The sequence below is a fragment of the Schistocerca nitens genome, chromosome 6 (genome assembly GCF_023898315.1).
Source record: "Schistocerca nitens isolate TAMUIC-IGC-003100 chromosome 6, iqSchNite1.1, whole genome shotgun sequence".
Lineage (NCBI taxonomy): Eukaryota > Metazoa > Arthropoda > Insecta > Orthoptera > Acrididae > Schistocerca > Schistocerca nitens.
This window is the reverse complement of record NC_064619.1, coordinates 630,783,728-630,927,906: the sequence shown is the minus strand read 5'-3', so window position 1 is coordinate 630,927,906 and position 144,179 is coordinate 630,783,728. Positions and strand designations below refer to the sequence as shown.

The 144,179-nt window shown below is 43.0% G+C and overlaps 1 protein-coding gene across 1 annotated transcript; it reads left to right on the top strand.

Annotated features, from left to right (window-relative positions):
• The first annotated feature begins 92,797 nt into the window (after window positions 1-92,797).
• LOC126262250 (cytochrome P450 6k1-like) lies at window positions 92,798-143,512 on the top strand. The gene is made up of 8 exons (XM_049958736.1): window positions 92,798-92,905; window positions 106,700-106,926; window positions 109,290-109,528; window positions 115,850-116,112; window positions 122,930-123,129; window positions 129,149-129,370; window positions 132,211-132,462; window positions 143,095-143,512. Exons 2-8 carry the CDS (start codon window positions 106,707-106,709, stop codon window positions 143,259-143,261), a joined length of 1,563 nt encoding a protein of 520 aa, XP_049814693.1. The 5' UTR covers window positions 92,798-92,905; window positions 106,700-106,706; the 3' UTR covers window positions 143,262-143,512.
• The last annotated feature ends 667 nt before the right edge of the window (window positions 143,513-144,179 follow it).

The following is a 144,179-nucleotide window of genomic DNA, read 5'->3' as shown; positions in this document are numbered from 1 at the left end:
AACAATCAAATTTTAGTGGCACATTCACAGGGTTAAAGATAATAGAATCGTGAGAAAAATTTTCGATGTTCTCTATTCATGCTGGGGAATGGAAGACTGAATAACATTAGGCAAGCAGGCACGACAACAGATGATATGAAAAATGTTGCGAAATAGCACCTTTCCTAGTAACAGACCAATCGCGTTATTTAATGAACAAGTAAACTGTTGTCGTGTTGCTTCCGCGGCGGCGGCCGCTCTGGCCGAGCGGTTCTAGGCGCTTCAGTCCGGAACCGCGCTACTGCAACGGTCGCAGGTTCGAATCTTGCCTCGGGCATGGATGTGTGTGATGTCCTTAGGTTAGTTAGGTTTAAGTAGTTCTAAGTCTAGGGGACTGATGACCTCAGATGTTAAGTCCCATTGTGCTCAGAGCCATTTGAACCATTTGAACTTCCGCGGCTAAAATGGATACTGTGGTGTCACAGCCAGACACCACACGTGCTAGGTGGTAGCTTAAATCGGCCGCGGTCCTGTAGTACATGTCGGACCCGCGTGTCGCCACTGTGTGACCGCAAACCTAGCGCCACCACAAGGCAGGTCTCGAGAGACTGACTCGAACTCACCCCAGTTGTACGGACGACAGTGCTAGCGAGTAGACGTACGAAGCCTTTCTCTCTCATTAGCCGAGAGACAGAATAGCCTTCAGCTAAGTTAATGGCCACGAACTAGCAAGGCGCCATTAGCCTTACAGTGATTGTAATTAGAGTCTCACTTGTGTTCACCATAGAGATGTACAAGAAGACATTAAAGATAAGTATATGAGAAACTCCGTTCTTTTCTTCATAGCATTAATTACGCATCCTGTTCCAGTACTTCACGCCCGTCTGCGTTAGTCTAGCGTGCATTAAGCCACCTCTATCTACAAGGTGTTGGCCCAGCTGCCGACACATCAGATACCTTCCGGAAAGAGAGACGTCTTCAGTTGTAGCGATTACGCAAATTAATATAAAGAAAAGCGAAAGTCGGTTGTCTCTCTGTATTTAAACTTTGTAACCTGTTGAACTAAAGTACTGTCGACACGATGCGCAGGTCGCCGACGCCAAATAAACAGACTTGCACTCAGTGGCCCAATAGGTGATGTCTCCTTGTCAATAATGCCATACGATCATTTCGTTTCATTGTTTCGAACTTCAAGTGATGTGGTTTGCCATTTCTTGTAGTATCGCTTAGTTACTGAGTGGTGACGGTAGGAGTTTTCTAGGTGCCTCCCTGAATCCTCCCGCTGTCAGAAAAATGGTACCGAATCCTCCCAAGCCTGCAAGGGTCTGAAAAACGACGGGACCGAATCCTCTCGTTTGAAGCAGGTAGCAGTCCCAAACGTTATGAATACTCCAAGCAGGCAAAGGAAACCATATGAAGTTACAGTAGAAGATGTAAAAAAATTTCGCGTGTTTTGTATGTTTTAAACTTTTATCTTTTGTCTTATTGAGATAAAGTCGAGCCGACACAGTGCCAGAGACTAAGTCCCGCAAAACGTGCATAAGTGAATCAATATTTTTTGTTTAAAACATGGGAGGGGTAGGGGAAGGAGATAAGGGACATGGCAGAGATAATTATATTATTGTCTATAATACAACATACAATGTGTCAGTTTGGGAGGATTCAGTCCTGTTACCCGCTTACCTACCTGGTTTCGGGAGGATTCGGGGCTGCGCCCAGTTTTCTTGCAGGAGAATACTGAAATGTGAAAGTGAAATGAAACACAAAGATTAATATATTCTCTTCTTACTAAGACCGCTAAGTTCAAATGGTTCAAATGGCTCTGAGCACTATGGGATTTAACATCTGAGGTCATCAGTCCCCAAGAACTTAGAACTACTTAGACCTAACTAAGGACATCACACACATCCATGCCCGAGGCAGGATTCGAACCTGCGACCGTAGCAGTCACGCGGTTCCGGACTGAAGTTCCTAGAACCGCACGGCCACCGCGGCCGGCACCGCTAAGTGTAGGGTACGTTAAGTTTTATGTTATCCAAGCATTCCTAATACGCTGAATATGGTTGTGAATAAGTCGTTATCTACTAGATAAAAGTTATGAAGACGGCAATGGAACGAAAGACCCAGACTCTAACAGCTTCTGTCTACAACCGTTAACTAATTGACCTCGAGACGGAATAATACCGCTCAATTAGAGTCTAGTTTTGTAGAGGGTGAAGAGTAGAAGACGGACATCAGACAAATCATTGTGTCGCACACGGAGGGTGTTGTAAGACATTGCAGACAATGAGATAAGTGTTGTCAGCGTGACGTGACGGTTTTCGCGCAGCTTACTGTGTCCGGTTCACGGTTATCATTTGCTTCGTAACGCTGACTTTGTCCTGTCACTTAGTGAGTAATAAATTCCCAGCTAAATAAGTGGTGTGGCTGAAGCAGTGCTTAAACAGGCCGGACGCGTCTTTGGGACTAAACCGGTCAAATCACCGTCCGGTCGCCCAGACGTAGACTTTCATAAAACGCTTATGGTGAATGATAGGATGGTTCCTTTGAAAAAGCAAGGCTAAATTTTCCCCATCACTCCCCAGCGACACTTCGGGATCCATCTATAATAGCCCTCAAGTTTATTGACATTGTCAACCAGGGGAGATGCGTGTGTATTAAATTCTTTTATTTTTGTTGTGGACTGAAAATTCATAAAGTAAAGATCACATAAGAAATCCTCTTTATCAAGATGGATTAGTATTTTTTGCTGAAAATCTAGGCGTTCTTACGAATAAGATGTAATACAGATTTCTTCAGATGTTAGCAACATACAACAGCTTATAGAGGTGTACACCGTATTGTAGCAGGCTCAAGACTATATACACGAAGTAATTACACAATACATCTCATAAAACAGTCTTGATTAATGTTGGTCCCATTACGGTTTCACAAATCGTTAAAAATCTTTCTATCCACACATGACGCAATTAAAGACAGCTATTCATCGTTCGTGGCCAGTCTTACTGAACGATGTTCACCAAACTGAAAATATACTTCAATGTAGAGAAGAGACAGTGAAAATAAAGTAATATTTGCATCAGGAACTATCCACTAAAATTACTAAATGTAAAATTATCGTCTCATGCCATCAAAATTTAATAACTGACAAATGTATGTGTTCTAATATAATTTAACAATCAAGATGTAAATGTAATTAAAATTACGTAGTTGACGGCAATACAACTTACCTTATGGTTAGACCAACAGGAATTAAACAATAATATCTAGCATGTAAGGAATCTGCTGACGTTATTAAACCAAACGAACTAATTTATGTATTACTTATAATACTGGTACTTTACAATAGTTCTGTTCTAGTACATATCCACACATGAACGAAATTACGAGGAACATCGCCATCACTCAAACACTATTGAGCGCGAATGACGTCGGAATAATGATGAACAATTTCAGTTTTTCTGTTATTATAACAAAAAATGGCTCTGAGTCATCAGTCCCCTAGAACTTAGAACTAATTAAACCTAACCAGCGTAAGGACATCACACACATCCATGCCCGAGGCAGGATTCGAAACTGCGACGAAGAGGTCGCGCGGTTCCAGACTGTACGCCTTGAACCGCTCGGCCACTGCGGCCGGCGTTATTGTAAGGGTATGGGTAATAACAACAGATTATACAATTAGTAAACTGAAAACGATGCACAATGTGTGACAACATACATGTAGAAAGACTGCCGTTTTATAACCATCGTTCGATTACAATGGCCATAAGCGATGAAAAGCTATTTTTAATTATATCATATATGCATATTGTCATTTTAAGATGTGAAACCGTATTGGCACCAACACTAATCAAAAATATTTTATTGGTATGTATACTGTAATTAGTTCGAGTATATGCCCTTGAACCCTACTATAATATTATATGCAATTCTGTAATCTGTGGTATGTTGCTAACATAAAAACGAACTCTGTTTTATGTCTTAGACTGGAAGATAGTTAGATTTTTAGAGGAAACTAGTAATCCATCATAATAAAGAAGATTTCTTGTCCGATCTTGACTTCATGGGTTTTCAGTCCCTAACCTCTGCAATAAACTTGTCGTCGACGGAGCGTTAAACGCGAATAATACCTTGAAGACACAAATTTCAGCGCAGTGGCAGAATTTCTACAAACTCAGCTCACCGGACAATAGATAAATCATTACAAGCATCATTTAACACCAAGTAATTCCGCCTCTAGACGTGATAACCGCCTGGATTCGGTTAGAAAATGAGTCCACGAAGTTGTGCAGGTACGTCACATCCAAATAATGACTCACTGAGCATTTGATCACGCAGTTCAATCAAACTACGAGAATGGTGATGTCGGCATTTTATCTACTGTTCCAACATGTTCACAGATTTTCTATGGAATTAAAGTCAGGCGATTTTCCAGGCCAGTCGAGGGTGGGTGAGTGTTCAGAAAACCAGTCCCGTGTTCTTCCAGCCTGATGAGATCTACTGTTGTCGTCTTGAAAAATAGGGTATCAATAGCATACTCAGATGTTAAATGAAAAGTAACACCTGATCATTCAGAGTGTTCAAGTAAACATGCTGGTTCATGTTAGAGGTCACGTCAGTGACAGGACACATTTCATGGTGAGAGAAACACCACCAAAACAATACGGAGCCACCTACGGCTTGAACCTGACCTTGCACACATTCACCGTGAAATGCTTCACTTGGCCTTTGGCGCACTCGTTTGCAGGCAAAAACGTGATTCGCTTGACCAGTCAGCTACTGTCAACATTCTATGATTTCTAGTCCACTGAAGAAGCGCAGCTTTATGTGTCTATGTGAGCAATGGCCTCTTGCGAGGCGACAGACTCCAACTGTTCACTGCATGGAGTTCTCGTCACAATGTTCTCTCGCAGATAGGCAGGGATGGGCGTTCATTCACTGCCTACAGTGACTGTTGCCGGGTTTGGAAGTGATTTTGATTCACAAGCCGTAAACGAGTCCACGGTTCTTCTGGGTCAAGACTTTTTCCCAACGCAATTCGGACGTTTCGTAGCCACGAGTGTTACACCACTGATGGTGGACACTGTACAATGTTGTGCCACTTTGATCTATATACAGTGGCGTGGCAAAATATTAATCTATGTACTGACAATAGCCCTGCCCTCAAGACTAGACACACTTCACCCTAGTACCAATACAATTCGTTAAATTTTAATCCAAGATGTTTAACCCTGTGAATGTAATACGGGCCGTCCACTAACTACTCATCAGACTAAAAGGTTAGATGCCCCCGTTACATCGTACACATTCTCACGATACTACACTCGTCAATAGTATTGTAATGCGTTGAAGTGGTGAATGGTCAACACACTTTAGTATTGGTACTTCTCATTATAGTAAATAGGATTTGATTAAATCTTGTGCACACTGCACGTTATCTGAAATACAAATAAGCTCGGTCAGTAAGCCGTAACTTAGGTTTCTATTGATAGCAACAGTTCTACAATTCTCAATAAAATTGGGTACTTTATAACCCATAACTTGCGACGACTCAGGCGTTATTATTTACAATTTAAATGGTTATTATCTGTTAATTACAACAAAGAAACCTTATAACACTAAATAACTATAGCTATCACTGGTTACCATGACCAGCGTTTTGCTTACTTACGATATATTTCAGTTTCGTACACCCTTGTGTAGTTAAATTTGATAAACCGTCTCTTATTTATTCACACAAAACATTCTTAAATACAAAAGGTTATCAGAAAATTATTTGACATAGTAAACAATTTGCATAGTATTTTACAGTATTCACATACAATACAAAGAACTTCAACCTCCAGGTAATACACTTTACACATACAGAATATATAGTACCAATTTGCGAAAATTTTATAGCAAAAAAAATTATAAAAAATTCAAATATTGTTATATATGCCCTATTTTAATTATGTGTCCCTACAGATAATCATGATTGAAATACTCAAAATAACAGGTTTCATTGGTTCATTAACATTAAAGCATTGCCCTCCTGAAGAAACACAATACACTTAAGTCTGTTACAGGTTACGTCATAAAAACACACTTTACACGTACACATTTTACCATTAATTACAAAATTACTACACTTTCAGAGAACAATCTGCTGCCCCGAATATGGGTATTATGGCACTCCTTCTTGGCTCCTGTGAAGCAATAGCACACATTTTTCTTGTGGCTTCCTCTTTATAAGATCAAAAGCAGTCCATTTTACATTTTCTTTTATAAGATATATTATCTCTTCCTTTCTGTGGTTACTATATATATATATATATATATATATATATATATATATATATATATATATATAGTGGCCAAAGATAAATATTAAATTATGTTCCAAATGAACCAGGCTCCCTGCAAATTATTTCAAATGCTATCGGCGAAATGTAATGCACGCTAAGTTCACTGACCTAGAATAAATCGTATCTTTGGAAGTATGCATTTTTCGACGAAATAAAATTAGTGAAGCTTTGCACGTTAGCTAATTGAATAACTTGAAATGATTTTTTCTGCTCAGGCTGTGGTGATATGTTACACAAAAAAATCAATTTAAATACGCCGCATAATGGCGGCCAATTGTTGCCAGTCAAAGATCACCGCTGTTCGCTTCGCAGAGACTGAAAAAATGCTAAATAACTTCTTGCAGTTCTTAATTCGGGGAGAATTGTTTGCATTTGTTCTTTAACATAATGCACTCACTTTTTGTACATATATTTCCACTAAGAACAGAATACACACTTGAATTATTCGTTGCGTACGAGGACAAATAGAACAAAAGCTACCGCTTTACAATAGCAAGCGTACCTTACATACAGCGGAAGAAATTATCTGACTCGAAGTGATTTTAAATGTCTTTTTACTCTTATATATAATGACAAAGATAATAATGTTAGTTTCGAGAACGTTATGTACTACTATCCCATCTAATGTCTTTTTATTACATTGCAATCGATGTAGTCTTTCTTTGAAGCTAATTTAATACATTTTCATAATTAATTTGTCGTTTATGTCCATATAATATTATTCGGAGTCCTTTTATTATTTATTTCAAATATATCAGCTTGAATATTTCAAAAGGGACACTATACAGCCCCCTGGGCTACAAGGAGCACACTTCCCAAATGTTTGGTCCTTGTAGACCACAAGTGTCACTTCTATGTCGTTCGTTTATAGCCTTCGCTCACTTTACTCACAGTCTTGTACGTTTAGGTCTATTCATTTAGTATCTTTCATACGTCATAGTTGGAGATAAACACAATACAATAAGCCCTTCCATTTGGACGCAGGCCGCAGGGAAACCCCAGAAAAACCTCGGCAGAGCTAACAGATTTTACCCATTACATTAATTATACAAATGACCATACGTACTCTGTCGTTACAGGAACATAAATCATATCTGAACAGTCTTTTTGAAAAAGAACAAATACATAGGTATCACATAATAGTGTTCATTTTTATTGTGTTGTGTTCTTTTATTGTTAAAGGTTGTTGTAATTGGCGAATTTCTCTTCGCGTGGTAGTGTCGAAAGCGTTGTATCGCGCAATCATGATGTCTCGTGCCCGTCGCTATGGAGCGTCGGCTGGAAACCATTGTTTTCTTGTTTGCACTCTTGTCTGGAACCGGCGGTCAGGAATCATGTCATGGACCGACGTTGTTCTGTCCGTCTGGTGCGTCAGCATTGTTGGGTGGTTACGCACCTCTCGCTCGCGTTCTCAGCACGGAAGAGGATGTTGTCTCGCACAAAGCATGCAACAAATATACGTATGTTAGAGTAACTGTTTTCATTAGATGCAACAGCTGTGGATATGAACGAATTAATGTACAATATTTCGTTGTCGAGGCACAGGCTCTGTCACTTGTCATTTTTAGTTTTCTTGCTCGAATTGGTGCTGAATGTTGCAGGAGATATGATGCCTGATTACGCCCTTCACATCTCTGATGCAACTAATTCACATGGAGTCTCAGTTTCCGATGCTGTCCCACCGTAGTCGTCGTTGCATTAACGTCCCACTACGCTGTGCATAGCATCGTAATGTTGTTGGAGCACTGAAGGTAGCGTCCAAACTAAAATTATTGTCTACAAAACACACTGATCACAGTTTTGTGTCTGATTTCACTGCACACAAACGTTCGGGCAATGTTTGTACTTCGTACGGCTACCGTTGCACAGCACATAAGTGTACACCGTCCAAGTTTGTCACCAATACAGTTCTCAAAGTTCGCACTTCATTCGCAAATACCAACACACTGTTACAGTTCTTGTTATTATGGCTTATTGTTAACAAATTTGTCATATTATATATTCATGTTATGATCTTCTTGCTTCATAAACGCGTGTCCTACAATGACGTTTGAAATGGTATTTGAAAAGCTCTGAAATTGAGCTATGCTCTACTCTCAAATGTTCTGCTCCGATGATTCTACAATACAGCATCATAGATGTCACATGGTGTTTATATCATAATGATGCATACATCTATCATTTAATGGTCACTATTCCCGTGACAAATTGCAATATTCATTACATTCACTAATTAAAAATTCATCATGGCACATATCAAAATCTATACCTACAAATTCTACTAATGGTTGAAAGACAGATCGTATTTGTAGGTATTGTTTTAAGCTAATTTCATCATCTGACTTAAGGTCCTTTAACTTCTCTATATTCATTTAAATGTTGATGGGTTAATCATTCATTTACATATGCATCACACCTATTACATACTAAACACAAACATAAAACACAATTTTTATACTACATAAAATATGTACTGAAATGTTTCCAAAACTTACATACTAGACATAAAATACAATAAATTACTTATGATACGTTTCCAGGTTCAATAAATCTCTTTAGGTCTTTGTGAGGGTATAATCCTTTTATCCTCCAGTTATTCAAATTCGCTATCAGTTTGCTGCAATTGTGCGGTATTTGCACAATTTTGTACGCTCCTGTATATAGCATTTGCCATTTCTTATTTTCTTTTGTTGTTGGTGAAGACTTATGATGGTTTCTTATTAGAACTAAGTCGTTTACTTGATACTGGAATATTTTCTTTATCGTCTTGTCATACTTTATCTTTCGCTGATGAGCACATCTGGTCATGTTATTGATCTCGTCCTTTATCTTATCATCGTGACTTTTAACATTGTGTGGTATTTTTCGCAGTGCTGTTATCCATTAATTAGGCTCTGAAGTACTGAATAAGAATTCATGACGTGTGTAGCCTGTTGATGGGTGTGGCAAATCGTTGGGTATGATTCCGAATAAGGATACCAATTCTGGACATGTTGTGTGTTGTTGGTCGGTATACCTTCTGATAAACCTGTTGAGTTCACGGAAGATGCTCTCCACGGGGCTTGCTTCCGGGCGGAAATGAGCAACTAATATGTGCTTGATGTCCTGGTGGGGTAAAAACGCTCTCTACATGCGGCCAATGAAATGTTTAGCATTGTCCGTCAAGATATTTTCTGGTTTTCCTATTTTCGGTATGAAATCGTTTAACGTGCGTTGTAGCATATGCTTGGCGGTAGTGGTTTTCATCAGATACAATTTCACATGCTTCCCAAAGGTATCATAAATAGCCAATATATATTTCATTCTACCGCGAGCGGTCGGTAGTGGTCCCAAGACATCCACCAATACAATCTGAAGTGGCTGAATGGGAATGATTGAATGTAGTACGGTTTTGTTACTTCTATTGTTGTCTTTTCCTTTCTGGCAAATCTCACATGTTCTTACTGTTTTTTGAACCATACGTTTAACATTCGTAATATAACAGTATCTTTGTATTATGACTACACACTTTTGTATTCCTACGTGCCCCCAACTGCGTAGTGTGTGTACCAAACAAAATTTCTTATGCATTTGTTAGGAATACACACACAACCACATATTTCTGAGTCTGTGTCGTTTCGGTGATATAATATATTGTTCTTTATTTTATAACGTAAGGTTTCGTTACTGTCATGTTCTGTTATTATTGCGTGTTTTATTTTCTTCCAGATATGATCTTCGTCTTGCAGCTGTCCAATATTCCTGCACAGGTGCAAATATTCTTGACGGTGTGGTTGTGACGTCATCAATAAAACATTAAATTCGGACCCTCGCTCTACCATTTCTACTAGTTGTGACATTCCTACCAATAGAAGTGACAATGCGTCAGCAATTATATTATCCTTTCCTTTGATGTACAGTATTCTTAGATCGTATTCCCTGTAGTACTGGTGCCCAACGTGCTAGTCTGGCATGTAATAACTCGCACGTTAATAGGAAGTTTAAAGCCTGATGATCGCAGAACAAATTTATCTGTTTGCTGTAAACATAATAATGAAATTTTCGGAGTGCCCAACCGACACTTAGTGCCTCCAGTCCCGTTACTGAATAGACCATTTCACACTTGCTAAGCACCCTGCTAGCGAAAGCTATTACCCTTATTTCACAATCCCCTTTGGATTTTTCTAGTTGAAACAAACATGCTCCTAAACCATAGGATGAAGAATCAGTGGCTATACAAAAATCTTTGTTCATATCGGGATGATATAGCAATTGTGCATTTACTAAGGCTACTTTGATATCTTCGCAGGCTTGCTGACATTCTTCGGACCAGTTCCAGGTAACGTTTTTACGCAATAAGGTGAGCAATGCTTCATTGTTGAGCAGCTAATTCGGCACAAAACGTCGGAAAAGGAAGCCAGTCCCATGAATGATTTTAACTGTTTTTTGTTTATAGGTTGAGGGAATTCTTTAATCGCTTAAAGCTTTTTTTCGCCGGGCATTATTCCTAATGGTGAGATAATATGCCCAAGAAACTTAAGCTGTTTTCTCCCAAACTTGGAAGTTTTAATATTTGCAGTAATACCTGTCTCTGCTAGTTTATTTAACTTTCTCTCTAAAATTTCTACTTGCTCCTCCCATGTGGGTGTGGCCACTGAAAGTTCGTCCACGTAAAGAGTCACTTTTTCTAACAAGTCTGCGCCTAGCGCTTGATCCAGCGCGGTGATGAATTCTCCTGCGCTTACATTGAGTCCAAAGGGTAATGCTCTAAATTGGTAGCTCCTTCCGTTGAAAATGAAGGCGGTGTATTTCCTACATTCTTTCGTTAACGGGATTTTCCAATAAATGCTTCGCCAATCTCTCGTGGTCAGGTATTTTACACCATAAAACTTTGGTATTTGTTCCTCTATGCTCCCCGGTCTTGTCCTCACGAGTATGATAATTTTATTTATGTTCCTCACGTCTAGGACAAGTCTAATTTTTCCACCGGGCTTGGCTACAGCTACTAGAGGACTGCTATATGGTGATAGGGATGGTTCTATAATTCCCGATTGCATCATCTTTTGTGTTTCCTTGTTCACGGCTTCTTTTTTAGTCCACGGAACAGAATATGAAGCTTGGCAGTGTATTTCGTGGGAAGACACATCCATATTGTTCTCGTACCCCTTGATGATTCCAGGTCTGTCGGAAAATACTTCACTATAGTGGTTTAATAACTCTTTGAGTTGTTGCCGTTGTGGTCCGGTCAAATAATCCGATTCTTGTGCTTTGCCGTCAATGGTTTTCGTCCAGCTAAATGTTTCATCAGGAACTACATCCGCATAATACTCTTCTTGTGCCCTTAAGTCGCTGCTTACTTGTAATATTGGCAGCCCTCCGCTTTTAACTTGTATGCTTTGGCAATTTTTACCATGGATATTCCCTGTTCGCGCCAAATCCAGCACAATCTGTCTGTTTTCGTTCAGTAGGCAAATCTTTCTGCTTGAGAGGTCAATTTGTGCCTTTCTCGAGCTAAGAACGTCGCACTCCAGGATGCAGGCCACTCGCAGTCCTTTAACCACCACAAAGGCACATTTTATGTTTTCCTTTCCGAGGCATAAATCTACCCACACCTGGTATTGAATGTGTTGTTCCTGTGCACTAATGGCTCCAATAACACGACTGTTCTGTACTCGGTGCGTAGGCAACTTGCGGTTTTGACTTAGTGTTTTAAAAAGATCGAAGCTCATGACATTTGTAGTAGCACCTGTGTCGATATGTATTTCTATCGGAATTTAATTGATTCTTGCTTTTACAATGGTGTGCACTACATATACTTCTGTGTTAATACATTTGTTTGGTTCGGTTAACAAATCTTGTTGCATACTATTTCCGTCCTGGTACCTCAGCAGTCGCACATTGTCTTGTGCATTATTTCTAGATGTGCCCGCTATCTGTCCGTCGACCAACAATTGGGAGCTTATTGCGGTCGTTTCTCGTTTGACGATCGCGCTATGTTTTTGCTGCCTTCACCTGTCATCTCAACGATTCTTATGCTACTGTTATTGTCTGTCCATGGTTGCGGTATGGCACTTGCATTGTGTATGGAATTGTGGTTGTCACATTGATAGGTATTATTGTTGACGGGCGGTGATTGTGGCATTGAAGCTTGCATCCACTGCACCGGATAGTTATGGTTGTTCGCGTTATTACTTTTTGATTAGGCCATTGACCTTCGTTCGACCTGCGTTTATTATTCTAGTTGCTGTTGTTGTATCTGGGATGGTATCTTTCTTCCCATCTACGTTTTTTATTGTAAGGTGCTTGACCATTTCCGTTTTTGCTATTCTGATTTGCAAGTGGGTTTTCTTTGTCGTTGCTGCTGTTCCCAAAGTTGGGATTATTAGTATTATTATTTCTGTTCCCATATTTGCGTGGCGAAAAGTCCCCGTTTTCTCGGTCCCTATTCGTACTGCTTTTTTCTTCCGATAGATCGATTTCGTCTAATACAGATAAATATCTTTCCAAGTCATCTTCGGGCATATTGATCAGCTTGTCACGAATACGACCTGGCAATTGCAATTTTAATATGCTGATTACATCACGTGCTGATATGGGCTCATCACAATGTCTGGTTTTATCAATGTATTTCTCGAAATATTTTCGAAGCGTGGCTTGCTTTTGGTTGTATATCTGTGGCCTATAAACTTCGGTTCTAAGGCGTTCTTGAATCGCTTTAGACCAATATCTTTCCAAAAATGATCTTTCGAACTGTGCTACATTATGAAAATTGTCTATTACTTCGTTTGCCCATAGGGCAGCGTCACCTTGGATGTGTGTTGTAATAAACTGGATCTTTTGACGGTCATTCCATGCACTGAGTAACACATTTCTGAAACCTTTTATAAAGATCACAGGATGTACTGTTTTCTTTCCCGCATTGAACACTCGAAATTGCCTACGTTTGATTAAGTTTTCGTCAATGCTATTACTGGGGGAAGGAGAAGCTACCCCCACCTGATTAGGAAATAGGCACACTTCCGTGTACATGCATATTCCCTTTTTCTGACTTGCTTATTGATATGAACCGTACATGCCACTTCCATTACCGTACGTTCACCTACCGGCGTCTGCGCATCCACACGCCCGTGTACATGCATATTCCCCTTTTCTGACTTGCTTATTGATATGAACCGTACATGCCACTTCCATTACCGTACGTTCACCTACCGGCGTCTGCACATCCACACGCTCGAGTTTGGAAATCCGATAGGTGATATCTTAATGCCAAAGCGGTATTGGCAATTTAGACCTCGCTTCGATTTTTTCACCTGCGGGTTGTCGCGTTTCGCCTGTTGTTTGTTTACATATAGCTGCTCCGCTGGTTACTTGCTGCATCGCAGTCTGCACTTTACTCTCTATTTGTTCCGAGACCTGACTTTCTTTCTCAGTTAGCCAATCTTGGAATTCCTTTTCTACTTTCTGTGCTTGTTCGGTTAAATGCTCTGTATGATAGAAATGTGAATACTAGAGAATGAGAATTTTTAGTGTGAAAAGTTAGCGAAACTGGACAGTAAACAGGAAAAAGAAGTTAGTCAAGACGAAATAAAATCTGTAAATGACGAGACCTGTGAAGAAGTAGTAATGTCAGTATAGGATGCGGAAGACGTAACGGATCGTAAGAAAAAAGGACCACCGGAAGAAATGATAAGTAAACAGCACAATTAAGGATGGTGAAGGAGTTTGCGACCGGAAAGAAAAAAGAACCACCCGACTTAGAATGTAAAGAGATGAATGCCATTTCATGGGAAGATGGCAATGGTAGACCAAGACTTATTGTGGAAGGAACAAAACGATGAGGATGGAACCTTTAGAATGTTATTCTTAAAAGAGGTAGCTAGTAGTAAAAGAATAGCCAATATATGCAAAAAAAATTAGGAGGTTCCAAACGAAGATGGAGTGTGGAAGGTCAAATCTGGTTGTAATGATTGTCCACAGATACCAAAATTTACAAAATATTTCAATGGGTGTGGTTTATTAGAAAGGGGAGAAATAGTGAAGAATGGCAAGTCTTCTGGACACCACAGTTTGAAATAGAATTAAGTGATTGCTTTCATTTGACATGTAGACATTGGGGAGCAAATTTATTCCCAAATTTGAAGTAATGATGAATTCATTACAACATGAAACCACTGGTTTCACTCATGAAGAAAATATTCTAGGCCACAAAACTGAAAGTTTCTTAAAGAAGTGTTAGAATACCCACCCAGTAAAGAAATGGATTTGGTAGAGAAAATAGTGAGAGAATTAAGTAGAAGAAAAGCAGAAGCAAGAGCCAAATGTATGATGATAAGGTATAATTTTCAAAATTTAACATTAATGAACTGGTACTTGATAAAGCTCACGAAAAATCTAGTGAGGTAAATGACGAGATTTCAAAATTTGAATACGTTTACGATGGTCCTTTTGAAATTCAAGGAATACCACACCCTAATGCATACTTTCTGGTTTATCCTAAGTCCAGAAAACCATTAGCAAATAGAAACATTGTTGACCTAAAGACGTATATAGCCAGATATGTGTAAAAATTTGTAACTATTTTTATTATCCAATGTCTGCATTATGAATCAATTTCATTGCAACCATAGTAGTATTTGTGAAGTTTCAGGCTCTGAGATACTTTCGTATAAATGTGCAATGATGGAAAATTGAAACAAATGTGTCACTTAGAGGACAGTTAAGTGAAACACTGCAGCCTAAGGGGCATGAAAAACTCATGGTTTTTCACGAAAAAGAACTGCCAAAAGTTATGTCAAAATAATATGGCAGCCTACAAGGAAGAATACACAAAGTGTTTATAGTGTCCCTTCTGAAATATTCAAGCCGACATATTTGAAGTAAATAATAAAAGGACTCTGAATAATATTATATGGACATAAATATATTATATGGACATAAACGACAAATTAATTATGAAAATGTATTAAATTAGCTTCAAAGAAAGACTATATCGATGGCAATGTAATAAAAAGACATTAGATGAGATCGTAGTGCATAACGTTTTCGAATCTAACATTATTATTTTTGTCATTATATATAAGAAAAAAAAAGATATTTAAAATCGCTTCGAGTCAGATCATTTCTTCTGCTGTATGTATGGTACGCTTGCTATTGTAAAGTGGTAGCTTTTATTCTATTTGTTCTCGTACGTAGCGAGTAATTGAAGTGCGTATTCTGTGCTTAGTGGAAATATATTTACAAAAAGTGAGTACATTGTGTTACTTAAAGAACCCATGCAAAAAGTCTTCCTCAATTAATAATTGCAAGGAGTTATTTAGCATTTTTTCAGTCTCTGCGAAGCGAGCAGCGGTGATCTTTGACTGGCAACAATTGGCCGCCATTACGCGGCGTATTTAAATTTATTTTTTTGTGTAACATATCACCACAGCCGGAGCAGAAAAGATCATTTCAAGCTATTCAATTAACTAAAATGCGAAGCTTCACTAATTTTATTTCGTGAAAAAATGTATACTTCCAAAGATACGATTTATTCTAGGTCAGTGAACTTAGCCTGCATTACATTTCGGCGAAAGCATTTGAAATAATTTGTAGGGAGCCTGACGCTCATTTGAAATATAATTTAATATTTATCTTTGGCCACCTACAAATCAATATACACTCCTGGAAATGGAAAAAAGAACACATTGACACCGGTGTGTCAGACCCACCATACTTGCTCCGGACACTGCGAGAGGGCTGTACAAGCAATGATCACACGCACGGCACAGCGGACACACCAGGAACCGCGGTGTTGGCCGTCGAATGGCGCTAGCTGCGCAGCATTTGTGCACCGCCGCCGTCAGTGTCAGCCAGTTTGCCGTGGCATACGGAGCTCCATCGCAGTCTTTAACACTGGTAGCATGCCGCGACAGCGTGGACGTGAACCGTATGTGCAGTTGACGGACTTTGAGCGAGGGCGTATAGCGGGCATGCGGGAGGCCGGGTGGACGTACCGCCGAATTGCTCAACACGTGGGGCGTGATGTCTCCACAGTACATCGATGTTGTCGCCAGTGGTCGGCGGAAGGTGCACGTGCCCGTCGACCTGAGACCGGACCGCAGCGACGCACGGATGCACGCCAAGACCGTAGGATCCTACGCAGTGCCGTAGGGGACCGCACCGCCACTTCCCAGCAAATTAGGGACACTGTTGCTCCTGGGGTATCGGCGAGGACCATTCGCAACCGTCTCCATGAAGCTGGGCTACGGTCCCGCACACCGTTAGGCCGTCTTCCGCTCACGCCCCAACATCGTGCAGCCCGCCTCCAGTGGTGTCGCGACAGGCGTGAATGGAGGGACGAATGGAGACGTGTCGTCTTCAGCGATGAGAGTCGCTTCTGCCTTGGTGCCAATGATGGTCGTATGCGTGTTTGGCGCCGTGCAGGTGAGCGCCACAATCAGGACTGCATACGACCGAGGCACACAGGGCCAACACCCGGCATCATGGTGTGGGGAGCGATCTCCTACACTGGCCGTACACCACTGGTGATCGTCGAGGGGACACTGAATAGTGCACGGTACATCCAAACCGTCATCGAACCCATCGTTCTACCATTCCTAGACCGGCAAGGGAACTTGCTGTTCCAACAGGACAATGCACGTCCGCATGTATCCCGTGCCACCCAACGTGCTCTAGAAGGTGTAAGTCAACTACCCTGGCCAGCAAGATCTCCGGATCTGTCCCCCATTGAGCATGTTTGGGACTGGATGAAGCGTCGGCTCACACGGTCTGCACGTCCAGCACGAACGCTGGTCCAACTGAGGCGCCAGGTGGAAATGGCATGGCAAGCCGTTCCACAGGACTACATCTAGCATCTCTACGATCGTCTCCATGGGAGAATAGCAGCCTGCATTGCTGCGAAAGGTGGATATACACTGTACTAGTGCCGACATTGTGCATGCTCTGTTGCCTGTGTCTATGTGCCTGTGGTTCTGTCAGTGTGATCATGTGATGTATCTGACCCCAGGAATGTGTCAATAAAGTTTCCCCTTCCTGGGACAATGAATTCACGGTGTTCTTATTTCAATTTCCAGGAGTGTACATCAGCCCAACAACTAGCAGCTATGCCGTAAGCCGTTTGCAGTCTCCATCCAAGATATTTTGTGCGAATTGGCAGGCTAAACCTACCCTGCTCCACAAAGGTGTTGCCTCAATCACTGGTGGCTACAGACTGTGTGACCTACTTCCCGCGCTTGCCCTAGGTAGCGCGCCACCTTTTCCCCTCCCCAGAGCCACTTTCGTTTTAAACAAAAGCACACTGGCTCTTACATAAGACATATTTCTTATATTGTTGCTAAGCGTGACCATTTCTTAAATTTTCTAATTTACATCAACACGAACAATTTAACATACAAAATATTCTTAAATACGAACTGTCATCAGAATTTTATTTAACATAATAAACAATTTACATGGTATTTTACTTACATTATTCACATAAAATACAAAGAAATTCAACCCCCAGTATCATACACTTCACTTTACATATAAAGGAAATATAGTGCCAATATGCGAAAATTTAAAGCCAAAAAATAATTATAAAAAATTAAATGAACCATAAACAAATATTCTTATACAGCGTCATGTACTGAGTGCACTGTGTACCTGAAAAGCCAGTCAGCCGAGAAACCGCCGTCTTAAGCCTCCACTTCTAGTCGCTCCACTTCTGGTCACCCGACCGTGACACAATATGGTGAGAGTTGGACTATCTGCAGTACAACCACCCACATAAACCTCTCATTTGAAAATTCTGAAACGGGGGGTGTTATTTTGTCAATACACCTCGAATTTCCCACGCGAAAGTAGGTTCCCCCCCCCCCCCCCTATCTTCGAAGACTGAAAAAACGATAATACATGCGTTTTCACATGGCTAAAGTGTCGTTGCTTGTCGTGCAAATCCTGTCCAACACTGTGGCGTAGGCTATATTTCCTCAAAGTATCCTCTCATCAGGCAAAAAAATCTGTTCTTATCTGCCACGTCGTGCATCACAGGCCTAGAGTATTAAACTCATTTTTCAGTCATGACGGAGTCACTTCCTGTGATACTAAATTTGCTGTTACCCATCGTCAAATAGCAGAAGACATCCAACGCTAACTGCATTCTGTCTCTCACTTGTCTTGCCATGCTAGTGGAAGTAAGTCACTTAGAATTATCATATACTGCTTCTGAAGTAATCCGGGTGATACCAGTCGGTCTATGGGACAGAAGCATGTTTCCTCTCCATGCTCGCGACGTTTCCACTACTGGATCGCATTTGAACTGCTGCACCACCACCACTGGGTCACAGATCTCCGCTCACGCAACAGGGCTGTTAATGAGTGCAAACTCGCAAATGTTGTCCTAATCTTCTCAGAAGGACTAGGCGCTTAAAGGTCGCTGGGATAATATCAGGATGTTGGGCAATATACATCCCCTCATCCCTCCTGCAAAACAAAACGTTCTGAGAAGTGTTTTCCAAATATCCTGGAAAGGCTGGTGCAGTGAGCAATAACAAAATAATTATCTACTGACCGCCACGTACAAAACAAGTAAGAGTGTACAGATCTAGGTTTCCCTCAGAATACAGTCCTTTAGAAACCTTCCCATTGGCTCCCACCGAATTAGTGAGTAGATACTTCGAGAACTCAAATGGGAATCCCTGGAGGAAGATGATATTCTTTTCGAGGAACACTATTGAGAACCAGCATTTGAAGCGGATCACAGAATCTTTCTACTGCCGTCAACGTACATTTCGCACAAGGACAGCGAAGATAAAATACGAGAAGTTGAGGTTCATTGGGAGGCATATAGGTAGTTTTTTTTTTACCTCGCTCTATTTGCGAGTGAAATAGGAAAGACAATGACTTGTAGTGATACAGGGTACCCTCCGCCACACACCGTACAATGGCTTGCGATGTAGAAGTAAATTTAGTCTACCTCTTAAGATGTCAGTCCATCCATTTATAGTCACGTAAACCTCACGGAAGATATTGTCTCTTACTTATCGAGAAATCAAAAGATGGAACATCTCTTGCTGATTGTCTCTCTGTAGAAGCCATGGTATTAGCCCCTCATTTTCTCCTTGCAGTCGCCGGCCGCGGTGGTCTCGCGGTTCTAGGCGCTCAGTCCGGAACCGCGCGACTGCTACGGTCGCAGGTTCGAATCCTGCCTCGGGCAAGGATGTGTGTGATGTCCTTAGGTTAGTTCGGTTTAATTAGTTCTAAGTTCTAGGGGACTGGTGACCACAGATGTCAAGTCCCATAGTGCTCAGAGCCATTTGAACCATTTCGAACCACGTATCTTCCGGTCTTGAATATGTTGCATTTGAATCTACCGGATTTCGACGAGCAAGAGATGTACCCCGCCAAGTTACAGACCCTGCTAACTCTAGAAATCCCATCATGTTCCGTCAGCACTGTTCTATTAGTCACAAGGCTGACAGGAAGTGCGCTGTCACAATGAGAAAAATAGTACACTAACGAACAGGACGAAACTCACAATCATGCAGTGTATACTGGGACTGCCCAAAGAAATTCAGTGGCATAACACCTGCAATTCACTGATATTGAACGACTATTCATAAATATCACTCTGTACATGTCCTAATCTCCTTTATCGTGTTCCTATGATTACCACGCTAGAAATACGACAGCGTAATGGTGTTCCAGTCTTCGTTGATGGCAAAATCTCTGTCCCTCTCTCCTCGTTATTTTGTAACATCAAACTTCGCTAACGTTACGTGATACAGAACTCAATTAGATTTTACCATGACTCTCTTCCGATATATCGAGAAACAAATAACGTAAGCGTCTTCACATCGACCATTAATGGCGATCCCATGAAATATACATGTACTGGTCCACTGGGACAGTCGACCAGTGATCGAAGTCGTTTCCACAGACCTGTGTAAGGCTTTATCGTCTGTACTGGAGGGAGACCATATCGACGATCAGCCTAAGGAGTGGGTTCATGTATTGTTCTTTCGTAAGCAGTTTGATACGTTTGATCATAGAATGAAAATTTTAAGCAATTACGATGTGGAAACGTTTTTCATACCCACCACGAAAAGAATGTTTAAGATCCGCAAAAGATAAACGACATCCTCTAGCTACACCAGGCGTCTATAAAATTCCGTGCAGTTGTGGAAAGGTCTATATATAGGTACAACAAAAAGAAACGTCAACACTCGTCTGGGTGAACATAAAAGGAACTGCTGCCTCGGACATATTGATAAATCCGCTGTAGCGGATCATGTGTTTCAGGAAGGTGATCATGAAATAAAGTTTAGTGAGACGAACATCATAGCAAAGACGTCGCATTATTATGCGCGAATGTACAGAGAGGCCACTGAGATTGCCAAACACTGCAACAATTTTAATAGAAAAGATGAAGGCATTAAGCTGGATAAGATATAGATGTCAACATTGCAGCAACAGCGTGACAATCGATTAATTTCAATTGAGAAAGTTGACTATATCAGAGACTATAGCACAGCCGACGTCACGTGATTTACAGCGGCGCCCTCTGGATGACTCATATATACGGCGCTCACTCGCGCTCTCGTTACAGTTCGCCGCTTGTCCTCGGAGGATGCCTTCCGCAGTCGAAGGCGAAACGTCAGGGGAGAGTTTTATGGATGGACCACGGCATCTCAGCCCGGAAGTGTTAAGTGATGAGCTTCATACGCTGTTTTTTTGCTGTAAATCTTCGAAGCACTGTATGATTATTGCTGGGTACAAAGAAATAAATTTTGTTTTACTACCACGACTTCGATGTCTCAGGAGGTAAGCCGACATTTCGATCCATTGGCTGTCACCGAAAGCTGGACATCGCGTAGTGTAAACTATGCTCCTCCCACGACACACAGGATGGTTGAAATAAAAGACAGAGCGTTGTTTCGTATTGACAAAAATGTGAAGGACATGGCAACACACGGAAACTGAAAGCGTTTGCGGCCTTGTGGAGCGTTTCAGAACAATCGGCCGAAGGTGATCACTTCTACATTTAACATCTTCCACAGTGCCGGCGTAGCAGATGTCTCGGTTTTCCGTTTCGAAGTGACCAAGAGCATTGATCCATCATACTGCAACCATGTAGGCGATAACTAATTAGGTGTTGGCCATCCCCGGAAGGTGTTGCTCCTACCGAGACTCTCCCATCACAATTACTACGTGGAATCAACAGCGTACCAGTCGACGGATGGGATGGAAAACACACTGTCGACATGGGTACTACAAGAAATCCGATAAATTTTGGGTATACGATAAATCGCACAAATCTAAGGGCTATCAGTTCGACTAAATACCTACGAATTACAATTACAGGCAGCTTAAATTGGAGAGGTCACATAGAGAATATTGTGGGGAAGGCGAAACAAAGACTGCGGTTTGTTGGCAGAGCACTTAGAAGATGAGACAAACCCACTAAAGAGACAGCCTACATTACACTTGTCCGTCCTCTGCTGGAATAGTGCTGCGCGGTGTGGGATCCTTACCAGGTAGGATTGACGGAGGACATCGAAAAAGTGCAAAGAAGGGCAGCTCATTTCGTGTTATCGCCCAATAGGGGTGAGAGTGTCACTGATATGATACGCGTGTTGGAGTGGCAGTCACTGAAACAAAGGCGGTTTTCTTTGCGGCGAGATCTATTTACGAAATTTCAGTCACCAACTTTCTCTTCCGAATGCGTAAATATTTTTTTGACACCCACCTACGTAGGGAGTAATGATCATCATAATAAAATAACAGAAATCAGAGCGCGAAGGGAAAGATTTAGGTGTTCCTTTTTCCCACGCGCAATTCGAGAATGGAATGGTAGAGAAGTAGTATGAAAATGGTTCGATGAACCCTCTGCCACGCACATAAGTTTGAATTGCAGAGTAACCATGTAGATGTAGATGATCGTTATTTAAGGGAATAACTATTGACAAAAATATTCAGATGTTGCATTTCGTCTTCAATGAGTTGATCTTGAAGTCACTTCACAATTGGAAAACGAAGAGTTTTTTCGTATATAGGGTAATTCAGCTGCCCCTATCTTTGTGTTTTATGCAACCTGCAGCACCTTCAAACAACACGTGCATGAATTTCGTATCATCTTGCCCACTACGTGCAAACTATTAGTCCTACATAAAAATTTTATTCTGGGGTATATTTTTGCTACAGGCCATAGGTTTCAAATTGTTCAAGAACTACAAAAGTTCTATTCAAACGCAATTTATTGAATTACTTGAAAACTGTGGCCACCAGCGAAAAGGTATCCCAGTACAAAATATAATTATATAGAATTTTCTACAGAAAGGTCGCTTTAATTTTTTCTGTGGGACTGACAGTTTGTGCATAGTGAGTGAGAGAATATTAAAATATCATGCATGGTCTTTGAAGGTGTAGCAGGTTACATAAAACACATGGGTAGGGGCAACTGAGTCACCCTGTATGTTTGCACTGGCATTTTTCCTCCTTTGGGCTGAGTAGTATGTCGCTTGAGAGTAAAAAAATAGGTGAGAAATCTCATCTAGATGGCATCAGAGATGCATAAACATTTTTTCAAGTTTATATCCTGCCTATCCACTTTTGACTTCTAGACTTCTAGTAAATGTCACTTTATTAATCGTTATCTTTTTCGATGTCCATCGGGTTATCTCAGCCGTTCTAATGTTTTCCTATTCCACATTTCTAAGTGGCAGTCTAACAAGGTTGGTATTTAAATAAAACTAAGTTGTATGAAGATTTTTTACTTTTATTTTACAACGTATGTTTCATTGTCTTGGGCCGGCCGGATTGGCCGAGCGGTTCTAGGCGCTACAGTCTGGAACTGCGAGACCGCTACGGTCGCAGGTTCGAATCCTGCCTCGGGCATGGATGTGTGTGATGTCCTTAGGTTCGTTAGGTTTAAGTAGTTCTTAGTTCTCTGGGACTGATGACCTCAGAAGTTAAGTCCCATAGTGCTCAGAGCCATTTGAACCATTTTTTCATTGTCTTGGACGCTAGCTGGGTTTCATTTCAGATAATTCACAGGAAGTGACATCAATAATCGTATTAAAATTAGACAAAAGGTATCGATTAGCAGATTGTGCGCTGCTGACGGGTGTAGCTTTAGGTGTCACAGAAATATTCTGAATGAATAACTGTCAAAAAAAATTATAGAAAAACTAGCGAATAGAATAGAAAATTTCATCTGAAAAAGAAAAAATTCCTGGCAAGTATGAAAAATGCACAAGAAACATAGAAACACAAATAAGTTAAGTGGAGCGAGTTTGTAAATTTAAATATCTCGTACAAACTATACAGCACAATACACTAGATAAGTTAGTAACAGATGATTGAGTTAATAAAAGAGACAGAACATATATCTATAACAAAAAATACATATCTAGAAAAACAAAACTAAAACATTGCATCACAGCGGCAAGACCAGACTGTTTACATGCATGTGAATTCTTAACGAAGAACTATAGGCCGGACAGAAAAAGAGTTACTTGAAATATGGACTATTAGAAGAATAATGGCTGCCATACAAACGACAAGCGGTTGGCAAATGAGAGGTAACGAGGATATCTACGAAAATACACTCCTGGAAATGGAAAAAAGAACACATTGACACCGGTGTGTCAGACCCACCATACTTGCTCCGGACACTGCGAGAGGGCTGTACAAGCAATGATCACACGCACGGCACAGCGGACACACCAGGAACCGCGGTGTTGGCCGTCGAATGGCGCTAGCTGCGCAGCATTTGTGCACCGCCGCCGTCAGTGTCAGCCAGTTTGCCGTGGCATACGGAGCTCCATCGCAGTCTTTAACACTGGTAGCATGCCGCGACAGCGTGGACGTGAACCGTATGTGCAGTTGACGGACTTTGAGCGAGGGCGTATAGTGGGCATGCGGGAGGCCGGGTGGACGTACCGCCGAATTGCTCAACACGTGGGGCGTGAGGTCTCCACAGTACATCGATGTTGTCGCCAGTGGTCGGCGGAAGGTGCACGTGCCCGTCGACCTGGGACCGGACCGCAGCGACGCACGGATGCACGCCAAGACCGTAGGATCCTACGCAGTGCCGTAGGGGACCGCACCGCCACTTCCCAGCAAATTAGGGACACTGTTGCTCCTGGGGTATCGGCGAGGACCATTCGCAACCGTCTCCATGAAGCTGGGCTACGGTCCCGCACACCGTTAGGCCGTCTTCCGCTCACGCCCCAACATCGTGCAGCCCGCCTCCAGTGGTGTCGCGACAGGCGTGAATGGAGGGACGAATGGAGACGTGTCGTCTTCAGCGATGAGAGTCGCTTCTGCCTTGGTGCCAATGATGGTCGTATGCGTGTTTGGCGCCGTGCAGGTGAGCGCCACAATCAGGACTGCATACGACCGAGGCACACAGGGCCAACACCCGGCATCATGGTGTGGGGAGCGATCTCCTACACTGGCCGTACACCACTGGTGATCGTCGAGGGGACACTGAATAGTGCACGGTACATCCAAACCGTCATCGAACCCATCGTTCTACCATTCCTAGACCGGCAAGGGAACTTGCTGTTCCAACAGGACAATGCACGTCCGCATGTATCCCGTGCCACCCAACGTGCTCTAGAAGGTGTAAGTCAACTACCCTGGCCAGCAAGATCTCCGGATCTGTCCCCCATTGAGCATGTTTGGGACTGGATGAAGCGTCGTCTCACGCGGTCTGCACGTCCAGCACGAACGCTGGTCCAACTGAGGCGCCAGGTGGAAATGGCATGGCAAGCCATTCCACAGGACTACATCCAGCATCTCTAAGATCGTCTCCATGGGAGAATAGCAGCCTGCATTGCTGCGAAAGGTGGATATACACTGTACTAGTGCCGACATTGTGCATGCTCTGTTGCCTGTGTCTATGTGCCTGTGGTTCTGTCAGTGTGATCATGTGATGTATCTGACCCCAGGAATGTGTCAATAAAGTTTCCCCTTCCTGGGACAATGAATTCACGGTGTTCTTATTTCAATTTCCAGGAGTGTATAAAGGTAATTCAGAAGTAATGGCAAAGCAAAGATAAATCTTCTTTGCATACCTCTACCATATGAAGGAGAACAGCCTTATGATTCAAATATACCTATATTTCTAGGAAAAGTAGCACGAAATGTAGAAATATAAAAAAACTAGAAGTAAGAATCTGAAATAATGGGAAGAAACCTTTTCAAGAATGAAATACCAAATTTAGAAAGCTTTCAAGGTGGATGAAACAAGAAAAAAGTAAGAAAATAGCCAATAGGAAGAAGAAAGATAGGGGGGGGGGGATATGAAAGAGTACCGGTACCGGTAAAACAGAAGGACAAAGAAAGGCGCGGATCCCAATTGGTCAGTACGAAAAGAGGAAGAAAAGAGAAACACACAGAGAAGTGCTAGTAGGCCTAGCGCTCAGAGTTCAGTTTTTCACCTCACCTCTACCTTGTTCTTGTGAAAAAATGATCGTAACAGACGGCCGTACTTTTTGATTGTATTGGCTTAGAAGCTTAAAGGTTTTAAATCCTCAATGGACTGTAGACTTCAGTATTTGACATAAATTTCAACTTGATACCTCTTCCAAGTCCTCAAAGAAATGCTCTTAGCAGACAGACCAGGTGTTCATATAAGGGTTCCGTATTTACCGACTAAGGTACAGATCCCTGCATACCTATCAATCCTCTCTGTATAATGTACAATGGTATCCAACATTAAAGCAACAAACCGCTGTTTCCCCGTGTTGCGTCTAATTCATAGCATAATCATACAAAATGTCAACAGATGTCCGTACAGTTTTGTTCTGCACAGAATATAGCATTCCATGCAATGGACAAAAACGTCAACGATGACGTCAGGGCACCTATCAAACGGGGTAGTTTTTGCCGGATTGTCCAACATCTACAATCGCAGTGTATACAGTCACAGACGGTGCAGTATAGCACAAAGAAGACCTCTCTGCGGTGGAGGTCCTTAAGAAGAATGGAGGCAGGGCAGTTCCAAACTGATGTGACCGATCGCTTAATGTGAATTGTTCTGTTGTTTCTCGGAGATGAGGACAACTTTTAGAGGCCGAAACGGTATCCCGAAGACCAAGGCAGGGCCGAGCACGTGTGATACCAAAAAGAGAGGACCTTTATTAGGTCGTAAGGGCATGATAACGCTTTAGTACTGCACAGCAACTAGAATCTGACCTCGCAGAAGGCTTCGGAAGAGTAGCGTTTATTGTCGGATCCCTTCTGCTTGTGTATCTCTGATGTGTCTTCACAGAAGGGTAGAGTCGTCAATCTGCCAGCTGACGCTCGAATAGTGGGTCAATATTCTGTTCACAGCTGAGTCCAGATTTGGTCTCTAGAGTGATTCTCGACGCATTCGAATTTGGAACGAACGATGAACACGATTTCGGAATCCATACGTTGTGGGAAGAGACCGATATCGAGGAGGATCCTTAATGGTGTGGGCAAGGATTATGTTGACCATTCGAACACCACTTCATGAAATTGTATGGGTGAATCGGTTCAGGTATCTCGACGGTTTTTGCGAGTTGGTATAGGCTCAGACTTCGTATTGATGGACGATAATGCTAGACCTCATAGAGCACAGGTGGTTGATGTTTTGTGTGTGGTTTGGGGATGTTACGGGCGCCCAACGGCGAGGTTATCAGCGTGGTTGATGTTTTCTTGGAAACGGAAGATACTGCATGCACGGCGTGGTCTGGTCGCTCTCCCGATTTGAATCGCTCAGAGATGTCTGGGTCCGCTAGGAAGACAAGTTGCATCCAGCTTTGCAAAAAGAATGGGCTTCATTGCCTCAACGTGAGGCTGATGACATCATTCACACCATGCCCCATCGTTGTCACACCTGTATTGCTGCCAGAGGTAGTAACGCCCCACACTGAGCACTTTAACCAGTTGTCGGAATGTGTGTGCAAATCAGTTAAGTTGGAAAAAACGAAGAACATATTGGTCCAGCGTTATGAATGTTGCAGTCGTTTACGTTCTGTGTTCTTTACTTTGTTTCTACTTTACTATCACTGGTTTACACTATTTTGTGACAAAATGAAACAGGCTTACAAAATTTCCGTTTGTTGTTTTTATTTTGGCGAAAATGAGATCCTGAAACACAACATCAAAGTCACTGCCTCAGAGATGGACAAAGTTACTATTTTTTGTGTCTTCTGTCGCTGGAGGCTTCCAAATTCCCACCTTTCTTACTTTTCTTTTGACAGCCTTATCCACGTTGTTGACTCCACCACCGCTAGTGACAAACTGCCTGAATAGGTAACACACAGAGCAGATGCCGTCAGTGGGTTTTCGTTTGCGAGTCATCGTCAGTTTCACGACGGATTCGACAATTATCGAGCCACCAATGTCAATTCAACCGGGTGTTTACCTTGTCTCAAGTAGTGTGGGTGCATTGCTGTGTCAACAGCTGAAGTGCCCGGCGTCACCGATATCACATATGATCGAACAAGCAGCGCACCCGCTTTATCGAGGTACGGGTGTGGCCTTCGATGATAACTGACTACATTGTGCTAAGCAAGCCAGATGCCACAGCGGTTCAGCAAGTGGGCTCGCACTCGCTCGGCTCTCCGGTCAGAATCACGTTATCCGCGTTTATTTTTTTATTTTATTTTTTTCTATTTTTATGAGTCGCCTGAAAAAAATGCCGAATTGATACAAACAACTTTCTCGGGAGAGCAAGAATAGATAAGAGAAGAAGCTTGTCATTTTTCCTTTAATGTCAACACAGTGATTGTATTCTTGGTAAATGCAGATGAAGATGCAGATTATGTATACTGACGTGAAATCGGTAGTTGTGAATAAAGCACCTTCATGCAGCTGTGCATCTTTTGAAAACACCTCAAGATTCGTGACATTTTTGATTATTATAATTTTTGTGATAATTCGAAGCGTTATTACGTGTTTAATGTTTGTTTACTGTTGTTCAAAATGATGAATTAGTTGTTTTGAAAAGTTTATGGGCGATTTCCACTTTCAAATTTTTGCCCTACAATATTTCCCAAACTTTTCTCCTAATCTTCCTTCCCTCCTCCGTTCCTTCAAGAATGCTATTGGGACTTTTTAAATACACAATGCCACAGCAGTGCCTGTATTGTACTTTGCCTGCTTTAAAATAACGGTACCGTTTTCCACTGCTCAGAAGGATCGGAGGCTACGAACCCTGTGCTTAGCAAAAGGGGTAAAATGGTTATTTTTCATGATCTTCTATCAGCTGAGGTTTAGTGACGTCGGTTCTTGAATGATACATTATATGTGTTTGAAAGAGTCGCAAATGTACAGGTTATGTATGTGCAACTGGAAAGAACGAGGTGAAAGCGTTAATTGCGAGGCTGATAAATGTGATAAGATTTGTGTCATGCGAATGAAAATGCTAAAGCTGTTTTTTTCAGATGCAGAAGACATGCCTCCTAAATGTTATTAAATGTAGTTAACCACTCAAAAATTCCTTATATCTATAAAAACAATCCACGTCATCTCATCGTAATATTAGCTGTGAAACTCCTTTACTGCTAGCTGTTAAACTAAAGCAGATCTAAATAAAAAAAAAACAGTCACTACTAGAAAAGGAACTTTCAGCTCCATAAAGCGGTGGATGTATACATAAAAATTTAATATTGTGAGTGAGAGCAATATACAGTATTTGACATATGACTCATCTAGTTAGAAATGTATTAGTTATTAGAGAGAATGCTTAAATGTCTCGCCCATATTCGATTTTGTGCCGTGACAGATTATGCTAGAGGTAGAGATTAATATTAAAAAAGCTATTGACAACATGATTTCGTCAAGTTATGGTGGTAAGTGTACACCTAATTCTGTTATTCCCCCGCAAACAATTGCTACAATTAAATTGTCTCTGCTTGCTTAGTTATTGGCACTACAAGTATACTACAACAAGGATGAATTTACTGTGAAATGTACGATCACTGAAACGAGTTGAAATCCTGACGACACCACAAGTTGATATACGTATTCCTACCTTGTGCCCTGTATTTGAGAAATACGGTAACAGAAAAGCAACTGGCAGCGAAATGTTTATACACCAGTAGCTTTCCTTAACGACTAACACGCACCACGAATGAGATAAAATACTGAGCGTCATGCTGAGATGCATGGGTCAAAGGCCACCACGCCGCATCCATCCAGCTTGCCAAAGAGATGTGTGGTGGGCTGCCTCAAGTCTCCGTGGTTCCTTAGTGCGATATTCAGCCAGTACATCATCATCAGAATCGTCATCATCATCAACAACAACACCAAGACTAACTTTTTCAGGTGATATACCTACAAGAACAGAATCTCTGAAATAGCAACACAACAAATTAATGAACTGAAAGAAGTTGCAGATCAAACTGGTTTTTAAATTTTTTTGAAGAAAAATTGAGGTATTATCAAATATTAAGGATATAAGACCCAGATAGAAAACAGATACAGAATATTAACAGCTTTAAATACCTAGAATAACACATTACAGCCAATGAACCAGGTAAAGATGAAATAAATAGCCAGAAAAATGGAAATAGCTTTTCAAGCTACACGGAACTTTTACAGCAAAATGTGCTTTCCATTACACCAAAATGTACCATTAGAACAATATCATTGTGAACTAACTGTGGGTCTTAGATGGAAAACTGATGAAATAAATAAAAGTAAACTAACAGCTTTTGAAAAATGATATCATGACATGACACGAAGAAGCTATTTAAATCCAAAAAGACATAAAGAAGAAACAGATACAACGTGAACTTCGTGGCATTTGCTGACGATTTCGCGATCCTCGCGGGCAACGGAAAATAAAGCACAACTACAATATAAAAACTGCATAAAACGGCACTAGAAATTAGTTTACTAATTTCATACGAGAAAACACAGTACACGGAGAGACTGGCACAGGATAATCTGCCTGCAGTCACAGCATACGTGGAAGTCGTATACGTTCTCATTATAGAAACTTGAGAGAAATGACTCGACCATTGGCGATTAGCTTGCAAAATCAGAACACTCCAAAAAGTATTCATGCTTAGCTAGAATCACTGCAGCAAAAGATCCATATCCATCAATGCAAAATAAGATCACTTCAGCACAGTAGCCATACATCCTGAAGCAATGTATGCAGTAAGAATCTAAGGCGCTGCAGTTATAGACTGTGCGGCTGGTCCCGGCGGAGGTTCGAGTCCACCCTCGGGCATGGGTGTGTGTGTTTGTCGTTAGGATAATTTAGGTTAAGTAGTGAATAAGTTTAGGGACTGATGACCTTAGCAGTTAAGTCCCATAAGATTTCACACACATTTGAACATTTTTTTGCAGTAAGAATAATATATAGGGTCAGTCACTAACTATTACCGCCAAGAATAACTCCGAAAGTATGACAAGAGCTGAAAGGTTTATGGGACAAAAGTTGCATGGGACAACGGGGGCCATAATGTGATGTTGATTTTTTGTTGGTAGACGGGGTCGCATCAGAGACATTAAGGTCAACCGTGTTTTTTAAAATTGGATGCTATTGCCTGGTATTTATTTACTAATAGCGGCTATCGACTCGAATCCAGTGATGTAGAAGGTGTTCGAAGTTATGACCATTGGTATCAATGCAGTGCAGCAATATTCTTGCCATGGATGGAGTGGTATTCCTTATCACATCGGCACTTATCGAAGTACATGCTCTGACAGTTCTCGCTCGCATATCTTCAGATGTAGCTGGAATGTCTTTACAAACAATGTATTTTACGAATCCCCCCAAGAAAAAATCCAGAGGTGTCAAATCTGGCAAACGAGCCGGCCTCTACACATCTCTTCCGCGTCCAATCCAACGATCTGGGAATTGTCTCTGCAGCTCATTTCTAGTCATCGGCGAAAAATGTGTCTAACACCCATCCATACTGATACCACATTCTGTTCCTTAATCCTAAAGGTATTTCTTCCAATAACATACCTTATGTTTCTTGCAGGAATGTGGTGTACTTCCTACCATTAAGATTTCCTTCAATGAAATAGGGGCCTCAAATTGTCCTCCAGAATCCCACACCACACATTCACCGACCACAACATTTGGTGTGCAACTTGCCGCAGCCAACATAGATTTTCAGTTGCCCAATAATGCATGTTATGTAAATTAACATTTCCATGGTTCGTGAATGTAGCCTCGTCAGTAAATAAAATCAAATTAATAAATGTGTCATCCCTCTGAATCTGAAGTTGAGCCCATCGGAAGAACTCAATGGAACGCATACTATCCGTACCAGTTAATTCTTGGTGGAGACTGATATGGTAAGGATGATATTTATGGCGATGCAGAACACGAACAACACTACTCTGGCTCATGCCAAATTACATTGGCATTTGACGCGAACTAACACAAGGATCTCGAAGCACAGTGGCAAGAGTACCAGTTTCCGTATCCTCGTTAGTAACTTTCCTTTATAGGATATGTTCCCGATGCGTTGAATATCCAATTGTTCTCAATTTATCATCCACGTATTTAAATGTACGACGTGTATGGTGAGTACGCGTATAAGTGTCCAGCTACCACTGAATTTCTTTGGCAATCTCCGTAAATGAGAGGCATATCGACTCGTTCTTCGAAGGAATACATCATTCACATTCGCTTGACTGTAAGATACTACTCTTACCGTTTCTATTAGTGCTGTATTGCGAAATCGTCGAATGGTGTTTACATGTCAGTGGCACGTTAGATGGATACGCCGTATTCGGGGAATATTTACTGTTTGCACGATATACGAGAGAGAATTGTTAGAGCATGTGCTTCGATAAGTGCCGAAGTGATAAGGAATACCACTCAATCCATGATAAGGGGTTTGCAGCACTGCATTGATACCAATGGTCATAACTTCGAAAACCTTCTGTAAATGGACGTTCATGCCACATTTTTTACCTTCGTTGACCTTCAAAGACCGTACTGTTACACATCATTGGATTCGTCTGGATAGCCACTGTGAGAAGGTTAGTACCAAGCTATATCATCCCACTTAAAAAAGAAAACAAAGTTGAGCTTCATATCTCTGACGCGACCCCACCTAACAACAAAAAAAGCCACATCATATTATGGTCCCCGTTGTCCCATGCAACATTTGCCACACAAACTTTTCAGTCACTGTCATACTTTATGAGTTATTTTAGGTGCTAATAGTTAGTGAGTCATCCTGTATATTGGCACAGATACAATAATTACACAAACTGAGAATGGGAATTCCTTATATCAATTTTTTGGCCAATCAAGAGGGAAGGAGTTTGGGTCAGAGATACTTTTGGGAATAGGAGAATCAGTTTTTATGGACACAATCACGCGCTGAAGGAGCAGAGAACATCAGGAAAAAATTTCGAACTTTAGTCAATCAGGTAGCACAACAATAAAGTGGATACACGGAAATGAAGATAACATTAGACAACTAGTGCCTACAAGTATTAACATGAAAGATCAGGAGAAGTTCGGAAACATCATCGACAAACACAAGCTTGGAACCACAAGACAAAAGAGGAGGACAAGATGTAAGTGTATAGAAGTGGTAAAGAAATAACACAGGGACCATGACGAGAGAATTTGAGAAGAGTAAAAAATAATTCAAGAAAAAATTAAATTGCGTATCGTATTCAACAGTATTCTCCATTTTCATCACTAATACCTAGAAACACGGTTATTAAATCACTTATTTATAGAATTGTATCAGTATAACTGGTCTTAAATTCATGGATTTATTCCATACATTGACATTAGATATTTCTCATGAAAGTATGTACAGAACATTTTGTCTCCACATTCAGTCCTCCTTAAGAATAATGCTATTTCACATTCCAGTGATGATATTGTCCCTTCATCCATTGTGTTTCAGGATATGCTGATAGATAGGATCTGGGATAAGATATTAGTAATATCTAGACTGGATCGATGTAAAGCGTGTGCCATTTTTTGTCATATGCATCCTTTCTCCCCATGAGATTAAAAAGAAGTGTCTGTACTTTGTCTTCGCAATTGATTTCCTCTTGAGGCATTCCTGGTAACTTCTAAATCCATTCATTTCTTTCTGCCACCTTCACAATTTATTCCACAGGTGTAAAACCTTTTGCAGCGTGAGGCAGGTTAGCTATTTGTTCGAAATCACTCACACAGTTGATCCACGTAGTTTGTTGATTGTGGCAGCAGGTCCCCACGAAACGATTTAACTCTCTGAAAGTACATGCAGTGGGATTCGCTTCATGGTGGTAATGCAATGGAATATCTGTTTAATACTGGCTTCTCCAGCTATAGCATGTGAAATTAGATGCATTGTCTGATAAAAACCGCCTGTGGCTTTGCAACAAGTGGAATTTAGTCGTTCAACTATCTTTTAATGACCGGCTTCTTTATAGTAGTTTTGATGAGATATTTTTTAAACATATGAGATATTTTTAAATATATCAAGGAGAGCAGAGTGGCTATGATACCTGCGGTTTTAAATGTGTGAAGTGCTCGAGTTATTATTTTAATGTGCTGACCCCACAAAGCTATTGCTATGAACAAATCATCTATAAACATGGCCAGCTAAGTTCTAAGTTCGGAACCTAGAACTGGCACATGGTAAAGGACCAAAAACGCCGATGGGCACAATAGCGGAAGCTCTGTATGTCCGTATTTTATTGGGCTACCTGTTTCAGCGATATATTACACCATCTTCAGGCCTCCTGAAGGGCGTGTAGGTGGATTCCCATCTTTAGTCCAGTCACAATAGGAACCAGTATTCAGTGGCTGGTATCCGTAGACTTTTGAGACAGCGATCACTTCAAATCAAATGGCCCAATAAAATAACGATTTAGCCGGCGGAAAGGTGTTTGATTTGACATTCTGTCAGAGGCAAAAGTTCTTCCAGTTAAACTGCATGTAACAACACTAGTCTGACCCTGTTATTTGGCTTAGTTCTTTGCTAGATACTACAAGTTTTAAGCACGTTTTTCACTTTCTGATGTAGTTTTGGAAAGTAGCATTATATCCTTAATTTATTGGCACATTTAATCACCCAGAAGTGACCCTAGGTATTGTGTGTGTATGAAATCAGCTTTGATTTATACTCCGCTGGGTACATAAACACTAGTCCTGAACATTATCACCTCACCTATGAAACAATAAATCTTAATAATTTTGTAGTATCTCTGTATTCTTTCATGATACTGGTTTGAAAAATGCTAGTGTATTACCAGCCAGGCAACGGCCTTGCCGCTGTGGATACACCGGATCCCGTGAGATCACTGAAGTTAAGCGCTGTCGGGCGTGGTCGGCACTTGGATGGGTGACCATCCAGGCCACCATGCTCTGTTGACATTTTTCGGATTGCCCTCAGCCTCGTGATGCCAATTGAGGAGCTACTCGACCGAATAGTAGCGGCTTTGGTCAAGAATACCATCATAATGACCGGGAGAGCGGTGTGCTGACCCCATGCCCCTCCTATCCCCATCCTCCTCGGAGGATTACACGGCGGTCGGATGGTCCCGATGGGCCACTTGTGGCCTGTAGACGGAGTGGTTTTTTTATTACCAGCCACCTGGGACCCTGCTACCGTAACCTAGATATTTCCTTCCAAACCTCTAGATATTATCTCCTTGAGTTCTGATCCTTCGTCAACAAGATGGGAAATTCATTAGTTTGAATACCAAGAACCATCTCTCGATCAAATCCTTCCACTAAACGTGATAAGGCATCGCCGATTTGGTTGTCCCTTCCCTTCAGACAGACATTCTTAAGCTTCTACTCTTGCAGTGCTGGAACCCATGTCGCTGATCTCTGATGTAACACATCTGAAGGAAACTGATCACACGGTCATAATATATTGTCGTTTGGGTACTGTACAAATAACAATGAATTTTACGGAATCCCTTTACTACCACAGTTACTTCTAACTCTGTAGTTGTGTAAGATCTCTCATGATCAGATAGCACATGACTGGCAAAGGCGATTGTACAGATGGATGGTTTACCATCGACGACTTGTTTTGGAACAAACATGTATCCAAACCAACATTTGCTGAACCTGTCATAATGCCATAACATAACTCTTTGTCAGGCGTAACAGACCTAGTAGTGACTCAGCATTCATGCATTGATCCTCTGTGAATCTTCGAAACAATAAAGCAAATCAAAGAGATCGCTTCAGTTGTTTTTTGTTCTTGAGATTGGACGGTTTTTAATATCACTAACCTTGGCCAGATTTGGAAGAATTCCCTTTCTGTCTAACTAGTGTCCAAGTCACTTAACTTTCTCCAGTCTGAAGTGTGACTCCTGCCGAGTGGTTATGATACCTGCGGTTTTAAATGTGTGAAGTATTCGAGTTAGTATTTTAATGTGCTCACCCCACAAAGCTATTGCTGTGAACAAATCATCTATAAACAGGGCCAGCTGAATTCTAAGTTCGGAACCTAGAACTGACTCTAAGGCAGATGTGCATATGCCCGAACTAAAATTTGTATGAAAGGAAAATTTTAAATTGCTAACTATGAGCACAAATTTAACATATTTTCTTAAATTATCCACAAACATAACCTAACAGTACAAAACTCACAGATCTATGCTTGTAAAACACTTCGCTGCTTTAAACATTGGTACAAGCTTACAAGCTCATCAGCGTTCTCCAGATAGGTTCTTACCAATATAATTATAGTGCTCACTACTCAGGCATCCAGTACAAGCCGCACGTTTGCTCCCACTTTTGGTACTACGAAAAGTGGGCTGCAACAAGGACTGTTAGAACGCTCAATTAGATCCCATTTCGGCAAAGTAAGAGCATATGGACTATCAGACCAATTGTGTGATTGGATTGAAGAATTCCTAGATAACAGAACGCAGCATGTCATTCTCATTGGAGAGAAGTCTTCCGAAGTAAGAGTGATTTCAGGTGTGCAGCAGGGGAGTGTCGTAGCACTGTTGCTATTCACAATATGCATAAATGACCTTGTGGATGACATCGGAAGTTCACTGAGGCTTTTTACGGATGATGCTGTGGTATATCGAGAGGTTGCAACAATGGAAAATTGTACTGAAATGCAGAAAGATCTGCAGCGAATTGACGCATGGTGCAGGGAATGGCAATTGAATCTCAATGTAAACAAGTGTAATGTGCTGCGAATACATAGAAAGAAAGATTCCTTATCATTTAGCTACAATATAGCAGGTCAGCAACTGGAAGCAGTTAATTCCATAAATTATCTGGGAGTACGCATTAGGAGTGATTTAAAATGGAATGATCATATAAAGTTGATCGTCGGTAAAGCAGATGCCAGACTGAGATTCATTGAAAGAGTCCTAAGGAAATGCAATCCGAAAACAAAGGAAGTAGGTTACAGTACGCTTGACGCCCACTGCTTGAATAGTGCTCAGCAGTGTGTGATCCGTACCAGATAGGGTTGATAGAAGAGATAGAGAAGATCCAACGGAGAGCAGCGCGCTTCGTTACAGGATCATTTAGTAATCGCGAAAGCGTTACGGAGATGATAGATAAACTCCAGGAGAGACTCTCAGTAGCTTGGTACGGGCTTTGTTGAAGTTTCGAGAACATATCTTCACCGAGGAGTCAAGCAGTATATTGCTCCCTCCTACGTATATCTCGCGAAGAGACCATGAGGATAAAATCAGAGAGATTAGAGCCAACACAGAGGCATACCGACAATCCTTCTTTCCACGAACAATACGAGACTGTAATAGAAGGGAGAACCGATAGAGGTACTCAAGGTACCCTCCTCCACACACCGTCAGGTGGCTTGCGGAGTATGGTTGTAGATGTAGATGTACATGTACATGTAGATGTAGATCCTTGTTATTTCTCTGTAAACATCTAGTCGCAACTTCAAATGAACAAGATAGAAGCTGTGGTGGAATGTCTGGTGGGAGAAAATGCCCAGGTTGTAAGCGAATACTCGAATAATACCAGGTTTTTCCTCAAACACAACATGATAATTATTAAAGAGGTCAGACAGTTATGTTATTAATTCCAGTGTAAGATGCTCAGACTCCATAGACGTTTTCTATCCTTGGTCATAGAGACCGAGTAATTTTACTTGATTTCCTTGGAGTTTGTGGGCTGTTCGACTCTACTTCAATATTAACTGGATTCCTTCCCCTCAGCAGAGCTGACCACAGTTACTGTTCTCCCATACCATATACAACTGAGCTATGGCTTTATTGACCCAAAAACTTACTTTCTCCGAAGTGAAGTCAAAATTGAGTCCTTCACTGGGGATAGTAATTAAGCCTATAACACATTTGGGTATTAAGTTCTTCACAACGAGGAATGCGCATTTTATTGCTGCATTTCTCATGTTTGACACCAACATTTTCTGTATCTGGATAGTTTGTGATCGCGTGTCAATAGCTCCGATAATCTTGCAGTTCCGAACACCAGTTGTAAGTTATACTGTCTTCTGCAAAACTCTTTGCAAGAGATTACTGGGGATGGCATTCACAAATGCACCCCTCCCAAACACAACTTTAACTGGAATGACTTCGGTGGTACGACAGACTGCGGAAATAGTTACATGTAGAATCAAGAATGTCCACCAGTACATTTATACACATCTGCAGAAAGTTCTTCCATCATGTTCTTCCCATCATTGCATCTGAGGAAATGAACCAGTGGCACATAGTCCCTATTTGAGTCTTCAACCGCTCCTCTGTAGCATGATTCAGTCAGATTTACTTTAAATGGCGTTGCTCATTCACATTGACAACGTCATTACCTGCTTCGGAAACTGATGTAGTCAATTCCCTTCTCTCCAGTCATTGCTCATTGCTTGCTGATGGCTGAGGGCAAGTTGTGTTTGGTTTCCAACACTAGTATATAGCAGTGGAGCTATACACAGGATTAAATTGCCGTTCAGATCTGTTCTTTCTTTTGTATTAATGTTTCCACTGGTATACGATCGTTTGTTATAGCTCTGACCATCGATATTATTATGGAGATATACGTGACAATTTGCAACTACCCCTTGCACATTGTGATTGTTGTTATCAACATCATTTTGATTCGCATCCTGTTTGAAAAAGTTGACTTGGTTGGATCTAGGGCTAATATCGTCCTGTACCAGGTCAATCGAAGCGAGCACAGATATGAACTATTCTAAATTTTCTTCGGATGTGTATATAATTTTTTCTCGAATTACTCTGGGCATATATATATATATATATATATATATATATATATATATATATATATATATACCTGGCATGCATCCATTATATCAGTATTATAGAGCTCCAACAAAAAAAAAATGGTTCAAATGGCTCTGAGCACTATGGGACTTAACATCTTAGGTCATCAGTCCCCTAGAACTTAGAACTACTTAAACCTAACTAACCTAAGGACATCACACACATACATGCCCGAGGCAGGATTCGAACCTGCGACCGTAGCAGTCGCGCGGCTCCGGACTGACGCGCCTAGAACCGCATGGCCACCGCGGCCGGCTGCTCCAACAGCTTGTAGGTATGCAGATACATAACTAATATTCTAATGTTCAGTCCATGAATGGGGATGTACAACCCTAAATCCTCTTGCAAATATCATTAGATTAAATGTTCCTGGGTAAAGTGAAAAGGTTTGAGAATGACGATGGTTCAATATCTTCTCCTCCATCAGCATATTGCCGTATATGTCATCTGGTCAGACAGTTGTGTTCGCATATGCTACAGCATTACCATGAGTATTATAGGCATGACTGTTACCACAGAATGGTTTGGTGCCTGAGGACTGTTGCCTCCGTCCCTCTTGAACTGCAGCATTCCATTTTTAATGGCCTCTTTAACCTCTTCTATACTCTCAAAGCAAGCTTCCACTAACTGTATCATTTTTTTGTCCATTGAGGGAAATCTCACGCTATGTGTTCATGGAATCCTTGGGTTTCCTATTTAAATTGACTTGAAATAGGCATACCATTAACGGAAATATTGTCTATGGCCTCATTAACACTTTTATTGCCACAGGCAATAACTTGCCGCTCTTTATCAGCAACCCAGCTATCTATCTGCATAGAGAACAGTTTCTGTTGCTCACAAAACTTTTGCCCTATGTGGTTATCAAACCCAGAAGCTAATTCATTCACTATCTCAGCCAGCTGGCGTACAGTTATTTCAACTTCCCCATGGTTAATTTGTAATTCCTAAACATTTTTGCAACTTTTGCAATTGATGGGGAAATTTCTGTTGGAATTCCTAAGTTGAGCGAATTCTTTAGATATATCAAATTGTTTCGTAGAAATAGAATGTATGCCTCTAGCACTATCAAAATCCCGTTAGGCTGGAAGATCATTTACTTTTGTTGACATCTCAGACTGCTGAGTGGCGAGATTTCCCACAGCTGCAGATAAATTACCAACTGTTGTTGACAACTCAGATTGCTGAGTAGCAACATTATCGACATTTGTAGGTAACGTTTTTGAGCCGTCGGTCGAAACCTTCCACAAAAGTTTTGGTATTTTTCGACTTTCTGCCTCTCTGCTGGAATCGCTGGTCGTGTAGAATCTCTTTGCGAGAGAGGCTTGTGGTGCGTGGAGTGTGACGGGCAGTGACAGGAGTCTTGAGTTAGCAGCGGCACGAGGGAGGTAGCGCGTGGGGCCCAGTGCTGTAAGTAGCCCGTATATGTGCCGAAAAACGAATGGCCGCACGTGGATGATAGCGCGGCTTAGCTGTAATTGAGAGCTGTTGTTCGGGAAGCTGTAATTTGGAAAGGAGCTCCCCTTTTGCACGCAAGATCTCTTTGGTTGCACAATACTGGTACTGCCCGAAGGAAATCTGCAGATAAAGCAATGGTTGGAGGACTGTATGGCAGTCACTATACTGTTGCTGTACTCTGGCCTCACTTACGCACGAGTACTGGATAACTCTCCGTGAAATTCAGTAACTTGATTAATGAGAATTTGACCATCTGTATGTTTTAGTGGTTCGTCCCTACAAAGTTGTAATTGAGTCTGCCCTTGTGGGGCACCATTAGTTCCACTATTTCGTGACTGGTGATTTGTCTGTTTCAACTGTTAATGTTACAAGCTCGTCTTTGAGTTTGCCCTAGGGGGAGGGGGGGGGGCGCATTATTTTGTATGCATGCGTAGGACCAGTGGTAACTGATTTATGTTTGATGACTTATCATGCCAATTTAATGATGTGTGTAATGTATTGCCAGGAAGCGTGAAATAAAGTAAGATTGCAAGATTACGCCCATGTAAACCTACTGACGTAGTGGCAGATGGATTCTAATGCTGCAGATTTGTTGTGGGGATAAGCAATTACCTTTTGTAATTGAACGGTTCACGCCTGTTAATTTGAATTCATCCGAAGGAGTTTTGCACCAAAATTTATTTTGAAATTGTTCGGAACTCTTGCACAGTAAATGAGGAAATTGCAAATTGTGGCACAAGAGAAACATGTGTACAAAACTTGTGGTAAGGCAAGCCCACTGTAATTTGTTATTATATATTTCAAGTACTTTTGCTAAATTGGATTTATCTTAATATTGTTTTTAGGTTTGAATTGCTGTCAATTTGTTATTATAAATTTGTGTAAATGTTACTACACACATTTTTAAGATAGCGTTGGGAATTTTAAATCTTTAATCAGAACTAGTTATGAAGTTTGAGCTGAAATTTTAATTTATGTTATAATTGCTTTGGGCTCAAATTTGAGCTATTGTATCACCCGTATTTTACCGTTTATATTGGATGAGTGTAAATATTATCAGCTAATAGTGATGGATAAAAGAAAAAAAAGGACAAAAGTGGAGGAAAATACTTTATCTAATAACTGTTGGGTAAGAATTGTTTGTTAATGCATTTAGTTTAAGGGATGTCTGAATTAATGTTAGCCTGGCACCTTACCACTCCTTCATAGCTCCTAAAATATCAGTTTCCTTCGGTTATTGTCAGCAGCAGATAATAGGTTTCAGGAAAGTCATAACACTTGGCTACATTAAAATAATTTATCAATTTGCTACTGCTTTCGCCCAATAACCATTATCTGTCGCTTGAGTCAATGTAAAAAACATAAACCTCAGTGAACAGACCGTCATAAAGACATGAGAATACAAAATGTAGCACACAAAAAATTGGCTAATGCAAGTCACATAGCACTGGTTTACTTTTTGGCCTTTCTGTTAAAGCAAAGTGATCTTAAATCATTATAAGAGATCACTACTTAACAATTGTGAAAGTTGTTATTGAACATACCATGTATGTGGATGACTCCTCATGAATTTTTTGATAATTTTACTGTTACATTTTACTGTGGTATTATTACACACTATACAGCCAAAGGAACTGGTACACCTGCCTAATATCGTGCAGGGCCTCCCGCGAGAACGCAGAAGTACCGCAACATGACGTGGCATGGACTCAACTAATGTCTGAAGTAGTGCTGGAGGGAATTGACACCATGAATCCTGCTGAGTTGTCAGTAAATCCGCAAGGGTACGAGGGGCTGGCGATCTCCTCTGAAGAGCACTTTGCAAGGCATCCCAGGTATGCTCAATAATGTTCATGTGTGAAGAGTTTGGCGGTCAGCGGAAGTGTTTAAACTCACAAGAGTGCTCTGTACCAATTCTGGGCGTGTGGGGTTCACATTGCTCTGCTGGAATTGCCCAAGTCCGTCGGAATGTACAATGGACATGAATGGATGCAAGTGATCAGACAGCATGTTTACGTACGTGTCACCTGTCAGAGTCGTATCTAGACGTATTTGGGGTCTCATATCACTCCATTTGCACTCGCCCTACACCATTACAGAGCCTCCAACAGCTTGAACAGTGCCCTGCTGACGGATTCATGATGTTCTCTCCATGCCCGCACACATCCATCCGCTCGATACAATTTGAAACGAGAATAGTCCATCCAGGAAACATGTTTCCTATCATCAACAGTCCAATGTCGGTGTTGACGGGCCAAGGGGACGCGTAAAGCTTTGTGTAATCGTCAAGGGTACACTGGTGGGCCTTCGGATCCGAAAGCCCATCTCGATGATGTTTCGTCGAATGGTTCTCAGGCTGACACTTGTTGATGGCCCAGCATTGAAATCTGCAGCAATTTGGGGAAGGGTGCACTTCTGTCAAGTTGAACGATTCTACTCAGTCGTCATTAGTCCCGTTCTTGTAGGATCTTTTTCCGGCAGCAGCGATGCCGGAGATTTGATGTTTTACCGGATTCCTGATATTCATGGTACACTCGTGAAATGGCCGTACGGGAAAATCCCCACTTTATTGCTACCTCGGAAATGCTGTGTCGCATCCCTCGTGCGCCGACTGTAACACCACATTCAGACTCACTTAAATCCTGACAACCTGCCATTGCAGCAGCAGTAACCGATCTAACAGCTGCGCCAGACACCTGTTGTCTTACGTAAGCGTTGCCGACCGCAGCACCATATTCTGCCTGTTTATATATCTCTGTATTTGAATACTCACACAGCTAGTAGTTTTTTTGGCGCTTCAGTGTATATGGTTCATGTTCCTAAGTTATATTACCCCTTCTGTCCCCACTGCGAAAATTTGAGATTTTGTATTATGCTATTTAATACGACCACTTTGCGATTCTTCAGGCTTGTCTGTTCCAATGTACGTGTACTACCATTTATATATGTCTCGATAATTTTACTCTTAGATTTGTTTTGGTAAGTCCATCCTATAAAATGTGATATGTTATATTACTTAACAGGATTTGCTTTGTGATGGCTGCATGGTTATTGAAGTTGTAATCGTTGAATATAGGTTTTACCTTTTTTTTAATTTACAGCCGCTTCCCAAAAAGTCCACTACTTATCATTGTAAGTACCAGGTTTTACCATACCCGTAGCAGTTCCATGTGGGTTATTTTTGACCCATAGTAGTAAACCACCGTTTTATTTGTATTTAGGCGGAGTTTTGAGTGATGCCATGTTGTCAATACGTTTAGGAAGACTCTAAAGTGTGACCAAAGGATAATTCAGTCTCTAAAATGAGTAGCACACTGTCAAATATAAATTTTCAGATATTAATTATTTTTATTTTCAACTTAGGAAAGAAATTTCATAGTCATCGTTAAAACAAGTAAATAAAACGATGTTACAAGTTTTTCTTTATAAAAAAGATTGAAACAGAGTCAAAACATACTGTTTATGAGAGTACTAACAGTATTTTTGCTTGTACAGAGAAGTAGGGTAAGAACCAAGTATTTGTTAATGATTCTGAAACACAGCAAGTGACTAAAATACTCTGCGTGTTTTCTAGCTATTGTAAAACACAAAAACAATCAACTTCAGGCCATAATTATAATATTTAGGAACAAAGAATCGTCAGAATTATCGAAGCTGGAATGGGCTCACAGTTCAGACATTCAACAAGAGCTTTTGCTTGGCAGCTTCTGCACACATACATCTTGCACTTGATGCATATGTTTCATGGTATGTTCCCTTTTGTTGTTTGCAGGAAACCCGAATTTTCAACTCTTTGTATTTCTATATTGAACAGCGCTGGTTTCGAGCGTCTCTACGAGGATACTATCTCTTTTCTACAGTTCTTAGGGGGCGCCCAAGCTTTTCCGCTACTCTGGGGGTCAAATCTCGGCGTGAAATCTTAGATGATGATGATGATTATAATGTTGGGTTTGTGGGGCGCTCATCTGCGCGGTCATCAGCGCCTGTACAAATTCCCAATCTCTACACAGTCCAATATAGCAACTTTCACGAATGATGATGGAATGATGAGGACTACACAAACATCCAGTCACCGGGCAGAGAAAATTCCGAACCCGGCAGGGAATCCAACCCGGGACCCCGTGATACAGAGGTAGCAACACTATCCACTAGACCATGAGCGTTGGACAAATCTTCTTAGAGGTAAGTAACTTAAGAATTGTGTGAGCATTGATCATGGCAAGGTCAAGAATATTGTAAGAGACATGCACAGGCGGTCGGTGGGTGACAGCTTAGACACTGTAGGGTGTAGCCATTTGGTAAGCTCTATCAAGTCCACCCTTAGTTTCATTATAAAACTTCACAATTTCTGGAAGTTTCTTAATATTCTCATTCACTTGACGTCCAGCATGCATATTACTCAGAATAAGGACATGTTTTTCTTTTTCCCTTGGTATACTGTGAGAAGATTGTCGCCTGACTTGTAAAATTGTGTTGGATACAATGCTTCGTCTTCACTTCGCACCTGTTTGAGCGACCTGTTTGTGCGATCTCCTGTGAAGAGTGCCAACTAAACTTGTTCCTTTTTGATTCAGATCATGTTCCAGTTTCACGGAGGAGAAGAGGTTGGCAGTCGTGATGTTACAACCACAGTTGAGGAATGGCTGTGCCAGCTTCATAGCGACATCGTGACCAATACCCACGCCTGGTTAAAGAGTTTGATATTTGGCACGGTAAGGGAATCCATTCAGGATGTAGCACTTGTCAGCACAAAAACCAGTATTTTATCCCATACTTATCAGTGTTACCGAGCATGTACTGTATGAATGGGCACCTGCACTTGCAGCGAGAGTTGCTCCTCCACTCATTACTCCGTAAGTCTTTGTATGAAATATCGCAAGCTCCATGTGCTGCATGAGTGTAAAGTTATCCAATGAAAGCTTCTAGTTCTTCCAGGCTTAGGGAGCACTCATTATTACCACCTATGCTGTGAACCTTTTCTTCTGTGTATATTTTTATCAGCTCCAGGATCGGGTAGCTGATTTATAGCCGCAACGCAGACAACGGCGAGTCGTCTACATGTCGTTTGGCGTGTCCCGTCACACAGTTGGGCAGAATACACAGAACGTGGCCACAACCACTAAAAATGAATTTTAGATTCTGGGAATTTGGAGGGGTAGGTTGGGCAGGGGAAAGATTGGTGCATCTCACCCCAAAATTTCGTCAGTTCTAAAGTAACCGTTGTCGTGATCACACGCGTCGCTTTAAGAACTAGGAAATTTACCCTCGTTTAGTGAGTGCATATTTACGTAGTGAAGTGAATAAATTCAATTCTACAAGATGGAAACGATTGCGGCAGGTATGTAGTATACAGGGTGTTACGAAAAGGTACGGCCAAACTTTCAGGAATCATTCCTCACACACAAAGAAAGGAAATATGTTATGTGGACATATGTCCGGAAACGCTTACTTTCCACGTTAGAGCTCATTTTATTACTTCTCTTCAAATAACATGAATCATGAAATGGAAACACACAGCAACAGAACGTACCAGCGTGACTTCAAACACTTTGTTACAGGAAATGTTCAAAATGTCCTCCGTTAGCGAGGATACATGCATCCACCCTCCGTCGCATGGAATCCCTGATGCGCTGTTGCAGCCCTGGAGAATGGCGTATTGTATCACAGCCGTCCACAATACGAGCACGAAGTCTCTACATTTGGTACCGGGGTTGCGTAGACAAGAGCTTTCAAATGCCCCCATAAATGAAAGTCAAGAGGTCAGGAGAGCGTGGAGGCCATGGAATTGGTCCGCCTCTACCAATCCATCGGTCACCGAATCTGTTGTTGAGAAGCGTACGAACACTTCGACTGAAATGTGCAGGAGCTCCATCGTGCATGAACCACATGTTGTGTCGTACTTGTAAAGGCTCATGTTCTAGCAGCACAGGTAGAGTATCCCGTATGAAATCATGATAACGTGCTCCATTGAGCGTAGGTGGAAGCACATGGGGCCCAATCAAGTCATCACCAACAATGCCTGCCCAAACGTTCACAGAAAATCTGTGTTGATGACGTGATTGCACAATTGCGTGCAGATTCCCGTCAGCCCACACATGTTGATTATGAAAATTTACAATTTGATCACGTTGGAATGAAGCCTCATCCGTAAAGAGGACATTTGCACTGAAATGAGGATTGACACATTGTTGGATGAACCATTCGCAGAAGTGTACCCGTGGAGGCCAATCAGTTGCTGATAGTGCCTGCACACGCTGTACATGGTACGGAAACAACTGGTTCTCCCGTAGCACTCTCCAGACAGTGACGTGGTCAACGATACCTTGTACAGCAGCAACTTCTCTGACGCTGACATTAGGGTTATCGTCAACTGCACGAAGAATTGCCTCGTCCATTGCAGGTGTCCTCGTCGTTCTAGGCCTTCCCCAGTCGCGAGTCACGGGCTGGAATGTTACGTGCTCCCTAACACGCCGATCAATTGCTTCGAACGTCTTCCTGTCGGGACACTTCATTCTGGAAATCTGTCTCGATACAAACGTACCACGCCACGGCTATTGCCCCGCACTAATCCATACATCAAATGGGCATCTGCCAACTCCGCATTTGTAAACATTGCACTGACTGCAAAACCACGTTCCTGATGAACACTAACCTGTTGATGCTACGTACTGATGTGCTTGATGCTAGTACTGTAGAGCAATGTGTCGCATGCCAACACAATCACCGAAGTTAACATTACCTTCCTTCAATTGGTCCAACTGGCGGTGAATCGAGGAAGTACAGTACATACTGACGAAACTAAAATGAGCTCTAACATGGAAATTAAGCGTTTCCGGACACTTGTCCACATAACATCTTTTCTTTATTTGTGTGTGAGGAATGTTTCCTGAAAGTTTGGCCGTAGCTGTTTGTAACACCCTGTATACTCATACACTAATGTAGTCTAAATCTCATGGTTATCCTAATTATATTATATCTTTCACGATGCTTGTGCAAAACGACCATGATTTGCCGATCTAGCATTTTCAACATGAGCAAAAGTAGCATATAGCGCAATATACAACGTAATTACTACTCCCTGACTATAGAGTGATCGATTATCTCATGGAAATGGCAAGAAGCAGCTATTTAAGTCTGCCTACTCCCTTGTATGCCGGCCGGGGTGGCCGAGCGGTTCTAGGGCTATAGTCTGGAACCGCGCGACCGCTACGGTCGCAGGTTCGAATCCTGCCTGGGGCATGGATGTGTATGATGTCCTTAGGTTAGTTAGGTTTCAGTAGTTCTACGTTCTTGGGGACTGATGACCTTAGATGTTAAGTGCCATAGCGCTCAGAGCCATTTGAACTCCCTTGTATAATGAATGTTTACTCGGGCCCGTGCGTCCCACATATCGTACCACTACATGACGCCGCGCCGCGGTCGATGCAGTTCACGGCGCGGCAGTCTTCAGAACTATTTTTCCCGTGCAATACACTTATAATTTTTGACTATTTTCCAGTACTTAATTTGTTGCTAATGCTAATGTAATATTTTTCACACACGTTCGGATGAGGAATACGTGGAATTCACTAGGTAAGAAATTTTCAACATCGTTAAACACCGTTTGAATGATGACCTACCTGCAGTGATCCCTTACCTGGAGGAACAACTTTCCGATGAAATTGGTCGACCGTTGCAGGTACCGTATGATATGAAACTCACTCTCCTCTTAGTCTGGCAGACTGAGAACAAGGTCGAAAAACGCTCTTTCCCCTCATAGTCTGGTAAAATGAGAACAAGGTAGAAAAAGGCTAACAGGACACAGGGCCCCTTTTTGAAACAAAACAATGAATGGCTTAATGCATCCGTTTTATTTCTGGTACCTATTGTTAGTGGCAAGTATCATGCTGACTGTGATCTGCCATCGACTAATAAATGCAGTGACTGTCCTTCAGAGGAGTTTGCGTCACTGAGATAAGAGGTCGAAACGCAATGGAGCCCAGTCAGTTCGTGAAACTTTGGCTCCACAGGAGTTAGCTTATGCTACTCGGATGAGCCTGTGCTCAGCAGATCAAGGTTGTTTATGAGACAACAATCAAGTCCATCGAGAGCGTCCAAGTGTCGACAGGCCTTTGAATCGACGGCGACAAGCGAGGAAACTTGGTCCGCCGAAGCCGCACTTTCACTGTACATTGAATATAAATTCACAAAGAGTCAATATCAGGGACTGAGAACGACAACTAAGGAGAAAAACTATAAGCTTTATCCTTCCTACAACAAACTGGAGGAAGTAAAAAACGTTGCTATCTATCTGATACAGCTGTCACCATCACAGAAAACGTGGCCGAAGTCCAGCTGCAAGTTTTATTGGATCATGCAAACGGCCGCATTTTATTATGCCAAGAGAATATTTGATATAATCCATTATGGAGTCGAGGTAGCAGTTGTCGTTATACTGGTTATCACATTTAGCATTCAACCGCGATTTTTATATATATTTTAACAACGCGTTTCGAGAGACAATGCTCTCATCATCAGGTTGTAAAATCTATGTCGCGAAATTAAACGTACTAAAAAGACAAAATACCATCACCAATAGTTGGTGGGTCCATAAAGTAAAAAAGAATTAAAAGTATATTGGACTGTGGGTCCTCGTCTTACATTAAAGTTGTTGACGCAGGTCGATGGCCGTCCCATAGCTACCAAATATGCTGTCGACTGCGCCGGCTCGGGTGCTGTTGTGGACTAACGTGCCTAGGTGTTGTGGCGTGGTTACCGCCGTGTGCTTGACGGTAACGCTATGCTATTGGGCGCCTCATTTCCTTACTGCATTGGTCTGCCATCGTTAGCCTCTCGCAACTCCGTCATTGACATGCTACAAGTTTTAAGTCGCATGCCTGCCCTAAAATAATTCTAAAAACCCGCTAAAAAATCTCATTTCTTTAAAGTTATCTTGTACATTTAGGATATTGCTTTGTTTCTTTTCATGGATAGCTATCTCGAATTCCTCTAGTAAGTCAAGTTTCCTCCCTTTCTTTTCTACATGCAATATTTCTACGTTGTCTTCTATGCTATTAAGGGGATGGCCTGTTTCATATATATGGTTCGCAACAGCTGATTTGTCATAATTTCCTAACCTGAACGCATCTTTATGTTCTTTATACCGGATCGCGAATGATCTTCCTGCCTGCCCTATATATTTTGCATCACACGTTCTGCACTGAATCTTATAAACTCCCGATCTTTCAAACTTATTTCTCTTCTCGCCAATATCGTGCTTAAGGCTATACCTCACTAGGTTATTAGTCTGAAAAGCTATTTTGACATCGTATGGCTTAAAAATATTTGCTATCTTTTGTGAGACTTTTCCGTAGTATGGCATCGTGATAATTTTCGCTTTCTCTCCATCAGGTTTACAGAATAGATATAGTTAAAAAACTGTTACGAAAATGTAATAAGCGCAAAAAGAATAAACCTGATGGAGAGAAAGCGAAAATTATCACGATGCCATACTACGGAAAAGTCTCACAAAAGATAGCAAATATTTTTAAGCCATACGATGTCAAAATAGCTTTTCAGACTAATAACCTAGTGAGGTATAGCCTTAAGCACGATATTGGCGAGAAGAGAAATAAGTTTGAAAGATCGGGAGTTTATAAGATTCAGTGCAGAACGTGTGATGCAAAATATATAGGGCAGACAGGTTGAATGCTAAATGTGATAACCAAGAGAATATCATTCATAGTGTGGATCAAGCGAATGTTAGACACATACAATTCATTTGCAAATGGGGTTGTGACGGAAGTTCTTGACAAAGTGAATATAAACGACCATTTGAGGATGAGTGCGTACCAGATGTGAATGTATTTTTACAACATATTTCAGTGGAACCACAATCAGACGCAGCAGTCGTGATTTGGAAAAATCCTAGAACTTCGTCTACTCGAGTTTGTAGACCATTGAGACTACAATTCTCTTACGAAAGCACATAAACTACGGGCAATGAGGTACAATACATTAAAAAAGCAGATAAAGTCGCCTGTTGCCTTTGGAAATATAATATACGGAAAAGAAACCACAGTTTCATACAATATGGCGTTCACCACGAGTAGTAGAGCAAAGCAGGCACCAGTCCATTTTGTTAGTGCAGGTGATCAACATCAGGGCAAACCTATTGTTCTCCTTTGATTGACACGTACTTAGCCTATTGTTCTCCTTTGATTGACAGGTCCATAACCTATTGTTCTGCTAAAAGGATCCCTCCTTTTGATTGACAGGCACTTATTGTTCCCTCAACCCTTCTCACTCCCCTCCCTCCTCTGGAAGCCTACTCCCTCGCTGCTACAGGTACACTTTCAAGTCTGAGTTACTGGATCAGTCTTATCAATTTGATTGACTACTTAATTAAATATATTAATTAACCTCTCTCCCCTGGTAAACCCCCTCCCTCCCATCCTCCATCCTGGACATCGGCGGGAAAAAGACTCAGTTGATTGGTCATTTGGAGGGAATTTTATTGTAGTGTATGGATTATTCTTTAAACGATTTAGACAATGTATAGAATTTTGTTTAGTTATTTATGGAATATACACTCATGCTCATAAATTAAGGATAATTGCAGAATGCAGTGCCACACAACGTGGTCTTACATAAAACTGGCGCTAATAGCATAGGCACATAGGGACCACACACGGCACAGATCTGTAAGTTCACGGTATTGTGATAAGTTGAGAAAACCGTACTGAAATGCATGTACTACAAAACGCCACTGTTTTTTGATCATGTACCCCAACATCAATATGGGATGTGATAACCATGCACACTTACACAGGCCACACAACATGTTGGCATACTCTGGATCAGGTGATCGAGCAGCTGCATTTGAAGACGTGCAGTGAAACGTCAAACTGAGAGCATCCCAGACGTGCTCGATAGGGCTTAGATCTGGAGAACAGGCAAACTACTCCATTCACATAACATCTTCTGTTTCAAGGTACTCCTCAACAATGGCAGCTTGGTGGGGCCGTGCATTATCATCCATCAGGAGGAAGGTGGGACCCACTGCACACCTGAAAAGGTGGACATACTGGTGCAAAATGATGTCCTGATACACCTGACCTGTTACAGTTCGTCTGTCAAAGACATGCAGGGTTGTACGTGCACCAATCATAATCCCATCCCACACCATCAAACCACAACCTCCATACAGGTCCCGTTCAAGAACATTAAGGGATTTGTTCTGGTTCCTGGTTCACGCCAGATGAAAACCCAGCGAGAATCACTGTTCAGACTATACCTGCACTTGTCTGTGAACATAAGGTGGGACCACTGTTCCAATGACCACGTACTGTGTTCTTGACAAGGCTTTATGGGCTCTCCTGTGACCGGCGGTCAGTGGAATGCACCTTGCGGGTCTCTGGGCGAATAAACCATGTCTGTTCAGTCGTCTGTGGACTGTGTGGAGACAATGGTTCCAGTGGCTGCGGTAAGGTCCCGAGCAAGGCTACTGAACAGACATGGTTTCTGTGGCCATCTGCGGGCACTGGTGGCGAGATGTCGGTCTTCTTGTGGTGTTGTACACTGTGGATATCACATACTGCAGCGCCAGGATACATTTCCTGTATGCTGGAATCGTTCCCATAACCTCGGGATCATACTTTGTGGCACATGGAGGACCTGTACTATGACCTGCTGTGTTTGACCATCCTCCAGTCGCCCTAGTATTCTACCCCTCACAATGTCATCAATATGTGTTCTTTGAGCCATTTTCAACACACAACCATTAGCACATCTAAAAACGTCTGCACACTTACTCGCTGCACCATGCTCTGACATGCATCAACACTACTCTGCGTATGTGGACTGCTGCCAGTGCCACCGTGCGACTACTGCAGGTCAAATGCACCACATGGTCTTAGCCCGAGGTGATGTAAACCCACAAACTGCCCACCAGAGCGTTGTTTCACCATGTATCAGCATTATCCTTAATATATGAGCATGAGTGTTGTTTATTTATCTAGTTAAAGAATTTGTTTGGGAACCGAAAGCTGTGTATGGAATATTCTTTGAAAGCTTTAGACATTGTGTGTTATATTGTTTATTTAAACAATTTAGGGGATTGAAGGCAATCTATGGAATATAGTTTATTTATTTATTTAAGGAATTTTTCAGGAAATCAATCTCCACCACCACCACCAACCAATCCCCACCCGCCCTCCCCCTCCCCTTTCTCACTCCCCTTCTCTACGTGGGAATTGGAGGCTCCATGGTGGAGAGGAAGAATCTCACAAAGGAAAATTCAATGTTATATTGTTCTTTTATTAAAGAAGTCGGTTTGCGGCGCTTGGATTTCTCTTCCTCATCATTCTCTGCAGTTTGGAAAGGTGCTCTTGTGAGAAGTAATTACATTAATCGCATTTCTTTTTTTATTCCAATTGCATAAGGAATACTGTCACGAAACACACATCACACGTAATTACAACTGCAAATCTTTTGATTGTGATGCACGCTCCACCTTCCATCCCCTATCCACTTGACCACAAGGGACACTGCCGCACATGTTACCAGGAGTCGGGATGCAACGGCAGCCCCTACGAAGTGTCGACGCGGCCGTCAGCTGCCAAAAGACGTGCAGGTGCCAGTTTGGGTCCTGCAAGGATGAGACGGCGGCATCCCTTTGATACATGACACCTGAGAAATTCCTGTCCAAATACGTGTTCACCTAGGCCCGTAGGCCATGCATAGCTACGGGTCAGAGTTATAGAAATCTGTTCCAGTGCTTCCCAGAATAGCTCAGGGTGCATTGTTCCAGCTATCCTAACGGGACACGCAAGACGCGTGGGCTGCGAGCATGCTTTTACCTGCCCAGCGAGGCTGATGTATAGCAACAAGACGTGTGCGTAGTATGGCTGGAATTCTCAGTATCCTACAGCTAATGGTCTGGAGATGTCCTAATACCACAATATCGCATGAGGGACGACAGAGATAGATGGTCTGCTTCAGTTTACTTTGAACACATGTACTCAGAACTTTCCGTAGATAACCCAAGCAAAAGTTGTCTACAGATCGTCAAATGCATACAAGACTCACAAAAATATTGGGAACCAGGAACGTTCAAATGGCTCTGACCACTATGCGACTGAACTTCTGAGGTCATCAGTCGCCTAGAACTCAGAAATAATTAAACCTAACTAACCTAAGGACATCACACACATCTATGCCCGAGGCAGGATTCGAACCTGCAACCGTAACGGCCGCTCGGCTACAGACTGTAGCGCCTAGAACCGCACGGCCACTCCAGCCGGCGAACATATGAGGGTTGGATCTTACATAGTGGCAACTATTTATTCACAATACTCGTAGATACAACCCACATCGGTGATGTCTTTCCAAGCATTACATCTGTGGTTGTGGTCTTCATTATCACATAGAGCCGGTTGCCTGTCCTTCATAACACTTGTTTGAGCGAATACAACCCACATCGGTGATGTCTTTCCAAGCATTACATTTGCAGTTGCGGTATTCATTAGCACATAGTGCCGGCTGCCTGTCCTTCATAACACTTGTTTGAGCGAAGCTTGGCATGATGCAGCATCTTCCAGAAGTGCTGCTTTAAAGACTCCGTCAGACAATTTTCTAGTACTGAGGAGAATCGAGACACATAGCTGGTGTGAGTGTAGGCATGCCATAATTTTTTCGGGTGCTGTAGGGATATAAAAGATAACTGCACTGTTTGTGTAAAATGTGTATCTATTGCAGTGTAATGTTACTGTGGCTAATGTTGTGGCATGACCAGAGAAAATGAGTGTGTCCTATTGTGAGGGGCGTATAGATTCAGCACATCGATAACTGCGATGGTATGAGAGAGATTTTTATGTGGAAAATTATGTGGTCTATAGATACTGGGATTCGCTCCAGAACCACAACCGTCAAGAGGAGATATTACCACTACATTGATTAGTGTCAGAGTGCAGCAGCAATCGCAATATTTAATTGCAGTTATACTGTTAAATATGTTCCTAGCTCCCAATATTATTGTCAGTCAAAACGTATTTGATAATCTGTAGACAAATATTGTGAGGTTTATATACGGAAAGTTCTGAGTTCATGTGTTCAAAGACAAGTTGAAGCAGACCATCTGCCTCTAACATGATGCTGTCCCTCATCTGATATTGTGGTATTACGACATCTCCAGACCAGTAGCTGTAGGACACGGAAAATTCCAGCCACGCTACAGACACATCTCGTGGTCATGGGTCAGCCTCGTAGGGCAGGTAAACATGCATGCGGCCGACGCGTTTGTGTGTCCTGTTAGAATCGCTAGGACCAATGCACCTTGCGCTATTGTGGGAAGCATTGGAACAGATTTTTATAGCACTTGACCAACAGAGCCGGCCGGAGTGGCCGGGTGGTTCTAGGCGCTACAGTCTGGAACCGCGCGACCGCTACGGTCGCAGGTTCGAATCCTGCCTCGGGCATGCTTGTGTGTGATGTCTTTAGGTTAGTTAGGTTTAAGTAGTTCCAAGTTCTAGGGGACTGATGACCTCAGAAGTTAAGTCCCATAGTGCTCAGAGCAATTTGAACCATTTTTTTGACCCACAGATATGCGTCATCACGCCAGCAATGGTGCCTAGGTGAACACGTATTTCGACAGGAATTTCTCAGGTGTCGGGTATCAGAGGTACGCCGCCACCTCATCCTTACAGGACCCGAACTGACACCTGCATGTACTTCAGCAGCTGACGGCAGCGTCTTCGCCTCGCAGGGGGCGCCACTGCATCTCAACTCCTTGGAGCGTGTGCGGTAGTGTCCCGTGATGTCCAGTGGACAGGAGACAGCGGGCGGTGCGTGCTTTGTGACCTAAAGATTCGTTGGTGTAATTACGTGTGATGCGTGTTTCATGATGGTGTTCCTTACGCATTTGGAATAAAAACAGAAATTCCATCGATGTAATTACTTCTCACCAGACCTACGTCTTTCCAAACAGCAGAGAATGATGAGCAAGAGAAATGCAAGCCCTGCAAACTGATTATTTTTTCAAAAAAGGACAATATACCCTTGAATTTCCCTTCGTGAGATCCTGCCTCTCCACCACAGAGCCGCCAGTTTCCGGGTATTGAAGGGGAGTGGGTGAGGGGAGCGGGGAGGCGGGGTGGGGATGGGGTGATGGTGGTGGTGATCGATTTCCTGAAAAATTCCAAAATAAATAAATATACTATTTTCTGTACACTGCCTTGAATCCCCTAACTTGTTTAAATATACAATATACCACACATTGTCTAAATTGTTCAAACAATATTCCATACACAGCAATCGATTTCTGGACAAATTCTAAAACTAAATAAATAAACTATATTCCATGCACTGCCATAAATAACTAAATAATATTCTATACATTATTTAAATTGTTTAAACAACATTCGATACACTACAAGTGAATTCCCTCCAAATGACCGATCAATTGAATCTTTATCCCGTCAGTTTAAAGGAAGGAGGTTGAGAGGGGTGGGGTTTACAAGAGGTGGCAGAAGTTAAATAATTGATCAATTTTAATTAAGTAGAGGGATCCATTTAGCAGAACGATAGGTTAAGGGCCTGTTAATTAAAGGAGAACAATAGGTTAAGTACCTGTCGATGAAAGGAAAGCAACAGGTTGGCCCCCGAGTTCATACCTGCCCCTGATGTAGGCAACCCGCACTAACAAAATGGACTTGCGCCTGCTTTTCTTTACTACTGCCATGGTCGATAGTAAGTATGCAATGCACTCGCATCCACAAACTCTACACAATGATGCTTTTCACGTGGAAGTACTAGTAAATATTTCAGTAACCTCGATGATGTTTCACAAAAGGAAGTAAAGTAACAGAATCTGAGGCTTGGGTTATCGCCATTGCATCCTTGGATCCGGTTTTTCGAATGCTGCTTCCATTTGTCATACAAACTTGCGATTAAAAAGTGACGAGCATGCAACGCCGAAGAGAAAGAAACGGCAGAAACATAAAAGAAGATCATTCAAAAGGAATTCAACTTAACATTGGGACTTACGGCCGACATCCGAAACCTGGCTACGGAAGTCCCAACGATGGAAATACAGATCGATGCATTTTTGAAAATCCGAATACGCCTTCCCTCATAACATCCTTGGACATATATTTAATAGAACAGTTTCACTTCATCTTATAAGTTATTTCGAGTGGATATGAAATCAATAGTGATCAGTTCCACAATTGTACGTTGACACTTGCGAGAAAATTCATTGAGCCGTGTCCATGATTTATATCCCCACCTCAGTGTTATAGTCGATCGTGGTGTGAGTAGAATTGCAGGGGACAGTAATAGCTGTCTTGCCTCCTTCAACAAACGTTTCAGGTATTTTTGTGGCAGTTTTCTAATACTGAAAATATATATACACTCCTGGAAATGGAAAAAAGAACACATTGACACCGGTGTGTCAGACCCACCATACTTGCTCCGGACACTGCGAGAGGGCTATACAAGCAATGATCACACGCACGGCACAGCGGACATACCAGGAACCGCGGTGTTGGCCGTCGAATGGCGCTAGCTGCACAGCATTTCTGCACCGCCGCCGTCAGTGTCAGCCAGTTTGCCGTGGCATACGGAGCTCCATCGCAGTCTTTAACACTGGTAGCATGCCGCGACAGCGTGGACGTGAACCGTATGTGCAGTTGACGGACTTTGAGCGAGGGCGTATAGTGGGCATGCGGGAGGCCGGGTGGACTTACCGCCGAATTGCTCAACACGTGGGGCGTGAGGTCTCCACAGTACATCGATGTTGTCGCCTGTGGTCGGCGGAAGGTGCACGTGCCCGTCGACCTGGGACCGGACCGCAGCGGCGCACGGATGCACGCCAAGACCGTAGGATCCTACGCAGTGCCGTAGGGGACCGCACCGCCACTTCCCAGCAAATTAGGGACACTGTTGCTCCTGGGGTATCGGCGAGGACCATTCGCAACCGTCTCCATGAAGCTGGGCTACGGTCCCGCACACCGTTAGGCCGTCTTCCGCTCACGCCCCAACATCGTGCAGCCCGCCTCCAGTGGTGTCGCGACAGGCGTGAATGGAGGGACGAATGGAGACGTGTCGTCTTCAGCGATGAGAGTCGCTTCTGCCTTGGTGCCAATGATGGTCGTATGCGTGTTTGGCGCCGTGCAGGTGAGCGCCACAATCAGGACTGCATACGACCGAGGCACACAGGGCCAACACCCGGCATCATGGTGTGGGGAGCGATCTCCTACACTGGCCGTACACCACTGGTGATCGTCGAGGGGACACTGAATAGTGCACGGTACATCCAAACCGTCATCGAACCCATCGTTCTACCATTCCTAGACCGGCAAGGGAACTTGCTGTTCCAACAGGACAATGCACGTCCGCATGTATCCCGTGCCACCCAACGTGCTCTAGAAGGTGTACGTCAACTACCCTGGCCAGCAAGATCTCCGGATCTGTCCCCCATTGAGCATCTTTGGGACTGGATGAAGCGTCGTCTCACGCGGTCTGCACGTCCAGCACGAACGCTGGTCTAACTGAGGCGCCAGGTGGAAATGGCATGGCAAGCCGTTCCACAGGACTACATCCAGCATCTCTACGATCGTCTCCATGGGAGAATAGCAGCCTGCATTGCTGCGAAAGGTGGATATACACTGTACTAGTGCCGACATTGTGCATGCTCTGTTGCCTGTGTCTATGTGCCTGTGGTTCTGTCAATGTGAGCATGTGATGTATCTGACCCCAGGAATGTGTCAATAAAGTTTCCCCTTCCTGGGACAATGAATTCACGGTGTTCTTATTTCAATTTCCAGGAGTGTATATTGCAAATTATCAGAAGCCGCTTGAAAACGCCTTCCATTGTTTGCATTCGTTAACAGTTTCTGAAAAAGTTTTCGCGACGCCTTTTAACATCTTTGTTTCTTGCTTCTTGTACTTCTTCAGATTACTGGCCGATTGGTAGCAATGCATGCGCTATTATTTGCGGACTGTTGCAAGAGGTTGCGTTTTATAACACCTACAGAGTCCTCGGGTATACAGAACCCATATAATGAAACAGGCCATCATCAGTGTTAGAGGAACAGATGTAGCACTGGGAATGTCTACTCGGTGCATGTAATGCTTAGCGTTCCTTAACACTGGCCGTGGTAAACTTCCCCCGTTCTCGAGCCAACAAATCATTTGTAGACTCCACGAGACGTGTTTTGGTGTTGTTTGGCAGTGCAGGCAGGCAGTCAGGGTGAGGTAAAACAGAAAACGCTTGATACCAGCATTTTGTGCTAAATGAAAGGAAGTGTTTGTTACTGTTTGCAAAAGGGTTTCGCTGGGTAAAAGGCTGTGCCATCTTAGCTGAATGACAGAATGTAAAGTGCTGTCACATAACTGAGTTGCATGGGCATTCTATAACAAGATTTATAATGCTTTGGTTACTTCCAGGGTAACAGTTTTGTTAATTCCCTGTATAATGTGGCTGCTTCACAATGGACTGAGTTTGTAGGTCTTCGCCTTGTCGTCGCAGCTTGGTAGCTACATTCCGGATTCGTCTGATAGCAGCCAGAAGATTATCTTCAATATGAGAAAGTCGCATGTACTGGCGGGCGAGGATCTATTGATTCTGAGCAGCGAAATACGGGGCCGCTGGAGGGCTTTATTCCCTCGATCAGCGACTGCTTGGTCGGTGCTACCGAATGGTGTCTGTAGCACGATTCCGCCTCCGTTGAGCTAGGCTCACTTGGCGCAATGGAGTGTTACAGCTTCCGAACCACTTCGCAGCTGCTCCTGAGTAGTGATAAGCACGTGTTTGACGTCCACCGAGCGAGGTGTTTCAGTGATTAGCACACTGGACTTGCATTCGGGAGGACGACAGTTCAAATTCGGGTCCGCCCATTAAGATTTAAGTTTTCGGCGTTTTCCCCAAATAACTCCAAGCCTATGACGACATGGTTCCTTGAAAGGGCTGGGTCGATTTCCTTCGCCATCCTCGACACAATCTTAGCTTGTGCCCTCTCTCTAATGACCTCGATGTCGACGAGACGCTTTGCCCAATCTTCCTTCCTGTCTTAATGAGTATGAAGTGTTCGCTTTGTCCCGGCCTCCTTATAAGGGATTCATATGCTATATTAATTGATTGGTGATTCGCTGCAACACTACTTGTTCTTCTTTCAGCGCACTTAGGCTTATGTCGGCAAATATGACAATCTAGTGAGGAGTGTACAACAAGTTGTCCACGCGTTCGAAAATTATACTTGACGATGAAGGGTGCCCTGAAAGGGTGGAGCATCCATAACATCAAGAAGACGAGAAACATAATACGGCACCTCATATGAGGTACCGGCGGTGTTTGAAGAGAGTGCAACAGTTCGGGATACCTTGGTGAATAAGATTATCACAATTTTGTAGTGTCCCAGTGGTTGTACTAGTTAGCGGTAGCCCATCTACCTAAAAGATGGTAGCACATTGTCTTGCAGTCGAACAAATCGTTTCACAGATTGAAATTTAAAGACTGACAGAACGATGTATGGATTTATTCCATACAAGAAAGCTGGCAACAAACAAGAGGTTGGTATTATATGTGCATTGTTACGTAACTGGTGGAAGTATCGATGTTCGTGATATGCTGGTGTGACACATGAAGAACTGGATTAGGGAATGAGTGCTCGTAAGTTAAACTACGTTCTTAGTATAGTGAAGGGGAATTAAGTAAGTGTGAGGAGATTGATTAAAATTGCAACAGTTAGCAATCACGAAGATGCAGATGTACAAGGACATTGAAAGAAAATAGTAATTTCGAACTCTGTGCAAGTTTTCAAATGATTTCTTAAATTACGCAAAATGAAGTAATGATTTTTAACGACGGTGTTAAATAATGAGGATTTCGTTTTAAAACGTATTGCCAATGGATTCAGACTTGAGTCCAGAGAACGATGTGATAAGAATTTGAGGTGAGCTAGGAAGTTGATCGTGATCAGCCGTCCAAACTCGTAGCGATTCTTGGAATCTGGTATGTTGCGCATCTACACCGGGTAACTCAGCATGCGACGAACTAGAAACAGGTGTTAACAATAGGGGAATAAGATGCACGCGATTATGGCGGTTTAGCCATTTCTCCCTGAAAAGGAGTTTCGCAACTACTCAGAGACCTACTCGGTCTGTATCAGTATTGATCAAATCAGGCTAAGCCCAACTGGTGAAACGCTGCGGTATTAGCCTGAAAAGCCGGTAACTAGGAAAAGGAAAAATGATCCCGAACACTAATGACAATCTCGAGTGTTAACAGAACGTCAGAATGTCTTCCTGTCGGGAATATGCAGTATTCGACGAGAAAATGAAGCTTAACTTGGAAAGTGTTCCGACAAGGGTCCTGTCATGTTACAAATTAAAATGAGGTTGCAGAAACTGTCTGCTGAAGTAGAGGGCTGTACTGCAAGGACCGCAGGTTATTAAATTTGAACCATGAGGTGAGTATTCTGTAGCTCGGATCAATTTTGTCAAGGATAGAGATGATAAAACTTTCGAACATCAACTTTTAACATAGGCAGGTAACTAGTGCGAGATCTCATGGAAACAAAACGTCTCTACCGCGTCCTGGCTGCACGTATCTGAATGACAGCCTTAGGTCGCATCTGTAGTCTTACGCGACGTGTCATAGCACGCATTTTTCGATACCACAACTCAATAATTGCCATTGTGGTGTGCGTTACGTGCACTTTCATAATGGGCGTAAAATATCAATCGCTAAATAGTCCACAATAGGAGGAATAGAGTCGTAATTAGGAGGGGTGCAATTTCCTTAAAGTACTTATTCCCAGTACACAACATAAGGACTGATACACTTTAACTAATCTTATTTCACAACTTGCGACAGTCGTTAAGGTAATACTTAGTAGCAAGAAATATTCAGTACCTTCAAGTATACGATAGCTGGTAATTGTGGTGAGGCTCAGAGCAGATGAGGAGGACTCTCACTGTGAGTCAAAGTTCATCAAACCAATACACAGTACACAGAATACAAAATACAAAACAGCAATGTGGAGGTCAGCAACCTTACGCTAGTGTAAATGAAATGTACAAGAGTGTACGAGTATTGCCAGTGACCACTTCAGAACAACTTTAGTTACTTCCTGCGTTTCTACTAGAATAAAGGTAATGTGGAAGTATGTTCCGTAACTGTGAGATAAGTGGTGTCTGAATACTGCACTAACTGAGGTACAATTCGGAGTTCTTTCTTGATGGTTGCTTCTAAGACACTGTCTCCAGTTAACTATATCTCTCCAACGGCAACCTCAAGTATTTCCTCTTAATAAAGGATGGGGTTATTGATGTAGCTGAATTGGTGCATAGCATATCTCCTCTACAAGTAATTATGTCCTGTGTCTCACTTGTAACTATGTAGTTTTGTAAATTTCCATACTAAATTACTCTGACATACTTGTCAGGGCCGATTCATTCGTTGTGTGGGATCGGCGAGCACGGTGTAACAGCATCAGCAGCGTCATAGATGTCCGAGTATATGGTAATTATGTAATACTAACTTCCGAGAAACGGTGTACCTTTCTTAGAAGGAAACGTAATAAATCTGGTGATAACTTGTATTTAGTTCCTGTGTTATTTTAGTAGTTGGATTGGAATTGTGGTTGTCACGAATATGCGTGGTTGTGTTCGAACAAGTTGTGCTTTATGCGCCCACACAGCGGAGAAATAGCTCAAATTCTTGCTAAGCTGTGCGACTAAAGTCCGTTCTCCAGTGATGTCAAACTCTCGTCTCGTCACAGTGCCGTAATCGATCATATACCAGCTTACTGTGCTTGATTACGCTACGCAAGTTCTTAGTATTTTCAGTGGCGGATTTAGAAACTGATGGGGGGGGGAGGGGGCACACGGGCCCCCTCCCCCCCTCCCCCGACGGGGTTGGTATCATAACCCACTCATTTTGCACGTATATACTTGTAACTATGGCCGGTAGATGCGTTAAACAGGAGACGATATGACTGGGTCTAAACGACAGAAGACACATCATTGGCTTTTTTTTTTTTTTTTTTTTTTTGCAAAAACATAAAACGTGAGAGTGGAATTAACGTTAGAGAAGGGGCACCACTTCCAGCGATTGTGGATTAAGCTTCTGCTAGTAATTCCGCTGTAAGTAATGTGAATGGTTTACTTGATGACGAGACTATTGTGGATGCACATGATATCGGGAATTTGGTGAACTGAAGTCGACATTTGACAGGCGAAGAAATATTACAATGATTAAAGTGCATTTGGGTACCTCCTACCAAATTTTGCTTTCCGCAAATTGCAGAAGGTAATGAAAGGCGGTCGTTCCAGAGAATATGGCTAGCAGAAAATGGCTAGCTGGCCTACAGCAACAAATACATGACAGATTTTGAAAAGCTTGCGTTCTCTTTGGTAGGGCAGAATACTAGTGAGTGAAACAACGAAATGTATAAAAAAGCAACTGAAATTACAGAGTGACCGAGAGAAACGGTATCATAAGAGAAATATGATTGCCTGGCAGAACTTTCTGCATGTGATTGAAAGGAAGCCAACGGATGTATTAACAAGAATGGATGAGGTTAGAAAGAGTGTACAAAAAGAGACAAAAACTAATACGAATTATAAAGACAATAATTTTGTATGGTGCCCATAATATACCATTGCGGGAGCATAGAAACGAGGGTTTACTCCATGGTGAAGACAGTCAAGAGACGGACAGTGAATGATTCGAATTTATTTCAGAGTGAAGCCTTTGTGCTGCACTGAAATTTAGAATGGACGCAGGCGATGAAATATTAATACAGCACATGTAGCCCCTCTCAAACATGCCATATGTATTAGTAAGACAACACTAAATGATTTAATAGATTGTTGTGGTGATATTATTACTGGAAAGCGGTTGATTCCATAAAGGAATCCAAATTTTGCACCTTAATAGCTGATGAGGCACCTGATATAAGCACCTCTGAAGAATTATCGCTATGGATAAGTTTCTTGATGTTGAGAGTAGTGTTGTAAGAGAAGAATTTTTAAAATTAATTTCTGTTACTGGCTTGATGGGTGAAAACTTAGCAGTCACGATCCTGCAGGAGATTAAAGCAAATGGCACTGATATAGCTTATTGCCAAGATCAACCCTAGGAAATATGAGTGTCATATTTAAAGAAATTCAAGCAGTTATGCACTCCTGGAAATGGAAAAAAGAACACATTGACACCGGTGTGTCAGACCCACCATACTTGCTCCGGACACTGCGAGAGGGCTGTACAAGCAATGATCACACGCACGGCACAGCGGACACACCAGGAACCGCGGTGTTGGCCGTCGAATGGCGCTAGCTGCGCAGCATTTGCGCACCGCCGCCGTCAGTGTCAGCCAGTTTGCCGTGGCATACGGAGCTCCATCGCAGTCTTTAACACTGGTAGCATGCCGCGACAGCGTGGACGTGAACCGTATGTGCAGTTGACGGACTTTGAGCGAGGGCGTATAGTGGGCATGCGGGAGGCCGGGTGGACGTACCGCCGAATTGCTCAACACGTGGGGCGTGAGGTCTCCACAGTACATCGATGTTGTCGCCAGTGGTCGGCGGAAGGTGCACGTGCCCGTCGACCTGGGACCGGACCGCAGCGACGCACGGATGCACGCCAAGACCGTAGGATCCTACGCAGTGCCGTAGGGGACCGCACCGCCACTTCCCAGCAAATTAGGGACACTGTTGCTCCTGGGGTATCGGCGAGGACCATTCGCAACCGTCTCCATGAAGCTGGGCTACGGTCCCGCACACCGTTAGGCCGTCTTCCGCTCACGCCCCAACATCGTGCAGCCCGCCTCCAGTGGTGTCGCGACAGGCGTGAATGGAGGGACGAATGGAGACGTGTCGTCTTCAGCGATGAGAGTCGCTTCTGCCTTGGTGCCAATGATGGTCGTATGCGTGTTTGGCGCCGTGCAGGTGAGCGCCACAATCAGGACTGCATACGACCGAGGCACACAGGGCCAACACCCGGCATCATGGTGTGGGGAGCGATCTCCTACACTGGCCGTACATCACTGGTGATCGACGAGGGGACACTGAATAGTGCACGGTACATCCAAACCGTCATCGAACCCATCGTTCTACCATTCCTAGACCGGCAAGGTAACTTGCTGTTCCAATAGGACAATACACGTCCGCATGTATCCCGTGCCACCCAACGTGCTCTAGAAGGTGTAAGTCAACTATCCTGGCCAGCAAGATCTCCGGATCTGTCCCCCATTGAGCATGTTTGGGACTGGATGAAGTGTCGTCTCACGCGGTCTGCACGTCCAGCACGAACGCTGGTCCAACTGAGGCGCCAGGTGGAAATGGCATGGCAAGCCGTTCCACAGGACTACATCCAGCATCTCTACGATCGTCTCCATGGGAGAATAGCAGCCTGCATTGCTGCGAAAGGTGGATATACACTGTACTAGTGCCGACATTGTGCATGCTCTGTTGCCTGTGTCTATGTGCCTGTGGTTCTGTCAGTGTGATCATGTGATGTATCTGACCCCAGGAATGTGTCAATAAAGTTTCCCCTTCCTGGGACAATGAATTCACGGTGTTCTTATTTCAATTGCCAGGAGTGTATAACAGGAACAGCTATTAACAAGTCACAGTCACTGTGGATTTTTTATGGTTCTATCTTGCAGTAAGCAAAGGCTATACTTTAAGCAGTATACGAAACACAGTATGTATCAGTAGCGTACTTCACCAGGAAATCTGCTCAACGACGACGCTCACTAAAGGAAGAAATACAGTCATCTCTATCACCAGAAGTGATTCACACAATAAAGATATTGTGTGGATCGCGTTGGATAGAGAGGCATGATGCTATCCTGCATTTTCGAGACTTCGTTCCTAGCCTAATTATTGCGTTGCAGAAACTGTGTAACATTCGCAGGGGAAGCAGTACTGCAACGACTGCATTTTCCTTACTCAGTGTTGCGCAGTCATCAGAATTTGTTGTAAGTTTACTCGAATTTGCCGAAGTTCTTGGGATAACGTTGCCACTTGCTAGACAATTGCACAAGACAAGAGAATCGATCTGTTCCGAGCAATGCATCTCGTGGAAGTAGCGTGCGACATCTTCAAAGAACTGCGTCAGGACAGTATTTTACAATCCCATCCTGTCTCTGTGGCAACAGAAGAACTTGCTGATAAATTTTGCACTGATATAAAGACCCCTAGAATAACGCCCTACAGAAGAATCGAACGAATGCCCAGCTTAGTCACACGACGAAAGCTTTCAAGATTTTCTGTGTGACAAACTGTCCTATAGATTCCCCAAAGCTTGGAGCCGCTGATCATTTAAAGCAGCTAATACCAAAACACATTTCTCATGGGTCCACTGGGGAAGTGTTGAAGAGCTGTGAAGTATACAAAAATGATTTCCCTGCTTCCCAACTTTGGAAGGGGAACTGATGTTCCCGAATCAGTTGTGGAAAGAACAAGTCCACAAGCCAACCTCTCCAGCAGAATCTCATAAAAGTTCAACTTCGTTTCCAAACATCGCAGTCCTCCTTCAGCTCCTATACACTCTGCCCATCACTACTAGCGCAGCAGAAAGATAATTTACTGCGCTGCGAAGCATCAAACTCAATCTTCGCAGCACAATAGCAGAAAACCGACTGAATGGCATAGCTTTGATTAACGTCAACCAGAATATCAAATTTACCAGTAGAAGTAGTGCTAGAAGTCTTCTGTCGAAAAGTGAAGAGAAGACTGAATGTGCAGTATTTTTGACAGTGCAGTATTTTTCAATGTGTACCATACGTTATACCTATATAAAAATTTTATTTAACCGGCTTTGCTGTAACTAAGCCACTAAAACTTCAATAAAACCGTTCAAGTGCTTTAAATTTATTACAAAGTCCTTGTAAAGACCACCTTGACCGTAACATGGAAGGTGTTTCGGAAGTGATGGTCGATGTTCAGGGATATGACACGAATGATTGTTCGAAACAAAAACGCCAAGTAAACATGGGCTCTGAAACGCATATCTTAAGAGCTATGACCAAACAAACCTCTTCTACTGCAAGCCCTTTGCTTTCCACATTTTGGGAATTGGTAGTGTGGACCAAAATCAGAAAAAAATGTACAGTAGACATGGGCCCTAAAATGCATGCCTTAACAGCTATGAGTAACTGTTCATCTGCCCGCATCTCGTGGTCGTGCGGTAGCGTTCTCGCTTCCCATGTCCGGGTTCCCGGGTTCGATTCCCGGCGGGGTCAGGGATTTTCTCTGCCTCGTGATGGCTGGGTGTTGTGTGATGTCCTCAGGTTAGTTAGGTTTAAGTAGTTCTAAGTTCTAGGGGACTGGTGACCATAGATGTTAAGTCCCATAGTGCTCAGAGCCATTTGAACTGTTCATCTTCGCTACTACGAAATACAACTCTTCTGATGAAAAAGTGCTCATAATTTTTCCGTATACACTTCAGAGCACATGTTTACTCGACATTTTTTCCTTGTTTTGGTCCATGAAAAGCAAAGAGCTTGCATTAGAAGAGATTTGTTTCGCAGTATCGAAGATCAAGAATTACTCATAGCTCTTACGGTAAGCGTTTTAAAACCCATGTTTACTTGACTCTTTTCTTTCGAAGAGTCATTCCTGTCATACCCCTGAATATTGGATATCACTTATGGAAGCGCGTGTGTAAGTATATACTGAAGAGTCAAAGAAACTGGTACACCCGCCTAATATCGTGTAGGACATCCGCGACACGCAGAAGTGCCGCAACACGACGTCGCGTGACTCGAATTACGTCTGAAGTAGTGCTGGAGGGCATTGACACAGTGAATCCTGCAGGGCTGTCTGTATATCAGTAAGAGAACGACGGGGTGGAGATCTCTTGTGAACAACACGTTGAAACTCATCCCAGATATGCTCAATAATGTTCTCGTCTGGGGAGTTTGGCAGCCAACGGAAATATTTAAACTCATAAGAGTGTTCCTGGACCCACTCTGTAACAATTCTGGACATGTGGGGTGTCGCATTGTCCTGCTGGAAATGCCCAAGTCCGTCGGAATGCACAATGGACAAGAATGGATGCAAGGGATCAGACAGGATGCCCTCACCTGTCGGAGTCTTATCCAGACGTATCAGGGGCCCCAAATCATTCGAACTGCACATGCCCCACTCCATTAGGGGCCTCCACTAGTTTGAACAGTTCCCTGCTGACATACATTCATGATGTCTCCATACCCGTACACGTAAATCCACTCGATACAATCTGAAACGGGACTCGTCCGATCAGGTAACATGTTTCCACTCATCAACAGTCCAATGTTGGTGTTGACAGGCCCAGGCGTGGAGTAAAGCTTTGTTAACCTGCAGTCATCAAGGGTACACGAGAGAGCCTTCGGCTCTGAAAGCCCATATCGATGATATTTCGTTGAATGTTTCGCACGCTGACACTGGTTGATGGCCCAGCATTGAAATCTGCTGCTATTTGCGGAGAGTTGTACTTCTTTCACGTTGGACGATTCTATTCGGTCGTCGTTGATCCTGTTCTTGCAGGATCTTTTTCCGGCTGCAGCGATGTCGGAGATTTGATGTTTTACCGGATTCCTGATATTCATGGTACACTCGTGTAATGGTCGTACGGGAAAATCCCCACTTCATCGCTACATCGTAGAAGCTGCGTCCCATTGCTCGTGCACCGATTATAACTCCACGTTCAAACTCACTTAAATCTTGATAACCTCTCATTGTAACAGCAGTAACCAATGTAACAACTGCGCGACACTTGTTGTCTTATATAGGCGTTGCCGACCGCCTGTTACATTTCCCTGTATTTGAATAAGCATACGTGTTCCAATTTCTTTGGCGCTTCAGTGTATAAGTAGCTTACCATAGACGGATACATTGTGCTCTGTTATGACTTGGATAATTATTGAATGTGAAATCTTGTGTCCCTTCCCCACCGAAAAAATATTCTCAATCTGCCCCTGGGTATTTCCTGTGCTGTGCTGAGAATTTTCCGGGTCTAATGTACAGCAGATATCACTGCATCTTGAGTCTGGTGGTAAGGTGTTTTTGGTAGGAACGGAAGTTTCACCAGCACTGCGCTGTTCCTCTAGTAGTCATATGCAACGTGGTGTCTCACGACTCCGGTAAGGTCTGCTTGGGATAACCTAGAGCAGGCTGTTCCATCCGAGCTCCATGGAGCCAGAGCGCTTCGGAGCGCTCACTGCCGTGACTCGGAGCCCGCGTGGAGGAGGAAAACTAACTCACTGCCCCTGGCCGCATGCAGCCGCAACTGACGCAATAATCAGTGTTGTAACCTCCCCGCAAGAAATTTGAAAGTCAATGATTATAAAAAAATGTGCCAAATGTTGTCTTCCCACAAAACTGAATAACAAAAATGAGCCAAGCGTAATCTGCTTGCAAAATTAAAGAATAATAATGGCCCAAATGTAAAGTCCCCACAAAATTAACGTTAAGATGATTGATCATTAAACCCACAATAATACTAATTAAATAATGATCCATGAACTGAATATAACATCTCAACAGCAATAATTAAACCTGATAAATCTTATAAGGGCAGCTGCGCTGACCTTCGGCCCTGTGAAATAATTAAACATGATAAATTCTTACCTCGGTAATACTGCGTCTATATCTGCTCTTATTTTTTGGCACAGCTCCGTGCAATGCTGGCCCATATTTAATTCTGATTCTTGGAGGAAATGCATAGGAAAATATTCTTTAAATTGAAATGAATGCTTTTTCTTCAAAAGAGTGGAAAAATTCTTTGAATTAAAATGATTACTTTTCTTTAAAAGATTATTATTGGGGCATTTTTTGAACTAATTAATTACAATTAACATACGTTATTAGCTCAGCGCAATGCTGCTTCATTACCTTCTACAATAATATACACTCCTGGAAATGGAAAGAAGAACACATTGACACCGGTGTGTCAGACCCACCATACTTGCTCCGGACACTGCGAGAGGGCTGTACAAGCAATGACCACACGCACGGCACAGCGGACACACCAGGAACCGCGGTGTTGGCCGTCGAATGGCGCTAGCTGCGCAGCATTTGTGCACCGCCGCCGTCAGTGTCAGCCAGTTTGCCGTGGCATACGGAGCTCCATCGCAGTCTTTAACACTGGTAGCATGCCGCGACAGCGTGGACGTGAACCGTATGTGCAGTTGACGGACTTTGAGCGAGGGCGTATAGTGGGCATGCGGGAGGCCGGGTGGACGTACCGCCGAATTGCTCAACACGTGGGGCGTGAGGTCTCCACAGTACATCGATGTTGTCGCCAGTGGTCGGCGGAAGGTGCACGTGCCCGTCGACCTGGGACCGGACCGCAGCGACGCACGGATGCACGCCAAGACCGTAGGATCCTACGCAGTGCCGTAGGGGACCGCACCGCCACTTCCCAGCAAATTAGGGACACTGTTGCTCCTGGGGTATCGGCGAGGACCATTCGCAACCGTCTCCATGAAGCTGGGCTACGGTCCCGCACACCGTTAGGCCGTCTTCCGCTCACGCCCCAACATCGTGCAGCCCGCCTCCAGTGGTGTCGCGACGGGCGTGAATGGAGGGACGAATGGAGACGTGTCGTCTTCAGCGATGAGAGTCGCTTCTGCCTTGGTGCCAATGATGGTCGTATGCGTGTTTGGCGCCGTGCAGGTGAGCGCCACAATCAGGACTGCATACGACCGAGGCACACAGGGCCAACACTCGGCATCGTGGTGTGGGGAGCGATCTCCTACACTGGCCGTACACCACTGGTGATCGTCGAGGGGACACTGAATAGTGCACAGTACATCCAAACCGTCATCGAACCCATCGTTCTACCATTCCTAGACCGGCAAGGGAACTTGCTGTTCCAACAGGACAATGCACGTCCCCATGTATCCCGTGCCACCCAACGTGCTCTAGAAGGTGTAAGTCAACTACCCTGGCCAGCAAGATCTCCGGATCTGTCCCCCATTGAGCATGTTTGAGACTGGATGAAGCGTCGTCTCACGCGGTCTGCACGTCCAGCACGAACGCTGGTCCAACTGAGGCGCCAGGTGGAAATGGCATGGCAAGCCGTTCCACAGGACTACATCCAGCATCTCTACGATCGTCTCCATGGGAGAATAGCAGCCTGCATTGCTGCGAAATTTGGATATACGTACACTGTACTAGTGCCGACATTGTGCATGCTCTGTTGCCTGTGTCTATGTGCCTGTGGTTCTGTCAGTGTGATCATGTGATGTATCTGACCCCAGGAATGTGTCAATAAAGTTTCCCCTTCGTGGGACAATGAATTCACGGTGTTCTTATTTCAATTTCCAGGAGTATACATATCGTCCACCACATTCCTGACCAGATTCGTGGGCAGAGCACACCGCGGACGCATGCCGACTCGCCACACACAACTGTACCAGACTGCTACTACTCTCCAACTGTCTACTCTCTCTGCCCACTCGCCACACACTACTGAACTCTCACGCGGTCAAGCGCAGACTAGCAACGATAAATAACCCTCTGGTCAGAGATTCTGTCATGCCTCGCCATCGCTGGTAATGAATACATATGAAACGTACGCGTTTCAGTGTTCAATGACAGTTATGACTAGCCGCGGGAGACCTGTGCCTCTATTGGAGGATACCTTTCTATTCATTGAGAGGGTATGGTCGGTCGTCCGCAGTGTCTTTTATGTTATAAAGTATTTAATTCTGCGAAGAGGTACAACGACATTATACACGTCTTCACGCAGCGCAATACGATCAGGTAGAAGGCGTTGCACGCAGAGAACTGGTAGCCAGGCTGAAGAACGACATACCAGGTGACGTAAGTTTAAAAACGGTTTCGTAATATGGAGGGTATCAAAACATGCAACATAGTTCGTGTTCTGTAATGTGTTTATAATTTTGAGGTGAATGAGAGCGGAGAAAACTACTGAATCTGCAATTCGAGCAAGCTACAGGGTCGTTCACATCATTGCGACGAGTGGCAAGCCGTTTTCGGTGGGACCACTCGTAAAATCGTGCATGGTAGCAGTTGCAGAATGTTTGTTTCCAAGGGAAGTGCAGCCAATTGAAGGGGTTTGCCTGTAGAAGAAAACAATGTCTCGTCGAATCCTGGACATGGCAGCGGATTTAGACACACAGCTCAGGAAAAAGTGGGAGAGCTTTGTTGCATTTTGGCTAGCGCTTGACGAAAGCACCGACATATCGGACTGTGCTCAGCTTGCAGTCTTTATGCGTGGTGTCGACATGCAGCTGCAGGTAACTGAAGAATTCTTGGATATGGAACCGCTCGATTACACCGCAACAGTATGTGACATTTTTGAAGCTGTTTGTGAACCAGTGAACAATATGAATTTGCCGTGGGATAAGCTCCATTCTGTAGTGACAGATGGTGCACCACAAATGATCGGGCGTCACCAAGGTTTTGCTTTCGTTTGAAAAATAAACTTAGGGACTAATTCGGGAAAGACATTTTGACTCTTCATTGTTTTATTCACCAAGAGGCACTGTGTGAATTTTGTTCGGCGTCACGGTATGAATCATCGCCAACTCAAAGGATTCCTGAAAGAAATGGAAGCGGAGTATGGGGATATACCTTACCACAGTACAGTTCATTGGCTGAGTCGGGGAATACTTGATGTTTTCTTTGCCATTCGTGAGGAAATATCCGTTTTTCTCGAAATGAAAGGGGAAGAAATGCGTTGTCTGAAAGATATAAAATGTATATCAGACTTGGCGTTCCTAGCTGACATAACTATGCATCTGAATAATTTAAATCTGTCATTGCAGGTTAAAGGGCAGCTAATCGTTGATATGCACGACCAGATCAAAGCGTTCATGGAAAAGTTTCGTTCATTTGAGAGGCAGGTGAGTAATGGGCATTTTTCTTCAATCGTCTTGCTTCTTTAAAACTACCTGAAGGTACTACTTTCGGCGATTACCAAGCAAAGTTAAGAAGCTCATCACGTCGTTTGAAGCACGATTCCGAGGCCTTACTAGTTTGGAAATGGAACTTAAGGTGTTCAGCACTCCTGTTTCAGTTTCCCCTGATGACTTGTCATCGTCACTTCAATTGGAAATTATTGATTTGCAAAATTCAATTTTGTTGAAAGAGAGGTACTACAACACGTTGGATTTGCCACGATGGTATCGCTCATTACAGCCAAAAACATTTCCCAAGCTTCACAACAATGCCGCTCACATCATGTGCATGTTTGGATCTACGTATTGTTGTGAGTAGCTTTTCTCAGCAATGAAAAGAGTAAAAAGTAAGGAACGATCGTTTCTTCAGGATGCAACAATGAAGGCCATCCTCCGCATTAACGCTGCGAACACTTTGACGCCTGATATTTCCGATCTTGTGATGAAAAGAAAACGTCAAGCTACACAGGAACAATAACTTTAGCATGCAATTTCTTGTAAAACAGTTGTTTCTTATTTATTTCCTGAACATCGTATTTCCTGGTGTAACATGTCTCCACGTCTTAGCAGCTAAGAGTATGAGGTTGTCGATCTTGTAAGACGCAGCTGGCACATCAAAACGGTTGCCTTGCCGCCTGCCTCAGCAAGCAGCGCCACGTGTCGGCGTGCCGGCCCACTTGAATGGTCACAGCGAGCGACGCGGCTCCCTGGAGCAGGGAGCGCTCTGCGGATCACAACGGAGCCGACGAGCTGGAACAGCCTGCTCTAGAGGGTGTGGAACAGAAAGACGCAGTAGGCGTCTCTGCCACAGAGGAAGGCATCTGGTCTGTCTCAGCCCCCGCAGCAGCGCGGTCCGCAACGTTGTCTGAACAAAGAGCAGATAGCTCGCCAGGAGGACAGGGTGACCGAGCACAGTTGTGGCGTCCAAGCGTGGTGGAAATCGTCTGGGATGTGGATTTTGTTGCAAACATTCTTGTCACCAATTAGGCAAGAGACTGTGGAGGCTACTTGAGGAAAGGGTTTGCTAGTAAAGAATGTTACAACGGTCCTTCACCGAGCCCCTCGCACGGGTTTAGTAGGGAGAGCTTTTAAACGCAGTGTACGTCGTTGCTACGGTGACAGTCGGTGAGCAGTGGCTGCGCGGTAGGCGTCCTTCCTTAAGCCGGTCTTAGACTATCCTTATCAGAGATCCAGGTGAGCGCCGCTGCATCTCAGGACCGAGGTCACACCAGACGGCACGGCGCGTGGTCGGGAGCTTGTCAGTGACGTGAAGCCTCTCAACAACTGTGGGCCTCTCTTATACCCCTATGACTGAGTGTGCCATTTCCGACGATAAGCAGTCATGAATATTTTTATTCATGACTGCTTAACATCGGAAATGGCACACTCAGTCATGGGGGTATAAGGGAGGCCCACAGTAACATGTGAAGGTCGGTTATAGAATTCACTAGTACGGTTGTGCATACGGATACGGTACCGCTATTCAGTAATTCACAAAAATAGTCATTAATGGTAATTGTGACAACATCAAACTTACAGAGTCTCCTCCTGGGTATTCAGTGCGTTATAAATTGATATCCGAATTTTGAAGCTTTCAATTCCATTGTTCTCCCATTCGAAATACACAAATTACAACCTGACTGCTTTCGGTGAGGATTGTGGATCACCGTCGTGTCTGTCCTGTGGCATGGAAAGTGCTTCGTCAGGTCATTAGTTAAACGATAATCATGGAACGGTATTAGATTGCAAGTACTCTATCAGGCTTTATGTTTTGGTAAAGATGAATAGGGTAAGAATGAGATTTTCACTCCGCCGCGGAGTGTGCGCTGATATGAAACTTCATGGCAGTATCTCGTCTCCTACCTTCCAAAGGAGACAAGATACTGGCAGAAGTAAAGCTGTGAGGACCGCGCATGAGTCGTGCTTGGGTAGCTCAGATGGTAGAGCACTTGCCCGCGAAAGGCAAGGTCCCGAGTTCGAGTCTCGGTCGGGCACACGGTTTTAATCTGCCAGGAAGTTTCATGGATAGGATAAGTTTGCTCCTCCCCCCACGAAACAGGCTGGATGCGAAAACGCGTATCCTAGCGGCAATTTTGTAACATACGAATCTCCACTAATTACTCTTGCTTCGGATAACAGATGAAACGCTACGAACCTGCGGGATTGTCGACAATATATAGTTGAAAGAGGGATGACAAAACTGTCGATGTTGTTATGAAAATGTAGGTGCAATATTCCACATAATCAGAGGCTTAGTCAAAATCAACTCGTGATTCATGTGCACTTCGAGGGGCATTCGTAACTAAAGGTACATGCGATCTTATGTGGGCCCTACATAATGGTTAGAAACCAGGTGGAATCAGTTAGAATCTCGGAAACTGTTATACATCAAGGGTTCGATCACTTTATTCAAATGGCTCTGAGCACTATGGGACTTAATATCTGAGGTCATCAGTCCCCTAGAACTTAGAACTACTTAAACCTAACTAACCTAAGGACATCACACACATCCATGCCCGAGGCAGGATTCGAACCTGCGACCGTAACGGTCGCGCGGCTCCAGACTGTAGCGCCTAGAACCGCTCGGCCACTCGAGCCGGCGATCACTTTATTCCATTGTAGGCAAACACTAATTTAATATACCATCAAGTATATCCCAGGATCAATATAACCTTGAGCCATTTAGTTAGTTATGAACAATCTTGAAAGGACGGGTAGGTGTATTCATTTAGTGGGAACACCGAATATTACATTCACATTGGCAGGTAACAAGAAAACGCCCTGTTGTTTTTGACAGTTCTCATCATCGCAACTTCTGTTATGTTCAGATAATATTCATCACGAATATCAGCGGAATCAAAAGAATCCTCTCCCAGTTGGGTTAATACCAGAAAGAACGAACAGCAGGTGAGCTGATAGCGTCACGCAAAGATTTCTTCGCTGCACATGATGCTGGCCAAGTCAGGGCGCATTTATATGGTACGCTCCAGTTCGCAGACTTCCGCAGCCTGTCCCGTCTTTAGCGGCAAATCATATCTCTGACACTCATACTGAAGTGACAAAAGTCGTGGTATACCTACTACTATAGTGTCGGACCTACTTTTGTTTCGCATAGTGCAGCAACGTGACATGGCGTGGCCTAAACAAGTAATTGGATGTCCCCGGCAGAAATATTGAGCCTCTATAGCCGTCCATAATTATGAAAGTGTGGAGGGGGGGGGAGGTGCAGGATTTTGTGCACAATCTAACCTCTCGATTATGTCGCATAAACGTCGCACAATTCAACTCAGGCGATATGGGTGGCCAAATCATTCGCTCGAACTGTCCAGAATATTCTTCAAACCAGTCACGAAAAACTGTGGCCCCTTGACATGGCGTATTATCATTATAAAAATTCCGCCATTGTTTGGGGATATGAAGTCCATGAATGGCTGCAAATGGTCTCCATGTAGTCGAACATAACCAGCACCAGTCAACTATCGCTTCAGTCGGAGCAGAGGGCCCTGTCCATTCCACTGAAACAAAGCCCACCTCATTATGGAGACACCACCAGCTTTCACAGTGCCTTATTGACAACTTGGATTCATGGCTTCGCGGAGTCTACACCACACCTGAACCCTACCAACAGCTATTACCAACAGAAATCGAGACTCATCTGACTTGGCCACGGTTGTCCAGTCGCCTGTGGTCCAATCGATATGGTCACGAGCCCAGGAAAGGTGCAGCAGGCGATGTCGTGCTGTTAACAAAGGCACTCACGTCACTCCTATTCTGGCATAGCTATTAACGCCAATTTTGACTTCACTGTCCTGAAGGATACGCCGTACATCCCAGATTGATTTCCGTGGTTATTTCACGCAGTGTTGCTTGTCTGTTGGCACTGATAACTCTACACAAACGCCTCTGTTCTCAGTCATTAAGTGACGGCAGTCTGCCACTACGTTGTCTATGGTGAGAGGTAATGCCTGAAATTTTGAATTCTGAGTGTTGTGTTGACTATTGTGGGGAGTCAGCACAGACAAAAACAAGAAAGGAGAGAATTTCCAATGGCCAGTGGCAGGAATCCGAAATGATCTGTACATAACACTTGAAGATTAAATGAACACTTTGTTTCTATAAAGAAAAGAAGCATAATATCTTGTGTCCCCTATGTCTATTACTACTGACAGAAATACTGTCTTCATATTAGTCAGTACTGGTGCTCTCGAAGACTGCGTCCGAACTGGGCTTACCGGCGATGGGCGGCTAGTTAGGTCAGCGTTGACAGAGGGCGCTGAACTCTGTCTTTGTGGAGGTGTGGCGGTGCCCGCTCTTTCCACTGGCACGTGGATCAGCGCCTTCTTGATGCCGTTCTGCAACACTGTGCTGGTCGTTGTACAGTCGATGCTTTAGGACTGCACACTCAGCACATTCTTGACACTGTGGATCTCGGAATATTGAATTCCCTAACGATTCCCAAAATGTAATAACCCATGCACAAAGCTCCAACCAGCATTCCACGTTCGAAGTCTCTTAATCTCTATCGCGCGGCCATAATCAGGTCGTAAACCTCTCCACACGAGTCGCCTCAGTACAAACGACTGTCCCGCCGGTGCACTGCCCTTCTCTACCTTGTGTACTCGACACCGCCGCCACCTGTACATGTGCATATTGCTATCGCACGAGTTTCGTCACCTCAGCGTCATGGCTGCGGTCAGTTGACGGGCACATGTGGCGTGGACTATCGTTCTGACTGAGGTAACATCGTTCTGTCGCGTCGCTAACGTAATAAAATTTTCAGTTTGTAACTCCACTTTCTATTCATGACGGGTGACATCAAAAGGTTTTACAGAATGTAGCACAAACGCTCCTGCAGTAAATCTTGATTTACTCATCCTATTTCCATTGAAGATGGCACTCATTACTAACAATGAAGACAGAGTTTATCTTTACTGGTTCCCTTCAGTCGTCCATAACACTTCTACTTGTTGTCTGTCTAATAACTTAAGCAACGCTTAAATGGTGCATTTACTTGTAAAAGGGAGAAAGTTCTGTTAACTCCTTCAGTTAACTTTTCATAATATTTTTCCACACAGGTTGAAAAGAGTACAACTGTTCTACCTGACTTACTTTCAATCGTTATGTTTTAGAAGTCATCAGTAGGTGTGTTCGCTTGTGTTTTAACCAAACGAGACAGGTAGTTCCAATCGTGTGGTTTCTTTTCTTTAACAATTTAGTCTGTTCAGTGAGGCCTCCTTTAACTGTGTGATGAGCTTTCTGATAACAATTAATAAAGTGTGTCGTAGATGGCTTCACGCATGTCACATAAATCAGTGGAAGGTGTAACAACTTAATCCTCTGTCTCTCTAGAACAAAATTGTCTTCAGCAAACATTTCAATTACTTATCACACAAACTACAATAACAGGTCTCCTGTCTGTTTCAAAGGTTGTAAAATAGGAGCAATGTTCAGTAGATTCCATGATAGTGGTTAACAACCAATGTTGGTTCATAGTTGAAGACATAAATATGACTTTAGCAGAATAGGTGTCAAGTTTGTTTCTGGAAAGCACTTGAGGTGCACTTCAATACGACGTTCAACAACTTTCTTCTCCTTAAATTGTATAGTAATGGATACTTCGAAGTGGTCACCTGCTTTAGAATTACTCTCTCTAACACACAGTAAACACTCAGTTCATGAAACTCGATTTGTAGTGACGTAAGCTGATCTTCGAAAATCTGCTCTTCCTGGTATATAAAGATTCACTGTTTACAACTTCATCTGTCCAATCTTTATAGTAATTTAGAGTATCTTCCTTAGCCATACTCCAGTGTACTTTTACTATTTTACACCAATTCCTAATGGTGTAACTGTGGTGGTACATACAATTTCAGCCGCTTACCTCTTATTGCTTGTTTGTTCATTGTTTATATAGTTACCACTACTTCACATTGCAAACAATTACATTAGCAATTTCCACAGCTTTGGTTACTGGCAATTAGCAATAAGACTTATGGAACACCATTGCAGCCGGCCGCTGTGGCCGAGCGGTTTTAGGCTCTTCAGTCCGGAACCGCGCTGCTGCCACGGTCTCAGTTTCGAATCCTGCCTTGGGCATGGATGTGTGTGATGCCCTTAGGTTAGTTAGGTTTAAGTAGTTCAAAGTCTAGGGGACTGACGACCTCAGGTGTTAATTCCCATAGTGCTTAGAGCCATTTGAACACCATTGGACATTTACAGACGATAGGTCAGCACAAGTATCAATCTAATAAACGAAACCACAAAATGAAATAGCAGGTAACTCTGACTGAGAACAAGCCTATTAATCTATGCAGAATTCTACATACAAAATGACTAACTGAACCATAGAAACAAAGTATTAAGCTCACTAGTGTTTACTACTCTTCACATGCACAAATGAATTACTTCTCAACAACTGTGAAAATGTAACAAGACATGTATCTGTTATGAACACAAAACACAATTAGACCCTCAACCTCAGGGCATAAGGAGGCTTATTGCTTAAAACATACCTAGATTGTGCTGGCAATAATGTACAATTTTTTTCTGGTTTACTTTCTTCAAAGTTAATATGGCACCACACAGTACGATCAGACAAATGGATCTCTGAATTCATGGTAGAAGTTACCCACATAATAGGGTAGGGGCTCTAATACTGAGGTTTGAATTTCTTAGATTTTCCGTTCTTAACCATCGGATTTCAGAACAAAACAAGGTCTTCAGGTTTATATTGGGGAAGCAGTTTCTGTGCTGTAGTTGTTTCTCAGTAGCTTTGGAAGTATTTTGCTTAACTTGCTTCCAGATGCCTTTAAGGCAGCGGGCCAGTCCATTTACATATCAACGCAAGAAGGCAACTTATCAAGTTGAAACTGCGAATTCGTGGGTTTCCCATAAACTGCCACGCAGGGCTTATATCCAGTTTATTCATGCATACTAATGTTATACGCAGTAGCTGTGTATCTCTCCCAGTCCAAATGTGCTTGGTTTATGTATGAGAAGAGCAGTCGAACGGTTATCTTCTGGATATGTTCGAGAAAGCCATGTGCCTTGGGGTGAAAAGATGATGTGCGCTCTTTTTTTAATTCTTAACTATTTTCATACTTGTACGAACAACGCAGACATGAAATTAGCTTCTTGTTTGGTTAAGACAGCATGCGGACTTCCACAGGGGAGGATTAAATGATTGACAAAATTTCACATGACAGTTTCTGCAGTCGTATCTGGAAGTGGTACAAGTATAATGTACCTAGAAAACTGATCTATTATAGACAGTATGTATTTGTTATTTGTGTGCTTTGTGGAAAGGGGCCAATGATGTCGAAAGCAATATTTTGAAATAGTTTGGTAGCTTCTAGGAGAGTCTGCAAACGAAAATTGGTCCTTGGTGGAGGCTGTCCAAGCGTTTGTTGCACACTGCCCATTATGGCATGGCTGTAAAGTGTCATGTTATTGTCCCACGATGCGCTGTTGCAGCCCTTTAGATGTTACTAGTCTGTTACCCAGTGAGGTCTTACAGTGTAAGGTAGCATCCTCTGTGACAAAATCTGTGTGTTAAGCATACTGGTGAAATTATTCATTTCTTTTCGGTTCTTCTTTCTTCTATGGAAACATCATCTATCTGAACAACCCTTACTTTAGAGCTTAACTCACCAGAATTATGACACAAAATATGTTTTTTATGGTGTACATTACAATCATATTCCGACAGTTTCAGTGCCAACCATGTTATGCTATTACTGGGGTCCCTAAGGCTTAGCATCCAAACCACGATACTGTGATCAGTGACCACACTGCGCTTCCACCGAAACCAATAGCATTTGAAATAATTTACTCCAGAACAAGGGTCAAACATTTTTCCTCAGTAATACTACAGTTTACTTTTGATGAATTCATCTCTCTGGAAGCTTAATTTATTAGTCTTTCTTCTCCATTATACTCCTGACCTACGACAGCTCTGAAAAGATACGTGGAAAGAATAAAGAGTTATTAAAAAATCTGAACGGACCAGCAAAGGCGAACTTGTCAAAACCTTCTTAATTTGTCTCACGGCTATTTCACTCTCTTCTGTCCCTCAAATTGAGCATTTTTGTTCAATAACTTCAAGAAATTCGGCACCCTAACATACTTCTCCACATAATGATGATAGTAATTAGCTATGACAAGGAATGACTGTAGCTCCTTAACATTAGTAGGATCTGGAAAATTCTCAACTGGTTCTGTCAACCTTAGAACCTTGGGTCTGGCTTAACTCCTTCTGTGCTAATGATATGTCCTCGGTACTACATCTGTGACTTCATAAACGAACAGTTCTTTATTTTCAGGCTCAAATGAGCGCTTTGCAACATGGAAAACACACTTTGTAGCCTCTCTCTATGTTCCCCAACTTTTCTTGAAAAAATTACTACATCATCGATGTATATGAGACATAGTGGGTTCAAATCTCTCAATAACCAGTCAACCAATCCTTGAAAAGTAGCAGGTACATTCCTTAAACGAACAGATATACACAGGAACTCTTATAATCCAGCGGATTTGCTTCGATTTTGTGGTGCAATTGGAATTTTGTGGTACTCAGAGAACATGTCAAAGGTGGTAAATTACCAACAATTTCCTAATCTGTCTAGTGTTCCATCAAAATGGGGTAGAGGGTATGAGTCAGGGTTTGTGACCACATTTATGCTCTCATATCGACACACAGACGATGCGACTTTTCTCCATTGACTTTCTTGCGGTCCATGACAACAGTTGACGACCAGGGCCTTGCAGAGGGTTGATTATCCCTGCGGACAGCTGCTGTTAAATATGTTCCTTAAGGACATACTGTAGATGAAATGATAGCCTATACAGTTTCTGGGCAGATGGTCTAGTCTCCCATGGGGATTTCGTGCTGTATGAGGTTAGCTGCTGCCAGATATTGCTATTCCTCAAATAGGCACACATGTTAGTGCAAAACTGGCTAAAAACTATTCTGTTCCGACTCAGATAAATGCTGACGTGAGGAGTGCGTTTTCTGTTGAACCTCCAGTAGTGCTGCACAATTTATGGATGATGTTGTTTCTTGTCCTCATTTTGCCTGCACTCTTTGTCAGGTGCTCATTGTAAGAGAGCCTCCTGTCCAGTGTGACTTCTAGATATTTGTGGTAGTTATTATGGTTAAGGCGTTCTCCTTGAAAGATAATGTTGAGTTCTCTTCTTACTTCATGGTTGCAAAAGTGGAAGCATGATACCTCAGTGTTTTCAGGTTTGGCTAGTCTCCATTTGCAAAAGTAGTCACTCAGTTCTTTCTGATATGGGCACAGGATGCCTTTAGTGGCCTCAAGTGATCTATGTAGTGCAGCTGCGATCCAGTCGGCTGTGTAGCCTAACTTCCTATATTGTATGTTCTGAATGCTGGAATGTAGAGATTGCAGAACAGTGGGGCAAGAAATGAACCCTGTGGTTGCCCGTTGTTGCGCACTTTGATTGAGCTCTTTATTTCCTCAGTAAACACTTTCGAAGTTCTCCCAGCAAGCATCGATCAGACTGATAGTACTGCTACACGGAATTATTTGAATTAGTTTGTACAATAGCTGTTTTCTCCAGGCTGTGTCAAAAACTGTGCTCAGGTCTACGAATGCTGTTGATGCTTTTTTTATATAGCCTGCTTCCATATAGGTAGTCAGGGAAAGCACATGGGCAGTAGCATCTTCTATGGTCGGAAAAACGAAACTGCAGGAAGCATAATAGTTACATTTGAAACATGTTACATTTTCCACTGCAGAGGCCCTAGATGTGCTTACAGTAGTTTGACTTGACACCCGTCAAGTTTCACATTAACGCCGATGTACAAGGTCGGCGTTCTGTTCCTGTATCTGTTTTTTTTTTCTGTAATAACAATTCACTAACCTTCTCCTGGGTTAGAGCGACATTATCTGTCTCAGCGGCTTTTTGCCGTTCTTGCAGCCGATTCGCCCCAAACCGCGTGTCTGGTATGGTTGCAAGATCTGAGGCCAAATTTCTAGAGACCAAAGGCGTTACAAATGAAAGGAATGTCTCAACTATTAGCTACAACATTTAGTTAAGGAAGAACCTTATGAAAACGACACTTACCGGTGGCAACTCGCCAGAGAGATGAAGTACACATCTTCCTCATGAATTCTCTCTTCACTATTAATGGACAAGAGCTTGGCCACTCAGGGGCTCTGATTAACTTTGTGCAATCGACTTCAACTCCACCAAAAGGCCCTACCGAACTTCGATGCGCTCGTTGTCATTGATCCAAAAAGATCTTATACAAAAGGAGACTTAACTAAATCCACTCACAATTAGCTGATAAGCCTAGAACTATAGAAGCATCTGACTATTAGGGTAAGTGTGGAGAGCAATCACAACTATGGCGACTGTGAAAATTCGCACCTGCCACACATAACTTCCTAACAGTGAAAGTTTCCTTTAATAACTGTTTTCGTTTGTTTTGTGTTTTGAACTGGCTTGTTTTGTTGATTGTATCTTCGCTGTTGTTTAGCTCTGGGTGAGTTTTTGCATTTCCAGCTGCGAGAGAAGCCAAATACATCTGCATGTGAGAATATTACACGAATTTTTCCCCGTTTTAAATATTTCTAAAGAAATGCGCAGACTGATTATATCCTGAACTTTGCTATTAATCTCACCAATCAAACACTGTTCATGAAATGTCCCTGTGCGCCGATACTTTTCGTAGTAAACTGATCCTGAAATGAAAATATCTTGTCTCGTAATGTAATTACTTGGAAATGTGGTGCTTGCTGCTCTCTGTGTGCCAGATGCAAATTTATGACTACAGTTTCTGATCGCTTAGTGCATTGCCCAGACAACAAGTAAACTATTTTATACACTTTAAATAAAAATAGGCACAATGCTCTTAGGTGAAATATTTACTTACCGAATTGTTTTCAAATGACCTGATACACTATTATTTCTCTGCAATTCAATTATTTTTATACTTCTAAGTGACTTTTGTGTTTTTTAGTGTTGCCAATATAACATTGACCTTAGTTTGTCTTTACCTATATTTTTTATATACACGAAGACAGTAACTTGTTCTCGAAAGAACAGTTACTGTTGATGACCGTGCAGCTTTTCCCTGGAATAAATGATGACTAACTGAAAACCTCAGCTGCCGACAGGTGATGTTGATATACCTCGATGTGGACAGCTGAAAATGTGTGCCCCCACCTGGACTCGAACCCGCGATCTCCTGCTTACATGGCAGACACTCTGTCCATCTGAGCCACCGAGGACACAGATGAACAGCGCGACTGCAGGGACTTATTCCTTGCTCGCTTCCCGTGAGACTCACATTCCCAACTGTCCACAATTCTATATATGTATTGTGCCTTATAGACATTTGCCCACCCACTCATTACTCGCGCACGCTTTGGCGATTCCCGTAAGAGGACATCCACATCGAGGTATATCAACAACACCTGTCCGCAGCTGAGGTTTTCAGTTAGTCATCATCTATATTCTTTAGTTAATTATTTCTGTGTTTTTCTATTTAATTATGTTGCTGTGTATTTATGTACTATGTAAGAGTTGTAAAGGTATATTGATGGAGCATTTTTTTATGAGAGAACAAGAGTAGTGTTGGATGAAAAGGTAAGGAGCAAGAAGTGAAATTGAAATGAAACTTATTTTTTAAAATTATTTTTTATAGTGTCTGGTTTCCAGACCCGATAGGGTAACCAAGTGCGCTAACGCGCGCTTGCCGCGAATGGAATCCGCTGGGCGGATTAACGACGAGGGCCAGTATGCAGGCCAGCATGGATGTGGTTTTCAGGCGGTTTTCCACACCCTGCTTGGTGAATACCGGGATGATACCCACATTCCGCCTCAGTTACACGACTCGCTGATATTTGTAAACGTTCGCGCTGTTTCATGGCTTACAATAGATGCAGACAGCTGGAGTACACTAATTCCGTCCTGGGGGATTCGGGGTGGCGACAGGAAGGACAGCCGGTTACCCTCTGACACCAACATCGCCAAATCCATAGTAACAAGGCCGACCTAGCGTTGAAGGGAGGGGGGGGGGGGGCAAAGGGCGAAAGAAAATTATGATGGCCGGTCGGAGTGGCCGAGCGGTTCTAGTCGCTACAGACTGGAACCGCGCGATAGCTACGGTCGCAGGTTCGAATCCTGCCTCAGGCATGGATGTGTGTGGTGTCCTTAGGTTAGTTAGGTTTAAGTAGTTCTAAGTTCTAGGGGACTGGTGACCTCAGAAGTTAAGTCCCGCAGTGCTCAGAGCCATTTGAACCATTTGAAAATGATGATGAGTGTCTGGTTTCCAAGATTTATTTGGCCATTGAGAAATTGTTTATTTTGTGTTAATGATTTGTGTATGTGGAAATTTTCTCAGAAAGGAAGGAGGTGCCTGTCTTAACTGATTCTTATGATATTCATATCTCTTTCAGTATTACCTACCCTGTGGTATTTCTGCTCAGGTGATCTGAAAATGATGAATGGTTTGTACTAACCATGTGCTCTTTATTTCTTATGTTGAATGTTCTGTCGGTCATTCCAAAGGATATTTTTCCACAATCTCTGCAACTAAGCTGTAAGATACTATATTGTTGGTATCTGGGTGGTTTTTATTTCAGTTTTGGGATGCGCTTTTGAATTGAGTTATTTGTTTTGTAAGTGATGTTTATGCCCAGTTTTTTGAACATCTAACCTATTTTGTAGGTGGATTTGTTATGGTAGATCATTGTTTGCCGTTTTTTTATAGTAGTGCAGGCTGTATGTGTTGAATGGTTTGGTTAGTTTTTCTCATTATTTGTGGTTTGGTTAGTTTTTTTCATTATTCATTTTTAAAGCCTTTTGTTTTACAATTGCCAGCTCTTTTGGTAATCAGAAGTGTTTAGGGGGATTCAGTTCAGTTTAACATGTGTCTGACTGGAGCCTGTTTCTGATTCTGCAGTTGATTTGAGTTTGCATTTAAGATGGTCTCACTTGTTGTGGGCTTACTGTATACATCAAATGTGTGTTTGTCATTGTCTTTTCTTATGGTTATGTGTAGAAAGTAGAGTGTGTTTTCTTGTATTGTGAACTTTATGTTCTTGTGTAAATTGTTTATGTCTGTTTTAGGTTCATCTACCAAGCGTATTATATCATCCTTTTTCCATTTTTTCCATATTTTCTACTTTACCCATAGTCCATATGCAAATGTATAAGTACCTGGCTACACTCTTACTGCACAAACTGAAAAGTCCCTTTAGCATCCAACTGTGATACAGACGCCCCACCTGGCCAGAACATCTAAAAACTGTACTTCTCTCAAAGGGTTACTATTTACTGGTGTTATTAAATAATGCATTTATTAAATACGCAAGTGTCCCGTAAATGTTTTGGAATGTTGGGGTCATACATGTAGTAGGTACAGGAGAGCTCTTAAGATCATTGTTTTTGTTATAATCTTCAGTCCAGAGACTGGTTTGATACAGCTCTCCATGCTACTCTATCTTGTGCAAGCCTCTTCATATACGAGTAACTACTGCAACCTACATCCCTCTCAATCTGCTTACTGTATTCATCTCTTGGTCTCCCTCTACGATTTTTACCCGTCATGCTTCCCTCCAATACCAAATTGGTGATCCCTTGATGTCTCCGAATGTGTCCATCAACCGATCCCTTCTTTAATTTAGGTCGTACCACAGATTTCTCTTCTGCCTATTCTTTTCAGTACCTCCTCATTAGTTATGTGATCTACCCATCTCATCTTCAGCTCTTTTCTGTAACGCCACATTTCAAAAGCTTCTGTTCTCTTCTTGTCTAAACTGTTTATCGTGTATGTTTCATGTTTTCATGTTCCGGCGTTATGATAAGCGCCGGCATGAAGATGAAGAACGCAAGAGCAGAGAAGGTTGTGAGACGACGTCAGCCAATAGTTCGTTGACAAGGACCGCACAGCGAAACGCCCTCTAGCTGAAGAGAACGTAAACGCCGCTCCTCCCAGCCACGACCAGATAGTAGAAGAGGGACACTAGTGGAGCTGTTACTTGTGATCCATATCCATTGCTTGCATGGACATTCTATATAGCGAAAGACATTGATTATTTGCATGTCGCCAATGGGTTGCGACACGACATAGTAAACCAAAGTTAATTATTGTCAGTCTACTTTATTGCAATAAAACCATTTATGTGATTTGCTTGAATTGTTGTATAGTTATCCGAGAAAGCAGCATCTTTTAGGCACCCTATAAGAGACGAGTTGGCAGGACCCCACATTTCACTTCCATACATGGCAACAATCCATACAAATACATTCAGGACGGACATCCATACACTTAAATCTACACTCGTTGTTAACAAATATCTCTTCTTCAGAAAAGCTTTTCTTGCCATTGCCAGTCTACGTTTTATATCCTCCCTACGTCGACCATCGTCAGTTATTTTGCTGCGCAAATAGCAAAACTCATTTACTTCTTTAAGTTCTCATTTACTAATCTAATCCCCTCAGGATCACTTGATAATTCGACTATATCCCATTATCCTCGACTTGCTTTTGTTGATGTTCGTCTTATATGCTCCTTTCAAGATAGTGTCCATTCCATTCAACTGCTCTTCCGAGTCCTTTGCTGTCTGTGACAAATCTCAAAGTTTTTTATTTCTTCTCCCTGAACTCTAATTCCTACCCCAAACTTTTCTTTTGTTTTGTTTACTGCTTGCTCAATATACAGATTTAATAACATTGGGAATAGGCTACAACGCTGTCTCACTCCCCTCTCAACCACTGCTTCCCATTCGTGCCCCCTGACTCTAATAACTGGCATCTAGTTTCTGTACAAATTGTAAATAACTTTTCGCTCCCTGTGACATCATTATATTGCTATATTTCTGCCTATAGGACAATGCGTCTATTTTTTATACACACTACCACGTCACAAACACATTAATAACGTACATTAGATACATATTTGGCATGTAGCAAGAGTGTATTTGCTTAAATATTGTATTGTGGCAAGTTATTCCAGCGAAACCGGTCGTAGAATATTGTCCAAAAGTCTGGGACCCGCACCAGATAGGACTAATAAGGGACAGAGAACGTATACGAAGGAGAGCAGCAGGTAGGGCCACAGGTTTCTTCGACGCGCGGGAGAGGATAGTTGAGACGATGAAGAAACTGAACTGCGAGCCGCTTGAAAATATATGCAAACTGTCGTATGGAAGCGTACGCACAAAGCTTTATGAACAAGCTTTAAGTGACGAATCTAGGGAAATAGCACAACTCGCTAGGTATCGCACACCTAGGGACCACGAGGACAAGATTAGAATAATGACAGCGAGTACACACAGGTAATGTAATCATTTTTACCGCGCTCCGTACGGGAACGGAAAGGGATGACGCCCTATTAACTGGTGCAATTTGAAGGATTCTTTGCCACGCGCTTCACAGTGGTCTGCACACACTGTACATACTGGCGATGAAAATTTTCTGCACAATCAGGATTCGAACAGGCTCACGTCCGAGTCGAACGCCACCGCATAACTTTGCCTTAGCGACTTCGGTTTCTGAGGTGGGTACAAGAGACAAAGCATGCGACGAGTCTTAGGATGGACGTCGAGACAAATTTCTCTTTAGTAAACACCAATTTATCACATATATGATTTATGTTCTTGAAAAAAAAAAGTCACCCGAATGTGAAATAAGCGGTAAATAATACACGAGTAAAGCGCATTTCAAATTTGTTAATTAATTATGTAGGCTGCCGACAATTTCACACATATTGTGTAGAAGTGCCGCTCAGTTTTGCTGTCACCTGGACGCGAAGACAGCAAAATCGGCAGCGAAGGGCGAGTAGTTGTACCCAACAAGACCCACTCGGATTGTCAAGTAACTAACTCTGTATTTACGTTCAGGTCACTGCTAACTGGTTTTTACTACCCCATCCACATATTAGTTAACAAAAGACAGCACAGTGCAAGAAATCATTAGGTACAGGATACCTTGCCACCAAGGGCAAGTACTTATTCCATTCTACGCCACATTGGACGACTTGCGCATAGGAGATGGGTATGAAATGATGATGAGGACAACGCAACACCCACTCCCTGAGCGGAGGAAATCTCCTGCCCCAGCCGGGAATCGAACCCGGGCCCCTTGGCGGGGATTCCGCCGCGCTGACCACTCGGGGGCGGACACATAAGCGTTGAATGGTGTTATACAAAAGAGGCCCTCCCTCCTCCCCCTTCCCCACCCACATTCCCCGTTTCCTGTAACGTGCCTTGGCAGAGGAATGCGTGTTCACGCTGAGCGCAAGAACGCCATATCAGTCACGAGGCTCATAGTGACAAGCAGATTTAAGCCTGCTGACTCTTCAGTTGCTACTTTATCTTGACTCGGTTGCTGAGTCACCGCTGCTTGCTGAACGCTTTTGTTGACCTTCTTACAGCACAAAGCATGAAGAGTCTTAGACTTTGATTAGCATTCTGCATCCACGATCTGATGTGGAGCACGGGAAAAACATATTTCGTTTCGAGAATGAAATTTTCACTCTGACGCGGAGTGTGCACTGATATGACACTTCCTGACAGATTAAAACAGTGTGTCCGACCGAGACTCGGACTCGGGATCTTTGCCTTTCGCAGGCACGTCCTCCACAATTTGAACTACCATAGCACCACACACGACTTGTTCTCACAGCTTCAGTTCCGCCTATACCTGGTCTCCTACCTTCCAAACTTCGCAGAAGCTCTCCACCTCTGGGAGTTCGAGTCTCGGTCCGGCACACAGTTTTAATCTGACAGGAAGTCTCATATTTCGTTTCGAATTATTATTATTATTTTTGAAATACGTTCAGTACTAATTCGGTTCACGACTTTCGTTGTAAATCGGTTTATACATATCCTTACACACTGACTGAATAAATCGTAGAGGCTTCAGTGGCGTCGGACGAAATCACATTCACGGCAGCGGCCGGAATCAATTTGCGTGGCCCGTGTGATGAACTACGCGACGCACTGCACCGATGATATAGTCGGAAACGTTTATGGACGGACGTTGAACAATTCTATGCTGTGCTAATCATGTGAAAACCAGCTTACTCCTCGAGACCACTTTAAAATTCTCGCAACTGTAAAGTCAATAATTAAACGCAGTGTAACTACCTTTGCAAAACACCGACGTCGAGAGTGAGAATTCAAGGCGCCACAGGGCAATAGCTAAAGGAAGCCGTGCCTGTGATCTGAATCGAGTGAACCCTCTCGATACGAAGATCGCTCTCCACCGGCTCAGATGTGACGTGGCAATCTGTGTCCTACGGAAACGATTGGGAAATTAATGGTCTTAACAAACGAGTCGTGGGCGTGGTTGTTGCCAGAAATTAATAATAATTAAAGTGTTCATCTAATTACTGAAATCAAATTTATTACTACAAAATGGAAGACGAGAACCAAAAGACATTACTCGTGAAGGAAATGATAAATTCTCCAAACCAAAAGATAAGAGAAATTTGGACCACAGAGCTCGTACCATACATTCAGTTAACGCAAGACAGCAGTGAGGGGCAAAGTCCGCGGGAGAAGGAAAGCATCTGGCACTAAACCCGCATTATATTTGAAACAATTAAACATACGTCTGGGAGTCGGACAGGGTGCCTGCATCGGTCATTGTGGGATAAAGGGAAACACGTGCAGGAACGTAGCTAATTAAGTCATGAGTGAGCCATCGCGTTGGACGTAATTTCAAGCATGATCTCCACAACTTTAGTACCACGCGCCTGACACTGACTCGGCGATATCAGTCCGCAATCACGCTGGCGGTGTGAACATAAAATGATGCTGTGGTTCAAGAGGCTAGACTGCAACCTAAGTAGTTGCACTGGCTGAAATTGAAGACACAGCTGCAGTCGAAGTTTATGTGAAGAAATGTCATCAGAGGCCTCGAGCAAGTGTCTACATACTCAGAAGGTTACCATACGGTCCGTGGTGGAGGGTACCCTGTCGTATCCTTTCCTGGTCCGCCCGCAGATGGAGCGAAGGAAAAACGACTATGTGCCTGCGTATGAGCCCGAATTTGTCGTATCTTGATAAGCGTTACGTGAAATGCATGTTGGCGGCAGTAGGATCGATCTGCAGTCAGTCCTCAGAACAGCGACCAGGACGAAAATGTGAAGAAAGACACTCGTCAGACCTCTGCAGGGAGATGCTGCCACGAACTATTTGCCAGTCCCAAAGGTTGTGACACGAACTCCAGTAGCATGCTGTGTAATCAACCCTGCCCCCCCCCCCCCCCCTCTTCCGAAAATGTTTATTTGTCCCATAGCCAGTTTCTGAATGTTTCAAGTTTAAACAAGATGTTAACAATCTGGTACAGACTCACACTCTCGAAATATATTGTTCACATCAATGTGAGCAGACCCACGCTGCGCTTTCCGAGAAAAAGTGTCCCTGATTCCTACTCCGTTTATTTTTTCAGGTAGTGACCAATCGTAGCGTGTCCCGCTCTTTACAACACGAGATGGTTCAAAGAGTCTCCGAGTCCAGGTGACAGAAAAACTGAGCGCACTGCTACACAATATGTGTCGAACATTCCACAAGTTTAACACTGCCATGAACGTGGCGATGTTACCTCGCATGTCGACCGCCAATAATATGTGTGTCTATGACTAGTGTCCAGCCTGTGGCCAGCAAACACCGTGCAGTTTCGATCAATATAACAGATTGTAAAGAAACACGCGGGTCCTGTGCAGTTCCAAGAATTTCTTTATTCTATGCAGCCATGGGCTATTTTGCTGAGACCGTCTGTCAGACATCTCCTCAGTTTCTGTGGAAAAATCTGCCTGCGTCGCCAAAGCAGCTCCCAGCAGGCCAAGCTCAGTGGATCGGTCCCTGGCCTAGTATGTGTGGCAGCCAGGTTCTGTCTCAGCAAATCTCTTAGCGTCGTGAAAGTCGGTCTCCAGGCCGGTGGCACGTTCGTATTGTGGTGGGGAGAGGGGGGCGTCGTTCAGTGAGCATGACACCCTGATGCTGCCAAAGCTTGCCGAGCCTCTGCTCACTAAAACATGCAATCCCAATAACAGATTAATGGCTGTGACGTGATTAGAGGTATGTTATGACCTCTGAAGACATCTGTGTTCCAATCAGAACTAAGAACATTGCACCAGTTAACCACGGAGAAGAAGAACGAATCTAATTACTATAAAAAAAGAAAAATTGAAACGACAGAATGACTCCTGCCTGACACGTTTGTCCTTCAGGTGAGATTCCAAGACCACACCATCAAACAGCTTTCAAAAGTCAGTATGGTCACTAGCTTACATATCGAAATTTCGTCAATTAACAATAATAATAACTACAATCTTAAATATTAATCAAGGTTTCATAAAATAAAGTGTGTATTGTTTCATAGGAACTATGGGAAATTGAGACAATTCAGTCCAAATCAAATTTATAGCCAAGACACAAGTCTCGTGAGATTGGTGTTATGTCTATAAATTTGATTTTCACAGACTTTTATTTTTCTCATAACTTTGTTTCAGTGCTTTGAGCCCTTATGGTTCTCAGGTCGCAGTTGTTTTCGGTAACAGACAGACTGATTCAAGAGGGAGGATTTTTGTGTATACAGTTTACTACGGCAACGTCGCAGGTATTTAGCGCTGCGCGTGAGAAGGCGGGCTGGAGCGTTACTTTGTACCAAGGCCAAGTACGCGGGCTATTCGGAAAACAAAGATCCGATCGGTGGCGAAATGGAAACCACAGTGACATTCAAAAATATTTTATTAGCAACAGTTACCTACACCTTCGAGCTACTTCTCTACATAGCACCACTCTAAGTTAGACATCTATCGTAGCGCTGTACCAATTTTCCAATATCATCATCATAGAAGGTAAACCTGCCAGGTTAGCCGAGAGCAATATTGCGCTGCTTTCTGGTCTCGGGTAGGCACGCCGGCCCCAGTTCGAATCCGCCAGCCGGAGTAACGACGAGTGCCGGTGTGATGGCGAGCCTGAACGTGGTTTTTAGGCGGTTTTCCACATCCCACTAGGTGAATACCGGGCTGGTCCCCACATCCCGCCTTATTTACACGACTCGCAGACATTTGCAACACATTCTCACTATTTCATGATTACACTAGACGCAGACAGCTGGGGTACACTGTTTCTGTCCTGGGGGGTACGGGTTGGTGCCAGGAAGGGCACCTGGCTAACCCTTCAATTAACCATGCGAAATCCGATCGTAACCATGCCGAACCCGCGAAACTGCAAGACAAAGGCACCAGCAAAAGATGAAGAAGAAGAAGAAGATCATCATAGAAGGCAACCGCTTGTGCTTTCTAACAGTTCGCTATGTTGATCTGCAGCTTGTTTTCTGTGCCGAAATGTTGTCTTCTTAGCCTGCAGGTCATGTGAGCAGAGGTGAAAATCGAGGGAGCCATGTCCTGGCTGTATGGTGGATGATCAAACACTAACCACCGAAAACGCTGCAAGAGCACCCTCATTACCCCTGCAGTGTGCGGCCGAAAATTGTCATGAAGAAGGAAATGCGTGACAGTCAAGCTGCGTGGGCCGTATGAAATGAGGCGAAATCTGTAACAGGCGCTCATATTTGTCGGGAGTCATTACATCCTAGACATTTTTACGTGCGCTCAGAGCTGAAAAGAGTGACGTGACGCGTTCTGCAGTCGTACAACAGATACTGCCCAGCACATCTATGGAAAATGTAATCGGATTTTCATTGTGGTTTACATTTCGCGATCGATCGGGCCTTACTTTCCGAATAGCCCTCGTACTTGTTGTGCGTGTAGGTGAAGGCAAGTGAATTTCGTTCCGATATTTCAGGAGAGTGTGGACTATTAAAGTTCCCGCAGTCCCTCATGTGAGTGGGGGGGGGGGGGGTATCGCCCGCGGAAGCTGACCTTGATGTGATCCGCCGCCTCTATCGCCGACGGCGTGTGAAACGTCACAGCACGCCGCCTGCTCGCAGACTTAAAAGCGCGGTTGGCGGGCAGACGCCGCCACAGTCATCCGCGGGCAGCTGCAGCAGCAGTTCACACCCCGGACAGTGCAGAAGTCGTCGTCACAGACCCAGGTACCTGGCCCTACCTCTGTGTGATGTCCGATCTGCTCAATAGTATCTTAGCTACAAAATTTTTATGTGTTTCCAGGCTCACTGCTTCATCTATTATTTTCCCATTGTTCAACCAGATACAGTTCCCCGTTGCACTGATTTACGTGTTGTGTAGTTATAGTCTGCATATTTTAATCACGAACTGCCTTGAGCCATGCGCGCGTGTGAGTGTGAGTGGAAGTGCCTCAGCGTGGCCGAGGTTTGTATTTTATATTTTACCTTCTGGTGCATACTTTCCACACAGAAAATCACAATCGTATCCAATTAGTTGAGTAAGGGCGCTGAAGATCGCTTTGGACGTCCAATACACACCACACCACACCACCACCACCACCACCATCACCATCATCCTTACAGGTCAACGTACACTTATTTGAATGCGTGGTGTCTGTTCTTGACAAAGAACAGACACCACGCTGACCCCGCAACACTGTATGTCAATTGAAGGGAGATCACTGCTATCAGCTGTAGCGGCACAGTAAGCGGAAACACTGACGACGTGCGAAAATGTGTAACGGACCGGGACTCGAACCTGGGATCTCCTGCCTATGTAAGTAGAAGAACCCGTATTCGAATCCGGTCCGGTACACATTTTCGCTCGTCGCCGCTGTTTGCTCTTTATGTTCCGCCGCACCTGATAGCAGGGTTACCCCTTCAGTCTAAATTTCGCTGTCAGCAGCCCGCCGGTTCATTTACCGTATCTTACGGATTCATTTACCTTATCTTACGGACTACAAAACGCACTTTTTCCTTCGAGAAATTGCCTCCAAAATTCGGTGTCTCTTACACACGAAATTGAAATAAAAACAGCCAGTGTTCCCACTAGTCTTAAAATGGCCATATATTCAGTGCCGTGGGAAACGTATACCTATCTGACAACCGTGCATCGATGCGACGAACATGAGTTGCAGGGATTCACAAGCTTGCTAACACTGTCTCTCTCCCACCCCGCCATCACAATCCCAAAACACTGTCCACTGCCTAGCCTGTGACACGGCATTCCAGTCTACGGTGCCAGTGAACTTGAATTGAAAGTGATTTGTGTTATCGGTAACAGTGCAATATTTTTGCTAATAGCTAGATTCGTAATAGAAAAAAATAAAAGGAATTCATATGACGCTGGCTGTAAATTGAGTATATGCAGAAGAACATGGAAAGAGTGTAGCTGAGCAGTATTTCGGCCCTCCGCCAACAGAAAAAAAACCGTTCGCGATTGACGGGCTAGTAAAGAAGAACTGAGAAATATGAGGAAAACTAAATGTGCAAGTAGAGGAATTAATGCAAAATGACCAAAACTGGAAGATGAAATACTGAAATCGATTCAAGATCACCGTCATGAACTATTATGGCTTTTGCTAATTTTAAGGGAAAAATCCATTATTAATTAACTGTTCTGGTACTAAACTAAGTGTCACAGAAAGTGGATGCTGGCTGAACTAAACAGCACTGACCTTTTAGTGGTTTACAGGCGTCCCTAGAAACGTGAACTTGTTTGTAGTGTCTGGCAAATATTAATCTAGTTGCTACATAGTGGATCTAATACCAAACCGTAAAATGCATAAACAACATAACAGAATAGTTAATTCTATGATAATCAAAGTATTTGGGTAAAAAACATTGTAAATCAGCTTCCTGCAGAACATTATCACCTGACGTACATTAGAACTGGATTAAGTAAATTTGAAAAAGAGTGATAATCTAAGTAAAATCTTTCTACGTCATCTGACTATTTGTGCGGGTGACAGTTGCACAAAGTTCCACAGGCTACAAAATATTAAGATAATTCAGTAAAATGTAGAATGTAATTGGTAAGTTGAAGAGATTATGTACCATAATTCACATGAAAACTTTTATCTGTATTAGCCCATGCTAAAATACAGAGTACAAAGCATTTTATTGCGCTGACAAAATATTGTAAATATGGGTGAAATCAGGGGATAGCAAAGGCTACACGTCAGAACTCATGAATTTCTATTAACAGTCTACCTACTCAAATTGAAATACCTTATATCACCTCGTAGAGTAAGAGTCCTTCAAAATATAACACACAATGGGGCTCTTAGAATTACACTGTAAGAGTGAGTGACAGTGAAATATTACAAAAAATTTTCAAATGTGTGTGAAACCTTATGGGACTTAACTGCTAGGGTCATCAGTCCCTAAGCTTACACACTATTTAACCTAAATTATCCTAAGGACAAACACACACACCCATACCCGAGGGAGGACTCGAACCTCCGCCGGGACCAGCCGCACAGTCCATGACTGCAGCGCCTTAGGCCACTCGGCTAATCCAGCGCGGCGAAATATTACACTTAGTTCAAAATTACTCAGTAGTTTCAAGTAGAAAAATTGTAGCATAAACTAGCCAGAACATCTGATGAGCTTTCACTGCCTCAGCTTCGATACATCTTCGGAAAACGCCAATATCCTCGTCCTATACATAAAATTTCACATAAAAAATGAAAAAGAACGCTGTGAGTTTATAACCAGTTCATAAAATACGAAAAGATTTGTAGGTAGACTGTGCTCAGTGCGACAGGAGCGCGTGTTTGTAAAGAAACTTCCAGCTGATGGGAGATGAGCACGTGGCTTCCAAGCGGAGCATGTGTGACGTCGACAATGTGTAATGGCGCTCCTCTCCAATAGGGTGATGGGCGGGGCGGGTATTATATGCAGGCATATCGCACGTCTTGCGGGAGGGGAAAGAGCGGAGAGGTAGGCGCACGCGAGGCTGGATGGAGAGAGGGGTGAGGGGGAGACGAGAATTTCAGCCCTCGGCACAGCACACGTATGCTTGCTAATGCGATCTTGACGAAAACGTTTTCTGAAGCACAACTGGCGGAGTGCACCGGCGATATATAACACTAAGTACGCGCAGAAAGAGAGTGAGATAAAGCTGTCTGCCAGCAGGATAAACACCAAGCACAGAGCGGGCACCAAATGTGTACATGAAACTTTTGTATGACAAAACCAGATGCAAGGCAGCACAGAAAATAATGTTTAGGAAGCCTTAGTTCAGACCGTCAATACTGTATTTGGTCCAATTTTGAAACAGAAATAGGACGACAGGATCCATATCTGTGTCGATTTTCAGCAAACAAAAAACTCAGAAGACTCTGGCCAGTAGTTTCAGGAAGTTGTTGTTTACGTACGTACTACAACAGAATCATCTCAAGATGCGAAAATTCCGATACTCAAGGGTCACAGCGTGGCAAAGTACTGCAGGACTTAATATACTACGTAAACACGTACGTAGGGAAAAAAGTGAATGTTAGTAATTTCACTGGAGACAGAGCAGGAAAGTTTTATAAAGAGACACTGGAGGGAAACGGTAGTTCAATGGGCATCAATCAGAATTAAAAACGCGCAATTATGTTTAACCCTTACGAGCGGCGCCTTGAAAGAAAATAAGGAAATAAATACTCTCAACCGACAGTGAAATTAGCTTGCCTGCTGAGCAGCGGAAAATTAGTTAGAAAAATTATATGAAAATTCAAAGTATCACACAGCTGTTGACCAATAAAAGACAAACAGAATAGACATAGTATTGGACAATAAAAGACAAACAGAATAGACATAGCAAAGAGAGACTGCTGATTCTGTATTTGGCAACAAACGAAACACTCGACAAAGTGGGCTTTTAAAGTAGCGTTATAAGAAGGCCTTAGCAAGGTATACTTAATGCATTTACAAGTGACCCGCACATCAAACTTGTACAAGAAAGCTGAATAATACAAATTACGTACTATCATCCGATCTCAAAATCTTCAGAAATAGCTAAACTTTCCACGTAATACAATGGATACGTACTTGGACCATCCTTCTCACAAAGTTATTAACGTTTACCCATAACCACTTAGAACTTAGGATATACTAATCAATACTCAAGTGAGCAAGTGCTTTGTCCCAAATAAATTCTTAGTTAAAGAAGAACTATAACTGAAAACAAAGGTAGTGAAGAAAAGACCTAACTAAATGTGATGGAATAGTTTCCCACAAAATTCATTATAGTTTAGGGTCACTCAAAACCTATGCAATAACTGACTTAAAAATCAAATGAAAATTAGACTTAATTTATGACTGACCAGACGAAGAAGGGGAAGAGAAACGGTAGCTTGCCGGCCTTTGTGACCGAGCGGTTCTAGGCACTTCAGTCCCGAACCGCGCTGCTGCTACTGTCGCAGGTTCGAATCCTGCCTCGGGCATGGATGTGTGTGTTGTCCTTAGGTTGGTTAGGTTTAAGTAGTTCTAAGTTCTAGGGGACTGATGACCTCAGACGTTAAGTCCCATTGTGCTCAGAGCCATTTGAACCAAAACTTCGCTGTCCTCTGGGGGATAACAGTCGAAAGTCGTCATATCCCCACTTACCAACTTACAGTGGTAGAACAGATTAATTCTCCTCCATTATTCATTACAATTCTTATTGCGGTACATTACTTAACAAATCTTAGCTTCGTGCATTGAGTTAACCAGTCAAACAACTACCACTTTCGACTCGCATTCGGGAGGACGGCGGTTCAATCCCGCGTCCGGCCATCCTGATTTAGGTTTTCCGTGATTTCCCTAAATCACTCCAGGCAAATGCCGGGATAGTTGCTTTGAAAGGGCACGGCCGACTTCGTTCCCCATCCTTCCCTAATCCGATGAGACCGATGACCTCGCTGTCTGGTCTTCTTCTCCAAAAACAAGAACAAGAACAAGAACTACCACTTACGAAAGACAGAAGGCATGGACAAAAAACGAATAAAAGTTCGGGAAAGAGAATGTAGAGAGACGAGAAAGAAGAGAAAGAGAAGGCAGAAAAAGTTCATTCCTTTCCTTCCGCAATCCTGTATGTCACACAGCGTCCTATCGATTTCGACAACACAAGTGTTAATCGTGTCATTACTACTGTGTATGTGCTTGGGGCCTCAAGTCGCCTAGTATCAATAGTAAATTATGTACAATACCAGGATCGTCAGAATCCATGGTTTGTCGCTTTTTGACCCCAATGTACATGGGCCGGAGTAATGAAGAACGTTGCTGCCTATGGCTTATGACGGCAATGTACAGGAGTTCGAGCGCTCATGAATTATCGTGTGGGCATCGAGGGATGCCGTTAAATGACAGAACAGGAAATTAAGTCAAACAAAGGGAATATATTTCCATGTACGGAACACAAGGGGCGCGCCTAGGGTCGGAAGTTAGCGGGTGTAGGCCAGACTAGGAGGACGAACAACTAAATAATGTGGGTAACGAGAGAGTAAGCGGTTCTTGTTGATGGCGGGTCAGTCATGGCGTGCAGAGCCAAAATAAGACGTCTGTTCTAGTCGAAGTATCCCACGCACGCTGTTGACTAAAACCAATGGCGAGAATTCGCTAGCAGTTTCAGCAGAGGGCTCAAGGCGTCTCCAAGAGTCATTCCAAAACGTTGGTGATAACGCATAAAGGCTACAGCTTATGTTTCATGAGTTTTCAGCACTTTGTAGTGTCATTGTTATCCCTTTCATCCATTCCTCATGGGCGCTAACCAACTCACGTACAGGTAAGCTAGCACTAGCACCAACAGTCCGCTCCCTGGGGCGCGGCTGGCTCGTTTTCCCGCGAGAGGCGGCGAGTACGCTCTTTGGACTCTACCGCTGCTTCATCAGTAGCCGTTTTCGATCGTCCAGTTTTGTCTCCAACAGAGCCAGTTTCACGGAAATTCCCGGCGAGTTTCACCACCGCTTCGTGGGTCACGCTTGATGTTGATTTGTAAGGAAGAAACCGTCTTAAGTCTATAATGACGAATGCTATGCTAAAATGAAAGGCACCAAGTTTTTTCTCTCGTAGTTCTTCTTTCTCTGATGTGTCACACGACCCCTCCCCGCCCCCCACCCCCACCCCTCACCACTGAAAACTACGAGGTGCATTCAAGATGGCGGCTTCCAAAACGTACACCTTGTTGCTAATATAGCCTCACATGCTCACATGTTTTGCTCCTCTCTCATCTCAAACTACTTCACTTTAAAACACTGTTTGTCCAGTTCGGAGCGTTCTAGAAGGGCGGCCCCGTCCTGTGAACCAAGTCGCATTCGCCTGTCTACTTTACATCTACATCTACGTGATTACTCTGCTATTCACAATAAAGTGCCTGGCAGATGGTTCAATGAACCACCTCCAAGCTGTCTCTCTACCGTTCCACTCTCGAACGGCGCGCGGGAAAAACGAGCACTTAAATTTTTCTGTGCGAGACCCTATTTCACTTATTTTATCGAGATGATCATTTCTCCCTATGTAGGTGGGTACCAATAGAATGTTTCCGCAATCGCAGCAGAAAACTGGTGATTGAAATTTCACGAGAAGTTCCCGTCAGAACGAAAAACGCCTTTGTTTTAATGATTCCACTCCAATTCACGTATCATGTCTGTGACACTATCTCCTCTATTTCGCGATAATACAAAACGAGCTGCCCTTCTTTGTACTTTTTCGGTGTCATCTATCAGTCCCACCTGATGCGGATCCCACACCACACAGCAGTACTCCAGAACAGGGCGGAAAAGTGTAGTGTAAGCAGTCTCTTTGGTAGACCTGTTGCACCTTCTAATGGTTCTGCCAATGAATCGCAGTCTTTGGTTTGCTCTGCCCACAATATTATCTATGTGATCGTTCCAATTTAGGTTATTTGTAATTGTAATATCTAAGTATTTAGTTGAATTTACAGCCTTCAGATTTGCGTGACTTATCGCGTAATCGAAATTTATCTGATTTCTTTTAGTGCTCATGCGAATATCTTTACACTTTTCTTTATTCAGGGTCAATTGCCACTTTTCGCACCATTCAGATATCTTATCTAAATCATTTTGCAATTCGTTATGGTCATCTGATGACTTTACAAGACGTTAATCACATCATCATCTGCAAACAATCTAAGACGACTACTCAGATTGTGTCCTATGCCGTTAATATAGACCAGGAAGAGTAGATGGCCTGTAACACTTCTTTGAGAAACGCCGGATATTACTTCTGTTTTAATCGATGACTTTCCGTCTATTACTACGAACTGTGACCTTTCTGACAGGAAATTACGAATCCAGCCGCACAACTGACGCAATATTTCATAGGCACGCTGTTTGGTTAGAAGACGCTTGTGAGGAACGGTGTCGAAAGCCTTCTGGAAATCTAAAAATATGGAATCAATTTGACATCCCCTGTCGATAGCACTCATTACTTGATGACTATAAAGAGCTAGTTGTGTTTCGCAAGAACGATATCTTCTGAATCGGTGCTGACTATGTGTCAATAAATCGTTTTCTTCGAGGTACTTCATAATGCTCGAATACAGCGTATGTTCCAAAACCTTACTGCAAATCGACGTTAGTGATACGGGCATGTAATTCAACGGATTACTCCTACTTCTCTTTTTGGGTATTGGTGTGACTATGGCAATTTCCTGGTCTTTAGGTACGGATCTTTCTGTGAGCGAGCGGTTGTATATAATGGCTAAATATGGAGCTATTGCATCAGCATACTCTGAGAGGAACCTGACTGGTATACAATCTGGACCGGAGGCCTTGGCTTAATTAAGTGATTTGAGCTGCTTTGTTACACCGAGGATATCTACTTCTATATTTCTGATCTTGGCAGTTGTTATTGATTGGAATTCAGCAGTATTTACTTCGTCTTCTTTGGTGAAGAAGTTTCGTAAACCCGCGTTTAATAACTCTCCTCTAGTGACGCTGTCATCAGTGACTTCACCATTGTTATCGCGCAGTAAAGGTATTGATTGCGTCTTGCCACTGGTGTGATTTATGTATGACCAGAATCTCTTTGCGTTTTCTGCCAGATTTCGAGACAGAATTTCGTTGTGGAAGGTATTAGAAGCATCTCGCATTGAAGTACGCGCTATATTTCGAACTTCTGCAAAACTTTGCCAGTCTTGGGAATTTTGAGTTTTTTTTTAATTTGGCATGCTTTTTTGCTGCTTCTGCAACAGCCAGTCATGACTAACGTCGCCCACAACAAATCTGAGAATTTCCGACGACGTGTTGTACATTCCTTAACACCAGGCTTGTGCCAATCTGGACAGGCGTATGTAACACTGAATTCCAGAATGAACTCTGGTCCACAACTGTCCAGCAGCAACATTACGGAATACACGTGGGATGCCATGTCGTGTCAATTTTTGTGTCGTGCTTTGAACAACTGCAGTTATTCAGCGGCAAAAAGTTGAATTAACATAGCTCTATAATTTTTTGGCTCATCGGTGTAGGTGTGTGTGTGTGTATAGAGAATAAGGTGGTTGTGATCGTTCAGATTTAACTTGGAGGTGATATTATTTTCCGTTAAAATAGCAGTTTCTTCAGAAGGGCATCACAACAACTTGTTTGTGGCATTTGACTTTTTCTGGTTAATGTTAGTGTGCTCAAAGTAACAACGACTTTTCCACTCTAGTATACGTACTTAGTGATACTTTTGAAAGCAAATCGACATGAACCAACGTACATGGATTGTCAGTAACTTTTACGAAATAGGCCGATGCTACGTACTGCGCTGTATCATGCTTATCATATGCAATTCCCCCTTCCACTACAATACAGATATCGTCTACAACATAGATGTACATGTGATAATGGCTGGGGATTTTCCACGTGCTGCTCGGTATATGAGAAACAATGCGACACAAAGTAACTTCTAGTTTATTTCTAATCTTCATTTGGCTGTCATTTAGCAGAATGACGATTCGTTACTGAACGTCGTACTTTTTAAGTATATGGACGTCCTTCACCTTCAAACATCATGCTTCTTCACGCTTAAAGCTATGAATAAATACTTACAAATACGTAGCCAAAGCTATCCGAATGAAGGTGACATCAATGCACATTTGCTTTCGTTGTGTAAGTCAAGCGTCAAACTGATCTACGGAATAGCTATGCTTGAATGGTATTTTAAATTACTCATTTCCTGTGGGTTTCGCTTAAAGGTTAAAGCGTTATGTAGTGGCGTGATAAAATGATTTGTTCGAACTGTTTATGACTGTTGTTTATCGAACGTTGGTGAAGGTTTGTAACCAGTAAACCGCATCATTTTCGTAGTAAATAAATAGGTGTCCGAATTCATTGAAGACCATACTTAGTTTGGAGATGGTCCACATGCAGGACTACCAAATATTCCGACTGCAGGTAAAAACTGGTAAGAAAATATGTAATACGTTACTGACCGATTGTCAGTTAAGAGTTTATCAAACAAATGAAGCTTGAGGCACATTAGAATAAATGGTGTGGCACATTCTGCATCTAGAATTACCCACGCAACATTATACAACATGGACGCTGTTTTTGCTGGAAGCTAACTAAAAGCTTAAACGAAAAAGAATTTATCAGCGATGCTTGAACTGTTTTAAAAAAAGAATAGAACTAATTTTGGGTACCGATATTTTAATCTGAATGTGACGTGTGCCTCTCACGTACTGACAGAAACGAAAAAGAGATTTAAGCATTGCATAAAAGTCGGTGTCCTTCACACAAATAAAACAAGAAAAAATAACATGAGCAGCATAAAAGGTTATGAGCGGTGTTTTGAAGAGTTCAGAAGAAGTTCTTATTATTCACATCAAAGGGAAAACAGAAATTGTTGAATACTTCGTATTACTACTGGACAAACGAAAAGAGACATGAGAAGACTTCTGGATTAGAAAAGAACAAATGATAACTTTAAAAGGTGCTTTTCAGTGGAAAGCCCGATGAATTCAAAGTACAAAGAGATGAAACCTTCACACAGTTCACTACATTCGGAACATTCTGATGTCTATAATGAACGCGTACAGAGAAATTCGTAAACGAGAATGTTTTAAGTGCAATGCGGAAGTTTCAGCGGGTGTAGTCTGTTATTCAGCAGAACTCTACCCACAGAATAAGCGTTTTTGCAAAGTGCAGTAAGCCAGAGATGATTCTGACCTGAAGTAAGTACAAGGGATGCCTTTGAAACATTTAAAAAAACCATTAAACGAAATCCAATTCTAGTATAAATCATGTCATTTGTTCTAAAAACATTCGTCATTAAAATAAGTGAACTTTTCCTCGCGTTAGAGATGTCGAACATATACTTGGGTTTGGAAGCTTGACTAAAGCTGCTGCCCACGAATCATTTTTTAGACGTATGGGAACAAACTAAAATACTTAGTCCTTAAATGAGGTGTATCCAGGCAACGATACGTTACTTCGATGGTTTTCTCCGTCATAAAGTAAACTGTTCAACGTGTCGTGTAAACAGCCAGAACTGTTATCGTGCAGAATGAAGTGAAGTGTTCATTCATTCGATGATTTCGTCGATTACTGTTGGTAAACAAGTTATTGCATAACATTCAGGGCTGATTATTCTTACGGCCCCTACATGCAAACAGTTAACTGCTCTTTATATCCATAGATTCAGTGATTCAGCTTGTCGTGAGCTCATGGCCAAGTGCAAAGATAGTCGAAAACAGTCTACGGACGGGGCTGGAAAGAGGATTGTATCTTTTTTACCGTTGGTAGTGTAACGCTGGGGGCCCAGATAGGGTCTCAGTGCTGTACACAAGGCGCGGAACACAGCCGGTTGACACGGGATTTAATTATATTGACAACTTCGTCAATAGCGGCCGTGCTCTCCGGGCAATGACTAACATTCAGGAAGATTAGACAGTACTTAAGTATGGTGTGGGATTCGATGTCCGTCACCCTGTTCTCTGCTTGCTATGGGCACGCTGCAGTGCTGCCGTTTGTGGTTAATAATTAAGAATTTTTACGGTATTCCCCCCCCCCCCCCTCCTCCCCCGCCATCCCAGCCACCTGCAGCAGAGAATCAGTCGCTTTCTGCATTCTCTCTGACACCAATACAGTGACTTTCCATGTCATGCGGTTCTTTGCTGTACCTACATTGGATGTTGACGCCGCTTATAATGCTATCGTGCTACATGGCAAAGGTGCTCCCAAGTAACTGACTTTTTCTTTTCACAGGGAAGCCAAGTATAACACTACCGCGCAATGTAAAATGACAAATACGGCCTTAACGTGCAGTAAGCGTTACCCTCTGGGAGGAATTTTTGAAAATTTGACCGTGCACTAACCTAACTGATAGAGGGTATCGAACGTGAACTTCGTACTGTGGTAATTAGCAGAAATCAGAAAGACTATAATTTAGAAAATAATGAAAGTAGTGAAAATTCACGTAAATGAAACAATAAAAAACGGTCTCCAGATTAATTAGGCGCAACAAGGTGAAAACCTTATCCTCAATGGATATATATACAGGGTGGTCCATTGATCGTGACCGGGCCAAATATCTCACGAAATAAGCGTCAAACGAAAAAACTACAACGAACGAAACTTGTCAAGCTTGAAGGGGGAAACCAGATGGCTCTATGGTTGGCCCGCTAGATGGCGCTGCCATAGGTCAAACGGATATCAACTGCGTTTTTTTTTTAATAGGAACCCCCATTTTTTATTATATATGTGTGTAGTACGTAAAGAAATATGAATGTTTTAGTTGGACCACTTTTTTCGCTTTGTGATAGATGGCGCTGTAATAGTCACAAACGTATAAGTACGTGGTATCACGTAACATTCCGCCAGTGCGGACGGTATTTGCTTCGTGAGACATTACTCGTGTTAAAATGGACCGTTTACCAATTGCGGAAAAGGTCGATATCGTGTTGATGTATGGCTATTGTGATCAAAAAGCCCAACGGGCGTGTACTATGTATGCTGCTCGGTATCCTGCAAGACATCATCCAAGTGTCCGGACCGTTCGCTGGATAGATATCGACCTTTTCCGCAATTGGTAAACGGTCCATTTTAACACGGGTAATGTGTCACGAAGCAAATACCGTCCGCACTGGCGGAATGTTACGTGATACCACGTACTTATACGTTTGTGACTATTACAGCGCCATCTATCACAAAGCGAAAAAAGTGGTCCAACTAAAACATTCATATTTCTTTACGTACTACACGAATATGTAATAAAAAATGGGAGTTCCTATTTTAAAAAACGCAGTTGATATCCGTTTGATCTATGGCAGCGCCATCTAGCGGGCCAACCATAGCGCCATCTGGTTTCCCCCTTCGTTCTTTGTAGTTTTTTTCGTTTGACGCTTATTCCGTGAGATATTTGGCCCGGTCACGATCAATGGACCACCCTGTATATATATTCTTTCAAAAGGGACTTTCATAAATTTTTATTAGTAAAGTGCAATGGACACACACACACAACAACGAGCCGAACTGCACAGTTGGTAGCAGTAGTTATCAATTGTGCAGATAATCAGTTGCAGCAATGTAAATGGGACTTCCCCTTATTAATAACAGTCATTACCTCAACCTTTAACTAAGTCAGCACTAAATGTTATCAAATATCTCACAAGACTAAGTGGCACCAGACAAGAGTTCAAGTTGGACCAAAAACATACACATCACAAATGCAATAAAATAACACTATACTATCACATTTCATATTCATTTCACTCTAGTAATGTTTCAGATTTAAATAGCAGAAACAAAATTGAAATTAACCTTTTCATACTAGCAAAGATTAAAGTGGGGGCGCTTAAACTGTCCCTTCCTTTATAAGCAACTATGTACACATTTCAGAAACAATTTGCATCACATAAATGCTGAATTACAACCCCACTTAAGATTATTTAGTCCTCAATGCTTTATAACAATTTACACTAGCAGTATTCTTATTTAGCTTCGGAAATAAATTCAAGGTAAAGTAAAGTTTCAAATAGGTTTAGCATTATGTGCCTTTTTCATTACTTGGTAAGCAAGAGATTTTAATTATCAACATTTAAACTCTTTAGCACTAACTTTGGCACAATAAAAGTAGTAGCAATTCAAAGCAAAATAAAGCTTTTTTAACAAGTTTAAAGTAATGTGCCTCTCTCTTTATCTATAAAACAAATGATTTAACTAACAACTTTTATATACTTTAAAACTGAAATTTAGGCACATTTAAATAGAAACAAATTTGCATTTCTTCATAAACAGGATACTCGGTCTTTATTGCTTTTAGGATAGGACCCTGCTTGGTATCATGAAGAGAACAGTTTCAAAATCCAAACACAAATTTTACAACACTTGAATTATTATTGCAAAAGCACACACAAGCACACTGGTTCGTATTGGCATACATAGGTTTTCCAAAGTAGGAGAAGCCGTGGAGCAATAGTGGTGGCAAGCACGTGGTGGCTATCAGACTTCCTTCTGGCGGTTTTAAACTCTATTTAATTCTTCTTGGCGGTGTATTCATTATCTTTAGCGCCTTTTCAAATGCGGCAGCACCTTTTTAAAGCCGGAGCACCATCCGAGGCCATTCCATTATAGATTTGGTTTCGGAATACCTCACTTGGCACCTATGGTGTTGACTATGCGACTGCTAGCCACTGACTGCGTCACGTGGTCTCTCTGTTGCCGTCCAAACTGGCCGCCACTTCCACCATTTCTCGCGCGCCAACCCCTTCGGTAGTGGAGGGGGTTCCCTACGTCTTTTCTGTTTCACAATGCAAGATCCCTAAGTATGAACCAGTTTTCTACATACAATCTTGTTTTCACAAACAGACATATTTAATAAAGTTTCATTATTTTAGGACACTGTTAAATCAAAAAATGCATCACAATTTTCCATTTCCCTCCAACAATTCAAAGGACTTAACGCGTAAAGAATAAACACTTCATAATTATATACAGTTAATTACACTGTACTAACCACTCATACTCTATAATAGTGTTACACGCTCCCTGCTTCCTTTTTTTTTAGACTGAAGATGGCGCTGCTCCTGGACTCTTGGATCGCCGAGTTGGTGGTCGTCTTGTCAGCGGCCGTGCTCTCCCTCTACCTGTGGTTCTCCAGTAGCTACAGATACTGGAAGAACAAGGGGGTGCCGTACGCGGAACCTACAGTTCCGTTTGGAAACTTCCGGAGAAGCATCCTAGGCCAAGAATCTCTCGGCGAGACACTGCAGAAAATGTACAATCAGCTGCCAAGTAAGGAATTTTAAATTTTCGTCAGTTACCTGTATATGAAACTGTTCATTACTAATTAAGCGAGTCTGTGCTATAAGCTGTGATAATAAACAGGGGATAGGGAAAACTATGTGAACACCCATACTTACTTGGGAATGGTTTTGTTAATAGGGAGTTGGACGCCCATTTATCCGTAATACAGCTGCGTTTCTTCTTGGAATACTGGAATATAACGATTGTATAGTCTCCAGTGGAATGTTGTGCCACTCTTCGACCAGAGACTCTTCTAATTCCTTTAGAGACGGAAATTTGCTCCGGAATCTGCGCTCCGATAGCGCCCACAAGGGTTCGATAACGTTCAAGTCCGGGGCTGTGCTGGGTGGGGAAGACGTTGTTCAGTTGCATGCTCCTCACACCATTATTGTACTGTCCTGGCTGTGTGAATGGGTGCGTTATCGTCCTGAAATAAGTCAGCATTGTTGTGGAAAAACATTTGAATCATGGAGTGCACCTGATCACCTAAAATGTTCACGTAATCGATGGCTGTAACACGGCCTTTGAGAGTAATGTTGGGACCACCAGAATACCATGATATGGCTGCCTACATAATCACACAACCACCTCCACACTTAACTGTTGGAATCAATTAGTCAGGATTGTAGGCTTCTTTTGGGGTTCTCCAGACGTAAACCCGGCCCGATGTTGAAAATAACGAAAACGTCGACTCGTAGGAAAATATGATGTATTTCCTCAGGTCAGACGTCCAGATTTATGTCCCTGACACAATGTTTTACGCTTCTTTGCATTGCTTGTCGTCACTAATGGTTTCGGTATAGCAGCTCGTCCATGAATAGTCGCTTTATGGAGTTCTTGGCGGGCAGTGTCGATAGATACGGGGTATCTAAAAAGGCTACTGAGCTCTGCAGTCACTTTAACCGCTGTAGGTTTGTGTTGTTTTGACACAATCCGTGTTAGTGTACGACGATCTCTGTCATTTAGTTTTGCATTTTCGCCCACTATTACGTTTACACGGTGACGTCTGTAATATTTTTGTGTACGCTCTCACGACTGTTGAAACAGTTGCTCTTGGAACATTCAGTAAGTTGACTGTCTTGGTTACTGATGCTGCATCTAATCGGACCTCCACAATCTGCCTTCTTTAGAACTCTGTTAGGTCTTTCATTGCACGTCGACCTCAGCCTCTGGATGGAAATACGAAGTGTGCACTACTCGTAAACAACCTGCACTGATGCGTAGTCCGTATTGAACACGCACAGTCCAGTGCGACACCTGCATTACCTGCGTTGCTGACCGTCAAACACAACCATCCCATTATTACCACTCTTCACATTATTTTGCGTATCCCCTCTAGACATGCTTTGTGCATTTGCAACGCACCATTTTCTGCTTTATGAGTTCGTCCTGTGGGTATTGTGGATACCACAGCTGGTTCACCGGTATCTAGGGAGGGGGAGGAGGAGGGGGAGGGGGAGGAAGAGGCTCTCTGCAGCCAGAAAATCACGGACTTCTCCGGATACTTCTAAACGAGTTTCGGTGGTGGCCGACAGGACTGGCTGTAGAGCGAGTGATTGCCGGAGGATGGAAGGAGTTGGCCACCACTTTCTGGAAAACCTGCCGGCGAACGGCAAATGGTTGTGTGTGATGGATGTTTGTGATGACCTTAGGTTGGTTAGGTTTAATTAGTTCTAAGTTCTAGGCGACTGATGACCCCAGAAGTTAAGTCGCATAGTGCTCAGAGCCATTTGAACCAGTCGGAGAGTAATCGGTGCGATATTCCTTGATCGCACTGTGGCTGCCGAACGGTATGTGAAGATTTCGGAAGATTATTTCTCCCTCTTTATCCAAAGTGAACCTGATTTCGACAAGATGTGGTTGGTGCAAGACGGACCTCGACCCCATCGAAGCAGGAGAGTGTTTGATGTCTCGGAGGAGTACTCTGGGAACCGCACTTGTCTCTGGGGTACCCAGAGGCCACTGGCATGGGCCTCGATTGGCCACCATATTCCCCTGATCTGAACACGTGGGACGCCTTTTTGTGGCGCTGCATTAAAGACAAGGTGTACAGCAATAGTCCCAAAACCACTGCTGAGCTGAAAAGAGCGATTCAGGAGGTCATCTACAGCATCAGTGTTCCGACACTTCAGCGGCTCATGCAGGATTTCGCCATGCGTCTGCGCCACATCACCAAATATGGCATGGGATTCCAGTGGCACCAAAGGTGTCGCAGGTCTCGTCCCTGGTGCCCCTACGTCACCGCAACACTAAGAATCGATACGATCCTTGTGGTGGCATCTAAGTTTTATTACATCAGAAAGATGTGCGCCGTCAGTTTATGTCGTAACTCTGCTCTGTTTTCATTTCAGGAGAGAGGTATGTCGGGTTTTACGGATTCCGTCGACCACTGCTGCTTATCCGTGACCCTGAACTCATTCGCCACGTCCTTGTCAAGGATTTCGGGACGTTCCACGACAGGGGACTGTTCATCGACGACGAAGAACCTCTCAACCAACATCTCTTTGCGTTGGGAGGAAAGAAGTGGCGCCAGCTGAGAATCAAGTTGAGCCCTACGTTCACATCTGGAAAACTAAAGGTGATGTTCAAGGTGAGTTGATGCGTGATGCGGTTTCACAGCGTAATCGTTTTGTGCTACAAACCCAACGGCTTTGATGCGAAAATTGTCTCTCTAAAGCTATAAATCTTTCCCTTATGTGGAGATGGCCTCCAAAGCGGTCGACGACAATACAGACTAGTTTGAACACTGTCGCAGCCTATAGGTTCACAATCGATTACCACTACATTAAGAAAACATGACTTCATAACAATGCCGTTTAGTCTTCTTGGATTTTTCTCCGTACAGAACGTTTTGTTTCATCACACTCTGATGTTTCATATTGTAAACTTCATTTACGCTATATGTTCCAGTCGTGTAAATGGAACCTCACCCTTACGGAATTTTTGTCTTTATGGAGGGAGACACAATAATGAAAAACCGACGTTCGTGACGTGTTTTTTTACTAAAAATCAGTAGTTTCAAACGTCACGTCTGATCTGATTGATCTCGCTGAAGATGTAGCAGTATTGACTATTCACCGTTTCCACTTAATATTACGTCAAAAACTCGCCAACTGCCCGCGCACAGTTAGGTCCTCTCAGGAGGCTGATAGTTTCGTACAGAGTGTAACGTTCCCGTACTATTCATGTTCTTCCATTCACAAACGTTAAGGGCGAAGGACAGGGTGATGGACGAAAATATTGCTCAAATTCAGGAGTTTCTTCGTACTGGAATGTAGTAGAGAAATTAGATTTGCTACAATTGGTATTTTTATTGAAAAATATTAATATCTTCACTGTAATTGGGATTTTCCCGAGGTAGCTCCGAAATGAGGTAGATAGACGGTTGTCGCTGTAAATCTCGTTGTGATTTTCTGAAACACGAAACTTGCATATCACCCTGATCCTTACAGATGTAATTTCACTTCATCGTAGGGATTTGAAAAAAAGGGTCAAATTTGAAAAATATGGCCATTTTTGGACACTTCTTTCTTGGTTGAAAAAAATACAAAATACATAAAAAAATCTGCTACGATGAAGAGCATTCAGTTTCCTTCAAGGAAGGCCAAAAATCATTAAAATCGAATGAAAATTGTAGGGTGGGCGACGACAACCATGCCGAAAAACATGGTTTTGAGAAAAACCCGTTTAAAGTTTGACAGGTATTTATCATATAAGAAAAGGGACAAAGCTTGAAACTTGCGGGATTTCATCGATGCCTGCTCCACATAATTGTCGCCCCCTGCTAGCGGATGGCCGATTTCTGTTACTTTTACCTGATAAACCCTCATTTTCTTCCTCAACGGTCTTTTCGTCGCTGAACGTGTCGCCCCTACCGTCTCTATTCTTACATAATCGACGCATTTCGTCACCGATTTTGACTTAAAGAGCATTTGCCAAGTGCATTAATGCAGTACGGTCTACATTGAATGTACATACAGCCAAATTGGAAGCAATGGTGACAATTTCGCTACGGTTGAACGCTGATTTTAGAGCGTATCTTCAAATGAGACTACTGAAACTTTCGTTCACATTTTGAGTAAAACCGCTCAAACGACGCTCCAGCAAATCAGGTTTACTCGAATCGCTTTAAATGGGGAGCGTGAGCGGGGAACCGGTTCTCTAACGCCGAGGCGTGCCGTGAACGCTGAGCTTCAAACGCTCACAGAATCGCTACTTTTTAAATATTTTGGGAATAACACATGTGCTACAAAACGCCACCGTTTCCTGCGCATGTACCCCAACATCAGTAAGGGATATGATCACCATGCGCACGTACACAGACCGCACAACGGGTTGGCATACTCTGGATCAGGTGGTCGAGCAGCTGCTGGGGTACAGCCTCCCATTCTTGCACCAGTGCCTGTCGGAACTCCTGAAGTGTCCTCTGGGTTTGAGGACGTGTAGCGATACGTCGACCGAGAGCATCCCAGACGTGCTCGATGGGGCTTAGGTCTGGAGAACAGACAGGCCATTCGACTGATATCTTCTGTTTCGAGGTACTCCTCCACGATGTCAGGTCGGCGGGGCCGTGCGTTATCATCCATCAGGAGGAAGGTGGGACCCACTGATACCCTGAAAAGGCGGACATACTGGTGCAAAGTGACGTCCCGATACTCCTGGCCTATTACAATTCCTCTGTCAAAGACATGCAGGGGTGTACGTGCACCAATCATAATCCACCCCACACCATCAAACCATGACCGCCATACTGGCCCCTTTCAAAGACATTAAGGGGTTGGTATCTGGTTCCTGGTTCACGCCAGATTAAAACCCGGCGAGAATCACTGCTCAGACTACACCTGGTCTCGTCCGTGAAAGTAACCTGGGACCACGGTTCCAATGACCATGTGCTGTGTTCTTGACACCAGGCTCCTGTGACCAGGGGTTAGTGGAATGCACCTTGTAGATTTCCGGGCGAATAAACCATGTCTGTTCAGCCGTCTGTAGACTGTGTGTCTGGAGACAACTGTTCCAGTGCCTGCAGTAAGGTCCCAAGCAAGGCTACCTGCAGTACTCCGTGGCCGTCTGCGGGCACTGATGCTGAGATATCAGTCTTCTTGTGGTGTTGCACACTGTGGACGTCCCGTACTGTAGCGCCTGGACACGTTTCCTGTTTGCTGGAATCGTTGCCATTATCTTGAAATCACACTTTGTGGCACACGGAGGGCCCATGCTACGACCTGCTGTTTTTGACCAGCCTCCAGTTGCCCAATATTCTACCCCTCATAACGTTATCAATATGGGTTCTTTGAGCCATTTTCAACACACAGTCACCATTAGCACGTCTGAAACGTCAGCACACTTACTCGCTGCACTGTACTCTGACATGCACCAACATACCTCTGCGTGTGTGGACTGCTGCCAGCGCCACCGTGTGACGACCGCAGCTCAAATGCACCACGTAGTTATACCCCGAGGTGATTTAAACCCGCAATCCGCCCACCAGAGCGTTATTACACCATGTATCAGCATTATCCTTAATTTATGAGCATGAGTGTAGTACTAAGAGGCTGAGTCGTAAGTAAGTCACAAACTCCAAAATACCGCGTATCGTTTTAAATTTCACGCCTATACTTATCTAGAAGGTCGCAGCACATGTTGGGTGGAAGATAGCCGATACACAGTATTCAGCGGCCATTAGTTAATGATCTGAAGTCAGACAAATGTGGCAGGCGTGTTATGAGTGTGTCCCCGACTAAAGAAACGAAATTTTTATAATCCGGGAGACTGTTCGCAGAGCTCGTTCACAGCGAACTGCGTGTCGTACTTGGTTAGAACTGCATTTCAAGGAAATCTGTGCTCGATTGGATACAGGAATACAGCAAATGACAGTAAAAATTCACAAGCAAAGAGCGCTTCGGGCCCGCTTCTTATCCTGCTCAGGCACTTTGTTGCCTCGTGTAGGGGTATGTAGCTGCCGCCTGGACACATGTCTTGTGGGTTGCAGGAATTTAAGGAACCAAATAAACTTGCTCCATCCCGAGAGGTAACTCTTTAAATGCGAACACTGTATGCTGCGGGCTTTTAACACCTTGTCGAACCATACCCTTCAAGTGCAACACGAGAAAAGTAACTCTCATAATGTCTTTATTCCTTGTTGGAGATTGAGCAAAGCAGGTGGTGAATTTTCTTCTGTTTCCCAGTTTTAGTTCCTTCTTCTTCAAAATGTAATAGCTTTGATAACGTGAAATACAGTATCCTTGCAATTCAAGAACATTATAATTCTCGAAGCTGTGAAACGAGGAGCAACAATGGAAGTAACCAAATTTTAGCGAAATCGCATTGATCGATCATTTTTCAAATCTCCTAGTTCATAGTGTGGTTGTACTATTTGGCATCTGATTGCAACTTTATCTAGACTACCGGGAAAAAATTAAGCATTTACTACGTGAACTACCTCTTCAGTTGCACTAATTACCTGTTTTGATCCTCTCTGATGTCTGTTCTGCACGGAGAGATTTCGTTTCCGTTGCGCCGCCACCATTAAGCTTTACGTGCCTCCTGTTGTTTGTATGTAGTTGGGACGTCAGAAAATCCTCACACATTACGTGAGGTAAACTGCGTATGAAAGCATAAATTTTTGTAATAAAAAGATTTACAGACTTCTTTTTAATTTTGCAACATCTACGTCTATCCTCTTCAAAGTCACCCCATACTGTGTGGCAGATGGTAGATCTCACACCACCATCGCTTACCCGCTTCTCTGTTCGAATCGCGAACGGCGCTTGGGAACAGTTGCAGTCCGTACGAGCTCTGATTTCAGGGAATTTCGACAGCAAAATTCTCCGTGATACACAAGGAATTTCCGTAACGGACACGCCCCGACTAAACGATCCCAGCGCGAAACGTGAATCCTTTGTCGAATATTCGCCATTGGTTGCCTTAATCATACTTGGTAAAAGAGTCCAGGTCAATGAACATTATCCAAAAATCTGTCAAACAAGGGTTTTTTCAGCCTTTGTTTCGTGGATAAATTACACTGAAGCGCCAAGGAAACTGCTATAGGCATGCTATTCAAATACAGAGATATGTAAACAGGCAGAATATCAGTTGTTAGATAGGTTACTGCTGCTACAATGGCAGGTTATCAAAGATTAAGCGAGTTTGAACGTGGCGCTATAGTCGGCACAGAACCGATGGGACACAGCTTCTCCGATGTAGCGATGAAGTGTGGATTTTCCCGTGCGACCATTTCGAGAGTGTACCGCGAATTTCAGGAAACCGGTAAAACTCCAAAGCTCCGACATCGCTGCGGCCGGAAAAAGAACCTTCAAGAACGGGACCAACGACAACTGAAGGTAATCGTTCAACGTGACACAAGTGCAACCCTTCCGCAAATTGCTGCAGATTTCAGTGCTGGGCCATGAACAAGTGTCAGCGTGTGAACCATTCAACAAAATATATTCGGTGTGGGCTTTCGAAGCCGAAGACGCACTCGCGTTCGCTTGGTGACTGCAAGACACAAAGCTTTACGCCTTGCCTAGTCCCGTCAACACCAACATTGGACTGGAAACATGTTGCCTAGTCGGACGAGTCTCGTTGCAAATTGTGTCGAGCGAATGGACGTATACGGTTATGGAGACAACTTCATGAATCCGTGGACCCTGCATGTCATCAGGGGACTGTTCAAGCTGGTGGAGGCCCTGTAATGGTGTGGGGCCCGTCCACCTCGAGTGGTATGGGACCTTGATACGTCTAGATAAGACTCTGACAGGTGACATGTAAGTAAGCATCCTGTCTGATCACCTGCATCCATTCATGTTCATTGTTGAACTTGGGCAATTCCAGCATGATAATGCAACACGCCACATGTCCATAATTGTTACAGAGTAGCTCCAGGAACACTCTTTTGAGTTTAAACACTTCCGATGGCCACCAAACTCCCCACACATGAACATTATTGAGCACATCTGGGTGCCTTGGAACGTGCCATTCAGAAGAGATCTCCACTCCCTCGTACTCTTAGGGATTTATGGACAGCCCTCCAGGGTTCATGGTGTCAGTTCCCTCGAGCACTACTTCAGAAATTAGTCGAGTCCATACCACGTCGTGTTGCGGCACTTCTGATTGCTCGCTGGGGCAGTACACGATATCAAGCAGATGCAATAGTTTCACCGAGGGAGGTGGCGCAGTGACTAGCACACTGGACTCGCATTCGGGAGGACGACGGTTCAATCCCGCGTCCGACCATCCTGATTTAGGTTTTCCGTGATTTCCCTAAATCGCTCCAGGCAAATGCCGGGATGATTCCCTTGAAAGGGCACGGCTACTTCCTTCCCCGTCCTTCCCTAATCCGATGAGACCGTTGACCTCGCCGTCTGGTCTTCTCCCCCAAACAACCCAACCACTAGTTTCTTTGGCTCTTCGGTGTATATGTCCACTGAATCTCAGCCTGACATCAGCTTTTCCTACAATTTCTGTTATGTGGTCGATTCACTTTAGGTCGCATCGGAAGTCCTAATCGGATAGTGGTGGATTTCTCCGCCTACTTACATTTATTTACGTTTAGTATCAACTGCCAGTCCCCGAAATAGCCGTAGCCCCTCCGGATATCTTCCTGCACTTCGCTACAGTCGTATGGCGTTACCATCTTGCTGTAGGCAACGGCGTCATCTGCAAGAAGCTTGACGGAGCTTCCGACGATATCCACAAGATCATATTTATACACTGCAAACAAAGATGGCCCTGTAACACTCCCAAGGGGTAACGCGGAAATTACCTTCATTTCTGTCGATTTTGTTCTGTTAAAAATTACGTCTCAAGTTCTATCTTCTAAAAAGTCCTGAATCCAGCAATAGGAACACGGTAGTTTGCTGAAACACGCTTCTCTCTTACGGCCACTGACAAGGTGTATGCATTTATGTGATAGACTATCCAGGACAACGGGCGCGAGATGGCAGACGTGGTGGGGGAAATGGTGGACCGCGGGCAGTCGGTGGAGGTGCGCGAGCTGATTGCGCGGTTCACCACTGACGTCATCTCCTCCGTCGCCTTCGGCCAGGAGTGCAACTGCCAGCGGAACCCGGAGCACGAGTTCCGCCAATGGGGGCGCAAGATCTTCGAGCCCTCTTTGCGTGCAGGCATCGCGTCCATTCTGAACTTCATCAGTCCAACGGTCATGAACTATGCACGGTAAGACCCGCAACTATCAATTCGTCTGTTATGACCTCTTTGTGGATGGAACGTTAAGCCTTAATAGTCTCTATCATGACTTGGATGTGTTGAAGGCAAAACGCTGCACACCATTAACTTAGAACACCTCCACTGCCTTGCTACCGATACCACTTGTCAGGTCCTCGAACGAAACATTTCGTATTCTCTCACTCGCCATGCCTGGGTTCTCAAGTTTTCACCATTTCACGAACTGTTACAGGGCTGTCAGTTATTATATAATGGCTGGACCTGATCGTAAAACTGAGTTCTTACAGTCTAGCATTACTTCAGCGAGCAGCGTCTCCACCTACAGGAGGTTTCGTTGAAAATGGTCCAGGCTTTCAGGAATAGTGCCAGAGAGAAATCTGGTGGTCTGAGGTTCCGGAAATGTCCAAGTCGAAGTTATGAAGTCAGACGGTTGCTTGTCTACTGTTCTCTGTTAAATTTTAATGGCTATGAGCCTTGCTAATTTATACGTCTGTCCTTGCTACTGCATCTAACTGCGGTTTTCAATGGAATCTAAGTGCAAGGAAATCTAAGTAGAGATTCTGCGACATGCAAACAACGCTTACAGACCCAAGATGTTTCCTTCGTCCGAAGAACTATGCTGCAACCCCTGCTATACAAATCAGTTCTTTGCAATTTTAAGATGAGTTCAGCTGCGATGGCGTGGATCGATCCTTTCTTGAGGTATGTTTGTAGGTAAATGATTTATTGAAATAAGAAAGACCTAAACATTGCCTTTGATTTATCACCTATTTTTTCTCCGTTATAATACTGAAACATCCGCTTAGAAAAATTTATAAATGACGGTGCTGGAAAACCTCTACGTTATTTGATTTTCAAACAGCTGAGCAAAACTGAACGTACTCAGACATTTCTCTCTTTACTTATTCTGATCATCACTAAACTGACACACAATATTTGTTTTTCCTCAACGCAATCTGATTTTCAATAAACCCTACAAAAGAATGGCCCTGACTAACAATAACCTATACCTTTCATGAATCACTTACCTCACAAAAATCTTCGTTACTCGAACTACTGCCATACAGTGAGCGCCAATACTGCCAGCTAAATAAAAGGTTCTAACTACTGAAGGCACTAACAACTGATAGGCATAGTTGGTAGAGAACAAACAATGTATTTACATTAATAGTGTTCAAAAGTCATAAAATATATAGCAGTTAATGACATCCAGTCTTACGAATTTCCTTTTTCTGACGGACACACGTACAGGTCGTCCGCTCGGTCGTCTCTCTCCTCACATCCACCACTGCTGGCGGCTCACGGCCAACTGCGCAACGCTACACGCTGTTCACATCCATCAGCCCAACACTACAATAGCAAAAATTCCAACAATGCAAACCAGTCACAGACTGCACACAGCACAGTCCGCGATTTTCATACAAAGCACTACGTGGCGTCACCAACATAAAAACCTGAACGGCCTACTTACAATACCACACCTATCGTTACCATATACTGTTATTACCTGTTACACTACTATGTTGCACTTTGTCAAAAATAAGCTTGTTGGAGTACTTTGATATTCGCTATTCAGTACTACCTTCCGCCCTCAATATTCTGTCTTCAATTCATTGATTGCTACATTATTCCTTCATATAGTTCGACCTTCCTCGGCACTTTCCACTTCTCACTCACAACATCCAGTCCCTACTTCCTCTCATTCCTAACTATCTTCAACTGCTCTGCTGGACGTTATCTCCAGGGGTGCATCTCCGATGACGATCATTTGTAATGATTTGCACATATTGCTACTCATGGTTTTACATTATTTAATGGTTTCAATAATTTCGTTTTCTTAGTGGTACTATCTCCTAATCAAACTACTACATTGTCTGGGGTTAAGTTCACAGTTCATAGACGTATTACTTTGCACGCACAGTGTTTTAAGTTTCTGACACTGGATGAAACGGAAGCTGACCATGGAAGTTGCTGTGTATGGGCTGTACATCACATAAACGAGCAATCCTTCTCGCGGCAATGGTGGATCGACGGTCTGACGTCGAAGGTCAGATCGCTGGCCCCACGGATCTCTTTGCCTCTGCAGGCCACGTGATCGCATATAGCTCCTCCAGTATCTCTATACTGTCTGGCTAATTAGGGGCCCGCATCTCGTGGTCGTGCGGTAGCGTTCTCGCTTCTCACGCCCGGGTTCCCTGGTTCGATTCCCGGCGGGGTCAGGGATTTTCTCTGCCTCGTGATGGCTGGGTGTTGTGTGCTGTCCTTAGGTTAGTTAGGTTTAAGTAGTTCTAAGTTCTAGGGGACTTATGACCACAGCAGTTGAGTCCCATAGTGCTCAGAGCCATTTGAACCATTGTTTTGCTATTTAGGGTGACGCAAAGCCACTCCAATGCATCTCCCGCCAAGCTTTGAGCCTGCACCCAATGTCGCGATCGGAACTTCCTCTACGTACGACTTCGTACCACACAGGCCGTCACCAACCAAGGTAGCCGGCTCTGCTGCCTGCGTTCCCCATCACCTGGACTTCGACCAGGAACTTGGAGTCGGCCATCGACCTTCACTGCGCTATTTTCTTCTTCCTCTACTGGCTGTTCTACAGTGTGGGCTAGTGTTACTTGGATTCACTTAATTGCTCCACGTACTTTTCCGATTATGCGCTGTTTACGTATTTATAGACTCATTGAACTTCCCAGCTCGGCCCAACTTCGGTAACCACATAGTTTCTACATCTACATCTACATGGGTACTCTGCAAATCACATTCAAGTACCTGACAGAGGGTTCATCGAACCAGCTTCACAATTCTCTATTATTCCAATCTCGTATAGCTGCAGAAAGAATGGACACCTATATCTTTCCGTACGAGCTCTGATTTCCCTTATTTTATCGTGCTGATCGTTCTTCCCATGTAGGTCGGTGTCAAAAAAATATTTTCGCATTCGGAGGAGAAAGTTGGTGATTGGATTTCGTGAGAAGATTCAGTCGCAACGAAAAACACCTTTCTTTTAATGATTTCCAACTCAAATCCTGTATCATTTCTGTGACACTCTCTCCCATACATGCTGTCTTTCTTTTAAGTTTTATGATGTAATTCGTCAGTCCTATCTGGTAAGGATCCCAACCGCGCAGGACGGACAAAAGTAGTGTACGCAATCTCCTTAGTAGGTCTGTTAATTTTTTAAGTGTCCTGCCAATAAAACGCAGTCTTAGCCTTCCCCACTACATTTTCTGTGTGTTCCTTCCAATTTAAGTTGTTCGTTATTGTAATTACTAGGTATTTAGTTGAATTTACGGCTTTTGGATTAGACTGATTTATCGTGTAACCGAAGTTTAACGAGTTCCTTTCAGCACTCATGTGGATGACCTCACACTTTTCGTTATTTAGGGTCAACTGCCACTTTTAGCACTATTCAAATATCTTTTTCAAATCGTTTTGCAGTTTGTTTTAATCTTCTGATGACTTCATCAGTCGATAAACAACAGCGTCATCTGCAAACAACCGAAGACGGCTGCTCAGATTGTCTCCAAAATCTTTTATATAGATAAGGACCAGCAAAGGGCCTATAACTCTACCTCGCGGAACGCCAGAAATCACTTGTTTTACTCGATGACTTTCCGGCAGTTACTACGAACTGTGACCTCTCTGACAGAAAATCACATAACTGGGACGATATTCCATAAACACGCAATTTCACTACGAGTTTCGGAAATTAGTCCCATAATGCCATAATATTTATGTCAGAAACTACTGTAAGAAAAAGCGACTTTCTAGGAATTGACACAGGAAACCACACTACAGAATGCGCGTGTTTAGGCCTGATATCAAGGGTTATTAGAGTGCAGTCTGAATTTACAAGTTGAAGTGTTCACTCGGTAAACCTAAATTAAACAGCGACCCACCAATTTATGGGATCAGCCAACATGATTTTTGTCCACGGACAATCAAATGGAACCTTTAGAGAAATTGACACGTCGTATCGTGCCGTGTACCAGAGTTTCACACTCTTCTGCAAAACGTTTGCGTAGCGGAAACAAAGAAATTGGTGCAAAGAACGAGGACAACAAATGGTTCAAAATGGCACTCAGCACTATGGGACTCAACTTCTGAGGTCATTAGTCCCCTAGAACTTAGAATTAGTTAAACCAAAATAACCCAAGGACATCACACAGATCCATGCCCGAGACAGGATTGGAACCTGCAACCGTAGCGGTCTCGCGGTTCCAGACTGCAGCGCCTATAACCGCACGGCCACTTCGGCCGGCTGGACAACAAATGATAGGGACTCCCGTCACGGAAAAAATCAATGTGTACTGGCCTGAGTGTGGATGTTACAATTACCACTCAGAAGGAAATTTGTATTTAAACATTTAAACATTACACAAACCCATCTCCCCAATTAGTAACCACGCCCTCCACGGATTGTGATAGTGTTGCTTTTGGGCTTTGCGCAACAGCGCACCTAGTTGACATCCTTAGTACACGTGTGTCAGTATTGTCGTACATAGCAAAAACCAACGAAGCCATTAATTTTTGCAATCTTTTAAATACTGTGGCATTTAAGAAGACCATCTAGGACAGGATAATGTAACTTTCGTAATATTTTTTCGTGAATATGATTATTCAGAAACATGATTATTCATTTGGATACTCAACTGAAGTCCCATCGGATAGGATAGCGAATGAAGAAAACGACTTTACAGACGATAAATCGATTGTAGGACAAGTGTCAGTGACGGAAACAGTACTCCTCGAAGAGAAACTAGCAGTTCTAGTGACAATGAGCCTTCACAAAAGAAGAAATCGAATACTGAAACTTCCTGGCAGATTAAAACTGTGTGCCGGACCGAGACGCGAACTCGGGACCTTTGCCTTTTCCGGGCAAGTGCTCTACCAACTGAGCTACCCAAGCACGACTAACGCCCCGTCCTCACAGCTCTACTTCCGCCAGTACCTCGTCTCCTACCTTCCAAACTTTACAGAAGCTCTCCTGCAAACCATGCAGGACTAGCACTCCTGAAAGAAAGGATATTGCGGAGACATGGCTTAGCCACAGCCTAGGGGATGTTTCCAGAATGAGATTTTCACTCTGCAGCGGAGTGTGCCCTGATATGAAACTTCCTGGCAGATGGCTTAACCATGTCTCCGCAATATCCTTTCTTTCAGGAGTGCTAGTCCTGCATGGTTCGCAGGAGAGCTTCTGTAAAGTTTGGAAGGTAGGAGACGAAGTACTGGCGGAAGTAAAGCTGTGAGGACGGGGCGTGAGTCGTGCTTGGGTAGCTAAGGTGGTAGAGCACTTGCCCGCGAAAGGCAAAGGTCCCGAGTTCGAGTCTCGGTCCGCCACACAGTTTTAATCTGCCAGGAAGTTTCATATCAGCGCACACTCCGTTGCAGAGTGAAAATCTCTTTCTAAGTCCAATACTGTTAGTATTTTAACAAAATTTTCGAAATAAGATTTTGAATGTATTTATAATCATTAACACACGTCTCCTCGTTAAGTTGTGACGTGCATCTCATTATTGAAGAGACATCCAAGCCTATCAAACATCAAAATAATGTTTGATGATGTGGAGGAAAAAGGTCGTATGAACATCCATTTCCAGGAAATCAAAGAACAAGTGATAAAATAACACATGCCACCCCAAATTTGTCTCGTGGTCGTGCGGTAGCGTTCTCGCTTCCCACGCCCGGGTTCCCGGGTTCGATTCCCGGCGGGGTCGGAGATTTTCTCTGCCTCGTGATGGCTGGGTGTTGTGTGATGTCCTTAGGTTAGTTAGGTTTAAGTAGTTCTAAGTTCTAGGGGACTGATGACCATAGCTGTTAAGTCCCATAGTGCTCAGAGCCATTTTGAACCACCCCAAATTTGGCATATCAATGAATGAAATAAAATGTTTCCATAATAAGCGCCTGAAATTTTGGACAATACAAACAGCAAGAGAAACTGGGCGCACGAGCTTTAAATGTTCTGCTCTTTTCATAACACGTCTAACGAAAAAAAATTCATAAAGTGCCGTAGACACATCACTGCTTCCGTGACAGCCAGAGATTTACAGGAAGACCATGATATTCGCCAGCCTAGGACCTGTTTTCCCGAAGAAGTAGACAAGAGAACAGCACATTTCCATATACAGCCACACTGCATTTGGAAGACTGATCGAAGTCGATTTAATTGTCAACTAAAATTTTGTTTTTGTGGAGATCCACAGCCTCCAGATGCTTAATAAACGTAAACATGGTCCGTAGCAGACTGTAACGTGATTTTTATTTAATCTTGGTTTTTGTATTGGCCAAAATTACAGGTGCCTCCAATGGACACATTTTATATCATTTCTTGCGATGCATGCAGACAATAAACGGTTTTAGAAGTGCGTGACAATGACAAGTAGTCGAAATTAGAACGACTAAATAAAAATCACGTTAGAGCCTACTACGGACCGTGTTTACATTTATCAATTATGAACTACCTTCTAATATGACAGTATCTAAGAAAAAGGGGAAAAATAAACAGTTGCCAAACTCCAATCTGCCCATGATAGATCTCATAGTCATACAATAGATACTGGACTTCCAATGAGTGGATAAGTAACCAAAAACTGTGTATTTGTCTTGAGGAAAACGTTTCTACACTCCTCGTTGACCTCGGCATGCTAGAAGCTTTATTGTGACTAGAACGACACCATGTCTTTTTCATTGGCCGTAATACGTAATATGTTGGAAATGTTAGAACAGTAATCTCCTTCCATAGTCAAAAGAGGCAACTATTTTTAGGAGTGTTTGCGTTAACATCAAATAATTGTTACTTTTTTTGTAGGATTAAAGGAGGATTTACGGCTGTCAGCAAATATTTCCGAAAAATGGTTGCAGACACCGTTGCTTACAGAGAGAAGAATAACTACAGAAGGAAAGACTTCATGGATCTCCTTATTCAGCTAAAAAACAAAGGATATGTCGACCCTGACAAAGGAGAGACAGTGGAGAACGGGCATCAGAAAGGCATCGGCACTCCTGAGAGTAAGTCCTCCTTCTTCTTCTTGCTGTTCAGGTACACTCACAGTGCCCGCTCTCTTTGATGGCACATTGACGTAATTACCTTAGAGAGGAGTTGTCTTATTCACCATGAGCCTACAAATCATATAATTTCTCACTCTATGTTCTAATTTTGGTGTATTGCGTCAGGGGGACAAAGTGCTAGCTTTAACTTGAGTAAGTATTGTTCTGATCACGTTCTCTGTTGCGTTTCTGACTGCATCACATGCTAGTAATGAGTAGCTCTATATGTACAACTGGAAAATGCTGCCTACTAGATAAACTGCTCCGTATTGTTGTATTTATATTCTTGACTTTGAATATAACCAAAAATATAATATGCATAACCAAAAATAATTTCTTATGGGTTGGCATTTTCTTCCACTCAGTTCTTGATATGATGGGCCTGTCTAGTGTTTGGCTTAACACATGTAGGGAACCTAAAACTACACACAGACTACCCAGAATACCGTTCCCACTATCGAGAATGGGTGGTTAGTTTTGCCACGGTGTCGCTCACTTATAAGTCCAAACAATTTCAGGCACTGGATTGTTGTTCTAAAAGCGAACTGTGAAACGTACTGTTCTTATTGCGACGGAACAACTCTTATTCTCTGCAGCCAGAAATGAGCCTACTAACAGTATGAGGAGGAAAGTACGGCTGTTAGCTGATGAGGCTTTAGTGTACGGGAAAGTGAGCAGCTACAGGATACAGGAAGTGCTGGAAAGGATTTCTGTTTGGTGTGAGGATTCGCAACTTGCCCTTAAGGTCGGACAAAGTGAGTTAAGACAAATGGATAGGAAAGACAATCCTGTAACGTTAGAAAACTGTATTTGGTGCTGTCCTATATGGCATTGTTGTGTCGATTAAATATTTAGACATAGTATTGAAAATCGACATGAAGTGGAACGAGCATGTAAGACAGATTGTAAGGAAGGTAAACGGTCGACTTCGGTTTATTTTGGCTGCCTCAAGAACGATTCTACTGCCGCTAACATACATCTCGCGTAAGTAGCACGAACACCAGATAGGTGAAATCAGGGTTCGTTTGGAAGCATATAGACAGTCGATTTCCCCCCGTACCTTCCGCCATGCACCGTATGCTGGCTTGAGGAGTATAAACGCAAATATGGATGTAAGATAAACTGTAGTCACTAAACAAGTTTTTACTCGTACTGGAATTAGTATTTAATTTTTTCATCTGATGTGTACCTGCATGATGCAGTCTTCCTTCAGATTCCTTAATTTCTGACCCTGAGAAGTATAACCTTGTTCATCCCCTCGTGAGATCGTGCAGAACCATACAACATAGCGGTGATAATATGTGGGTTCTTAATCTAACAAGCTTAACTTAGCGTCTAAGTAAAATTTTTTATTTGTTAATAAGGTCTCGGCTTACAGTTAACGCTCATGGGGATTCTATCCACTTAGTGCCTTGTTCTCTCACAAATTTACGGTTTAACATTATAGGTAATTTCCCAGTACATAACATAAAGACAGCCAATGGCAGGCACCTTTGACTTTCCGTGCTCGCATACGCGTTATCCGCCGTCTTGCTCGGTACATATCCGCGTGCCACAGTAAGTTCCAACGTAGCGTCCGCGGCTAACCGACCGGTTTCCACAAAGTGGGACCGGGGCTGTTCCTCAGCTAAGTAACGTAGCCTGACATGGTACCGCGGTACTTAAGCTTTTTATGTTTGACCGTGCCTTATTCTGGGATGCATTAGTTTATTTTATGCTTCTGAAGAAGGCTAGACTACTCTAGCTGAAACCTAGGTAAAGACCAGTAACATTTCGCAACTGAGGCGGATTTTTGATATAATAATGACGTAAGGTTCCTGATGACCACACTTTGCGCCATGTTCCAGTGTACCACAATTTAACTCCCCACCTTTTCACCACATTTCATGTAGGGAGAGCACGTGATATTGTCGGTGGTGATCTGTTCATCAGATGAGGACGTTAAGCCAGGCAGCCCATTGCTGCTATTCGAGAGGACTGGGCTGTGTGTCGGCATTTGGTTTCACCGTCTCCCTTCTCTCATTACCATCTTCGCCCTCTCCCTTCTCTCATCATCATCTTCACCTTCTTCTCTCATTATCAGCTTTACCCTCTCCCTTCTGTCATCTTTACACTTTGCCTTCTCTCATTATCATCTTCACCCTGTTCCTTCTCTCATCATCATCTTCATCCTCTCTCTTCTCTCATTATCATCTTCACCCTGTTCCTTCTCTCATTATCATCTTCACCCTCTCCCTTCTCTCATTATGATCTTCACCCTCTCCCTCTTCTCATCATCGTCTTCACTCTCCCTTTCTTTCATTATCACATATCACAAATGTGACACCATACTCTGCATGCACCCATTATAGTCTCCTACATCCTTGCTGGTCTAGTGATAAAGGTGTGCCTGGGAACCGAGAGGCTATGCATTTGGAACACAATTCGACTCTGGAAATTTCCTCTTTGCTTTCAACCTAGATTTCACTTATCAATGGTGTGAGGAGTCCCCAGGAAGAACACATGGTTCCATGTTAAATTGTCGCTCCCCTTGTGGTGGTATGATTTTATATTCACCTTTGGGCAAGTACATGACAGAGTTTCAAGCAGTTGCTCGCTACTGTCACAGCGGTGAGACGTTCGTGTGTGCTTTATGCCCAGAACGTAAGCTTTCTGCAAAATATTGATACTTTACATTAACTCCTACGTGCTAAATTATTTATGTTCAGAAAGTTCTTAGTGTTAATCAAAATGACAAGTTGGATAAAAAGTAAAATAACTGGCTATGATAAATGATTGTGTCCTTATGGATTAATTACAGCCTAAACCAATGATCTGATCGTAACAAACTGACGATATATTTGTTTAATAAAACATACAACAACGATATGGTTGTCCCACAATGTATCCTTATAAAGCATAAAATAAATAACACTAATAAAATAAGTGCAGTTAAGATTACTGATAACGGAAATGAAGTGGTAACAGGTCCCCAGAGTTCAAATAATCATCTGCAGTGAACAACGTAGAAAGTCCCATGCCACTTAACTGTTCACTAATGGAACTGCAAATTCATAACTATTCAAAGTTCAGTGGTGCAGTTAAAATATCAGAAATCCCGTAAACAGTGGTATATCCTATAATGCTAATCTGTAGCAAGTCCAAAGGCAGCATATCACCAGACACTTGTGAGAGGTACTGACCTAAATACTTGCAAACTGTAAGCTTAGCACCAAAATATTCCAGTTCCGTACGAAAGTTAAAGTATTCACATGGCCACCTAAAACCTGAAATTCACTGGTCTGAAACCACCCACAAAGATCTTCAATACAGAAGTTGCCTCTTCCACGCCTCTGAAGAGCAAGACAAGTGACTGTTCGTTCACCTTTTTTGTGCTTCTTCTAAGCAAGCCAAAAGTTACAAGAATAAACAAAATCAACAATGGAGAAGCACATAAAATATAAAGATTTTACAGATACAATGTATATGTTGAAAGAAACGCCTCTCTCCTCCGGTGCACTTCAGACCACACACAGTATTCTAGGCATAATATTTTTGGCACAATTTAAGCATGAATTCTGAGGACATATGGTCAACATTAATAACAAATAAAACATTATACATAAAGAATGAACAGTAAGGATGGCATGGTCAATAGAAATGGCTCATTGTGCTCAATTGAATGATGCTATCAGAATTTAGGTACTAAGTGCCACTTTTACATCTTTGTTAGAGTCGAAGTGAATATTAAATTAATGATTCTTGATAACATATTTGGGATATAGCGATATAAATTCAGTCGTCATAAAAAAATCAGTCTCCATCGCAAAATGAAACATAATTTATTAGTGGAGACTAGTTTCAATCCACACAGATCATCTTCAGACCATAAGACATCTACTATAATTAGTTATAGGTTCACTGAGTGGAGATGAACTGCATGACAGAATTCACATTTGTCATCTGGTCTGGAGAAGATATACGAGGCCTGTTCAGAAAGTAAGCTCCGATTGATTGCCAAATTGAAACCACAGTGAACATCAGAAATGTTTTACTTGTAACAATTAGCTACACCTTTCAGCTACTTCTCTACCTAGTCGCCGTTCTGACTTAGACTTTTGTCATAGCGTTGTACCAACTTTTCAATAGCCTCATCATAGAAGGCAGCCGCCAGTGCTTTCCGCCAATTCTCCACGCTAGCCTAAACCTCGTTGTCTGTGTCAAAATGTTGTCTTCAAAGACAGCGGTTCATGTGACCAGAGATAAAACTCAGGGGGAGACAATTGCGGACTGTATTGTGGGTAATCTCACATTTCCATTTGAAAACGATGCAGGAGCATCTTCATTGCCCCTGCAGAATGCGGCTGAGAATTGTCTTGAAGAAGAAACAGCACGACAGTTATGTAATGTTAGCTGCATAGCTTCAGGCGAAATTTCTCACCAGGCCCTCGTACTTGGCGGCAGACACTATTTTCTAGACATCTTTACGCACTCACTGCGAGCTCAGAAATGAGAAGAGCGACGTGATGCTAACTGGGGTTATACTAGAGACACTACCCAACACATCTGTGCAAAGCTTTATCGGATTTTCATAGTCGTTTCCATTTCGCGACCGATCGGAGCTTACTTTCTGAACGCCCCTCGTATATACATTGAAATCTTTCAGCACGAGTTATCTTCTACTTTGCGATCTAGAGTGATTTTTTTCATTACAACAAATATTTAATCAAGTAATAAAGGAATCACTTTATAAAATATACACATAATACGCAGATACCACCTGTGACTGTGTACACGGCGATTGTGGATGTGGGGCTACTTGGCAAACATTACCTTCGTTTCAGAGGTGCCCTGGCGTCATCGCTGGCATGGTTGTCTGTTGACCGAATGCCATCTTCCGTGCAGAAGATTGTACGGACACCTGGTTGATAGTTTGTATGACTATTTCGTGAACTAGACACAGGTCGGGAAAATAACGGTTTGTTGCTTTAACTTTGGACACCAGTGTAGGTAGAGGTTCAAGGTATATCACGTTGCGTTCACTTTAAGTATAAATGTGGAAAACTTGATGTCCTAATTCATTTGCATAATTAACATCGAATGAAACATCGTATGATTCAGAACTGAATGTAAAATGGATATTGAAGTGTGATCTTAAGTATTGGTTGCTAGGGACCGCAGGAATCGTCCAACACTTAGGCTGTAAATATAATTCGTAGTCTCTGTGGGATATAAGTATATAAAGGTTTGTGTAACGCTGCCATTCATAAGCAATCTGAAAGTAAGTCCTATAGTTTCTACAAAAAAATTGTTATCAAAACAGCAAAACACACTCCTGAGTGATGTGATTGCCTTGATATGCTCGGATTTGTAATACGATGGGCCTGTAACACTATTTCAAAGTATTCCGTAGCAGCTGTATTGTGGAGTCACCTGAGGTGACTTAGTCACGGACAGCTCGTCACAACAACCTTTCCCCCACTGGACAGCTGGCGTAGATCAGAAACACACAAGTCGCCCACAGTGACGTCCATTTCAAATACTTCCACTCAGCCGCTGAGCGAGACGAAATTAACCAACAGATTCGCCTAAGATGAAACACAAATAAATCTTGCGCAAAGAGGCCATTGTGCTCGGAGGAAACAAAGACTTTCCGATTAGACAGCTGTGCCTGCCCCTAGGGCTCTCTCTGTCAATAATGCCATACTGCAATGTTTCTTTTTGATTGCTTACATATGTTTTAAAAAATCATGCAAGTTTCAGGAGAATAATTCAAAATAATGAAGGAATTGATATTTTTACTACCTCAACGACAATGGTGGCATGTCTGATTTGGTTGATTAACTTGCTTGAAGGTGTGATTTTAACCTACAATAAAAATTCCTGGCACTTTTTACACATTGTGGTTTGCATGAGTGCTATTACTTAACCGAACGTTATTCTCTTTCACATTTTTGGTGCAGTCAGCTGTGACTCTTAACTTTCTTTTACCTTTCCACAGAATTGTCGATGGATGACTTGGCAGCGCAGGCCTTCGTCTTCTTCATTGCAGGCTTCGAGACGTCCTCAACGGCGACGAGCTTCACTTTGCATGAACTGGCGCTCAACCCTGACGTGCAGAGCAAGCTGCACGACGAAATCGACTCCGTGCTGAAAGAAAACGACAACGAAATATCCTACGACACCATCGGCAAAATGACTTACCTCGACAAGGTTGTAGCCGGTAAGGAAAATCAATCTTCAATTTGGATTCCACTTTTAATTACATTTATTACACCTTGTTCAAATAAATAAGAACAGAACAGAACAGAACCACCTGTCTCAGGTTTTTATAGCAACTGGCTAACTGCGTTTGCCTTTCTCACCATATACCGTCAGCATACAGGTTAGAGAGAGTCAGGCAGTTCACCCACATGGAGAAAAATCACAGATTAAAAGGCTACCAGTGGAAAGTCCTCTCGATGGAAACATTTATCTCGTATTGAAATGCTTGAAGAAGGGATTCACATTTAGTCTTACTTGAAGAACAATCCCGTTCACAAATAATACAAGCAAATTTCAAGAAACTCTCCAAAGTTTCGAACCTGCAGCCTAGTTAATATATGCAAAGTGTTGGCTACGATTCAGACTGGGAGCAATAGATGTCTGCCCCCGACCCATCTAAGGAAAGCAAGTAGAGAATCTGCCAAAACAGTGCGTAAAATGACAACATTTACACATTTACAAATTCGCCAGTCTGCAGTGTTTTCAAAGACCGACATTTGAACTCTGGCTGTCCCACCATCCAGTGCTAAAACTCCGTAACCATAGAAATTGAAGTATTGGCGACAAATAAATCTCCTTTTCAACACTTTACATTCTTAGGAGAGCAAAAAGACACTGTAAATCTTTGTATGTCATCTTACTCTCCATCAGATTTTTATTGGCGTACCTTAAACGTTACCATGTTATTGTAATAAACTAGCCACGCAGCTTACTTGCAGCAAATTTTTCTTTTCCAAAGTACAATCCTCACTGATATAGGCAGCATTTGTCAGAAAATTTAACCTGGATGCAATAATTATACTGTATTAACCCTGTGGTGTGCTGATGTGTTATGGGAAAAACGGCGCGTGACGCATGAAACAAGTGTGAAGCAATACTCGGTAGGGTAGACTTTAGCTATACAATGCAAAAACGAAACTGCAGGTACCAGCTGAAATAACAGAGAAAAAGCACCTTGACGATCCCTAGGAGAGACACCAATTACTTTCTTTTTCCATATACAAATTTCAAACAAAAAACGTATATAAAACAATGTGCCGGATTGTTTTCTTTACAGCCGGCCGCGGTGGTCTCGCGGTTCTAGGCGCGCAGTCCGGAACCGTGAGACTGCTACGGTCGCAGGTTCGAATCCTGCCTCGGGCATGGATGTGTGTGATGTCCTTAGGTTAGTTAGGTTTAAGTAGTTCTCAGTTCTAGGGGACTGATGACCACAGCAGTTGAGTCCCATAGTGCTCAGAGCCATTTGAACCATTTTTTTGTTTTCTTTACAGATAAACTGAAAGTACTTCCACTACATAAAGACTAGCTGAGTGTCTAATCCCATAAGAGAACTGGATAGGAAATGCTGGGGAGGTGTAGTCTGTGTGTAAACTGAAAAGCGGGCAGTACTCTCGGTGGAGGACGTTGCCTTTGCAGGAGGAACACTACTGCTATCGTACAGGACGACTAAGACTCAATTTCTCCTCTAGCGCGGTACAACACTGTGCAGCGACTTTCACAAATTCGCCCGCCCGGCTAGCCATGCGGTCTAACGCTTGGCTTTCCGGGCTGGAAGGCGTGCCGGTCCCCGGCACGAATCGATCCGGCGGATTAGTGTCGAGTTCCGGTGTGCCGGCCATCCTGTGGATGGTTTTTAAGGCGGTTTTCCATCTGCCTCAGCGAATGCCGGCTGGTTCCCCTTATTCCGCCTGAGTTGCTGCGCAGACATTTTCTCCACGTACGCGTACACCGTTATTACTCTGCCACGCAAACATTGGAGTTACACTCGTCTGGTGTGAGACGTTCCCGGTGGGGTCCACTAGGGGTCGAACCGCACAATAACCCTGGGGTCGGTGTGGGGCGGCGGTGGTGTGAGTGGACTGCTGTAGCCTGTTGTGGGGTTGTGAACCACTGAGGGCTACGGCGGGGATGAAGCCTCTCCGTCGTTTCTACGTCCTCAGTCCCATACAATACAATATGCAAATTCTGTCCATATACATTACCTGAAGTAGTATTGTCAGTAACTCATACCTGCATTCCTTCCAGTGTTAACCCATTTCGTGCAAAATAAACACTCGCCGGGGTATGTCTGCGCACTATGTTGTCAGTGATTCATAAGGCGTGCTGTGAGTGCCACGTATAGCATTCTAAAACACCCTGTAGTTGTTTGTTGTGACGTAGTGGCATAAAGAGGGTGGGGAATTACCTGCTCGAGCTCCAGTCTGCACACCTATGAAGCAGGGATCTGCATGACCACAGTCAAGTGATCTACCTTTCCTCCCAATTCTACCCCACACGTTTGCCCCTCCATTCTGTGACATCCCTGGAACACAATTTACTACCCCCCCTCCTCCCCCCCCCCCCAACTACGGGTCTACCACACTTAGATGTGCTACTTTGTTTTTAACCCACATCATTTAAAGATAAACATTAATTTAGTAGCATTAAAACAATATTTTTAATAATCTCCGATATTTGCATCCCCTGAACGTGGAAACTACACTGAAGAGCCAAAGAAACTGTTACACCTGCCCAATATCGTGTAGGGCTCCCCCAGGCACGCAGAACTGCCGCAACATGACGTGACATGGACTCGTCTAATGTCTGAATAGTGCTGGAGGGAACTGACACCATGAATCCTGCAGGGCTCTCCATAAATCGGTAAGAGTACGAGGGGTGGAGGTTTCTTGTGAGCAGCACGTTGCAAGGCATCCCAGATATGGGCAATAATGGCACACTCGAAGAAATTCCGTTGCAAAAGACGGAATTTTCTGATCTGTATGACATAGCATAATTGCCATTTTTTCTTTTCCATTTCAGAGTCTCTCAGGAAATATCCACCCGTACCATTGCTGAACAGAGAGTGCAACCAAGACTACAAGATTCCAGACAGTGACGTCATTCTGGAGAAAGGAACACCAGTAGCGCTGTCTGTGCTGGGCCTACATTATGACCCCGCATATTTTGCTGACCCCGACCGATTCGACCCTGAGAGGTTCTCCGAAGAGGCCAAAGCTAAGCGACACCCCTATGTCTACCTGCCTTTCGGGGAGGGACCACGCATTTGCATAGGTGAGTACGTTGTCGGCTGCTGCACGCACTAATATTCACAGCTATGTTGGTAACTGATGCTACCACATATTTTCACTGCGACCATTCTTGACATATTTTCGTATTGTTAACCTCACACTGTGGGTTCTGTTGTTCACTACAAGTCATAGAAAGGAAAATTTTGTTACTCCATACACCGTTTACCTAACTGCGTCTACATCCATATGCAGCAAACCACTGTGAAGTGCACGGCAGGCGGTATTTCCAATGGCGCCAGCTATTAGAGCTGTTTCCCGTTTCATACACGTATTGAGCCCAACAAGAATGGCTGCCTAAACACCTCTGTGTGCACTGCAACGAATCTAATCTTGTGTTAGCGGTTCCCACAGGAACTATACGTAGAAAGCTGCAACGTATTCCTACATTCATCACTTAAAGTTGGTCCTTGAAACTTACAATTTAGTCTTTCACGGGATAGTTGGCGCCCATCTTCTGGCGTTTGCCAGTGTACATCTTACATCATCTCTGTGGCGCCCACCATGTGTCATACAGACCTGTGGCCGTTCATGCAGCCTTTTTGGCATATCCCTCTATCCCTGTCTGGTAAAGGTCCTACACACTTAACGATATTCTAAGGTGTGTGGCACGACTGTCTTGTAAGGAATCTGCTTTGTGGACAGACTGCAGCTCTATCCTACCAATGAACCAAAGTCAGCCACATGCGTTACCTCCGGATGAACCTATGTGATCATTCCATTTATATACCTGCAAGTTGTTACACCTACATATTCGAATGAGTTGATACATCCCAACTGTAGCTAAATGATACTGCAGCCATGCGATAAATTGTTTTTTAAGTTGTATTATGTGCACAGTCTTACACTTTTGGGCATTTAACGGAAGTAGCCAAAAAATCGTGAACCACTTGAAAATCCTGCCAAGATCTGACCGAATATCTGCATACGTTTTTGTAGACAATACTTCATTATTGATAACTTCATCATTTACGAAAAGTCTGGGGTTACAAGTGGAAGAGAATGTAGCTATCTGCCGCGCCGAGACGGAGAAAATTGCTCCTGCCCCTCGTTTCGACATATATGTACCATCAAGTTACTTGCATCTATACGTAACTGAATACAACGTCTGCTGCTGCTGCGAATAATAATGCATAGTAATAATAATAAATACAAGCATATTGAATTCATCACACTTACATGAAAATACATATTATTAGTAATCGTACAGTAACCTAATAGTTAATCCAATCGCCGTCATTATCGATTATAGCTTGGCACCTTTTTGGCGTGCTTTTCACGAGATTTTCTGCATATTCTCTCGGTAACGATGTCCATATCGTCATGATTTTATTTGAAAGGTGCTTCAAAGTATATATTGGCTTTCTTTTACGCTTCATTTTAATATGAAGGGCTTATTTCAGTAGTGGTACAAGTCCATTACCTCCACTTTTCTCTCTATAATGCTTCTGAAGTTAATGATCCAAACAGCTGTGAGGACGGGGCGTGAGTCGTGCTTGGGTAGCTCATTTGGTAGAGCACTTTCCCGCGAAAGGCAAAGGTCCTGATTTCGAGTCTCGGTCCGGCACACAGTTTAATCTGCCAGGAAGTTTCATATCAGCGCACACTCCGCTGCAGAGTAAAAATCTCATTCTGGAAACGTCCCCCGGGCTGTGGCTAAGCCACGTCTCCGCAATATCCTTTCTTTCAGGAGTGCTAGTTCTGCAAGATTCGCAGGAGAGCTTCTGTTAAGTTTCCTAGGTAGGAGACGAGGTACTGGCAGGAGTAAAGCTGTGAGGACGGGGCGTGAGTCGTGCTTGGGTAGCGCAGTTGGTAGAGCACTTGCCCGCGAAAGGCAATGGTCCCGAGTTCGAGTCTCGGTCCGGCACACAGTTTTAATCTGCCAGTAAGTTTCAAGAAGCCATATGCTTGAATATTTCTGGTACCTCAACTGCAGATTTTTCAGCGCTCATTTAACTTTAGGACTCTGTATTTCAAAATGAACAAAAATGGACTTGTACCAGTATTGAAATAAGCCTTTCACACACGATCAAATATTTGAGATCGGATTTGCATCCACAGACACCGCAGGCCAGTCTATCGTTGACACCCCATTGTCTTGTTTCCACGCTGTACAGAGATGGCTGCGATGTTTCGCATCATTATCGTATTGAAGCACCCAGTTTGCCTTGTTCGAACCATATAGCTTCTTACCGTACCTCACAAGACATTTTTGATATTGCACATATTTTCAGCGTTTAAACTGCCTGTAAGTGCGAATAGCCAAAACTGCAACCGACAAAGCAAAACATTCAACTATCACAGTGTTTCTCTATACGCTGTGCGAAAGCACACTGTGTACAGATTCGAGACCAGCGAGATGTCGCTGCGGAAATGACATTTAAAAGTATGGTGTACACATTTTTTGGTGGAACTGACTGTAAATCAGGCAAAGATGTTTAATGTAGCAAAGTCGTGCTCAACATCTTCCTAGTCTAGCTGCTGTGTTATATCAGAATACATGGAGAGTACAGCAAGACTGTTGACTCGATCCTGCAACATCGGTAACCACAAATAATTCTTGAATTTTTTGAGGAATGAGAAAAAACACTCGTAAGAATAATTGGTTGCGCGGTTGGCAAAAGTATTTGTAGCGTAATCTCCAAATTAATGAACACTTCTTGAACGTGGCTTTCACGCACCACACTACACAAAGTATCTGGGGAGGCGGTTTTTAATTCGTTGCCCTTCCCGTACGCTTTAAAATCAATAACCTCATCACTCAAAAATTCTTCCAAGTCATCTTTGTGTTGTCTTTTCAAAGTAAATTACTTAGGAACTCAAAATTTCTCTTCCAACGTTTTTTTCTTTTCTCCAGTTCAGGTATCAGTCTGTGAATAATAACCAGAAAGATATCCACCTGAAAATCTTCCTTTTCTTCAAAAGTAGTATCAAGGTCCGCTGTTTCGTCTACTTCAGTTTTCTTAACTTTTTCCTTTTTCTCAACTATTTCCTGTATAGTTATGTTTTCGACGCCAGTGTTTTCACATGTGTCGTTCACTGAACGAGTGTATCGAAAGTATTCAAGTAGAGAATCGTACAACTTTATTACAGTCCCAATATCGGTATCAACACTTGGCAACAGTTTATTTGTAGCATTAGATCTCTTCTGTATCGTGTCGCTCTGCCTGGCGTGTTTATGAAAGTAGTTTTACGGAGACAAAATAATTTAATTTTGACTGAAAAATATTCCAACGGGTCTCGAAGAACGGAAGAAAGTGTTGCAACAAACGGAAAAATGAAACCGATTGAGAACAATATTCTGCTGCGCGACCCTTCCAAGTAAAGGGAGAGTGAGCCGCTCATGGAACAGACACGGCGAGAGGGCTGATCTCATTAGTTCTAGCTTGGAGACCAGATTAAGTACCATGCGGTTTGCTTCCATTGCTCTGTGACTGATGCCTGCATAGGTCTTGCCTAGTAAATTTATTAATGAATTAGCTAAGTCTTCCTATTTGTGAAACAATTTGAGACAACAGATAAATTTTTCAGCATGATCTCCATCTTTCGATGAATACCTTGCAACAAAAGACAACTGATCCGCATGTGTAGCATCGATGTTGACGTATAATGTGGTCAAAAAATGTCTAGGTTAGGCGGCGGGCTTTTTCGTTAGCTGCAGTATAGCTGATTTCACTGTAATACCTTCGCACATAAACCATATTTATATCTATTTGACCCGCATTTACAGGGATTTTTTTTTTCTTCTGTTTCGAGGCAGTTGAATAACTTGCTCGTTATCAAATCTGGACAGATTTAAAGAATCTTTGATGTTCTGTTGATCAATAACGTCGTGCATTGCGGTTGTATGGTTCGCAGTCCAAGTGCTCCCCGTTGACGGTGCAGATGTGTTGTGTGAAATGGGGTCTTAAATATATATTGTCTCTCCCTGCAAAGCATCCGGCGCTTCCGAAGAGTCTGTGTGCAGTATCGATGGATATAGTTAGCGCTGTGTGTTGCAATATGCTATACCTTACTATGCATATGTGCATTTATAAGTGCTGTCTTCTGCAGTCGCTCAAATTCCCGGGCTGTGTGTTCGTTCATTGCTGTTCGGATGGTGCTGAATTTTATCCTGCCAGTTTGCATAGTCATTTCATACGGGTCAGCCGCTATAGTCATTCCTAGCCTTTCCCTTCTTTCTTTTGTTAGTAAAAACGAGTCCTGAATATAGTCTTCAATGGACCTAGTAGGACAACATGTGAAACTTCCTGGCAGATTGAAACTGTTCGCCGGACCGAGACTCGAACTCGGGATCTTTGCCTTTCGTGGGCAGAGGCTCCAAATTTTACCATTTCATACGCTGTGAGTAGGGATCGTGAGTCGTGCTTGGATAGCTCAGTTGTTAGAACACTTAACCGAGAACGGCAAAGATCCCGAGTTCGAGTCTCAGTCCGACACAGACTTTCAATTTGTCAGGAAGTTTCATATCAACGCACACTCTGCTAGAGAGTGAAAATTTCATTCAGGGCAACATGTGATTTGTTGTAGCACCGGTCGCTCTCGTGTAATTTTGTAGGATTCTTCTTTTTGTATGCAGAAACTTGTTTGTTGATGATAACACTAATGTCATCCGCATATACGTGACATGCGGATTTGGTATTGAGGGTTTATAGACAATGCAGATTTTCATGTAAGTTTTTTTATCAGTGGTTTTACTGTAATTGTATAAAGAGCTACAGGATATGGGCAGCCCTCTCGTATAGCTCATTTCACCAGTATTGATCGAGCTGTTTCACCATTATTTTGTAAATTGAGTGTCAGAGATGCGCTGTTGTATTATACGAACGAACTTTCCTCAGATCCCATTTTGCCCATTACATTAATTAATAAGTCTTGATTAACTCTGTTGTAGGCTTTGGCAAAACCGTTAAAGCTAATGCTAACTTTTCTTTTCTACCCATGTTAGGAGCGCTATATCCCGATATTCGGAATATTGCATCTTTTTGTCGCACTTGTTTCATATCGATGTAGCATCTTAGCGAGAATTCCTATTAGCCTATTATTCAACAGTCGTGTCCATATTTTGAAACCAGTACTGCACTGTGTTTCGATTTTGAAAGCGTTGAGCCTTTTTCGTACTAACACCAATGACCCTTGTGAAAAAGCTGATGACAGACTGTCAAGAATATTATAAGAAAATATCTCGGTCTACGTTATTGTCATGTGCTTTGTAGGGTGAGCCGAGTCAGTGTTCATCGTCCAGTTGGAACTACGTTTATGTCTATATCGCTGCCTCAGTGCAGTGGTGGCACCTGGCGACCAAGCTTGAAACCACATAGCATGGGTGCTACAGCATAGCGGCTCAAGTCTTCCTCATTAGTCGCGGACGCACCACTTGTTGTATTTCCTGTACACCTTGTTGGTGCTATAGATATTTCATTTAGCAAGTTTTATATTACAAGCGAGGATGGAGCTGTATTACTACAGTTGAAGCATGTTCTCAGTATGTCGACTAGACTAATGTATAATTGTGTTTCTGGGAAGTATTTAAATTCTATTATTCAGGTATCATGGTGTACAACTGTTGTATGACCATGCAGATTACTCCATTGACGTTATTCTATCTGTACATTGTAGGTTTGAGGCTGAAAGCTTGTTACTGTCGAAACTGGTCATCAAATAAACTATTTCACTTCAAGCTACCTTGGTTTCAAATATATAGGTATATTTGTTTTGAATATGTAGGCATTTGCTCTGCATTTCTGTATATCTGGTTGGTTTGAGAGATTTGTGTTCATATGCCATACTTCATATGCTAGAAACGTTTCCTGCTGTACATCACTTAGTTCGATATGGTAAGCTGAGTGATCAGAGAACCTCATTGGCCACTAGCTATGTTCTTCTATCCACCAGATAATTCTTGGCATTGTCAAAAATATAACAGGTGTGATCAAAAATATGGTAAATAATTTTATTAGAAACAAAGTGTAAGCTTACATGGAATTTGATTTAATCTTCTTTAGAGTCTTTGCATTGGCTGGCAATGTACCTATCTCAACGCTGAATCCCTGACTGGAAGCATTTCTCGAAGGCTACTTTTGGAAGGGCGTTCAGTTGTCCTGGCCCTCTCAATGACAGAAATAGTGTCAAAACGTTTTCCTTTAAGCTCAGTTTTAAGTTTTGAAAAGAGCCAGATTTCGCATGGTGCTAAATCTGGTGAGTAAAAAATGTGTGTAAAATCTTATGGGGCTTAACTGCTAAGGTCATCAGTCCCTAAGCTTACACACTACTTAACCTCAATTACCCTAAGGACAAAAACACACGCCCATGCCCGAGGGAGGACTCGAACCGCCGCCGAGATCAGCCGCACAGCCGGCCGAAGTGGCCGTTGCGGTTCTAGGCGCTACAGTCTGGAACCGCGCCATCGCTACGGTCGCAGGTTCGAATCCTGCCTCGGGCTTGGATGTGTGTGATGTCCTTAGGTTAGTTAGGTTTAAGTAGTTCTAAGTTCTAGGGGACTGATGACCTGAGAAGTTAAGTCCCATAGTGCTCAGAGCCATTTGAACCATCAGCCGCACAGTCCATGATTGCAGCGCCTGAGACCGCTCGACTAATTCCGCGCGGCATGGTGAGTAAGGCGGATGTGCCCAAACTGGAAAGCCGGCCTCGGTGGCCGAGCTGTTCTACGCACTTCAGTCCGGAACGGCGCTGCTGCTACGGTCGCAGGTTCGAATCCTGTCTCGGGCATGGATGTGTGTGATGTCCTTAGATTAGTCAGGTTTAAGGAGTTCTAAGTTCTAGGGGACTGATGACCTCAGATGTTATGTCCCATAGTGCTCAGAGCCATTTGAACCATTTTGAACCCAGACTGGAAAACCTTCGTCGACCAAAAACTCGGAAATCAAAAGCGAAGTGTGGCGCGGCGTGATGTCATGATGAAGAAGGAAGCCATTGGCCCATTTTCCTGGACTCTTTCTTCATATACCGTTTCGCAAACGTTGCAGTACGCCCTTGCAAAATTCTGTGTTTACAATAGTTACCCTTGTAACGAACTCCGATTGCCCTATGCCCTCAAAACGAAAGAAACAATGAGCATGACTATGATATTCGATTTTGGCTGACGTGGCATGTTAGAGCGAGGGAATTGAGTTTTCCTATTAGGTATTCTAAATTTTCGTGTCATGGTCAAATCCATAAACCCAAGTTCCATCACCAGTTAGAATTTTGGATGTGAACTACGGTCCTGCATAAAGAGGATCCTTCAACTCCGCGCAAACTGACACACCATTTTTCTTCTGTTCATCACTCAAAAGTCTGGGAACAAATTTTACAATCACTTGTCTCATTTGCAAATCATCAGTTAGAATGCTTTTCCCCGGAACCGTGCAAGGTGTTAAGTTCTTCGGTAAGCTCTCGAATAGTTCTTCGCCTGCTTGAACGCGCAGTTTTTGCCACTTTTTGTATGCTCGCCTTCTACCGATTGATTTATGCTTTTAAAATGCTCGTAACACTTGTAAACAGTCCTCAGAGTTACATCATCATCGCTACACATCAGTTTTAATATTTCTTGACTTTCTTGGGCATTTCCTTGCAACTCGAAACGGAATTTAATATTCCCGCGTTGTTCGAAATTCACGACGCGTGACACAGTCGGTAAACACAACCTCACTCTAGCGTCGCTGGACGCTGAGTGACAAGTCAGAACGTGCTCCAACCAGATGCTGTCTGTCTCAACGGATCAAGTTATCGGACAAGTTACATCAAATGGTTGTAGCGTCAGCAGCCGCTGCTAAAAAAATTCATTCACCGTATTTTTTGATCACATCCCGTAGATGCTATGTAACCCGATTTTAGCGACATTGGTGATGTAGCTGCACTGGTAGCACTGGCATGAACTTACATACGGGTGTCCACTTATTTAAGTTCTTCTATTAAATACTAGAATCCTTGGAAAAAACTGAAATTGGGACTTGGATAATAATTTTATTATAAGTCCATATTATTAAAACTGCAACTGATTACTTGAGAAATTCCTTTCTCTACCTACGACCGATGCTGCCCGTTGGATTATATACTTTATGATTAACATATCTTGAATTTTTATGGTGATATTATCTCTTCGGGATTCGAGCAGCGATCGTGTCGTATACTGAATACGTTGTTTGTATAGGACACCTATTCCGCATGCGCTCCCTATTTTGGTAGCTTCGTCATATCCGGTAAGTTCATTTGTTTTGTATGTGACTACTGCCTGTACCAGAGCAATGTGCGTATCTTCCAAATATAAGCATTGTTTGAAACTTTCGTTTCGTCTCCGATTCTATTCTGTATTTAGTGTTACAGTTTTATAATGTTGTGTCATTTCTTCTAAGTACATGGTGGGACATTCCTTCGTTTCATCTGCCCAATGTCCACAGGTGGGTTCGTGTTCTTAATTCCATTGGATCCGGATCTTGTCTTTCATTTTCCACTTCGACGTATTTAGTGTTACAGTTTTATAATGTTGTGTCATTTCTTCTAAGTACATGGTGGGACATTCCTTCGTTTCATCTGCCCAATGTCCACAGGTGGGTTCGTGTTCTTAATTCCATTGGATCCGGATCTTGTCTTTCATTTTCCACTTCGACGTCAGCGCCGCTGTGGGACATGTGACGTGTGCATCCTTCATCATTTCTCAGTAAATGATTCATTCTGTTTACATTTCCTTCCAAGTCATGTATGTCCCCTTTTGACAGTTTACCCGACTTGCGTTTGGTTTTGCCGGTTTTCATCACACGCTTCTACTTTTGCTTGTCAGACTGCTTGCACGGACCTTGAGAACTGTTGGTTTTAATTGCAGTGTTGCTTCGCTCAGGACTCGTTAACGGTGGCCATTGTATGTCTTGCGATCTCCGTACAATCATTCCTTGCGTATTATTCTGGTCTTCCCTGCCTGGTCGTGTTTTGAGTTATTATATCAGGGCGGTTGTTGATCTGCGTCGTTTTGTCACCATTGGCCAGCTCCCAGTAACAACTTGCTCCTGTCTATGGTTGCGCTCATTGTTTGCTTCCTCTGCAGACTTCACCGGAAATGCCCTGCTCTCGGTTATCAGTGGTTCTGCGGTTTGACGCTGTGTCATTGTTCAGTGCTTCCACGGTTCCTACACGTTTATCGACACTCAGCGTTTGATTCCCCATTACTTATGCAGCTTAGGTTGTTGGGTCACCGTCTTTCCTCGTTTCCTCGGTTTATCTTGGGACGAGTCTTTGGTTAACACTTCTGAACTGTAGGCACCATGGTTTAACACGCTGCCTGTCATATACACTGAACACCTGTCTAATATCGTGTAGGGCCCAGGCGAGCACTCAGAAATGTCGCAACACGACGTGGCATGGACTTGACTAATGTCTGAAGTAGTGCTGGAGGGAACTGACACCATGAACCCTGCAGGGCTCTCCATAAATCCTTGAGAGTACAGAGGGAGAGCTTCTGAACAGCACGTTGCAAGGCATCCCACATATGCTCAATAATGTGGGTGTCTGGGGAATTTGGTGGCCAGCAAAAGTGTTTAAACTCAGAAGAGTGTTCCTGGAGCCACTCTGTAGCAATTCTGGACGTGTGGTGCGTCACATTGACCTGATGGAATTGCCCAAGTCCGTTTGAATGTACACTGGACGTGAAGGGATGCAGGTGATCAGACAAGCTGGTTACGTCCGTGTCACCTGTCAGAACCGTAAACAGACATATCAGGGATCCCATATCATTCCAACTGCACACGCCCCACTCCACTGCAAAGCCTCCATCAGCTAGAACAGTCTCCTTCTGACATGCAGGGCCCATGGATTCATGAAGTTGTCTCCATATCCGTACACGTCCATCCACTCAGTACAGTTTGAAGCTAGACTCGTCCGACCAGGCAACTTCTTTCCAGTCATCAACAGTCGAATGTTGGTGTCGTGCAGTCATCAAGGGTACACGAGTGGGTCTTCGGCTCCGAAACCCGTATCGATGATGTTCCGTTGAACGGTTCGCACGCTGACTCTTGATAGGCCAGCACTGAGATCTGCAGCAAATTGCGGAAGGGTTGCACTTCTGTCAAATTGAAAGATTCCGTTCAGTCGTCGTTGGTTCCGTTCTTGCAGTATCTATTTGCGGTCGCAGCGATGTCGGAGATTTGATGTTTTACCAGATTCTTGAAGTTCGCGGTACACTCGTGAAATCGTCGTGCGGAAAAATCCCCTTCATCGCTACTTCGGTGATGCTGTGACCCATTGCTCGTGCGACGGCTATAACACCATATTCAAACGCACTTAAATCTTGATAACCTGCCATTTTAGAGGCAGTAACCGACCTAACAACTGCGGCAGACACTTATTGTCTTATGTGATTTCATGAGATCTTACATGTGGGCACTTGTTCTTATATGCTTTGCGGAAAACTAGTAGTAAAGTTTGATGCTTTTGCCAAGTTTAGAGAATTCACTGAGTAAGTGTATCTACATGTCGAAATGTAGCTCCAGTTATATTTTCTCTGAAGCGCCTGTCGTCCTACTTAAGGGACATGGCAAAGAAAGGCCTTTACTTCCTAATGAATAGGGGCAGTTGATTCAGAATCACTTCATCCAGCTGTATAATTACATTTCTGTGTATATTTCAGGTATGAGGATGGGCCTGTTGCAAACCAAAGTGGGTCTCGTGAACATCATGTCAAAGTACAGTGTGCGACCCACAGAGAAGACAGTAACTAACCTGGATTACCATCCTAGGTCCTTTGTTCTTATGACTAAGAGTGGAATCCATCTTAAGTTTGTAAAGCGTTCCTAGGAGGACAGCACTGAAGAACAATCGTCACGTCCAACATCATGAGTTTTCGTGTCTGAAGGTGTGATTAGTGGTTTTGCGTTGTGTACGTTATCAAGCATTATGACTCGCAGAAAATGCTTACACAGTGGCTTTACAATATGAACGACTACTGTACATCCTTGTGTGACCCTGAAATCTTCAGTTATGTACCTTTAACAGCATGTATTATGTTTATGTACTTAATGTAAATAAATAAACAAGTCTACCAGGTACAGATATCACTACCTTTTTCTCTCAAACATTTGTAAGTTGATGATTGTTAATTCAACAGCTATTCGCAAGATTATCGAGAAGGAAAATCACAGCGGCCATTGTCAGGTGTTGTCATCCAGTGCCGGCTTTAGACAACAGCCTCCTGGAAGAGTGCCAATCCCATAGATGTCACTTGCAAGGTTGAGATCCAGCTATGGTACAAAACCGGTACATTTGGTTGACACAGAACAATGCTTTTGTGAAATACCTGTATGACACGAATTTATGTACTTACAATTTATTCTCAAAATCTGTTACTACTTTTAAAATTCATTTTTCTTTGACAACCTAAATGACGCCTTTGCCACCATGGCCATGTGGGATGCAATTGCAATAAATAAACGATGTTTGTGATGTTTTGTGCACACGACAGGGGACGGGAACGGATAAAGTCCGTCATTTTCCTGGACGGCAGTGGAAAAACGCATAAAAATTGCACTCAAGTTGGCCTGAGTGCTATACATCACGAAACTCCACCTTAGTGTGATTTACCTTTGTGTTTTGATCGATCTAGACTGAACATCAGATTCATTTGTTGCAATGTTTTTCTACCTTCTACAACGCTGGAATAATATGTAAGGTAAGGAAACAATATTTTTCTATTCGCTTTAGAAGATTATGAGCATG

Excerpts from the sequence above, each read along its gene's own strand:
- LOC126262250 (XM_049958736.1), top strand. The coding sequence starts at position 106,707 with ATGGCGCTGCTCCTGGACTCTTGGATCGCCGAGTTGGTGGTCGTCTTG. Across the intron at positions 106,927-109,289 it reads AATGTACAATCAGCTGCCAA|GAGAGAGGTATGTCGGGTTT; the intron begins GTAAGGAATTTT and ends TTTTCATTTCAG. Across the intron at positions 109,529-115,849 it reads AACTAAAGGTGATGTTCAAG|ACTATCCAGGACAACGGGCG; the intron begins GTGAGTTGATGC and ends TTTATGTGATAG.